At 53.7% G+C, this 127,281-nt stretch overlaps 4 protein-coding genes across 5 annotated transcripts; 1 reads left to right on the top strand and 3 right to left on the bottom strand.

Annotated features, from left to right (window-relative positions):
* Positions 1-14,732: 14,732 nt before the first annotated feature.
* VPS37B (VPS37B subunit of ESCRT-I) lies at positions 14,733-38,145 on the top strand. The gene is made up of 4 exons (XM_036277014.1): positions 14,733-14,843; positions 35,800-35,971; positions 37,003-37,085; positions 37,642-38,145. Exons 1-4 carry the CDS (start codon positions 14,733-14,735, stop codon positions 38,110-38,112), a joined length of 837 nt encoding a protein of 278 aa, XP_036132907.1. The 3' UTR covers positions 38,113-38,145.
* A 6,026-nt stretch (positions 38,146-44,171) lies between these two features.
* HIP1R (huntingtin interacting protein 1 related) lies at positions 44,172-70,899 on the bottom strand. 2 transcript variants are annotated; one of them, XM_036276942.1, is made up of 32 exons: positions 70,721-70,899; positions 57,910-57,973; positions 57,404-57,546; positions 57,207-57,263; positions 56,005-56,085; positions 55,616-55,692; positions 55,304-55,365; positions 53,258-53,398; positions 52,653-52,710; positions 52,495-52,570; positions 52,221-52,361; positions 52,077-52,138; positions 51,821-51,893; positions 51,556-51,739; positions 51,348-51,436; positions 51,154-51,270; positions 50,977-51,078; positions 50,568-50,762; positions 49,308-49,455; positions 49,114-49,200; positions 48,629-48,736; positions 48,370-48,506; positions 48,061-48,171; positions 47,774-47,832; positions 47,488-47,518; positions 47,317-47,379; positions 46,883-46,983; positions 46,674-46,779; positions 46,461-46,584; positions 46,330-46,391; positions 45,304-45,507; positions 44,172-45,044 (listed from the first exon to the last, which is right to left on the bottom strand). In XM_036276942.1, exons 1-32 carry the CDS (start codon positions 70,811-70,813, stop codon positions 44,997-44,999), a joined length of 3,204 nt encoding a protein of 1,067 aa, XP_036132835.1. In that variant the 5' UTR covers positions 70,814-70,899; the 3' UTR covers positions 44,172-44,996. The 2 variants fall into 2 exon arrangements, with proteins under 2 accessions (XP_036132835.1, XP_036132836.1); XM_036276943.1 differs by lacking the exons at positions 57,207-57,263; positions 57,404-57,546; positions 57,910-57,973; positions 70,721-70,899 and adding an exon at positions 57,157-57,170.
* A 5,145-nt stretch (positions 70,900-76,044) lies between these two features.
* On the bottom strand, positions 76,045-106,232 carry CCDC62 (coiled-coil domain containing 62). Its single transcript, XM_036277258.1, has 13 exons — positions 106,119-106,232; positions 103,233-103,425; positions 102,566-102,732; positions 100,358-100,459; positions 98,896-99,067; positions 96,397-96,498; positions 94,150-94,238; positions 93,169-93,284; positions 90,082-90,804; positions 87,483-87,630; positions 83,597-83,722; positions 77,299-77,388; positions 76,045-76,636 (listed from the first exon to the last, which is right to left on the bottom strand). The coding sequence occupies exons 1-12, from the start codon at positions 106,152-106,154 to the stop codon at positions 77,341-77,343; spliced, it is 2,022 nt and encodes a 673-aa protein (XP_036133151.1). The 5' UTR covers positions 106,155-106,232; the 3' UTR covers positions 76,045-76,636; positions 77,299-77,340.
* Positions 106,233-109,225: 2,993 nt separating this feature from the next.
* DENR (density regulated re-initiation and release factor) lies at positions 109,226-121,286 on the bottom strand. The gene is made up of 8 exons (XM_036277316.1): positions 121,166-121,286; positions 120,296-120,410; positions 117,193-117,212; positions 116,412-116,496; positions 113,274-113,357; positions 111,922-112,038; positions 110,870-111,009; positions 109,226-110,765 (listed from the first exon to the last, which is right to left on the bottom strand). Exons 2-8 carry the CDS (start codon positions 120,399-120,401, stop codon positions 110,721-110,723), a joined length of 597 nt encoding a protein of 198 aa, XP_036133209.1. The 5' UTR covers positions 120,402-120,410; positions 121,166-121,286; the 3' UTR covers positions 109,226-110,720.
* Positions 121,287-127,281: the final 5,995 nt, after the last annotated feature.

Raw genomic sequence — 127,281 nt, 5'->3', positions numbered from 1 at the left:
GACCAGGTTTAGAGATGCGGGAACATGGCAAAGATGGAAAAGGAGCCCCCAGTTCCCCTGCTTTGCACCTCGGATCCATCTGCCCCGATAGCGATACATCGTCATTAATTACAGTCCGTCCATTATTCGGACTGTCCTGGTGTTGCCCCGATGTCCTGTCCCAGGGTCCTGCCCAGGATGTCGCCCCTGGCCGTGACGGTTCTCAGACGTCTCTCGTTTCCGGTGACGTGGACAGAGCTGAGGCCTGGGCCGGGGCGCGGTAGGCTGTCGTCGGTCGGAGATTGATGTTTCTCTCACGACTGGGGTTGGGGGTTCTGGGGAAGAAGGCCACCAGGCAGGGTGCGGCTCTCATCACGTCAGTCAGAGGGCTGACAACGTGACTTGTCACCGTTGATGGCGACCGTGGTCACCACCGAGGTGTGTTTGTCAGGTGTCACCACCGTGCAGTCTGTCTCTCCCCCACAGTCGCGCTGTCCTGTCTGGGAGGAGGCCTGTGTGCACAGCCCACACCTGGGGAGCGGGGAGAACATCGAAACTGTGAGTCAGTCCCGCTCCGTCCTCGGGCTCAAACCCTGGACCACTTCTCCTGCCCCTGGAATAAAGCTGACCACCGGCCTCCTCTCTGCTCCCCCCACTCTCAGACCCAGCCACATGCCAGCCCTGCCCCCCGAGCCTGTGCCAGGCTCTCCCCTCCCCCTGCACCCCCTCTTCCTGCACCCCCTCCCCAGCCCTCTCCTGGCCAACACCTCATTCTCGTCTCTCTCCACTCAAATGTCACTTCCCTTGGGGATCCAGGACAAATCCTGGACGAACCCTGAACCCCACCCCAAGAAGGTTCACCAAAGACTCTCGGGTCCCGAGGGCACTTGCCACCCCCCATACGCAGACTGAGCGCAGTGGCGTGGCCCGGGGAAGAGCCGACCAGACAAGCAGAACGAGACTGGTGGCGTCCGCAGCCCCTGTAGGGTCAACCGGGCTCATCCTGCTTCCAGATTCCACGCTCAGGACCTCACCCCGGCAGCGGACGTCAACCGTGTGGGGAGTATTCACACCGTGGAAAGCGGTAGGTGCTACAAGCCAGGGCCTTCTCCCCGACAGCTGACTGTCGCCACCCGGACGCCAGTGAGGGGCATCACAGACCCCAACCCCGGGGACGGCAGAGAAGTCTGTGCTGATGCCGAGCAGGCTGGAGAAGAAAAGGAACAGGGAGAGAAAGTTCCCGAGACGTCGTCACAGGCCTGCCCACCCACAGGGGCACTCAAGTGACCTTCCGTGGCCCCCGCTGGTGGTGCCTTAAGATTCCAGCAGAAGCAAACAGATCCTCAGAGGATGGGCCATTCATTCTGGGCCACAGAGACCCTCCCCAAATAACTTTTTCAGGGCAGTGACCTTACACTGTTGGAGAAAACTAGCCCACGAGGAAGCAGGTCCCGGGAGCAAGGACCAGCAGAGGCACGGACCTCTGGCGCTGGCACGATCCCGCACAGACTCAAAACAGTTACGCTGGTCTCGTAGTAAAAAATCATCCTCAGCCCTGACTGGGTTGCTCTGTTGGTTGGAACATCATCCCCACGCACCAGGGTTGCAGGTTCAATCCTCAACTGGGGCACATGCAGGAGTCAACCAATTTGTGTGTGGATGGGTAGAATAGCAGGTGGATGTTTCTCTCTCTCTCTCCCCCTTCCACTATCTCTCTTGCAAATCAGTTTTTTAAAAATCATCAAGCCTGGCCAGAGTGGCTCAGTGGGTTGAATGTCGTCCCATGGACTGAGAGGTCCTGGTTCGATTCCCGGTCAGGGCACATGTCTGGATTGCAGGCTTGATCCCCAGTAGGGGGAGTGCAGGAGGCAGCCTATTGATGTTATCTCTCACATCAATGTTTCTATCTCTTTCTAAAAAATCAATTTAAAAAATGGTTATTGCCCTGGCCGGTTTGGCTCAGCAGTTAGAGCATCAGCCTGCGGACCAATGAGTCGTGGGTTTGATTCCAGTCAAGGGCACGTACCTCAGTTGCAATTCATCCCCGGCCCTGGTTGGAGTCGTGCAGGACGTAGACACTCGATGTGTCCCTTGCACATCGATGTTTCTCTCTCTCTCTCTCTCTCTCTCTCTCTCTCTCTCTTTCTCTCTCTCCCTCCCACTCTATCTAAACAAAATGGAAAAATGTCCTCAAGTGAGGATAAAAAAACAAAAAACGGTTATCATTAGCCTGGCCTGTGTGGCTCAGTGGTTGAGCGTGAACCCATGCACCAAATTCCCGGTCAGGGCACATGCCCAGGTTGTGGGCCCAAACCCCAGTGCGGGGCACGCAGGAGGCGGCCCATCGATGTTCTCTCTCATCGATATTTCTATCTCTCTCTCCCCATTCCTTACTCTCTCTCTAAAAATCAATTAAGGAAAAACAATTTTTAAAAAATGGTTATCATTTACAAAAACCATCAATCTCGAAAATGCTGACCGGGAATGGAGGGCTATGAACAGCAACAGCGCCAATGGGATAAAGAAAAAACAGAACTTCTGGAGACGAGCGCGATGTCGGTGGAAATCACGCAGCACAGAGCCGAACAAGATAAAATTAGCACGGAGAGCACATGAGAGTGTGATGGCTCCCAGACTTTTTTTTTTTTTTAATTCTCACCCAAGGACATTTTTGCATTTATCTTGAGATAGAGCAGGAGGGAGAGAGGGAAGAAGAGAGAGAGAGAAACATCGACATGAGAGAGACACATCGACTGGTTGCCACCCACACGACCCCAACTGGGACCGGGGACAAACCACAACCAAAGTACATGCCCTTAGCGGGAACCGAACTTGGGCCTCCCTGGTCTGCGGGCTGATGCTCTAACTGCTGATCCACACCGGCCAGGGCTGGAATGTTTTCTTATAGCACATTTTCTGGAATCGCAGACGGAGGGGGGCAGAGGAGGCAGAGGAATCGTGTGAAGAGCTCATTGGCTGGGAATGATCCAGAACTGATGAAAAGATATCAACCTACGGATGTGAAGAGGCCAAATATTTGCTAAGTAAGCCCATGAGTGGTAGATTCCGTGATTCGGATGCCCTGCCCCCTCCCTGGCCCGCATATGTGGGCCGCAGTGGGCGGTGGGAAGTCCCTCGCCTTGGCTCCCGGACTTTGCACGCCGTGGGAGCCAGTCGGTGGAGATGAAACCTGCTGGCTCCGTGCCATCGGGTAGCAGATGTCCTTCAGCCACTGCTCAGCCCTGCCCTCTTGCCGCCCCAGTGATGGGGGAGGGAGGTTTCAAACAGACAGGCGGGGAGTGGAATGCAGCCCTGCCACTGAGCAGTGACAAGCCCAGCCTGCAACCCAGAACTTGCCCCTCGGGGAGCAGGAATATCGAAACCTGCTTAGCAGTCTTGCTTTCTCCAAACAAAGGGAAGCATTTCAAACCCAGAAAAACCACCCAGTCCCCTTGCAGCCAGAGGGAAGCCGGGGAGAGGGCTAGAAAGGGTTTGCATCGTCACCCCTGCCTGTGCACAGGGGTCCTGCACACCACCCGGACCAGGCTGTCGCGTCAAAGCGGCATGATCCGCCCCACGCATGCTTTTCCAGAAATAGAAAGCCTCATTTCTGCAGCAAAGGAACTGAGACAGGAATCAGCCCCATTTCCCAGATGGGAACACAGAGGTCCAGAAGCAGAGGAATTTGCTCCGCCTGTCCGTCGCCAGAACCCAAGTTGTCTGGTTACCCAGCCCAGGCAGGCTCCTCGCCGACCACCCCGCATCAGGAGCCCACCGCCGAAGCGTGCCCCAGACTCTGTAGGGGGCGGCCGTCTGCTTTTCCTGAGCTCAGTTCACAGTGATCTGGCGAGGGCAGAGCAGACCCAGGTGGACGGGTTTCCGGCAGCTAACAAAGTAGAACGCAGGGACGCACAGGTCGACAGAGAGCCAACAGAAGCCGTGGGTCGCCCGCCGGAGGCGCACGCCGTATGCCATTCGCTGTGCTCAACGTCACAGATGTTGCATTTTTTACAGACTGAAGGCCAGACCCTCCTCCGGGCAAAAGGTGACCACTGGCTTCATTGGGGTGTTCTGGAACCAAACCCAAGGCCCACCAGGACTGACAACACGTGACAGCGTCCATGAATCCTTTTTTAAAAATTTTTCTTTTTTCCTTTATTGACTTCAGAGCGAGGGAGAGAGATAGGAACACTGATGAGAGAACATCTATTGGCCGCCTCCTGCATGCCCCCTACTGGGGATCGGGCCCACAACCCGGGCATGTGTCCTGACCGGGAATCGAACCGGCTACCTCTTGGTGCAGGGTCGACGCTCAACCACTGAGCCACACCGGCCGGACAACATCCATGAGTCTTGAACAAAGTATGTGAAAGGAAGGAAGCCAGACGCAAATGCACAACGTTGGGTGAGTCCCCGATGTGAGCCACGGAGCAGGCGAGCTCACAGATGCACAGTGGGATGGAGGCTGCCAGGGCCCCCGGGGGGCGGGGCGCTGTTTAACGGGGACAGAGTTTCAGGCTGGGGTGATGCAAATGTGGAGACAGAGGGTGGTGACGGTTGCACAAGCACATGAATGCACTTAATGCCACTGAACTGCCGATTTCACAACTTCAAGTGGTACATTTTGTGTCATGTGTGTTTTACAATACATTTCGCCCCCCACTGGGGATCGGGCCCACCACCTGGGCATGTGCCCTGACTGGGAATCAAACCGGTGACCTCTTGGTGCAGGGTCAACGCTCAACCACTGAGCCACACCGGCTGGACCAAAAATATTTTTTAAAGCGGAAGTCATTCTCTAGGTATTAATAGAGAGAGATCTCAAAGCAGAGAAAGAACGATATTGCATACTATGATGCCATTTGGGCTTTTATGGCGTTTTTTGTTTGTTTTTCCAAAAAAAAATCCACCAAAAATAATACTAAATATGGTATGTGTTCATATATTAAAGAATAAAAATGGTCTGGAAAAATACACCCGCAGTAGAGTTGCTAGTGTCTGGGAGAAAGGGTAGAGACCCGCGTCCGGCGGTCAGAGGAGATCTTAGGTTGTGGTTTATTTATTTGTAACGGAGGACGGTGTGGCAGGCTGAATCGTGACCCCCCAAAAGTCCACATCCTGCTCCTCGCACCTGCCAACGCCCCGTTACGCAGCGGGAGGGGCCTGGCGGTGTGACGGCTTCGGGGTCCTGAGATGGGAGTCCCCCGGGGGACCCAGGTGGCCCGTGTCCTTGTGCGAGGGGGAGGCAGGAAGGTCCGAGGCAGAGCTGTGGAGCCGGGAGCTGGAGCTCCCAGTGATGTGCTCTGAAGACGGAAGGGGTCGCCCGTGAAGGAGCGCCGCGGCTTCTAGAAGCTTCTGCACAGGCAAGGAAGCAGATGCCCCCCTCGCAGCCTCCAGAAGGGACCGGCTCTGCCAACACCCTCACTTTAGGGTGCCCGATTCCTGCCGTCCAGATGGGGAGAGAACCCACTGAAGTCGATGGTGGTTTGTTCAAAACCACTGGAAATGCACACGGGTGGATTTCATGTCACGTGTGCGGCTCCACAGCATGAAAAGGATCAAGCTAAAAGACGAGTGCCTGGGAGGAGGGGCAGGTTTGGGGGGTCAGGAAAAAGACAGTGACACCGAAAAGAGACAGTGGAGGCGACCGGCGTGGGAGATGTGGGAGCAGACCCACTTCAGACCCAGGAGGTGTGAGGCAAATAAACGCCCATGTTCACACGCTCCCTGCCCAGGAGGAGACAGGCAAACTTTCACAGTGATGACAGCGATCCAGATTTAGTGCCTGAATTAACACCTTCTGCCGAGAAGAATCTTTACTGAAAACAAAAAAAAAAATTCGTGGAATTAAAAGAAACACACCCCCCACTCAAGCTGTTTTCAGTGCTAAAAGGGGGGACCTTAGCCTTGGGCAGTGTCTGCCCGGTGCTCCAAGGACCACCCGGCGGTCAGAGAACCTTAAGGGGTCCCATTAATAAAAGGTCGATGTATCTTTTCGGGGACGCGGTTTCACCGGGGTGGGTGGATGCGACACAGTTGCTTGAATATGCATCGAAAAAACTCCAGGCAGGAAACACAGAGGCTGCTCACGATGTTGTTTTGTTTTACCCCTTTCTTCACCGGTTGGGTTTGATTTGATACTGTCTTATGGCTTTTTAAGAACTAAAAAGCGAGGGGGGGGTGACTCCCCACTCCCCAGGTGTGGGCGGGGCTGTGCCTCACGACCTCCTTCCAAAGAGGACACTATGGAAAGTGGGAGAAAGAGCCAGTTCACAGTGGAGACACCTGATGAGGACACCTGGGCAGGTGACCCCGTCAACATCTTGGTGACCGCCGTGACAACAGCATGTACCTCTGATGGGATGCGAGAATGGCACTGTGCCTTGGTGGCCTTCCTTCCCCAAACCCACCACCCCCAGCTAATAATTATGAGAAAAACATCAGACGAACCCCAATAGAGGACAACCTACAAAATCCCTCCCCAGTCCTCCCCAAAATGGTCCGGCTCATCAAAAACAAAAGAAGTCTGAGAAATGGCCACAGCTGGGGGGAGCCTACGGAGACATGATGACAAGGTGTCCCAGGCGGGATCCTGGGACAGAAAAAGGACATGAGAGGAAAAACTAAGGAAATCTAAGGTATGTATGAACTTACTTAATAATAAAGTATAACACTGGCTCAATAATTGTGGCAAATGTACTTATTGTAAGATGTTAATAATGGAGGGAACTGGATGAGGAGGTAGATGGGAACTTTCTGACCTACTGTGTTGATTTTTCTGTGAAACTGTTCTAAAAAATAAAATCTATTAAAAAGTGGTGCCCGGCCGGTGTGGCTCAGTGGGTTGAGCATCATCCCGTGCACCAAGAGGCTGCTGGTTCGATTCCCGGTCAGGGCACGTGCCCACGTTGTGGGCCCGATCCCCAGTGGGGGGCAGGCAGGAGGCGGCCAATCGATGTTCTCACTCATTAATGTTTCTATCTCTCTCTCCCTCTCCCTTCCTCTCCTCCGGTCCGTGGGCCGACGCTCTAATTGCTGAGCCAAACCAGCCAGGGCTCTCCCTATCTAAAAAAATTAATAAAAAAATTTAAAAATTGCCCTGGCGGGTTTTTCTCAGTGGTTAGAGTGTCAGCCTGTGGGCTGAATGGTTGTGGATTCAATTTCCAATCAAGAGTACGTATCTGGGTTGCAGGTTCAATCCCAGGCCTCAGTTGGTGTCGTGTGGGACGGAACCAATTGATGTGTCTCTCTCACATCGATGTTTCTCTCTTTCTCTCCCTCCCTCCCTCTGTTCCACTCTATCAAAAAATCAATGAAAAAAAATATCTTTGGGTGAGGATTAACAAAAAAAGTGGAGCCCTGGCTGGGTAGCTCAGTTGATTAAAGTTTTGTCCCATATACCAAGGTCATACAGGTTCAATCTCTGGTCAGAGCACATACAAGAAGCAACCAATGAATACATAAATAAGTGGAATGACAAATTGATGTCTCTCTGTCTCTGAAATCAATCAATGAAAATTAAAAGTGGTTCAATTCAATTTTGAGGAAATTAACCTACATATATGCTCACAGAGGTATGTAAATATGTGTACACAGCATTCATTGAATCACAATGGACAGCTGGAAACCCTGGAATACTATACAGCAGTGAAAAAGAATGCCGTGTCGCTAAAAGTACTGAGCCGCCAGTTGTCTGCTAACTGAGAAGTTACTCACCTATGTGTGTGCTTATTGAGACTTAGAAAAATTCTAGAAAGAGGAACAAAACTGGTTATTGTGGTTACCTGTGGAACACAAAGCCCTATAAGGTTCTTTTTAAAATACCCCCTTGAGAAAGTTTCAGTTTCTCCCTAGAGAGCTTGTAAGCGCGGTGCCTGGAAATACACCTCCAGTTTTAGCCACGTGTAAGTCGACTCAATTGCCGTAACCGCTGCTCAGAGGGGAGGCCTTTCGAGTCTCATCAGGGCCGGAAGTGGATTTAGAGCCAAATTCATTACCGGTGCAAAACAGGCTGGTCGTGGCTGCAGGGTCTGGGCAAAAACAGGCCCAACTGTTGAAGGGTCACTTTCGTGAGGCTTTGCTGGGGGTGAAAACAAAGTCCTGGGATTTGAAATCGGGGTCCTCTCGAGGGACAGCCCGTGTGTTTCCTCTTCAGGGACGAAAGTTAAGTCATCTTACAGCTGTGTCTCCCCGTGGAAAGGACCGGCTGATCGACAGAAGGAGAAAAAATAGCTTTATTACCTTTTGTTTTCACTGGGGGGAAAACAATGCAAAAGAGAACAAAAAACAAAGGGAGCATTTAAGAAACTGTTCCTTAAAATAATTAGTGAGAGTAAAAATTTAGCCACACTCGGAGTAGGGAGTTTAAAGGACACCGGGCTGCCCTGGCCGGGCGGTTCAGTAGGTTGAGGGTCGTCCAATGCACCAAAAGGTCGCCTGTTCAATTCCTGGGCAGGGCACATACCTAGGGTACAGGTTTAGTCCCTGGTTGGGGTGCATATGGAAGCTAACCAATCGATGTTTCTCTCCCTCTATCCCTTCCCTCCCTCCTCTCTAAAATCAATAAAAAACATAATAAAAATAAAATAAAGGATACCAGGCTATGAAAACTTGTATTCCTCTGATTCATGGCATATGAGCCCACAAATTTTTACTTATTGTAGGTTTACTCAGTATATAAACTTGGGGTTCAGGAAGTTTATTTTGGGGGGTGACCAAAATAAAGGTTCCCCCAAAGTCACCAACAACTGCTAAAGAGAATCTATGTCAGTTTTCTTTCTTTTATCTTAGTTAAAAAGCCAAAACCAAAAAAATCTTAATCCACAAGCATCGCTGTAACCTTAACATAACTCAAGTAAAAGAAAAAAATGTTATCTACAGTTCTGTCTACCAACAACAACGCAATGTTGTCTCTACATTTTGTTTATATACAAATGTGCCGTGTCCATGGGTACCACCACAGGGTACACATTTCTACTTGGTCTTTGTATCATAATATGAACTCATACTGGCTTTTCCATGTTACTCCATAGTCTTTGTTTTATTTATATATTTTTAAATATTTTTTGTTGGTTTTTTAGAGAGGGAGGGAGAGAGAAAGAGAAACATCAATGTAAGAGAGAAAAATCTATCAGCTCCCTCCTGCACACCCCCTACTGGGGATCGAGCCTGCAACCAGGGCATGTGCCCTGACCGAAAATCAAACCGGGACCTCTCAGTCCATGGGACGACGCTCAATTCATTGAGCCACACCGGCCAGGCTGTTTCTTATTTTAATTGGCTGGAAAACATACCATGAATCAGATTTGCCACAATTTCCTTAACCATTCCCCTAATGTTAGTCATTTAAATTACAATAATGGGCTGTGGCCAGGCAGCTCAGCTGGTCAGAGTGTCATCCCAACACGCCAGGGCTGTGGGTATGATCCCCAGTCAGGGCACATACAAGAATCAATCAATGCCCTGGCCGGTTTGGCTCAGCGGTCAGAGCGTTAGTCTGTGGTCCAGAGAGACCCGGGTTCGGTTCCCGCTAAGGGCACGTACCTCGGTTGCAGTTTGTCCCCGGCCCTGGTTGGGTCATGCGGGAGGCAGCCACTCGATGTGTCCCTTTCATGTCGATGTTTCTCTCTCTCTCTCCCCCTCCCACTCTATCTGAACAAAAAATGTCCTCGGGTGAGGATTAAAAAAAAAATCAATCAATGAATGTATGGTAAATGGGACAACACATTGATGTTTTTCTTTCTCTCTAAAATCAGTAAATATAAAATAAAATAAAATGATTATACTAATGGTCACTCTACAGGTGCTATGTTAGTTATCCGTTGCTATGTAACAAAATACTCCTAGACTTAGCCACTTAACAACAAGCATTTATGATCTCACACAGCTTCTGAGTGTCAGGAATCTGGGAGCTGAGTGGTCTGGCTCAGGGTCTCCCCTTGCTTGCAGTCGTCTGAGGGTGGACTGGGGATGGTTGTTGGGAGGGCTCAATTCCTTATTTTATTTATTTATTTTTAAAAATCCTCACCCAAGGATATTTTTCCATTTATCTTCAGATAGAGCAGGAGGGAGAGAGAGAGAGAAACATGACATGAGAGAGACACATCGATTGGTTGCCACCCGCACGACCCCAACCGGGGCCGGGGATGAACCGCCATCAAGGTATGTGCCCTTGACTGGAATCAAACCCGGGACCCTTCGCTCCACGGCCGATATTCTAGCCACTAAGTCAAACCGGCCAGGGCAACTATTGTGTTTTTTTTTTTTAAACCAGAAAGCAAGCAGTTTGGTGTGGACATGCAGAAATTGAAACCCTCATATGTGGTTGGTGGGAACGTAAAATGATACAGTTGCTTTGCTGAACAGTCTCGCAGATCCTAAAAAAGAAGACATCACATAACCCAGCAATTCCGCTCCTGGATCCATACCCCAAAGAATGAAAAACAGGGACCCTTAATAGATATTTGCACACCCGTGTCCATAACAGCTCTGTTCACGGTAGCCCAAAGGTGGAGCCAGCCCAAATGTCCATCAGCAGATAAATGGATCAACCACATCTGATCCCTGCCATGGAATGTTCTTCACCCTTGAGAGGAGGGAAATGCTGACGTGTACTACGATGTGGATGAGCCTTGAAGTCCGTGAAGTGAACAAGCTGGCACATACTCCGCGACTCCACTTGTGTGAGGCTCTGGGGTAGTCAGATTCACAGGAACAAAGCAGATTGGTGGTCAGGGGGAAATGGAAGTTATTGCTTAATTAGTGCAGTTTTAGTTCTGGACTTGGATGGTGGTGATGGTTGCCTGACATGTGTATGTACTTAATGTCACCGAACTGTGCACTTAAAAATGGTTTAAGTGGTAAATTTTACAGTATGTTGTATTTTGTCACAATAAAATGACAAAATAACAGTGATGGGTACTGCTATGGCGAGCAAGCTGTGAGGACCCTGACCTCTAGCAACAGAACAAAGGATTTTAAAAAATGATCATATATGGTCCTGGCCGGTTTGGCTCAGCAGTTAGAGCACTGGCCTATAGACCGAAGAGATGCGGGTTTGATTCCCAGTCAAGGGCACATACATGGGTTGTGGGTTCGATTTCTGGCCCCAGTTGGGGTCATACAGGAGGCAACCAATTAATGTGTCTCACATCTCTCTTTCTCTGTCTCCTTCCCTCCCACTCTATGTGAGAAAACCAATGGAAAAATATCCTTGGGTGAGGATTAAAAAATAAATAAAATGATCATATACATATAAAACAGAATATTTTACACTTTTGGAAAAAGAATATTTCCAACTAAAAACGTATCAGCAGGGACACATTTCAGAAACTCAATGTGGGTCTAAAAAAGCAAGTAGCGCCCAGCCAGTGTAGCTCACTGGTTGAGCGTCGACCCATGCACCAAAATGTCCCTGGTTTGATTCCCAGTCAGGGCACATGCCCAGGTTGTGGGCCCCATCCCCAGTGGGGGGCATGCAGGAGGTGGCCCATTGATGTTCTCTCTCATCGATGTTTCTCTCTCTCTCTCTCTCTTCCTCTCTAAAATCAATTAAGAACAATATTTTTTAAAAATTTAAAGCAAGTAGCAGAAAGATATCTGTGTTTATCATTTTTATTAAGTTTATGAATGTCTATGGTGAAATCATTAAATAGGACAGCAGCTACCATCTGGAGAGCGAGAAAAGAAATGGGACCGAGGAAGAAGGATGCACAGGTGCTTCAACTGTGTGTGATGTTTGTTCCTTAGCCTGGCGAGTATGCGAGCACTTGTTATACTCTCTTTTTCTGTATGCCTGAAATGTTTTATTAAACCAACCCCTGTGGGAGCAAAAAAAAAAAAAAAATGTTTAAAAATCCCCAAACCAAAAGAGCCAAACCTCAAATTAAAACAATCAAGCTTCGCCTGTGTGTGAAATGATTTTTTCCCCCTCTTCTTGATGACTGGTGCTTAGGTGACGTTCGGCATTTAGATATTAGCAGATGACGTGACAAGGGTGGCTGTGCATCCTGGGAGGGGCGTGGCTGTTGCACCTGCTGCCTTAGGGAGTAACCCCACCCCTGCCCCACCTTTAGCTGGGAGCAGATGCTTGGCTACCTCATCATCAGGTCAGTAGCTTCCTCCCAGCTCTTCAAACTGGAAAGCATTTATGAATAATCCTACTAACTTGCATCGGAGAGAAAGAATTCTCATCCCAAGGCTAGAGGATCTAAGGTTCAGCTATGTGAAGGTTATGTACTTTTTTTCTGAAGGGTGCTTTCCAAACACTTCCTGATGTTGTGTAAGAGGAGATTTATTTCTGGGGTAACAAAGCTCCCATTGAGAGCGAAGCCCTGGCACATACACACAGCCGCCCTGGGTGTGCCGGAGCAGAACCTCAGTTCACCCGCAAATGTTACGGGCAGACGTAGGTGAGCAGAGAAACTCAAGCACAGTATCAGTCAACCAGGAAAAAAAGGAAAAAAATCTGCACGTCCACCCACGCGTCACATTGACGGGTTGGAGACCAATGCAAGGATTTTCTGTGTCTTTTCTATTTTCAACCACTTTTAAGAGTGTCAAGCAGTTTTTAGAGCGGCCGAAAACAAAACTTTTCTGCGGTTTGCCCTGTTTGGCAAAGGAAGTGGTGTGTGACTCGAATAGGTTGGTGGCAGAAAACAGGACTGCGAGGCCTCATGAAAGGACTGGGCAAGGCTGAGATGTGAAGAACCTCGTGAATGGAGCATCCAAGCATCTGTACACAGATGTGCCATTCAAAACACGGCTCGTTCTTGGTGGGTGTTCTTGGTTAAGTCACTTCATCCCTCTAACCTTTCTGGAACACTCCAAGCCTTAAACTTTTTCTCGCCTTCTTTGGGGATCGAGAGGAGTTTCTGGACATCTTAAGCCTCCTAGGTGAGAATTTTCTGGAAAATACAGCTATTATTCTCAAGTTGGCAGGTCTATTCTTTTCCTGGAGAGAAAAAGGAAACAAACAACAAAAAACTGAGCGAGCCCGGCCAGACCAAGAGGTCGCTGGTTCCATTCCTGGTCAGGGCACATGCCCAGGTTGTGGGCCAAATCCCCAGTGGGGGGCATGCAGGAGGCGGCCAATCCATGTTCTCTCTCACTGATGTTTCTATTTCTCTTTCCCTCTCCCTTCCTCTCTCTAAAAAAATCAATAAAGAAAAAAAAAAAAACTGAGCGAGTAGCCTGACCATAATTTGACTTTGTACTTCTACTTCCTCTTTCTTTCTTCTTCTTCTTTTTTTTTTTTTTGGTGGCCTTTCCTCCTCAAAGCCACCTTTGGGATCAACTGTAACAAGGTCAAAGAAAAAAGAACTGAACTCGGTGAAAACTTACTTGCAGATAACATGAAATGCTTCCTCTAACTTTCCTCATTTTTTGACATGTGTGCCCTTGGACATGAGGGGCCTGGGAGGAGAGAGGACAGGTCAGGGGAGCCCAGTCCAATGTCCGATGGACAACTCAGACCTTAGGTTCTGCAGGTGGCGAAGAGAAGCTTTGTCTTCATACACAAAGCTCATCAGTCAGCCAATAAGCGTTTACTGAATGCCTCGCCTGTGTTCATTGCTGAGTTATGCATCGAGCTCAGTGTGTATGATGCCAGACTGACGGATGCCCGACTGGGAACCAGGAGACCTGACAAACTGCTTGATGTTGGGGGGAGAAAAAACAATAAAACAAAACCTCCCTTCTTCCAGGGCCTTAGTTTCTTCAGACGTAAAGTTAGGGGGCTGTCGTGGTGAATCTCAGAGTTAGGTTTCTTTGAACTAGAACCGTGGCAGATTCCAGAGCAAGAATGAGTTCCCAGACTCCTTCCTGGATCTCGAGAGACTTCCAGATGCCTGGGGAGGCTGCACAATTACACTCGAAAACGTGTCCTTTCTGGAAGAGCACAGGTGGGCCCACCTGGATGTCTAGGTGCCTTCCTCTGCGTGGGTGCAAAGGCGCAGGTGCACGGTGATCCAACCATCCTGGTGTTCTGCCTATTCCTTGAACGACCGAGCTGGTCCCGACTCAGGGCCTTTGCACATGCGGGTCTCGCTCCTCCCCTTCCCACAGGAAGGGGCTGTGTCCCCCGTTCTCGTCCTGTAGCTCCGCTTGCACGTCCCCTGCTGAGTGGGCCATCTTTTCCGGGGACTCTCATCTCAGTCCTCACCAACCCCTTCGGCCTCTCCCACTCCGGGGGCCCTGCGCCGGCTGCACCCCGGCAGCTGGCAGCTCCACAGAGCAGGCGTCCTTTCTGTCCGATTCGGAGCCGGGCACCCAGGGCCCGGTACACACGTAGGTTTCCACAAATGTTTACGTGAGCGGCTGGAGCCCCCCAATCCCGGGATCACCAGAGGCATGGAAGCTGTCTCCCCGCGAGGTCCCCCGGGTGGGCTCCGCGGGCCAGGCGGGGCTCAGGCTGCAGCACCCCGCTGCCCGCTGCCCGCGGAGTTCCCTTTCCTTGAAGAAAAGGCTCTTATGACATCACGGCGCCCGGTCCAGCGCCGCAGTGACATCATCACCGCCGCTCCTGCGTCACTCCCGCGTCCCCAAGAGCCTCTCCCTTCCCAGAGCAGCCCCGGCCGACCCGCTGACACCCGCGCCCGGCCCGCCAGGTGCGCGCCGCCCGCGTCCGCCCGCGCGGCGATGACGTCACGCCCAGGGCTGGCGTCACGTGCCCCCCCGCGGGGCGGGCCTTGGGGGCGGGCCTTCCGGTGGCGGAGCCCGGCGGCCAGAGCGGCGGCGGCGGCGGCGGCGCGGGGATGGCGGGCGCCGGGGGCGAGGCCCGGTTCGCCGGCCTGTCGCTGGTGCAGCTGAACGAGCTGCTGGAGGACGAGGGGCAGCTGGCGGCCATGGTGCAGAGGATGGAGGAGGTGAGCGGGCGGGGCGCGGCCCGGGGCCGGGGGCCGGGGCCGGGGGCCGGGGGCCGGGGGCCTGCCGTGCGCTTGGCGGAGAGGCGGCTGTGGCTGCGTCTGTGGGGCGGGGGTGCCGGGCGTCGAGATCGGGTTTCGGAGGGGCCTGGAGTCGAGGAATAGGGGTGACAGGCCGCCCTGAGGGCGCCGAGGGGTAGGTCTGGGCAGAGGTTGGGGGGCTCACGGGGAAGGTTGAGGGACACAGGGAGCCTGAGGCAGTTACTGGGGTCTGAGAATAGGTTTGGAGGGGCTGAGTGGACTAGCTGGATGTGAGCTTTAGAAGAGAGTGTTGGGGTTCCCAGATGGGTTCCAGGGGGCTGAGTGTAGCTGAGTCTGGGAGGTAGTTTTGGGGGGTGAGTGTAGCTGAGCCTGGGAGGTAGTTTTAGGGGGTTGAGTGTAGCTGAGTCTGGGAGGTAGTTTTGGGGGGTTGAGTGTAGCTGAGCTGGGAGGTAGTTTTGGGGGGTTGAGTGTAGCTGAGCCTGGGAGGTAGTTTTGGGGGGTGAGTGTAGCTGAGCCTGGGAGGTAGTTTTAGGGGGTTGAGTGTAGCTGAGTTGGGAGGTAGTTTTGGGGGGTTGAGTGTAGCTGAGCCTGGGAGGTAGTTTTGGGGGGTGAGTGTAGCTGAATCTGGGAGGTAGTTTTAGGGGGTTGAGTGTATCAGAGTCTGGGAGGTTGTTTGGGGGGGCGTGAGTGTATCAGAGTCTGGGAGAGAGTTTTAGGGGGTTGGGTGTAGCTGAGTCTGGGAGGTAGTTTTGGGGGTTGAGTGTAGCTGAGTCTGGGAGGTAGTTTTGGGGGTTGAGTGTAGCTGAGTCTGGGAGGTAGTTTTGGGGGTTGAATGTAGCTGAGTCTGGGAGGTAGTTTTGGGGGTTGAGTGTAGCTGAGTCTGGGAGGTAGTTTGGGCATGGACGTTAAGGGAGGGTCTCTGAGGTTGGGAGGCATGAAGTCACAGACTTAGCCGTAGATGTAAGTGGTCTGTGTGTCTGAGGGATCCCCAGTATCAGAGGGGCCCTCTGGGGTTTGCTTCATTTGGAAATGGCCCTAACAGAGTTATTGGGGGGGCCCTTCCCGCCAGCCGTGTGGGTGGGCCTAAGGGAGGTGGCAGGATCCTAGCTCTCCAAGAGCTGCCTCCAGTAAAGACGGGAATGTGGGAATTCTGTAGAGGGTGCCGTTACCCTCCAGTGTCCCCCCCTCTTCCCGCACAAGGAGATTTCTGGGGGGAGAAGATGAATTGGGGGTTGTGGGCTAACAGCCAACCCCACCTCTTTGATAGTAGAGGGTTACCGCCCTCCTTCCCTCATGGTTTGCTCTAACGGAAACTTCCTTCACCCCTGCCTTTGCTGAGTGGGCTCCCTTCTCTCCCTTTCTCCCAACCCTCTAAACTCTCTGCAAGGTCGATCCTGTGGGTCTGGGTCGTCCCCAGGCAGGTGGACCCAGGCCCATCCCAGCCCCCCCCCCCCCCAGCCATGTACCACTCCTCCTCCTTTGTCTCTGAAGTCTGAGCTTCCCCCGCCCCGGGGGGCTGAGCCTCTCACCCAGAAGCCTGTGGGGGGCTTTTGGCTGTCTTTCCGAGGAGGGATTGTTCAGCACCCAGCCAGCCCCCTTAAAAGGGGGCTTGTCTGGAGGTTGCACATTCAAAATCACTGGAAAACCCTCAACAGAGCATTGTCCCGAGCTACAGAGAGGCCACTGTAGTAAGATGGTATCAGTCTTTCCATTAATACACCCCTTGTATTCACTGGCTTGTAACTTGGCACATGTAACATTGCTCCAAGGTGCAGTTTACCCCGTTTATGGTCTCCATGTGGCACTTTCCATTTCAGAGAATAATAAGTGACAAAATCCATCTTTCCAGACTGAATGAGACTTTCATGTCTCCAAAGAAAGAAAACCTTTGCCTGGTTTCTCTGCTTTTCTGTTGCCAGGAGACCTTTTGTTCACTTTGCAGCAGGCATCTTCCTAGTTTGATGATAAAGTGATAGGTATCTTTTTCTCCTGTGTAGCACCAGTTGCTGTACTGTGTGTGACTCTCCCGTTCAGTAAGGACCTAGTGCTGTGGCTACAGTGGGGGGACACGGGCGGAAAGAACCCGCCTCTTTGCGGAGGGAAGATGGTGGAGTCGGGCGGCTCTGCTGAGCAAGCCTGTTGGGACTAACTTGTTTCCTCTACCTAGGGCACTGCAGAGCCTTATTGAAAGGGAAAGGCAAATTAGTCTGGCGTGATTTTTGTTTATTGTGGGGTTTTGTGTTTGTTTTGTTTTTGAGTAAAGGTGACCTTCATACCTGAGTATCCTATACAAATACCGAGGACTGGCTGACTCCACTTGACCAGACCACAGGGTTGACATTAGTAACTCGGCAGTACTTTGTGCTTTCATTTTATTTATTTTTGTTACTCCTCACCCGAGGACATTTTCTTACTGATTTTCAGCTAGAGTGGGAGGGAGGAAGAGAGAGAGAGAGAGAAAAAAAGAGAGAGAGAGAGAGAGAGAGAGAGAGAAGAAACATCGACGTGAGAGAGACACATTGACCGGTTGCCTCCCGCACAACCCCGACCAGGAATCGAACCTGTGACCCTTTAGTCCTCAGGCCACCGCTCTAACCACTGAGCAGAATTGGTCAGGGCAGGGTGTTGTGCTTCTGAATGAAACAAGGGAACGGAACGGGAAGACCAGAATACCGTGGGCCGCTCACCTAGCCACGGTCACACTCGCAAAGCTGGCCCCACGCGTGGCGTTTTGGAAGCAGCAGGTGCAGTGTGTACAGCCGTAGTTTTCGTCACGGGGCCCCCACTCGCGGCTGGTGTCGTGCGCCGGTGTATTTGGGAGTGGTTGTGAGTTAGCAGAAGACAGTGTCTGTGATCTAGCCGCCCAAATGGGACATTTATGCTGTACTGGTAAAGAGCATTTGGGCTTCGGAATCAGAGTCCCGGCTGGACTCGGCCGCTTCCCGGCTGTGCGCTCGTAGGAAAGTCACTTCACCTCTCTGAGCGTCTGTTGCAGACGGATGATGTGATCGTGTTTGTGTCCTGGAGTCGATGTTTGGATCATGTGAGACGGTGCATGTTAAGTCCTTAACGCAGCAAGTCATCATTGCTCAGTAGCACAGTTGCAAATTTTTTAACCCTCCTTCGAGGATATGTTTATTGATTTTAGAGAGAGGAAGGGCGGGGGAGAGAGGAACATTGATGAGAGGAACATTAGTCGGTTGCCTCCTGTACACACCCCACCAGGGATTGAACCCGCAACCTAGGCATCTGCCTTGACCAGGAATCGAACCTGCAACCTTTTGGTGTACAGGATGGTGTGCCAACCAACTGAGCCACCCGATCAGGGCGCATGATTGCAATTTTTTTTTAATCCTTACCTGAGGGTAGTTTTCCATTTATCTTCAGATACAGTGGGAAGGAGGGAGAGAGAGAGACAGAAACATCGATGTGAGAAAGACACACTGACTGGCTGCCTCCCGCATGACCCCGACCAGGGCCAGGGACCTGACCGCAACCAAGGCATGTGCCCTTGACCGGAATCGAACCCTTGACTCTTTGGTCCACAGGTCAACACTCCGAGCCAAACCGGCCAGGGCGTGATTGCAAATTTTAATAATCATTTGTAGTTCTCTCTTAAAAAATTTTTTTTAAATTTGTTTTAGAGAGAGTGGAAGTGAGAGGGGGAGAGAGAGAAACATCAGCATTGACCGACTGCCCTGTCGGGGATCAAGCCCGCAACATGGGCATGTGCCCCCACTGGAAATCGAAGCAGTGACCTCTCAGTGCAGGGACGACGCTCAACCACTGACCCCACCGGCCGGCGGTACTTCCCTCTTTCCAGAAAGATTACTGGCAGTCATTAATACCAGACCATTAATTCCAGATCATCCTGACTAGTTGCTATGGTCTTAATTCAAGAATTGTTTTTTATCCTCACCCGAGGACATTTTTCCTTTTTTTTTTGTTCAGATAGAGTGGGAGGGGGAGAGAGAGAGAGAGAAACATTGACGCGAAGGGGACCCATCGACTGGTCGCCACCCGCACGACCCAACCAGGGCCGGGGACAAACTGCAACCGAGGTACGCGCTCTTAGCGGGAACCAAACCCGGGTCTCTCTGGACCGCAGGCTGACGCTCTAACCTCTGAGCCAAACCGGCCAGGGCTTATTTCAAGAATTTTAAGTACCTTTTATCTGCCATTAGCCTGAGAAACATTTACCCGCTGTAGTCAGAGGGCCAGGTGTCTCCGTAGGTCCGCGATGAGACAGTAAGCGGAGCAGGCCTTGTACAGCACGGGATCTCTCAGCTGAACCAAAGCCTCTTTCTTTTCTGTAATTGGCAGGAGGCCGTGTTCTAAATTGCAGAGTAAGGCTTCTTCAAGCCCGAGGGGATGTTTTGCGGTGACTGGAAAGTGTGGCTGGGTTTCGAAGGCATTCACTGTTAGGTTTAAAGACAGCCGGGCACTGTGCTGCACTTAGATTGTTTTAATTGGGGCGCGTGAGACTTTAGTGCCGCACAAGACACGGCGGCCGTGTCGGCGTGCTGGACGCTCCCGTTTCCCAGGCACACCCCTAGTGATTGACCTCACGCCTTTTCCTGGTGCCGTGGGCTGACGTTCCACACGCACATTCTTATTTGTGTCTAAGGTTATTTTTACGTGGCGGCGGAATGCGCCTGTCTCTCCCATGACTGCACTGGACTTGCAGGGCACTCAGTTCCCTCAAAGGGAACTGTCTCAGGGGATTGGCAGGGCAGCTAGACCAGGCCCCTGGGGTCACTTCTCCAGTGTGCTTTTGGGGAAGTGCTGATTGGTTGGTGCTAAGCGTTCCAGTTCAGGGTCTCCGTTCCTGTGGCCAGTGAAAATGCCCCCGTGCAAAACCACGGAGGGTCTGAAAACAGATGGTGTTGTGGGAAGTCGAGAGTCCTGGCTGGAAGGAGCTGTTCCTTCCCTGAGGCGTGTTCTGGCGTGCTGTGCGGGGGGCGGCCAGGCTGCCGCCGGAATCACGGTGGCTCCGTGAAATGGACCAACTGGGCTGCACACGCTGGGGCCACCGACGTGTGGGAGCTGAGATTCCGGGTCCTCCAGGGTGTGCACCCCGCGTCTGTCCCCGCTCACGTTGTGTGGTCATATTGCACATTGAAGGCTTCAACTGCTTCCCCTCCATGAACCCCTTACTTCAACTCTTGGGTGAAAAATGACTGTTCCTGGGATATTTCCTGAGATTCAATTTTTATCTGATTTCTTTTTTTCATTTATCTTCAGATAGAGCGGGAGGGAGGAGAGAGGGGGAGAGAGAGAGAGAGAGAGAGAGAGAAACAATGATGCAAGAGAGACCCATCGACTGGTCGCCACCCACATGACCCCAACCTGGACCGGGGACGAACTGGAACCGAGGTACATGCCCTTAGCGGGAACCGAACCCGGGACTCTGTTCTGCGGGCCGACGCTCTTAACCGCTGAGCCAAACTGGCCAGGGCTGATTTCATCTTTTTTTAAAGGTGGTATCAGTAGAGTTGTGTGACGTGGTTTCAGTTCTTTGAGCTCTGTACTTGGGTTCCTCTGCTGCGGGGAGGACAGTGGCCTTTCAGGGTTCTCGTGGGGCGAAGTGGAATCGGAGTGGGCGACGGGGAGGCTCCCAGCGCGGGCTGCTCCGTTTCTTCAGTGAGAGATGTCAGAACCGTTCGCCTGGCTTAGACACGGCCCAGTCCCGTGTGCTCCGTCCTTCTGTCTGTCCACCGCGCTGCGGGACAGTGCAGTGTGGCCACTCCAGGGGCAGCTTTCTCGTGGAACACAAAGGGGCAGTAAACAGCACCCTACTTCCGAGGGCGCTGGGTGGGTTCAGCGAGAGCACAGGAGATGCTGACCGGTCCCCCGGCAGGCGAGCGCTGGCCGGCGTCACCGGCAGCTGTGGTCGCGTGTCTGCTGCCGTCTCCCCAGCTCGGGCCCTGACCACGAGCCGTGAGGACAGCAGCGTGGACAGGCACACAGACAGCTGCAGTACAGGGAGAATAAGGCGGGGCTTCCGTGTGGGAAGGTGGAAAAGTCGGGGGTGGATGGCGGGCGGTGGCCCAGCAGGGGAGCGTGCTTACTGCCCCGACCTGCAGGGAACCTGGCTCCCACGGTCCCTTCTGAGCTCCACCTGCCCCCGGGACCCGTGCTTCGTATTCACTATAAAGACCTCTAAGCAGGGTGGGGCGGACAGACAGACATGCAGGGTCAGGAAGGAGCGACAGTGAGCACAGCCAGAGCAGGAGGGCACGGGACAGGTTTATGACTGAGTTGCCAGGTCAGGTCTGCTCGTGAGTCAGGGAAATGACGGGAAGTGACGCTGGCCAGGCAGAGAGCCAGGGTGTGGGCTCGCGGCAGTTCCTGGGGTGGCGGTGAGTGTCCAGACCTTGGAGTGGAGGAGCACCTTAGGGAGAGGCACCTGGAGCGGAGGTGTGGGCGGGCTGGGCCCAGGAGCGGGGGTCCGAAGAATGGGGGCCTGAGCTCGGGCTCTGGAGAGGGGGGCCAGCTCCGCTCCCTTGGCACCTCGGGGCCCTTGTGGGGTTGTCCCTGCCCGCCCACTGGAGAGACCTGGGCAGCTGTGCCTCGGTGCTGTCCCCAGCCCTCCGTCAGCGGCGCATGGTCCCTTAGCCTCTTTGCGTGACTGTCCTGTGGCACTTGACACACACTGTGTGACTCCTTTACTTCCTGTCCCCTGCCTAGCCCAGGACGTCCCTCTTCCTCGCGCCCAGCGTGCTGCCTGGCACAGGGTGTGCCCGGTGAGTGCTGCCGAGTGACTGGAGCGAGCTGGGCTTCAGGTGACGAGGGGGGACACACAGGGCAGTTACACCAGCCGTCCCTGGAAGTGCGGTTTGGGGCCGTGGGCCGCCTTCCTCCAGGTGCAGTCACGGAGGCTATAAAAGTGAGAGGTCACTGGGAGTCGTCCGTGTGTGGAGAGAGGGAAAGAGGTGACGCAAAGGAGGGAGAAACGAGCGTGGGGACCTCCTTCGTGACAAGCTGCCTTCCAGTCACGTGCTGTGCTGGGTCAGACCGGCAGCGGGGCTGGTGGGCCTCCTCCGGCGTGGCTGTTGGTTTGGTGCATCACGCGTTTGGGCAGGACGCTGCTGTGGGGGTGGTGGCGGTGCCCAGTGCAGGGTCATCGTCAGGGCCGCGGTCGCGGACGCTCGGAACCTGCTACGTCAGAGGCCTGGCGGGCTCTTTCCTTCCTCGCTCTGGGGTTTCCGAGTCTGTCTCTCAGGAAAACTCCGCGCGCCGAGCCAGGCAGGCCCCCGGGGACTCTGTCATGGGGGGGTGAGAGTAGACAGGTGGGGCAGCTGGGCGGTCACCAGGTCACACCGCAGCGTGGACGTGTGAGGCGTTCGTTTCTGTGCCAGGGAGGTGCCAGGCAGGTGTTCAAATACTTTGTGTTATTACAGGCAGTGGCCTCTGGTCACTGTTCCTTTCACATGGAGTCTTGTTACCGCCAAGGTGAGCTGAGGGCACAGGGAGGTGACCTGACCTTCGTGGCCGAGGCACAGAGCCAGCGCTCAGCCGCCGGACAGTGCTGACGTCATCGTGGGCACCGCTGAGGCCGCCCGTTTGCTCCCTGGGCCTCGACGTGGCACCTGGGCGACGCGGATCTGCTCGGCCGCGTAGCTTTCATCCTTGAGGGCCACAGGGATGCGGAGCAGGGCACGTGGGGCATTGTGACGTGGACACGCTGGCAGGAGGGAGACCCAGCGAGCCTCTGTGGCTGGGGGAGGCCACAGGGACGTCTCCTGGGAGCACCCATGAGCCGGGATGCAGAGGAGGGTGAAGCGGGAGAGGAGGGAGCGGGCGTCTGGGCACAGGGTAGGCAGCGGGAGAGTGCACAGGCCTGGCTGCAGGGACCAGGGCGGGGCACGGTGGGGGACAAGGCTGGAGAGGCAGGCACAGACAGGTCCGCCAGCGGGAGCTCGGGCTCCACCCGCCAGTCCGAGGGAGCCCTGGAGGGTTCGAGCAAGGCAGTGCCCGCTCACCTGCAGTCTGCGGATGATTCCGGTAGCCAGGTGGAGGGGACAAGACCAGAAAGCAGGTAGACCGGTTGGGTGCTGAAAACCACTTGATAAAAAGACCTTCGGGAGGCCCAGCCGCTGACTTGGATGGCTCGCGGGGTCACTGCGCAGCGGCCTGCTCTGTGTGCAGGCACACTCGAGCGTGCGTCTGTCTGCCGGTGGCAGGCTTTTATTTATTTATTACTATTTTTTTATTCTTAGCCGAGACCATTTTTCCATTTTTGTTTGGACAGAGTGGGAGGGAGATAGAGGAAGAGGGAGAGAGAGAGAAAGAAACATCGACGTGAAAGGGACACCTTGAGTGGTTGCCCCCCGCATGACCCCAGCCAGGCTGGGGATGAATCTCAACCCGAACCCGCAGCTCATTGGTCCGCGGGCCGACGCTGTACCCACGGAGCCACACCGGCCAGGGCTCAGTGGCAGGTGTGTAAAGGGTGTCGGGAGAAGCCAGTGGAGCCAAGAACACTGCCAAGAAATCGGTGACAGAAAGAGGAGGAAACGTCATGAAACGCTGCACGAAACAACGTGAGGTCAGCTAGTGAGCCTCGCCGCTAAGATGCGATTGGGTTGCCAGGAAACTGGACCCTTCCGAACCTTCCGAAAGCCCGCTTCTGTCTTTGCGATGGGGGTACGCATTGCGATGCCACGCCGCGTGGCCGTGAGGTGCACTGAGGGTGTCTGGGAGCTGCTGACAGTGCGCGAGGGCACCAAGTGCCAGCAGGTGGAAGCTGTGTGGTGCCCGTGGCCGGGGCCGGCAGGGTCGAGTTCCCGCAGGGCCCTAATGCGGGGATGTCCACGGCGGCCACAGGAGAGGGCTCAGGGAGAGCAGTGTTGAGGTCTGAGGGTTTCGCTTTGTCTGGTCCCAGCGCCAGGGTGGGGAGGAGCTCTGGGGGGGGAGGGGCGTGCCAGGCCCAGTGGCTGGAGCTCCTGGGCCCAGGCTCCCTGGGGCACTTGGCAAGTGTCCATTTAGGGGTGAGTGGGCCCATCTGCTTCCACAGCCCCGGGTACGGGTTTGGCACAGATGGTGCTGCAGTTTGGTTATCACTGTAACAGTTCTGTCTCCTCAAAGGCAGCGATATTCATAGTGTGTTTTATTTCTGATCAAACCTTCAAAAATAACATTTTTTGCCCTGGCCAGTTTGACTCAGCGGTTAGAGCACTGGCCAACGGACTGAAGGGTTGCGGGTTCGGTTCTGGTCAAGGGCACATACCTCGGTTTCAGCTTGTCCCCAGCCCCAGCTGGGGAGGCAACCAGTCAATGTGTCTCTCACACATCGATGTCCCTCTTTCTCCCTTCCTCCCCCTCTATCTGAAGAAAAATATCTTCAGATGAGGATTTAAAAAAATAGTAATAATAAAATAAATATCAACACTTAATTTTTTGAAAATGGTTAAGCCACTTCTTTTAGTTAGAACATCTAATTCCCTACCTCAGCTGTAATTGCGTAGGTTTTTGGTTAACAAATGTCAGTAGAATAGCTGATGTCTCCTTCGATCCCCTTCTTTAGCCACAGACTTTTAGGAAAGTCCCTCGTTCGAATAGCATTTTCTCCTGTTGAAGAGCAGGTGAGTCATTCCAGTCCTGAGAGCAGGTGTGTCTGAGGCTGAGCGCCCGGGTCAGTGCTGGGAAGTGTGCTCCCGCTGCCTCGGAAATGTACAGCAGTTGTCAGGAGACGCAGGTCTAAAGATAGAGCCGGGTCGTCTGGGAGGCTGGTCCTGTTGCTCCTGTGCAGACGATCCCGGAACGTTCCCCACGCGTTTCTGTGCCCTGTGGTTAAAGGCAGTGGGGGAGAGGGGAACCCTAAGCTCGTACCAGCAAAGAATGCTTTGGTGATCCTGGCCAGAAACTGCTAATAGGAAAAGCAGAGTTTCAACATTATCTTCCGTTAGGCAGCTCTCTTTGGGGGAGGGGAGCAGGGATCGGGTTTTTAAATTACAGCAGAAGCTGCTAATTGACCTCCCTGCACTTAACTAAAGCAGGCCAGTAATTCGTCCTGTCCATTCCCTTCATCAAATGGGATTGAGTGCCCCCATGACCATGACCATGACCGGGCGTCAGGTATTTCTGCTCCCACGAGGCAGCCTCTGTACCCAGAGTCAAACATGTTTGCTCTCAGACCGGTCGTTCCGGTTCTGTTGTTCCAGTAATGAAATGATTTCACGAAATACTGTGATGGCTGCAGAACCACGAGTGTGGGGAGTGAGAAGTGTGGGCTCAGTTCATATAAAAACCTTGCTCGTGAGTCAGCTGCAGACCCCATTAGGGGAACGGAGGGATTCCAGAGAGTTCCGTTCCCCTTGCTCATCCAGTGCCGGTCAGTTCTGCACGTGAAGGGATGTGGTCTGGGCGAAAGTGCTCTTGGAACTCGAGCTAGTGGACACTTGCTCTAGAGAGAGACCTTTGCCAGCCTAAGTGAAAACACAGGCGGATGTGTCTTTAGAATTTTGTGTATTTAGTGATTTCCTGCTTGAACCGAACTGCTTGGTTACCTAGAGCTCACTGGTTCTGGGGCCCCCCGCTCACCTGCCGGGGACAGAGGCACTGTGATGGCTTGGGCGTGCGTCCGCCCTCTGCTCCTCCACCCAGCCCCGGTCTCAGCGGCAGGAAGGCTCTCCCAGCCGTGGCCACTCCCGGGACACTTCACTTTCACACCACGATCCACGTACATTCAGGAAGGGGCAGAGCTTGGGGTGTTTTCTCTGAAAATTAGGAAATGAGGCATCCAGGAAAAACAACAAAAGCCCCTGGTGTTTGTTTTATTGCCAGAACTAGAGAACGGTCCAGTTGTGTGTCCCCGAGACCACTCGCCGCTTCTCCCACGGCCCATTGCTCCCAAGCCTAGCCTTTTGCGTGTGCGGGGCACTTGGCCTGCGAGTGAATAGATCCTCATTTAGGATGTGAGCCAGCCCCAAGGGGAGAGAGGTGATGCGGGCTGCACCCCACTGCCTGCTGCTGTCGGAGGCGGCCGGGTCCATCTCGGCCAGAGGACTTGGCTGTCGTCACTCACAAACAGCCGTTCTCGGTAATCTCACGAGTTTGTTGAGTGGGTTGCTTTGGGGGACGATTCCTCAAGCAGCTGGTGAATGTCCCTTCGGGAGCAGGCTGCAGTCTCGGGGGTGGTTTCACACGGCCCACGAGGCTGCTGTATTTTAGGACAATTTCATGATGTTCTCCAGCACTGTCGCTGTACTTCTGTATTTCCACGTCTTTAATTTTGTCACCATGTTAAACAGCGTGACTCTGCCGCCGTGTGGGGACTCGGGACACTGGGGCAGAGCCAGCGACACCGTGGTGCTTGTAGCCTGGTCACAGGCTGCACCTGAAAGCCTGCGGTGACGTGAGCTGTCCTGCGAAAGGCCTGGTCCCTGCACGGAAGGCACACGTGGGCTTTCCCTTAGCCTAGCTCGTGACATTCAAGGCCACGCTGCACAGGATTTGGTGGAACTGACCCTGAAATCATTGGTGAGCTAGGTCAGGTGGGTGCAGTGTAGGCAGATGAGGCTCAGCTGGCTGAGGGCCTGCTGAGCTTGTTCCCGCCTTGTCCATAAGCCAGCTGCATTTATTTATTTTTATTTTTTTCCTCACCTGAGGACATTTTTGCACAGAGAGAGAGAGAGAGAAACATCGATGTGAGAGAGACATCGAGTGGCTGCCACCCACACGACCCCAACAGGGGCTGGGACAAACTGCAGCTGAGGTACGTGCCCTTAGCAGGAACTGAGCCCGGGTCTCTCTGGACCGCAGGCTGACGCTCTGGCCGCTGAGCCGCACTGGCCAGGGCAGCAGCTGTATTTAAAGTCTCAACGCAGCGCAGCCTGTTCTGCTAGTAGCTAAGAAGTGTTTCGTTCTTCATGTCTGTGTTACAGAGAAGTTTCCACGTCATTCCATCTGGAGAGGAAAATAGCAAATCAGAAGGAACCAGTCTTGCTCTCAGGAGGGCCCGTCTGGGTCTGGGCAGCGCAGCACAGATGGGGCCAGGCTCCGCGGGGAGCAGGGGTGCTGTTGGCCCCGGGGCGTGTCTGCTAGCTCGACCGAGTTGAAGTGCCTCCCTGGCCGTGGGCACTTTGAGCATCAGGAAAATGAGTGACTGCAACTGATTGAACCCCATAAAGAAATATAAACCCATTACATAATGATCCTCTTATTTATCATTGTTAGAGGTTGCTTGAGCACCAACTCAGCCTTCCAGACCTGCATTGCAAGAGGAGGGATGGGCACAGTCGCACATGTACCCTGCTCTTCCCCTAGAAACAATTGCAGATACTCGGCAGGGGGCACAACCTTGTCACAGAAGCAGCCAAGCCCACACATGCGGAAGATGAAATTAAAGAATTGTTGTTAATTTTAGTAAGTGTGACTGTGGCATTGTCCTTAGAATTATAGTTCTGGCCCATTCACGACACCTTAAAGTCTTTAAGGCTGAGATCCGCTTTGAAAGCCCAGGGAAAAGGGGGTGTCGATGAAGCACGCGCTGTCTGTTGCCCTGGGGGAGGGAGGTGCACGGGGACTCCTGCTCCCTCGCTTGGCTTTGTGTCTGAAAATGTCGCCATCGAAAGGTACGTCGAAGATGCACAGAACCGAAGTGCAGACAGCACTGGTGGCCGCGTGGCGTGTGGCCGGTAGTTCGCAGCAAGGGCGGCACAGCCACGCGGAGAGCACCTGGGAGCAGGCGCGCTGGCGCTAATGTCTCGCCTGGCCCTCGCCTGCCCGGGACTTCGGGGGTCTCTTCCGCCTCCCTGAGGCCCCCCAAGACCGCACCTGCTCTCCCTGAGTCCACAGGGCGGTCTGTGTCGCTGACTGGGGATCAAACCGAGAGGGGAACTGCCGAGGGGACCCCGCCCCTGCAGTTGCCACGTGCAGCCACGGGCCTGCTGTCGCCGTGGCCGTGGCCGGCCCTGCGGGGTCCCTGGCCCCTGGGGGGTGCCTCGCAAATGAGCGCGGGCCCACCGCCTGCTGGCGTGCGTGGGGCTGCTAGGGCGTCGTCGATCCTCGTCTGCGTCTCACTCTGTGCTCACCCGAGGACGGGGGTCCTCAGCCAGCCTGGGGGGGGGCACCAGTGAGAGGCCGTCATCGGCCGCCTCCTGCCCGACCCGGCCGGGCCCAACCCGGACGCACGTGCCTTGACCGCACCCGAACCCTCGGTTCTTCGGTTCACAGGCCGGCGCTCGCGGCTGAGCCCCTCGGTCCGGCTGAAGCGTGCGGCGTGCGGCGTGCGGTGTGCTGTGCGGTGTGCTGTGTGGTGTGCGGTGCGGTGCGGTGTGTGGTGCGTGGTGTGCGGTGCGTGGTGTGCGGTGCTGTGCGGTGTGCGGTGTGTTGCGCGGTGTGCGGTGCGGTGCAGTGCGCAGTGTGCGGTGCGGTGTGCGGTGCGGTGTGCGGTGCGGTGTGCTGTGCGGTGAGCTGTGCGGTGTGGTGTGCGGTGTGGTGTGCGGTGCGGTGTGCTGTGCGGTGAGCTGTGCGGTGTGCTGTGCGGTGTGCGGTGTGCGGTGCAGTGCGCGGTGTGCTGTGCGGTGTGCTGTGCGGTGTGCTGTGCGGTGCAGTGCGCGGTGTACGGTGTGCTGTGCGGTGCAGTGCGCGGTGTGCTGTGCGGTGTGCTGTGCGGTGCAGTGCGCGGTGTACGGTGTGCTGTGCGGTGCAGTGCGCGGTGTGCTGTGCGGTGTGCTGTGCGGTGCAGTGCGCGGTGTGCGGTGCGATGCAGTGCGCGGAGTGCTGTGCGGTGTGCTGTGCGGTGCAGTGCGCGGTGTGCGGTGCGGTGTGCTGTGCGGTGCAGTGCGCGGTGTGCTGTGCGGTGTGCGGTGCAGTGCGCGGTGTGCTGTGCGGTGTGCTGTGCGGTGTGCAGTGCGCGGTGTGCTGTGCGGTGTGCTGTGCGGTGTGCGGTGCGGTGCAGTGCGCGGTGTGCTGTGCGGTGTGGTGTGCGGTGCGGTGCAGTGCGCGGTGTGCTGTGCGGTGTGCGGTGCGGTGCAGTGCGCGGTGTGCTGTGCGGTGTGCTGTGCGGTGTGCGGTGCGGTGCAGTGCACGGTGTGCGGTGCGGTGCAGTGCGCGGTGTGCAGTGCGCGGTGTGCTGTGCGGTGTGCTGTGCGGTGTGCGGTGCGGGGTGCGGTGCGGTGCAGTGCGCGGTGTGCTGTGCGGTGTGGTGTGCGGGGCGGTGCAGTGCACGGTGTGCTGTGCGGTGTGCGGTGCGGTGCAGTGCGCGGTGTGCTGTGTGGTGTGCTGTGCGGTGTGCAGTGCGCGGTGTGCTGTGCGGTGTGCTGTGCGGTGTGCTGTGCGGTGTGCGGTGCGGTGCAGTGCGCGGTGTGCGGTGCGGTGCAGTGCGCGGTGTGCTGTGCGGTGTGCTGTGCGGTGTGCTGTGCGGTGTGCTGTGCGGTGCAGTGCGCGGTGTACGGTGTGCTGTGCGGTGCAGTGCGCGGTGTGCTGTGCGGTGTGCTGTGCGGTGTGCGGTGCAGTGCGCGGTGTACGGTGTGCTGTGCGGTGCAGTGCGCGGTGTGCTGTGCGGTGTGCTGTGCGGTGCAGTGCGCGGTGTGCGGTGCGGTGTGCTGTGCGGTGCAGTGCGCGGTGTGCTGTGCGGTGTGCGGTGCGGTGCAGTGCGCGGTGTGCTGTGCGGTGTGCTGTGCGGTGTGCAGTGCGCGGTGTGCTGTGCGGTGTGCTGTGCGGTGTGCGGTGCGGTGCAGTGCGCGGTGTGCTGTGCGGTGTGCGGTGCGGTGCAGTGCGCGGTGTGCTGTGCAGTGTGCAGTGCGCGGTGTGCGGTGCGGTGTGCGGTGCGGTGTGCGGTGCGGTGCAGTGCGCGGTGTGCGGTGCGGTGTGCTGTGCGGTGCAGTGCGCGGTGTGCTGTGCGGTGTGCGGTGCGGTGCAGTGCGCGGAGTGCTGTGCGGTGTGCTGTGCGGTGTGCAGTGCGCGGTGTGCTGTGCGGTGTGCTGTGCGGTGTGCGGTGCGGTGCAGTGCGCGGTGTGCTGTGCGGTGTGCGGTGCGGTGCCGTGCGCGGTGTGCTGTGCGGTGTGCAGTGCGCGGTGTGCGGTGCGGGGTGCGGTGTGCGGTGCGGTGCAGTGCGCGGTGTGCGGTGCGGTGCAGTGCGCGGTGTGCTGTGCGGTGTGCTGTGCGGTGTGCTGTGCGGTGCAGTGCGCGGTGTACGGTGTGCTGTGCGGTGCAGTGCGCGGTGTGCTGTGCGGTGTGCTGTGCGGTGTGCGGTGCGGTGTGCGGTGCAGTGCGCGGTGTACGGTGTGCTGTGCGGTGCAGTGCGCGGTGTGCTGTGCGGTGTGCTGTGCGGTGCAGTGCGCGGTGTGCGGTGCGGTGCAGTGCGCGTTGTGCTGTGCGGTGTGCTGTGCTGTGCGGTGCAGTGCGCGGTGTGCAGTGCGGTGCTGTGCGGTGCAGTGCGCGGTGTTCCGGCAGATGTGGGAGCGTCAGGGCACCCGCCTCGCCCCGCCCCGCCCCCGCCCCGCCGGCGCCCCCAGAGGCAGAGGGCCGGGCTTCCCCCAGCAGGCGCGGCCCCCGTGGATGCCGGGTGCCGCTGCTCTGCGGGGGCGGGGGGTGCGCTGCAGGGCGTCGTCGCGTCCTCTCCGCTGTCACCTCTGCGGCCCCCACACCTCCCGCGGGCTGTGAAGTGCGCGTGCAGAGCGCGCCGGGCGCAGCGGGGCAGCAGCCTGGGATCCCCACCCCGCAGCTCTGGGCGGGGTGCAGGGTGCGCCCTTGGGAGTGAAGACCCGCCCCCTCGGGTGGGCGTGCGCTCGCGTGTCACGCTTGTCACACCTGTCGTCGCGTGTCCCGGGGAAGCCCTTCCCGGCTGTGGAGTCGGAAGGTCCTTCTCTCGACCCCGGGGCTGAGGCGGGACTGGCCTCCTCTGTATATTTCTCAATCCAGGCCCGAGGGACGGAGGGAGCCAAGAGGGAGAGACGGCTGCTGTGGTTGGGGTGGGGGGCTCCAGCCACCTCCGTCACCCCGCAGGGTAGAGAATCCGCCCTCAGCCCCCCCACCCCGAATCTCGTGAGGGCTGCAGGCAGGGGAAGTGGTCTGTGGTTCATCTCAGCCAGTTGGCCTGGGGACACGGCGCAGGACGGGGGCACGGGGCCGGACGGGGGCACGGGGCACGGGGCCGGACGGGGGCACGGGGCCGGACGGGGGCACGGGGCCGGACGGGGCACGGGGCCGGACGGGGGCACGGGGCCGGACGGGGGCACGGGGCACGGGGCCGGACGGGGCACGGGGCCGGACGGGGGCACGGGGCACGGGGCCGGACGGGGGCACGGGGCCGGACGGGGGCACGGGGCACGGGGCCGGACGGGGCACGGGGCTGGACGGGGGCACGGGGCCGGACGGGGGCACGGGGCACGGGGCCGGACGGGGCACGGCGCAGGACGGGGGCACGGGGCACGGGGCCGGACGGGGGCACGGGGCCGGACGGGGGCATGGGGCACGGGGCCGGACGGGGCACGGGGCCGGACGGGGGCACGGGGCCGGACGGGGGCACGGGGCACGGGGCCGGACGGGGGCACGGGGCAGGACGGGGGCACGGGGCACGGGGCCGGACGGGGCACGGGGCTGGACGGGGGCACGGGGCCGGACGGGGCACAGAGGGTCCTGCACTGCTAGTGTCCTGGGGCTGTCTACAATGACTGCAGGTTTGGTGACTTAAACAAGAAACGGATCCTCTCGCAGTTCTGGGGCCAGAGGTCTGAGGCCACAGTGTCCACGCTGCCCTGCAGGCTCCGGGGACGAAGCCCTCTCAGTCTCTAGTGGCCACGTCACTCCTGTCTCCCTCCGTCCTCACGTGCTTCTCCGCGTCTGTCTCTTCTCTGTGTGTCTCGTCAGGACACTTGTCTGGTTTAGGGCCACTCAGATACTCCGGGAGGAGCTCCCAATCCCGACCCGACACTTGTTACATCTGCAAAGACCCTGTTGCCGCCAAAGGTCACGTTCCCACAGAAGGGAACACGGCCAGGGGTGCGCACAGCCCTGCTCGGTGGACACGTGGCAGAGGACTCGGGGCGTCGGTCCTGCTGCAGGCGCTGTTCCCGCACCTCGTTCTCTTCCCTCGACAGCGGAGAGGGGCACAGAAGTGAAACTGAGCACACAGATAGGACTTCCCTCGCCGCAGAGGGTTTCCTGAAAAGATTTCTCTCTGGTTGAGAAAAAGGATCCCGAGAGCCATCGGGGTTTCTGGTGTCTGCGGGCTCCGCACTGCGGCTCCTGAAGTAGGGCAGCCTCTCCACACAGCCCGGGGCTCGGCCCAGAGGTGGGGCTGGGCTGTGGGTCCCAGAGGGGCTGGCACGGCCTTGCCGAGTTGAGTGTGGGCACTGTCCCCACGGGAGGGCATGTTGAGGAGGAAAGTGTTTCTGCGTGGCAGGCAGCACCCCAGGACTGCTCTGGGCGGGCTGCGGGAAGCGCTTTGTCGGATGCTTAGAAAGAGAAGCTTCTCCCTCCCGGAGAGAGTCCTCCCCCCCGCCCAGAGGGTGCCGTGGGTATGGGCTGGGCGGCACTTAGAATGTACTGATTTTTAAAAAGTAAAAGCAGGGCCCTGGCCGGTTTGGCTCAGCGGTTAGAGTGCCCGCCTGCGGTCCGGAGAGACCCGGGTTCGGTTCCCGCTAAGGGCACGTACCTCGGTTGCAGTTTGTCCCCGGCCCTGGTTGGTCGTGCGGGTGGCAGCCACTCGATGTGTCCCTTTCACATCGATGTTTCCCTCTCTCTCCCTCCCACTCTGTCTGTACAAAAATGGAAAAATGTCCTCGGGTGAGGATAAAAAAATAAAATAAAATAAAAAGTAAAAGCAGGGATACCCAAAGGATAGGAAAGTCGCAGCCAGCCCGGGGTGGGTGGGAGTTGCACTTGGCCGCTCCTGCTGGCTGACTTTGCCTTTGTCTTCGGGGGATGAGCTGCCCCGTGTGCAGCCCCTCTGTGCCGCCTCACCTGGCACACGGAGTGCTTTCCACCTGAGCTAGACCCTGTGAGGGAGAGGTGTGCCCCTGCATGTTTGGTGGCCGAGCTGTGGAGTCCCCTGGGGAGCGCTGAGAATAGACCTGTGCCCAGGCTCCTGGACCCTCGGCCCTGGGGCTGGTCTGGGCGCTGGGGGTTTTACCGGCCCACCCGCCCCTCGGCCGACCTGCAGAGCAGCTGGTGCTGGGAGACACTTAGCTCCAGGTGGACGTGCGCTTCAACCTGTGTTCACGATGCTGCCCCCACTTAAGACTTTTGGGGGGACCCTGCTTTTGGAATCTCCCTTACACCCAGTGAGACACCCCACTCCCTGGACTTCGTCTCAAAGGACTTTAGCAAGGGCACCTGTCTGGCGTAAACAGTTTGGGGCATTTATTACTTGACAAAGTCGGCTTTTTTTTTTTTTTAATATGTTTTTATTGATTTTAGGGGGAGGTAGTGGGGGAGAGAGTGAACCATAAATGAGAGAGGAGCATGATGGGCTGCCTCCTGCACGCCCCCACTGGGGACAGCCTGAAGCCCAGCATGTGCCCTGACCGGAGTTGAACCGGCCCCTCTCTGGGCAGGGACAGTGCTCCACCACTGAACCGCCCAGCCAGGGCCCTGCTCTGTTTTTCACTCCACGTTCTGTTACCCACCTTATCCGCCAGACCTGGCCGGGCCTGACCGGGCGGAGCCATCCCACGGTCCTCACGAGGCTGGCCGGTGCTGGGCGCTGGCCTGCCGGAGGCACAGGGGCTGCCCGAGCCTTTGGCGCCCCGGCGGGAGAGACCGGGCGCCAGGAAAGAACTAAATGCTGATGCGACTAGTGGCAGGAAAGAAAGGGGTGCTGTGTGGAGGCCACTGGGGCTCAGCGGGGACGGGGAGGCTTTACGCTGGAGCCCAGCGATGAGGAGGAGCAGAGGCCTGCGGGGGGCTCGGTTTGTTCACAGGCCTGCGGGAGGGCAGCTGGGGACCCCGGCACCCGGACCCAGAGACCGGGGCAGGAGTTGGGGTCCATTTCCGCAGACCTGGGTTTCTTACAGAACAGGCAGGCGCCTGCTTCTCTCGGTCTGGGCCTGTGGGCCTGGCACACGACCCTCCGCTTCAGGTGTTCCGAACAAAGCTGGACCGAGGCAGAGCCGTGGGTCTGCGAGCAGGAGCCCGGGTCCTGCGTGGCCTCGAGCACCTGCCCCTCGTCCGGCAGAGGCGAGACCGTGGGAAAACGAGCTCATGGGCGATTGATGGTTTGGAGCTTAGCTGTTGAGACGATCGCACACTCGCCCGAGCTGTAAGGCCACAGGGAGAGCCTGTGTACCCTGGCAGACTCGCCGTCCCGCTCACAGCCGGACGGGGCAGGGAGGCGGCCCTCGTTGAGCTCCACCACTGACCTGCCCCGTCCTGTCCTTCTGCGCTGCAAGAGGGCTGTGGACGCGGGGTCAGAACCGGTGGCCCGTGGGTTCGCCTTCCTCCTTGGCCTCACTGCCCTGCCCTGTGTCCAGCAGTCTGTTCGTCACGCCTCGGGGGGATGCGGGGTGTGGAGGTGGCGGCTTTGTCCCCCTTCTCCTGCTGAAGAACACCTCGAGATTTGCCTCCAGTCCTCGGCAGTGATGGATGAGGCCGAGCGGAACGCCGGTGCCCAGTCTCCGTGGGAACACCTCTGGTTTCTCCGGGACGCCTGCCCGGGAGTGCAGTCCCCGGCCCGCATGGCGGTCGCGTGTTCAGTGTTAAAAGAAACAGCCAGGCTGTGTTCAGAGCGGCTGTATGGTGGTCATTTATTTTTGTTTGTTTGTTCTCTGAAACGCTCAGCAGTTGAAGGAAAGACTTCCAGACAGCCCGTTGGGGACCAGTGCCGCGGGTGGGGTAGGGCGGAGGGAGCCCCTGGTGCCTGACCCTGGGGGCCTCCAGCCCCCGCTCTCCGTTCCGCTGCACTGATTTCCTTGTGTGCGGTAGAGGCTTCGGTTCTGCCTTTGATCTGAGTTCCGCTTCAAGCTGTGCCCACTCTCTGGGGCCTGGGGCCTGTTCACCCGTGTGGGAGCGTGTCTCTGCGCGGGGCTGCCTGCGGGGGCCCACGGGTCTCGTCTTTGTTCTTACTCCACGAAGTTGTGCGTGTGCACGTGTGTGTGTGTGTGGACGGACACACGGCGGTGAGTGCTGGGGGCTGGGCAGCAGAGAGGCAGCCTTGCCCTGTGACTCCCCGGGAGGGAAGTAGAAGTGAAGGTAGAGTGGGGGGTCTGCGGGGGGCAGGGGGGCAGGCGAGGACTGGCACAGGGCTGAAGAGGGCCCGAGGGAGCCGCCCGCGCTGCTGCAGTCTGGGTCAGAAGGCGAGGGGGGGCGGGCTGCGCGGGGAAGCTGGTCTGCAGGGGGGGCGTGTTCGGTGTTTGCGTTTGACTCCAGGCCCTTTGTCTACGTTTTACCAGGCCCTTCCTGACCCTTTCCTCGGGCCCTCCATTCCCCCTCATCCCCGAGGTCCAGGCTTGGGCTTCTCCACCTCCCAGATGACCCTCACCCCTTGGGGCAAATAACTCCCCTCCCCCAGCTCAGGTTCGCTGGACGGTGGCCCGGGCTTCATGGGCGGACGGGGGAAGGCAGAGCGGGCTCGCTGGGCACCGAGCGCCTCCCCAGGGTCCCAGGCTTCTGTCTCCGTCCCGAGCCTGGCCATTGAGCCTGGATTGACATCATGCAACCGCCCTCCTCCGGCACAGGGATCCTTTAACTTCCCTGAGCAGCTGCTACGTGCTCTGGGAAGACCAGCCCGAGATCTTTGCAGCTGCTCAGTCTGAGGGGTAAGGAATCCGTCGCAGCGCAGCCGCGGGGCGAGCCGGTCACAGCACAGAGCCCGTCCGCGTGCTCGGCGGACAGGAAGTGGCTTTGCCCTTTGAGAACAGGGAGCAGTGTCCAGGCTGGAAGTCCGAGGGCCGGAGGCCCGGGTGGGCGCCGCTGGCACTCGCCTGCTCACCGGCCCACTCGGCTCTCAGCGTCCCGCACGTTCTTGCAGACACAGCACGTCCAGCTCAGCAAAGAGATGACGCTCGCCAGCAACCGGAGCCTGGCGGAGGGGAACCTCGTGTACCAGCCCCGGCTGGACGCCCTGAAAGCATGCCTGACCCAGAAGTACCAGCAGCTGCAGGTGCTCTTCGAAGCCTATCAGATGAAGAAGACCAGATTAGGTAACTTTTTTTTTTTTTTATTCTCACCCGAGGACATTTTTCCATTTTTTGTACAGATAGAGTGGGAGGGAGAGAGAGGGAGAGAGAGAGAAACATCGACGTGAAAGGGACACATCGAGTGGCTGCCACCCACACGACCAACCAGGGCCGGGGACAAACTGCAACCAAGGTACATGCCCTTAGTGGGAACCGAACCCGGGTCTCTCCGGACCGCAGGCCGACGCTCTAACCGCTGAGCCAAACCGGCCAGGGCTCAGGGAGACTTTTAAGTTGAGGTTAGGAAGCACCCCGTTGAGGAGGTCAGTGGCCTTTCACACCGCAGCCCCTCCCTGTCCCGTGACCTCCGTGAAGGGGACTGGGGCACACCCAGCCGGAAGGGGTGGAGGGGACCTGCGGTGCCCAGTGCGGGGAGGACGGGCATGGGGCTCGTGAGCCGCCGTGGAGAAGCCGCGAGGCAGTGACGCTGCCTCCACGTGACGCTGGCCCCGCATGTCCCCACCGGAGGTGGTGGTGATGTTGCCCGGAAGGTCCGCACCGAAGGTGGCTTTCCCTGCGAGCTGGGTTTGGGGCGGTCTGTGTGCCCCCGGGCAGTGCCGGCTCCACGGGCGGGGGCAGGCAGGCGATTCCCGGGGCAGCTCGGTGGCCTCAGAGCTCCTGCCGCGGGAGCCAGGCCGCGGTTCAGGAGCAGCAGGACTGGGCGGAGGCCGGAGGCTGCCTGGGGCGGGTCCCTGCAGAGACCCTGGTGGGGGTTGCCCTGCGGCTCAGACACGCGCACCTGTGAGTCGCCCGCGGTGCCAGGGGCGTGTGGCCTGTGCCACGTGTCCAGGGACAGCGCTGAGGGGCCCGGCCCTGGCACTTGTCCTGGGCACCGTCCTGGGCTCGTTCCACCTTCCTGGAGCCGCTCTCAGCAGGTGCGGCCCCAGCTGCCTTTCTGGTTCTGAGGCCCTTCCTTGGAAAGGGCCGTGGAAGGAGCGTGGGGCCCGGGCGCTGTGCCGAGGGCTGGCGGGCCCTCATCCTGCCCTGCTCTCCAGACAGGCAGCCCGGCAGCGCCTCCCTGGAGACCCTGTTGGCGCTTCTGCAAGCAGGAGGAGCCCAGATCGAGGAGGACACCGAGGTACAGCCGGCGCCTGGGGCGGGGAGAGCAGCTAAGGTCTGGGGGAGCGGCAGGGAGTCTGGTCCTCAAGGGGGGGTGCATGCACCGGCTCAGCGAGGGTCCCTGGCGGCGGGGCTGCGGTGCATCAGCTCTCGGTCAGGTGGGCAGCACCCGTGGGATTCAGCCCCTGAGCACTGGAGGCTCGGGCCTCGCCGAGGAGCCGCGTCGGGGTGGACAGTAGCTGTGGGGCCGGCCGAGGTGGCCACGCTCCACTGTGTGGGGCAGTGAGCAGGCAGGCCGGGTGGGAGCCCGGGTGGAGCAGCCAGTGCCGCGGGCGGACGGCTCGGGCTGGCACAGGGGAGAGGGTCGGAGCTGGGCGCCGCCCAGGGCCCCTTCGTCCTCCGACTGGCTCTCCCCGAGCCTGCTGCCGTCCAGCTTGCGGTCTGGGAGGTGGGGCACGCGGGTCAGCCCGCTCTGCAGTGTGGGGCACGGTGGACGGGAGCAGGGCACTGGGTGGTGAGGGGGCGAGGCCTCCCTGAAGCCGGGTCCCTGTGACCGTGTCTCCTGCTGCTTTCAGAACATGGCAGAGAAGTTTCTCGACGGAGAGCTTCCCCTGGACTCCTTCATCGACGTCTACCAGGCCCAGCGGAAACTGGCCCACGTTCGGAGAGTGAAGATCGAGAAGCTCCAGGAGCTGGTGCTGAAGGGGCAGAGACAAGCGCAGGCCCTGCCACTGCCCAGGCTGCCTGAGCCGGCGCCCGCCGCCCCCCTGTCCTTCCCCTGCCCAGAGGCCGGCGGGCCCCCCGCTGTGGCGCCTCGGCGCATCCCGCCCCCAGTGCCCGCAGGACGCTTCGCCACACCGTTCACTGCTGCCCCGGGCTCGGCACAGGCCTCCCCGTACCCAGGCCCCCCGTGCCCCCCCCCCCCCCCCCGCACGGGCCTCTCCCAGCAAGGATTCTCCGCGCAGCTCCTGTCACCCTACCCGCCGGCTCTCCCCCAGAGACCCCCGCCCCGGCTGCCGCACCAGCCGGGCTTCATCCTGCAGTGAGGGCCCTCCGTCCGAGCCCCTCCGCGGGCCTGCTGGCCGGGCGCACTCGGAGGCCGCGAGGCCCGGTGGCCGCGGCCCGGCGGCACCGCCCTCGGCGCTGTAGGTCGGGTGAGGAGCGTGGGCCCTGGTCGCGCACCGGCCTCAGCCTGGCGTCCAGCTCTCTCCGGTTCGCATTCTCCACGCGGTTCTAGGCCTCGTGCTGGGGAGCTGGTGCAGCTGGGAGAAGCCGCCTGCCCCCTAGAACCGCGATCCTCCCGTCGCAGCGTCTCGGCACGAGCACGGTTCGCCGTGGCTGCCGATTTCCAAGGCAGTTTGTGTCCCAGCCCGTCCCAGCCATGAGGGCCGGCCAGGCAGGCCAGCCCAGAAGGTGCTTACTGAGTCGGGCCTACAGCCCCTACGCCCCCACCTGGATCCTTCAAAGCCACACGCAGGGCTTGCGCTCGGCCCACTGCCACGCGAGCTGGCCCACAGAGGTGGGCCCCACGCAGCCCCTGCCGCCCGGCCCCCCCCCCCCCTGCGCCGGCCCCAGGGTTTCTGTGAAGAAAACGCCAATGTTTTTACTGTGTGTACATTTCCTGTTTTGTATTGGGAAAGACGACTTTTGACTTAAAACCATTCAGGGAAACTTAAAATGCACATATTGTGTCGAGCAGATCGGAACGGGGGTGAGCGGACGCGTCTCCGGTTCCCGCGGTGCCCGGCGCCCTGCAGGCCCACGTGTGCCTTAGCTTCACCTGGTGCCAGTGGGGCCGGCAGGCGGCGTCACCTGCTGCCCCCGCGGCTCCGCTCCGGAAGGGCTGGTAGGGAGCCGCCCTGCACCCGGCTTCTCCCACCAGCCTTCTTGGCTCAGGTCGGGGCCGGGGGCTCCAGCAGGAGGGAGCTCGCGCCACGGGAAGGGGGTGCCAACACGCTGGGTTCCTGCCGAGGTGCCACGTGCGCTTATTCCGAGGGGCAGTGGTCACCCCCACCCTTACACACGGGCCAGGGGCTCAGGTGTGGACCTCCTGGCCCTGGCCTCCGACCGCGACCCAGCTGGCTGCTGCCACGTGGCGGAGTGGAGGCTGCCCACCCACCGGTGCAGCAGGCCAGGGGCGGGGCGCCAGCCTTTGTGCTGTTTCCATCCGGTTCTGCTCCTGGACTTGAACTCGACTGTGTTGTAACGTTTTGACGGCAACCAAGCCGTGTAGCACGACTTACTGCCATGCCAAGTGGGCGCCTGCCACGTCCTGTGAATCCAGTGCCACCACCCGATACCTCTGCCGCCACGGGCGCAGCCCAAGGGCGCCGGGGTGCCAAGCTGGCCCCGCCCTCCCCAGGGCCACGTCTGAGCTGTGGTTGGAAGGCTGTGGGACACTTTTAATAAATAGGGAGTTGTTAACAGTGCTGTCCTTTATTTTCTTGTCTGTGGTGTGTTTGGTTCTGGGATGTCAGTGAAGCTCACTGAGGTTAAGAGTAGCCCGGCTGGTGAGGCTCAGTGGTTGAGCATCCACCCTGCACCAAGAGGTCACCGGTTCAATTCCCGGTCAGGGCACGTGCCCAGGTTGTGGGCCCGATCCCCAGTGGGGGGCATGCAGGAGGTAGCCAATTGATCTCTCTCATTGATGTTTCTCTCCCGCTCCCTTTTTCTCACTCTGAAGTCAATAAAGGGGAAAAACAATTTTTTTAATAAAAATAAAAGCCACCAATGCCTGTGTGTGGCTCAGTGGTTGAGCGTTGACCCATGCACCAAGAGGTCACTGGTTTGATTCCCAGTCAGGGCACATGCCTGGGTTGCGAGTGTGATCTCCAGTAGGGGGCGTGCAGGAGGCAGCTGACGTTTCTCTCTCTCCCTTCCTCTCTAAAAATCAATGAAAACTTCACACCTGTCAGAGTGACCGCCATCAACAAATCATCAAACAAGTGCTGGCGAGAGTGTGGAGAAAAGGGGACTCTAGTACACTGCTGGTGGGAATGCAGACTGGTGCAGCCACTATGGAAAACAATATGGTGTTTCCTCAAAGAATTAAAAATTGAACTGCCATTCAACCCAGTGATCCCACTTCTGAGAATATACCCTAAGAAGCCTGAAACACCAATCAGAAAGAATATATGTACCCCTATGTTTAATGCAGCCCTATTTATAATCGTTAAGATCTGAAAACAGCCCAAGTATCCATCAATAGATGAGTGGGTAAAAACGCTGTGGTACACATACACAATGGAGTACTATGCAGCTGTAAAAAAGATCTCTGAACCTTTGAGATGACATGGAGGGACCTGGAGAGTATTATGCTAAGCAAAACAAGCCAAGCAGAGAAAGACAAACATCACGCAATCTCACTTATTTGTGGAATATGATTAAACTGATGAACAAATTAGACCCAGAGACATAGAAGTAGGGTACAGACACAAACCTCAGAAGAGGGGGTGGCACGGGAGGGCAGATAAACCACAGAACTCATATGCATGTATGTGTAACCATGGACGTAGACAACGAAGCTGGGGACGGGATGGGCGGGGGGGGGGAGGAGGGTGTCACTGGGGGAGGGGGGGAAAGGAGAAACATTTGTATCAAAAATAAATAAAAATAATTTAAAAATAAATTTTAAAAGCCTAATCCAAGGTCAAAAAAAAAAAAAAATTAAAAACTAAAAGCTGCCGAGGTGGCTGTCTCCCTGGGGGGGACCCAGGTGCTCAAGCAGGACTGCCCTGTCGGCAGGGTTTCCCGAGTCAGGAACGGGCAGGAAGCAGCAGCTTCCTCACTGTGTTCGGGCCGAAGCTGCCGTCAGGACCTGTGTCCCTCCCTGACTTCTGGCCACACGGTCACCACCATGAGCGGCACGGCTGGTGAAAATGAAGACGTTCCTGTTTGAACGATACAGTTCTGCTCACGAGAAGGTGAGGCTCCTCACGCGGGTCTCCAGCTAAAGACTCTCGCTGAGGACTTAGCTCAGGTGTAGCTGACTCACCCACGTTCCCTGGGGCGTACCGGGCCGAGAACCATCCGCTCTAAGTCTTCTCAAGCTGCTCCCCTTACGAATAACAGGCATCAGCCCTGGCAGGACAGGCTCGGTGGCTGGAGCATCGGCCCTCACCCCGGAGGGTCAGAGGTTTGATTCCCAGTCAAGAGCATGTACCTGGGTTGCAGGTTCCATCCCTGGCCCCATTTGGGGTCATGCAGGAGGCAACCAATCTGTGTGTCTCTCACACTGATGTTTCTGTCTCTGGTCTCTCTCCCTGTCCCCTCTTCCTACCCCTCTCTGTTCCTTTCTCTCTAAAAGTCAATGGAAATGGCCGGCCGGCCGGCGTGGCTCAGTGGATTGAGTGTCGTCCCGTGGACTGAGAGGTCCCAGTTCGAGTCCCAGTCAGGGCACGTGCTGGGTTTCGGGCTCGATCCCCAGTGGGGGGCGTGCAGGAGGCAGCCCATTGATGTTTCTATCTCTTTCTCTGAAAAAAATTAAAAAAATATTTTTAAAAAGTGGAGTCAGCCCTGGCTAGTTGCTCAGTGGTTAGAGCGTTGGCCTGCGGACCAATGAGTTGAGGGTTCGATTCCGGTCAAGGGCACGTACCTCGGTTGCAGTTTGTCTCTGGCCCTGTTCGGGTCCTACGGGATCACATCGATGTTTCTCTCTCCTCTCTCCCTCCCACTCTAGCTGATGATAAATAGAAAAATATCCTCAGGTGAGGATTTAAAAAAAAAAGTGGAGTCAGACCCTATATTAAAAAAAAAAGCCCTGGCCAGTTTGGCTCAGCGGTTAGAGCATCGACCCGCAGACCAGCGTCCTGGGTTCGGTTCCCGCTAAGGGCACGTACCCCAGTTGCGGTTTGTCCCAGCTCCGGTTGGAGTCGTGTGGGTGGCGGCCACTCGATGTCTCTCTCACATTGATGTTTCTCTCTCTTCCTCCCTCTCCTCCTCCTGCTCTATCTGAAGATAAATGCAAAAATGTCCTCAGATGAGAATAAAAAAAAACCCCAAGTGCCACGTGATCTCACTCGTATGTGGAAGCTAATGAACAAAATACAAACATAGACACAGAGAACAGACCGACAGCTGTCAGACGGGAGGGGGAGGGGCTGGTGAAAAATGTGAGGATTAAGAAGAAACCAAAACTCAGACACACAGCATGGTGATCACCAGAGGGGGTGGGGGGGAGGTAGAAGAGGGAAGGAAAAGGGGATACACGGGGACAGGAGACTTGACTTTGGGTGATGAACAGTGTACAGATGTGTATTCTGGAATCGTACACCTGAAACCTATACGATTTTATTAACCAACATCACTCCAATAAATTCAACGAAGGACCAGTCAAGTGCTTGTCAAGACACTGGGTGTAATCAAACCCACCACCAAAAAGCTGCCCTTGTGGACTTCCTGTTGCTCCGGCAGACAGATCAGAACCACGTAAACGAACAGAACAGTAGCAGGATTTCTAGAGTGGTCGTGCTAGGACTAAAATATGGCGAAGGGACAGAGCAATCCTTCCAGTATTAAAATATTTTTCATTTATTTGGGGGGAAAAAAACTTCCATCCTTGTCCTGCTAACATCTCCTGAGGGGGCCGTCTGGCAGGCTGGCTGGTCACCAAGTCCTCTTCATGTCTGCACTTGATACGTGAGGATGTCTTCCTGGGGACACGAGGACCGTGAGAGGCTCGGCTGGGACTCAGGTGTCAGTCCAGGTGACGCGCCGTGCTGCCCGAGGTGAGGCCGTGCTCCTGCAGGACCCCCCCCCCCCACGGGTCCCTCACCAGCATGCCCCTCCCTCCTGGTAAGACCAGCTGAGAGCAAGGTCTTGGTTTTGTTTCTGCTGTGACCCCGGGACCTGGCCCGATGTTTGGCGTAGCAACGGTGCCCAGAACTTCTTTGCCCAAAAAAACCCAAAAACAGGTAGGAGCCTGTTTATGCAGATTTCTTTCTTGCTTTATTTTTTTTCAATCCTCACCTGAGGACATTTTTCCATTTTTTTTGTTTAGAGTGGGAGGGAGAGAGAGGGAGAAACATTGACATGAAAGGGACACATCGAGTGGCTTGCCACCTGCACGACCAACCAGGGCTGGGGACAAACTGCAACCGAGGTACGTGCCCTTAGCAGGAACCGAACCCGGGTCTCTCTGGACCGCAGGCCGACGCCCTAACCGCTGAGCCACACCGGCCAGGACTCTTTCTTTCTTTAAAATGTATTTTTATTGATTTCTGAGAGAGGAAAGAAGGTAGAAACGTATGTGAGGGATGGAGCCCACAACCCGGGCACGTGCCCTGACCAGGCATTGAACCGGGACCTCAGTCCGTGGGACGACCCTCAGTCCGCCGAGCCCCAGGCCGGGCTGGAGCGCTTTCCCATCTGGCCACCTGGACCTCAACCACCCCGGGGGAGGCAGGGACCTTTCATCCGCTAGGAAACCAGGCCCGGGGAGTGGACACTGGTCTGAGGCCACAAGTGGGAGCCCTGCCAGCCGGGCAGGGCCACCCAAGCTGCCCTGTGCTCCTCCCCCACCCTCGACCTGCCCATCTGTTTGTCCCGAATGCCTGCCCCAGGCCAAGGCAAGCGGCCAGCCTTCCCTTTCTTGGGGGCGCCCTGGGGAAAGGGCCCGGCGGCCGGCTGTGCTCCCCCCACAAAACCGTCCGGACCAGCCAGGAGTCAGGGCGGCACCCCTCGTCCCAAGAGGTGTGGTTTGCCACAGGGCTGGGGGAGGGGATCGAGAACCAGGGGCCTGGGACCTAGGCCCTGGAGGTGGTCCTGGGGGACCCACGACTCCCCACCGGCCCCCGGCCTCCAGTCACAAACCTCCCAGAGAAATGGCCAGGAAGACTTGGAACCAGCAGCCGCACTGGCCAGGTCTGCTGGGGTTCCGAGTGCCCTGCTAGTGGGTCCCAGAGAAATGAACAGCCCGGGAGCGGCCCTTACTGGGGCGACAGTGACCACAGTCCAAGTGCGTTTTATTGCCAATCCGACTCCGGTTCAAGGAAACACTGAACTTCAAGCTGAGACGTTGCTGGTACCGGACAGCAGGGGGCCATCCACACGGGTCCTTTCCTCCCAGCCTCTCCCCACCCCGCCCACCCACTCCCCAAGGAGGGTCTCAAGCAATGTGAGCTCCTGGAGTCCCCCGACGGGGCAGGCAGGGCCGGGCCGGCTGGGCCTCAGCTCTGGGCGGACGGGGACAGAGCTCCTGGGGAGCACAGGCCCCCAGACCAGAGGACGGAGGACGGATGGCAGCAGGCGGGCAGGCGGCTCCTACCTCTGGGCTCTTTCTGGCCGAGCTGAAGTCACCCAGTGCAGGAGGTGGGGGGCAGTGGGGAGCAGCCAGAGCGGGGCCTCCAGGGCAAGGGCCACCGGACGGGAATGAGACAGGAAGTGGGCAGCGCCACACTTCAGTGGGGACAGACTCCAGGGCGAGACGGCACTTGTGCCCGGTGGACATGGGGCTCTGGGCCACAGCAGCACCCAGGCCACCTCCCCCCAGACGAGGTCACTCCCCAGCACTGCCCTCACTGGTGCCTGAGCGCGCGGCCGAGGAGAAAGGGGCTCCCCGGGCCGTCTCAGTCCGGACAGCACGACGGTCGTCTGCTCCTCGCCTCGACCCCACGGCCTGCTCCCCGGCGGGCACACACTCACAAAGAAACGCTGACCGGGACGCCGGGTGTTCTGTTTCCTGAACTGTGGCTCAGGCCTGCTGAGTCCTGACTGCTCTCAGAGTTCGTTTCGGATAAATACTCAAATCCAAGGGAACGGCCCCTGTCCGCCCCCTCGGCCCAGATCCCGCGGGCTCCACTGGGCTGGGGCCGCAGGGACGGACCGAGCAGAGCCGCCTGGGCGCTGGCGCGGGGACTGTGCCCGTCTCCCCAGCGGGTAGCCAGCTCAGCCCAGGCCTGCCCGCCAGCCTGCTGCGGGATCCCTCCGGAGCCTAGGAGTTCACGAGTTGAGCCGGGCACACGCCATCCTTTTTGTCCAGCTGCAGGGGTCAAAGGTGAGGGGCTCACTGGACAGGCCAGGAGTGTATGACCCAGGCCAGGACCCCCGCACCGCACCCCCATCTCCTCAGCCTCACGCACCTTCCCCTTGAGGGAGCCAAGCCCCCACGGTGCTGGGGCAGCGTTTCTGCCCTGCTGTGCTTTCGGACCCCCAGGCCCAGGCCCACAGACCGGGGAACAGAGGCAGCACCCTCTGGGCCCTCCCCACCTGGCACTGACCCCTGGCACCCGTGGTCCTACCTGGTCCTGCCTGGGGACCACACTGGGCTTCTGAGCCAGGGGTGGCTTCCTGGAGGCCCCGCTGTGGGGGGCAGCGCCGGGCTGGCCAGGCCCCCCTTCGCCAGGCGTCCCCACCGCCACGGCCAGCTCGTAGTGCTGCTTCCGGAGCTCCCCCAGCCGCACGCGCTCCTCCTCCAGCGTCTTCTCCAGCTCCAGCACCCGGACCTGCAGCCACACACCACTCAGCAGGCCCCAGGCCCCTCCCCAGGGAGCACCCCAGCACCCGGACCTGCAGCCGCACACCGCTCAGCAGGCCCCAGGCCCCTCCCCAGGGAGCACCCCAGCACCCGGACCTGCAGCCACACACCGCTCAGCAGGCCCCAGGCCCCTCCCCAGGGAGCACCCCAGCACCCGGACCTGCAGCCGCACACCGCTCAGCAGGCCCCAGGCCCCTCCCCAGGGGGCGCCCCAGCACCCGGACCTGCAGCCACACACCGTTCAGCAGGCCCCAGGCCCCTCCCCAGGGAGCCCACACTCGGCATAAGCACCCCCGGAGCACACCGGACCTGCAGCCACACACCGCTCAGCAGGCCCCGGCCCCTCCCAGGGGGCGCCCCAGCACCCGGACTGCCCGCACACCGCTCAGCAGGCCCCAGGCCCCCCAGGGGCGCCCCAGCACCGGACCTGCAGCCGCACACCGCTCAGCAGGCCCCAGGCCCTCCCCAGGGGGCGCCCCAGCAACGGACCTCGCAGCACACACCGTTCAGCAGGGCACCAGGGGGCGCCCCAGCACCGAACTGCATCCACACCACCGCTCAGCAGAACCCGGGCCACCCAGCACACCGGACCTGCAGCCAATACGACCATTAAGCAGGCCAGGGGGCACCCGCACCCGGACTGCAGACCAAACACACGCTTCAGCAGGCCCCAGGCCCCTCCCCAGGGGGCGCCCCAGCCTCTGGGAGCTCAGCCGCAGGGGCGGGACAGGCTGGGAGAAGCCCGAGGGCCTAAGGAGCCGGGCGGCTGTGGGGTCGGCATGGCACCTACCTGGGTCTCCATCTCCTGCTTCTTCAGCTTGATGAGGGACATGCCGGAGAAATCCATGGTGTCTGTGGCCAGAGAGGGGTAAGTGTCTGTGTCCCTCTCCCTCCCCCCGCCCCCCAGGCCCTGGCCCTCACCTCTGTCTTCGATCTGCTCCTGGCCCGACTTGGTGGAGGCCACGACGCTGGCGGCCATGGCGTTGACGGTGCGGGAGCACTCCTGCAGGCGGCTCAGGTGGCGGCTGTCCTTGTTGGCCTTCACCTGAGGGGGCGTGGGGTTGGGTCAGGGTGGGCCCTGGGGTCACCGGCCTTGGGGACCCTGACCGAGGTCAGGCCAGGCAGAAGCCTCACCTTGGAGGCCGCCACGAGCTGGGCCGTGCTGGCCGCGATCTCGTGGGAACAGACGATGAGCTCTTCGTACTTGCCGGTGTGGAGCACCACCCTGTCCGCCGACTCCCTGGGGGCGGAGCGGGGCAGGGCTGGGTCTCCCACCTCCTGAGGAACTGGGTCACCCCCACACGCACCCCACTCCCTGCTGCCCCCCACCTGGGGCAACATACACCAGCTGCGTGGCGCCCCAGCCCACGGCCTTGGAAGCGGAGATGAGGCCTTCAGTCCACCGAGAGTTCTTGGCATAAAATTCCTGCTGCGTGGCTGCCCCCTAGTGGCAACACGAGGGGAGGGCAGGGCAGACTCAGACATTACAGGCGGCAATGGATGCTGCCCAGGCCCTGCTCCCCACCCGCCAGCCACAAGGGCACATCCCGGGGCTGGGGGGGGGGGGGCTCAGCTGTGATTCCCAGGCACATGTGCATGCTGGGGGGGGTCTCATCACTGCACACAAAGGAGCCCTGTGTTCGGCTCAAGCCACAGGGTGAAGTGATCTGGGGTGAGGAGGGCGCTGGAGTCCCGGCCCTGCGGGAGTCTGTCACTCACTGGCCCAGCTGTGCGACCTGCCCAGAGGGGAAGGGCCCCACCTGGAGGCCCCGCTCACCCTGCCGCTCTCCACAATCTCCTTCTGCAGGCTGGTGGACGTCGTCACCAGGAGCCGGATGGCCTGCCGAGACCGAGACACATCACTCTTGGGGCAGCCCTCTCAGCGACAGAGCACCCTAGGGTCCCGGCCACACAGCACACAGGCCCCGGGGCCCCGCTGGCCACTCACCTTCATGAGGTCTGTACAGGAGTTGAGGATCCTATGGGTGGGAAGAGGTGAGGAAGAAAGGCAGCTGCAGTGTGGCCCCAGAAACCATGGGGGGCGGGGAGTCGGCCCAGCTCCTGGCCTCTCGTATGGACACCCTTAGGCCAGACACTGGGTGCTCAGCAGTGAGGGCCCACAGGATGGGGTGCACTCCCACTCCCCGTGCCTCTGGAGAGCAGAGACCCCCCCCCTCCCCCGGAGGTGCTGGGGAACCTGCCTCGCCTTGGACCTGGGGCAGAAGTGGGCTCACCTCTCGTTCACCTCCAGTTTCACCCCAGAGCTGGCGTGGCGGGCCTGGTTCATCATGTCCTGCACCAGGGGCACAGCCGTAAGCGGGCTGGGAGGAGGGGACCACGAGGCCTGGACCAGCCCCCTGGCAACAGCCCCGGAGCCAAGGTGCCACGGAGCCAGGGAGGGGAGGGTGCGGCTCAGGGCGACACGTCAGGGCTGCCTCGCCACCCTGACCTGCACAGGCCATCCGTCCTCCGCAGAGTGGCGCAGCCTGCACGCAGCCCACCCCGCTCCAGGGCTCCTCACCTCGATCCTGCGCACGGCCTCCTCAATGGCCGAGGACGTGGCTGCCATCTCCTTGTCCACCATGGCCCCGAGCTCCTCCTGGCGCACATCCAGGCTCTTGGGCTTCAGCTCCTGGAGGAGGAGGGCAGCCAAGGGTCAGACAGGGTGCAGCTGGGGCAGCAGGACTCTGGGGCAGAGGGGCTGCTCCCAGGCATGGGTTCAGCCCAAACTGCAGGAAGGTGCAGGGAAGTCAGGGACCCAAACCCCAACCCAGGTCCATAGCCTGCTCACAGCCCAGCCCACACCCAGCACCTTGGCGGCGCCCCTCACCTGGGCTAGCTGGAGGATGCCCTGCAGGGGGCTCCGCACCAGGCCGGGCTGGGCCTGCTGCACAGCCTGCTGCTCCTGCAGCTGCCCCATGAGTGCCAGCGCCCGGGCCCCACACTCCCTGCAGGCGTCCATCAGGCCTGAGTGGGGAGAGCGTGAGGGGAGCTGGCGTCCGAGCGCCCTGGGAGAAGCCCCACAGTCCCCCCCCCCCCCCCCCCCCGCCACCTTGAGAACCTATGGGACACAAACCAGGCCCACGTACGGTCGGCGGGATCGGTGGGGGCCAGGTGCGCGGTGGCACTGCCGTTGATGATGGTGTCCGCGACCAGGTGCGAGAACTGGGTCAGGGCTGCCACCAGGGCAGAGGCGTCTGTGGGCGAGGACAGGACGAGACCCTCAGGCTGCCGCCACGGAGGAGCCAGCTCTGCCAGCTCTGCCTCAGAGCAGGCATCACTCCCTCCACCCAGCCAGCCCAGGCCAGGCCCCCGGCCCCAGACCCCAGACCGTGGGGGGGGCTCAGAGGGAGAAGGCGCGGGGCCCGGTCATGCAGCTGGGAAACGGCCGGACGCGAGCCGCACCCAGCTCGGTGGACCTGGCCTGCAGGGGGCTCCTGGGGGCACGAGCGAGGGGAACCTGGCTCAGCCTCTTGAGGAGGTACCCGCTGTGGGAAACCTCCCCGAAGAGGCGAGAGGAACCAGGACTCAACAGCCAACAGCCTCTGCCTGCCCAGTCCTGTCCCGTGCTTACCTGACCTGGAGGTCAGGTACTGGGCGTGGCCCGTCTCCAGGGCACCCACAGTGTCCAGGGCTGCCTGGGCCCTGCTCACCAGGTAGTCTGCAAGCCAGGAGAGGAGGGGTGAGGAGCAGAGCCTCTTGGGGGAGGGGCACCTCCCTGCCAGCCGGTCAGCAAGAAGGTGGCTGAGGCCTAGCCGGTGGCCCTACCTGGGGAACTGGTGCAGCGCAGGTGCAGGGGGTCGTCCAGCTTGCCCACGGCATCCTGCAGGATGCGCTCGGCCTCGGCCGCTGTGCGCCGCAGCACCGCAAACTGCTCGTCCAGGAGCCTCTGCTGCAGCCCCTGCTCCTGAGACTCCTGGGGAGAGCGGGGGCAGCGTGGAGACCCGCCCGGGGGGAGCCTCACAGCAACTGAGGACCCCTGAGGCCCTCTCTTGGGGAGGGGGTCGGAGACAGACCCTGCTCTACCCCAGGGACCAAGCCCCTCTCAAGAGTGGGGTGAACAGCTCAGTAATAAAAAGACAAACCACCCAGTTAAAAAGTAGGCTAAGAGTCCAGCCGGTGTGGAGCATCGACACATATACCAAGAGGTCACCGGTTCAATTCCCGGTCAGGGCAGATGCCCAGGTTGTGGGCCTGATCCCCAGTGGGGGGTGTGCAGGAGGCGGCCAATCGATGTTCTCGCTCATTGTTTTTCTCTCTTTCTCCTTCTCCCTTCCTCTCTCTCTCTAGAATCAATCAAAAAAATATTTTTAAAAAAGTAGACAAAGAATCTAAACAGCTTTTTCTCCTAAGATATGCACATGGCAACGAGCACATAAAAACGAAATGCTCAGCGTCACTGGCCATCAGAGAAATGCACGTCAAAACCTCAATGAGGCTGCAGGTCAGCCCACTGGAGGGTAAATGGAAAGATAGCAGCCAGCGCTGACGAGGACACGGGGAAGGGGACGCCGCACACACTTCCCGTGGGAACGGCCAGCTCCTCAGAAAGCTCCACAGTGGCGCCTGTCGTTGCACATGCAAGGGAAGCGGAAATGTCCGCACAAAACCTCGTACCGAGTGTGCACGGCAGCAGCATTCACCGTAGCAGAGTGGAAACAACCCGAGTGTCCATCAGCTGACGGACAAACCACACGGGACCCCACAGCAGAGCGTCACTGGGCCCGAAGAGGAGTGAAGTCTGAGACCCGGGTGGACCCTGAAAACATGCTAGGGGAGAGCCAGCCCTGGGGTACGAGACCTCGTCTGTGCCTGAACAGGCAAACCCCGAGACAGGGAGCGGGTCAGATGTTGCAGAGGCGGGTGGGCTGCAGATGGACTGCTTAGTGGGCAGGTGCTCTCTGGACTGGACAAAACGCCCCAGAGCCAGGTGTAAGCACGGCCCTGTGAGCAGACACCCGCTGACTTGCTCCCTCAGCGGCAAGCCAGCTGTCACCGGGGGGTGGGGTGGGGGGGGAGGCCCGCTACCTTGTGGGCCAGCCGCCCCTGCAGCTCGTCCCTCTCCTGGGCGTGCCGCTGCTGCTCCTGGCTCAGCGCCGCCTCCTTCTCCTGCACCCGGCCCTGGGCCGCCTGCAGCTCGGCCTCCCGCTGCTGCACGGTGCTGCGCAGCGCCTCCTTCTCCGCGCTCAGCGCGTCCAGCCGCGAGCTCAGCGCTGACCCGCTCTGTGAACACCGACGGGGAGCGTGAGCCGGGCTCCCTTCATCTCACCGCGTGTACAGGCTGCGCGGTCCCCCAGATGGCAAGCTTCCCGAAGTCCAGGCCCTTCCCGCGTGCCGTGTGCTGGCCAGAGGTACAGCAGGCTTGCGGAGGGGCCTCTACAGGAAGGACCTGGACTTCTGCCCGTCTGGCCGGAGGCCGGGCCCAGCGTCTCCGTACCTGCTCCGTGCGGCTCAGCTCCTCCCGCACGCACGCCAGTTCTCCAGCCTTGGCCTCCAGCTCCCTCCTGAGCTTCTCCAACTGGTCACTCTGCTCCTCCAGCTGCGACAGGAAGGGCAGGTGTCACGGGCCGTGGTGCGGGGCTCTGGCGTCAGGGCCTGTGCACGGGGGACGCACCTTGACCTCGGACTCCCGCTTCGCCTGCTGCATCTGGAAAGCCAGCTGCTCCTTCACCCGCGCCACCTCCTCTTGGTGTTGCTGCTTCTCCGTCAGCTGCTTGGCCGTGTCTGCGTTCTGGGGGGGCAGGGGACAGGCTCAGGCTCTGCCCGGTCAGCGCCCCACCTCCCCCGCCTGCCGCCCGCGGGCCCTGCCTTCCTGAGCAGCTCGGCGTGCGTGGCGATGAGCCTGCTGTGCTGCTCCTTCAGCTTGGTGTAGCGCGTCTCCGTGGCGCTGGCCTTCTCTGCGGGCGAGAGGTGAGGCCGTGACCCCTGCTCGGCAGAGGGCCCCCAGCCCCCGGAACCAGGCCCGCCGCTGGGGTGGGCCCCGCCTGGCCCCGCCCCGCCCGGCCCGGCCACGCACTCTCGGCCTCCTCGCGCAGGCCCTGGTTCCGCTCGCCCTCCAGCTGGGCGGCCCGCAGCTGGGCCAGCTCGTGCCGGAGCTGCTCGTTGTCCACCAGCGCCTTCTGCTTCTGCTTGCGCTGCTCCTCCAGCTCGGCCTCCAGCGTGTTCACCTGGCCCTTCAGCTGGGTGATGTAGCGCTGGGCCTGCGGGCGGGAAGGACTCGATGCGGGGGCTGTGCCAGGCCTGCGGGCGGGAGGTGGGGCACCGCGCAGACCCGCCCTCACCTCCGTCCTGATCTTCTCCAGCTCTGCGCGGAGCATCTCCACCTCCCTCTTCAAGGCCGCAATCTGGAGGTCCCTGGGGACAGAGGTCGGGGGGCAGGGTTTTCTGAGGCCCGCATCCCGGCAGGCAGGCCAGGCGAGCAGGAGATCCGGAGGACCGCCCAGGACCTGGAGGCCCTGGTTCATGGCCCCACCCACAGCCTTTCCGACCAGGACATTTCCAGCCCCGCCCAGTGCAGTCGGTACCCCAGGCCCTCACCTGTCGTCCTTCAAGGAGCCGTTGGGGGGTCCAAATGTCTGGTCAAAGAGGTCGGCCACCACCTGCCACAGCAAAGCACAGTGACTCCCAGCCTCCAGGCCAGGAGAGGGAGCGGAGGGAGGCCCAGTCACCCAAGCGCCTCACCGCCGGCTCCGCAGCAGGGGGGCCCGTGCTGATCTCGATGAGGTTCTCCGGCTCCTCGTCCTCGGGGGCCTCCTCGGGGATCACCACCACCGGCTTGATGTGCTCGGCCAGCGCCGAGGCCCGCAGGAAGTTGGGAGGCCCCTGCAAGGGCCACAGGTGGAGCTGCTCGGGGAGCCCCCGCCCCACCCGGAAGCCTTCCCTCGCCATCCCCAGAGCCCACGTGGGGCCCTGCCAGGCACAGACCCAGGGCGGGGGCAGGGGCCTCGGGTGGTACCTCGGGCAGTCGGGGGATCTGGATGAGACGCTTGAAGTAGAGCATGTCGGATGCTCTGCGGAAGAAGTTCCTGAGGCTGCGGGGACAGGTGCGAGGTCAGGGAGGGCCCGGCCCACACGGCTGTCCCATGGCCGTGCCCACAGCCCTGCCAGCTGTACCTGTGAAACTGCTCGTGGAACCGGTCCCTGTGGCCTTGCAGGGTGTCCGCCGGGAGACCTGGGGGCACAGGCTCAGTGAACTCCATCTCCGCGCACTGCTCGCGGCCGCCAAGACCCCCGTTCCCTCCCTCCCTCCCCCCGCCCGCTCCTCCGCTCTAGGGACGGTCACAGGTGAGAGATCACTGCCACTTGGCCAGCTCCCGCTATGGAGGGAAAATGGGGCGGGAAGGGCAGTCCTGGGGCCACGGCAAACCCGCGGGGGCCTGGCTTGGGGACACAGTGAGTGTGCGGGGGCTGATGTTCGAGTGGCTCACATGCCCCAGGACAGTGGTTCCCCTGCTGGGCCCCAGTGGGACGCAGGGCCCCTGCGAGGCTGTGTGCAGAACGGCCAACGGAAACGCCTCTTCTCACTGAGTATTTGTTCTGCAAAACACTGACTCTTCCTAACGAGCACGTTATTCGAGCACGTTATTCGTGTCAATGGGCAGTGAGCTTATCGTCACTCCTGTAATCACTCCCTCGACTTTTCAAACTTTTCATCTCTGCCACGGGCCACGCCCGTCAATACTGCACCCAGGGCCGCGGGGCGGGGCGCCGGGACTCACAGGAGTGCAGCTTGAACATGAGCTTGACCGTGTAGTGGTAGAGGTGGCTGCAGTCCTGGATGACCTGGATGAGGGGGGCCAGGCGGCACTGGCCCGAGGACATCTGGGACACCGCGATGGCTGTGTTGAGCTGCCGGAAAACTGCGCGAGAGGCAGAGGAGGAGCGTGACTGGAGCTGCCGCAGTGACAGTGTGGCGGGGCGGCGTCTCAGGCATTGTCCCTGGGCGGTGCTGGCCTGGGCAGCTCCATCCAGGGCCTTGGACACTAGCGGGCTCCGCAGTCCTAGAAGGGGAGCCCCGTGTGCTGGGGCTGCCCCAGGCAGAGGCCAGTGCTCCCTCAAACTAGGGTGACAAGGTCGGGCAAACAAAATCTGGCCTGGCTCGGCCAGGCTTCCCCCGGTGCACCCAGGACAAGTAGCTGCAGGGGCAGAGGCAAAAATCAGGACGCAGCTCAGTGACCCCAAAACCTCACTTGCACCCGGGTCAATCTCCCTAGACCCTGACAATCAAGCCTTTCATGAGATCGTAGAGTAGGAGGGAGAGGGACAAACATGAGGCCGCCCTCCTGCCAGCTCTTCTCTGGGCAGAGATGACAGCGATGACAGCGAGCCAGGACGGGAGAGCCGCCAGGGCGCCTACTTGGGCTCGCACGCCTGACATTGTTCCAAAGGGCGGGCCCAAGCGCTGGGCACCTCCTTCACCTGGCCTGGGCTGGGGCTGTCCGCAAACCCCCATGGTGACATGAGAAGACCCAGGAGGGAGGCACAGAAGGAAGGAGCTAAATGCGGTCCTTCTCCTTTTCAAAACATAATTTTTTTTTCTATCCTCACTCGAGGACATTTTTTCATCTATCTTCAGATAGAGCAGGAAGACGAATGGGAGGGAGTGAGGGAGGGAGGGAAAGAGATAGAGATAGAGATAGAGAGAGAGGGAGAGAGAGAGGGAGAGACACCGAATGGCTGCCACCCACACGACCCCAACCAGGGCCGGGGACAAACTGCAACCAAGGTACATGCCCTTAGCAGGAACCGAACCTGGGACTTTCCGGTCCGCGGGCCGACTCTAACCGTCAAACCAAACCAGCCAGGGCTCAAAACTTAATTTTTAATTGCACATCAAGTATATTTCTCTTGTATAAAAATGAGAACACACACAAAAAGTTCTACTTGGGGTTTTTCTGAGACAGCCATCTGTCCACTGAGGGGCACTCAGGGGGTTCCCATCTTTGGCTGTGTAACCGGAGCGGCAATGCCCCTGCACCTTCCTCTAGGCACGCAGGCACGAGGCACCACCAGGGTGCCCCTTCTTTGTGCTTCAGTAAGATGTCACCGCCGCTAGTGCCGGGGGCCTGTCTGTGGGCTTCCTCCACCTTCTGGGGTGGGGACCGCAGGACACGGCTGCCGCCTGGCACAGAGCCCTGGACACCTTCCTGTGGCTCCCTAGTTGGGTCCCCGGCATGGAGGTTCAGCTCCGTGCTGCTCACTGGTCCGCCCAGCCTGAGGCCCGACCTGGGAATGCCAAGAGACTGCCCAGACCCAGCTCTGTGACTCCTGGTTTTCCCTTAAAAAGGCATTTGCTTCTCCTCCTCCCGTGGAGTGTGAGTCACCCACAAGCTATTCAGTAATAACTTGACAATCACCTCGGCCCCAGGAGGGGACTGAGGCTTCCTGTCCAAGGTGGCCAGGGCCCAAGCGGGGAAATCCCACACTACTCGGAGGCCTCTGCCGCAGAACACAGGCAGGTGGCGGGAGCTGACGGCGGGCTGGGAGCCTGAGTCCGAGCCCTGCGAGCAGCCCCTGGTGGCCTGCGCTGGGAGGAGGGCTCACGCGGAGGGAGGAGCAGCAGACACACCGCCAGGGCCTGGCACCCTCTCCGTGCTCTGGGGGCACCTGGAGGCCTCCACCAACTCCTGGCAGGGGCGCGGACCCCTGCAGGCAGGTGCGCGGACCCCTGCAGGCAGGTGCGCGGACCCCTGCGGGCAGGTGCGCTCAGGAATGGTCAGTCATCTGGCTAGCGAGGCCGGCCCCCGTCCCTCCCGGGAACTCACCCGACTCAGACAGCTTCAGCTCGCAGTCCATGTAGTCGAACATCTCCACGGTGAGCTGGAAGCTGGGGGAGGGGACAGGGCTGAGTGGGAGAGGTGGGGGCACGACCTGTGAGGACCCCCCCCGTTCATAGACAGGCCTCGGCACAGGACAACAGCCCTTCACCCAAAAGCGCCTGATTCTAAACACGCCCAGCCCTTGGACGGCGGCCTCCTCTCCTGGGAGCAGGACCTGCCGCCCGGGGCCAGGGACACGAGGGGCCAGGTGTGGAGGGCGCAGGAACAACAGGGCAACGGGCCGCCTCCCGGGCTCACATGTCATTGATGTCAGTCCCCGCTGCCTTTTCCAACACCTCGTCTGTCACCTCGAGGCTCGCGGGAAACTGGGGGTGCTGCGGAGAGAACACCCCCACTCAACAGCAGCCCACATGGGCCAGGGCCCAGACGGTTCTCACTTCTAAGGGACGGAGGAGGCTGGGGGCCCAGCCTGCGGAGCCGCCACCTGTCCTGCCAAGGACCAGAGGCCGATGCTGGCCAGGGCCAGGGCAGAAACACTCAGGGGCCTGGCCTCCATGCTGCCCTGGCCGCCCTCGTGTCCCCTGGGGTCAAGGTCGGGACAGAATGGAACCCCCGAGGCCCAGGACGTGGCAGAGGGAAGCCCAGGCGCCCAGGCCCCCAGCCCCACGGCCCCCGCGAGGACAGACCTTGAGGTGGAAGGAGACCTTGGTCAGCAAGAGCCTGGTGTAGACGGTCACCAGCTGTCCGTAGCGGTCGTGCAGGTGCCCCTGCGGAGGGGAGCGGGCTCAGGGTCAGGTGCCGGGCACAGGCCCAGGACCCCGCAGGACCCGGCACGCTGCAGGGCAGACCAGGAAGCTGAGGTGGGGAGACCCCAGGTGACCGACGGGGTGTCGCTCCTTCCCTGCCCGCCCAGCCACTGATTCACTCGGCAAACGTTGCCCCCCAGCGGCTGCCGCTCCCGGTGCCTCCGCCATCCCCACCGCCGCCCTCCCTCCTCGCTTTTCCTTTCTATTTTAATCTTGCTCCTTGTCAGAGACACTCCTGAGACTAGAGAGCTCTGTCCAGGGCAGCAGGCCAGCTCTGGGTTGGGACACGATTAAAATGCTGGCGGCAGCCGGGAGGTGCATCCGACAGGCGCGGGTCGGTGTCCCCCCACCTCCTCTGTCACCTCCACTCCGCAGCCCCCGTGTCTGCTGTGGCACCCTGGCCGCCGCTCTCCTCCCCTCGGGACACCGCGCGGCTCTGCCCAGCGGGGCTCTGGCATTGCTCCCAGAGGACCAACAGGCCAGAGGCCGTCTCCCCACCCAGGGGCCGCCCCAGTTCCTGGGGTGCTGGGCTGGACCCAGATCACAAGCGGCCGAGCTCCCAGACTTGACCGTGGGTAAGAGCCTCCTGGGGTGCTTCCCCAGCTCACCGATGTCCAGTCTGAGATTCTAAAGCAGCTGGTCTGGGGGCCCAGGAGCCTGAACCCCTCCATGGGCTCTAACCACTGGGCCGCCAGACAGGGCTGGGACGGAAAGGCTCGTGATTTCTGGGGCTGGAGGCCCCATCTCTGTCTGGGTCTTCCTGTACCAGACACTCCAAAGCGAGGCTGCGACTCCAGTTATGAGGCTCATCTCCCCCCCACTGTCACCCTAAAAAGCTCACTCTCCCTTCTGCTCTGAGAGGATGAAGGAGACAGATGCCCGGCAGGGACACTGCTGTCGCCGAGCCCCGAGCTGGGGGCTCAAAGGCCCAGACGGACCGCGGCTGGGCTCTGGGGTGGCTCTGTGTGCGGTCACCTACCCACAGCTCCCCGACCTCCCTGGGCTCTGGGGTGGCCCCGTGCGGTCACCTACCCACAGCTCCCCGATCTCCCTGGGCTCTGGGGTGGCCCGCGGTCACCTACCCACAGCTCCCCGATCTCCCGGACGTTGCTGCGGTACCGCTGGCAGTCGTGCAGGACCTGTGCGGGGGCGGAGGTGAAGGGCCGGCCGGCAGGAGGCAGCAGACGGAGGCCCAGGCTGCCCTGGCCTCCCGCTGCCCCGAGAAGCACGGCGGCTGGCACAGGAGACCCTCTCGGGACCAGGGGACAGCGCTACTCACATTGGGGTGCCCGTCGCGAAGGACCTTGTGGAGGACGTGGCAGAACTTCCAGCTGAGGACGGAGCTGCTGGGAAGCGGCAGGCCGATGGCATAGGACCAGAAGGTGAAGGCCCCCTTCTCGTGGTGAGTGCCCAGAATGATGCCTGCCGGGTCAAGGCCAACGCAGGAGCAGACTCGAGCGGGGAAGGCCGGGGGCCCTCACCCCACAGCTGCCGTGCTCCTCGCCCCACCCTCCCTCCCCTCGGCCGCGTTCACTGAGAGCCACGGTCCTCAGCCAAGGGCAAGAAGACGGGCAAGGTCGCGGCCCTCAGACGTAACTGGGCCCACGGGTCTGAGAGGACAGACGGTGTTCAAGATGGGACTCGAGGTCTGACGGGAGCTGAGCGAGGCAGGAGGCCGGCCGGGCCAGGGCCACAGCAGGACACACCTCACGGGCCCCCCATCTTGGCGTGGAGCTCCCCTAAACCACTCCCGCCTCCCCAGGGGCCCAGAGGCAGGGAGGATACGCCGGGCATGCTTCTCCTTCACTGGGGCCTCCTGGCTGTTGATGGCTTTACTGATGCTGATGGCCTGCGAGGGGACGGGGCGGAGTTCAGAAGCCCACCCCGCACCCAGGCAGGACCATGCCTCCCGCTGTGAAAGGCAGGAGAGGGGACAGCCAGCGATGGACAGCCGGCCGCGTCTCAGCCCAGCCGACGGACCCCCGAAGCCTGATGTGCTCAGGTCAAACCACACTGACGGCGGAGGACACGGAGCCCCCGCAGCTCAGGGACCAGCGGTAAGGACAGAAGCTGGCTCCGAGGCAGGAGACGGGTCTCAGAAAGCCGCCTGCACGGAGGCAGGGCCCAGGCAGGGCAGTTGGTCCGTCTCCCTCTGGGAGGAGCTGCCCCGACCTGAGCCCCCGCGATGCACTGTGAACACACATGTCATCCCGTCTTCCCATGGCAGGAGCCACACAGCTGCCTCTCTCCTGGGTGGGGGCCAGTCCTGAGGGCTCCACCCCCAGGCCGACCGTGACCGTGGTGACCGTGGTCCCGCCTGGGGCAGGAAGGGGGTAGCGCCTGGGGCAGGAAGGGGATAGGGCTGAGCACACCTGCTGCTGTCACCTGGCCCTGGGCAGGCAGCGATCTCATCTCTGCAAACGCCCTCCCCCACCTCCAAACGCTGGGCTCTGGTCTCGTCGCCCTCAGCTCAATGCCGCCTCTTCCGAGAAGGCTCCCTGGTGTGGCTGGCTCCTCAGCCCAAGGCTCAGGGCACCCGCTTCCCACCCCCCACCTGGCCCAGGACCTGCCACCAGCCCTGGGTCTGCTTGTGGATGTTTTGTCTCCCCACCTGGCGGTAGGGCTTATGAGCCTGTACCCACCACCCAGTACGAGCTGGGGACACCAGTGCTCGGGGACTGAAGAGCTGCCCCCGAGGACAGAGGGGCCCTGACGAACGCAGACGCCTCTGCAGGCCAGCTGACTCCCCAGGGCCCACCCCGCCCTTCCCCCAGGCAGGCCAGGAAGCCGCGGGCAGCCAGGACCTGAGCCCAGGGCACCTCCTGGTCAGCAGGCACCTGGGCAGGATGTGAGGGGACAGGGCAGAGGGAGCCCCAAGGACGGTGCTGGTGCTTTCTTTCTTTTAAATATTTTTTTGTTTTACTGATTTTAGAGAGAGAGGAAGGGGGAGGGAGAGAGAGACAAAACATCGATGAGAGAGAACATCGATCAGCCGCCTCCTGCACGCCCCCCACTGGGGATGGGGCCCACAACCTGGGCACGTGCCCTGAACTGGGAATCGAACCGGAGACCTCTTGGTGCAGGGTCGACGCCCAACCACTGAGCCACACGGGCCGAGTGCTGGTGCTTCTTTTTCCAGCAGCCGCCACCGCGCCCCCCCCTGCCCCGGAACAGCAGCCGGCCCTGCCCGGCACTGAGGTGCCAGCTCATTCGGTGCCTTGTGAGCCGACTTGGACCCTGCCCAGAGGCCGCCTCTGTGAGCCGGCAGCCCCACGGGAGCACAGGAGGCCTTTCTGATCCGACGAGCTGGCCGCTGGGCAGGGGCAGATCGGGACCCGCCCAGGGAGGCAGGCTGCCCTCCTTTCCACACAGCGCCCACTGTGGCCCACTTCACGGGGGTGCGGGCGGTGCCGGGGCTGCGACCACACGCTGTTCAGCATCGAGGGCGGGTGGGGGAGCAGCTCCTGCCTCTGGCTTCCCCGACTGTCCGAGCCTCGGTGAGCCACATGGAGGGCTCCCGTGCACAGCTGTGTGCTGGGCCTCTGCCCGCACCGCGCCCTGACTCTCAGTGCCCAGGGCCTCTGCCCGCACCGCGCCCTGACCCTCGGTGCCCAGGGCCTCTGCCCGCACAGCCCCCCGACCCTCGGTGCCCAGGGCCTCTGCCCGCACCGCGCCCCGACCCTCGGTGCCCAGGGCCTCTGCCCGCACCGCGCCCCGACCCTCGGTGCCCAGGGCCTCTGCCCGCACCGCGCCCTGACCCTCGGTGCCCAGGGCCTCTGCCCGCACAGCCCCCCGACCCTCGGTGTCCAGGGCCTCTGCCCGCACCGCGCCCCGACCCTCGGTGTCCAGGGCCTCTGCCCGCGCAGCCCCCGACCCTCGGTGCCCAGGGCCTCTGCCCGCACCACGCCCCGACCCTCGGTGCCCAGGGCCTCTGCCCGCACAGCCCCCCGACCCTCAGTGCCCAGGGCCTCTGCCCGCACCACGCCCCAACCCTCAGTGCCCAGGGCCTCTGCCCGCACCGCGCCCCGACCCTCGGTGCCCAGGGCCTCTGCCCGCACCGCCCCCCGACCCTCGGTGCCCACTTTCGTTTGGCAGGCGTCACTGAGCAGCCGCCGGGAGAAGCTGTGCCCACGTCTGGACCACGCCCTGCCCAGGCAGGACTGTCCACGGCAGCAATGATGATGCCCACAGACCCCCAGCGTACCCTGCGCCAGGCACGGGCAACACACCTCCCGGCAGCAACCTCAGGAAGTGGTCAAGAGCCCGTTTCCCTGATGGGGAAACTGAGGCATAGAGCTCGGCACCGGCAGGTCTGGCGGATTCCAGGCTCTGTGTCATTTTCGAGTCTGCTCTGCAGCTCCCCAGGCCCCTCCTTTGGGTGTAGGGACAGAGCTGGGAGGAGGGGCCTCAGGGGCAGTGCCGGGCAAGGGGCTGAGACCGTGCCTCCCCCAGCAAGCTGCCTGCTCGCAAGCCAGGGGTGCCCTGTCTCCAGGGTGTGTAACCCCACCCCAGCTGCCCTGACACCTAAGCTTGCTCCTCTGACAACTGCCACCTGGTCCCGAAGGTCCAGGCCGGAGCCGAAGGCCACCGTGCAGAGCAGGCTGCCCAGTAGCCGTCTCCGCCCCAGGTCCCGAGTGGCCCCAGGAAGGCCTGCAGGCCTCCCCTTTCTCCTCCAGGCCAGCAGCAGGGACAGAAGCAGAGCCCTGCCCTACAGGGGCGGGCTGGGGCCCGCAGGGCAGGGGAGGGAGGGCTGCCCTTCTCCGGAGCTGGGAGGGGCACACAGCTTAGCTGGGCCACAGGTTAAGGTCAGGTATCCCCACCTCCCAGTCTCCCCCAGAGGTCACGAGGCACAGGCTTTTACTTTACTGAGCTCCTTCTCATGCTGGACCCTGGACCCCCAAAAAGAGCCCTGCTCCGCCTTCTGGGTCTCCGCTCACCGTGTCACCTCCCTGACGCCACGCTACTAAAGCTACCTGACTGGCACTTATCCGGTTTTCCGTATTTGTCCGCCTTCTGTCTCCCCACCCGCTGTCAGCACCCCCAGGGGCCCCTGCGGTGCCTGGCACTCAGAAGACGGAGGCAGGGCCGTCTGCGCGGCCGGCTGCAGGAACAGGCTCCGCCCGGCAGGGACACGGCCCCGTTGTCTGCCGGCAGATGTGCGGGTCAAGTTCACAAGGAGGCTCAGTGCTCACACAGAGGGAGTCTGTGGACACCTCACAGGGCCGGGCTTTTCCTACCAGAAGCAGCAGCCAAGTCCGTCCCCGGAGGGGACATCAAGCCCCGGGGACGCCCGTCGCCTCCCCAGCCGGTCCCGCTGGACATTCCTCTGCTGGGGCGCAAGGGTGGGGCGGGCACCGGGCCCCTTCAGGCTGGACTCTGCCGGGCGATCACAGCCCAGCCCGGCTTCTGGGGCTCAGTCTGCACACAGGCGGCCCAGACCCTCGGTTCTATCCACAGCGTGGCGCCCTCATGCCGCCAGAGGGGCGGCTGGGGAAACTGGAGGATAAGGGGCGCCCAGGGCCGCTGCGGGGGCTCTCTCGGGCTTGCGTGCCCGGAGAACACTGCCTTCCCCTCTGCCCTGGAGCGGGCAGCACCAGACCGCCGCAGCCGCGCTCAGGGCGGGGCCGGCCGCAAGGCGCTGCGTGCAGCGGATGGCCAGGGCCCTCGTGTCCGGATGGAAACCCAGTGCTGGAGAGAAGGGTCCTGGTGGGAGGGAGGACGGGGCTGCCACCCTGGGGCTTTGTCAGCTTCTCTGAGGAAGGGAGCAGCTCTGACTGGTGGGGTGGGCAGGGATGGGCTCTCCCCACTCCTGAGCAGACAGGAGCGAGGTGCTGGATCTGCAGAGACAGAGGGTGGGCAGCAGTGTGCAGTCCCCGGGCATTCAGAGCACACTGCTCCTCCTGGCCGGGAAAATCCAAGGCCACACCCCAGGGAGCCGCCTGGCCCGGAGCTGCCCCTCGCTCCGCCCAGTGCCCAGTGCCCAGTGGGGAGGGAGGGACAAGGCTCCGGCGTGCCCGGGGACAGGGTCAGAATGGCAGCATCTCTCAGCTGTCGAGGTGCATTTCACACCACAGGTCTTGCTAACCTAGCAACCAAGTGACTTCCGTGGAGCCCACCACCAGCCAGGCACCTGCTGAGCACTTCACAGCCGTCTCATTCACTCTCCTAAGCACCCGGGACGCCAGGCTTCAGGAAGTTCTTCACCTGCCCCAGGTCACAGCAAAGAACTGCCGAGAAGTGCTTCTGCCTTGTTTGAGCACTTCACACACCGACTCGCTCGCCACCCTCCCCGACGCCTGCCAAGGGGACCGCTGCACAGGCACCTGCCTCTGCGAACGAACGGTCCTCTCAGCCCCCAGGACCCCTGGCCAGTCCCCCGCTGCCTCTCTTGGGGGAGGGCAGGGGAGCAGACGATGTCTGTCCCACCAGCGAACTGGCTCTCCAGGACCTGGCCTGCCTCTGGATCTGATCTGTTCAAACCAGGGTGATACCAGCATTGGGGTGTCGGGAAGCTCCCCACTCCTGTGGACCAGGGCGCGGGACCCTGTGCCCTGGGCTTCACCTCAGCTCCTCCAGCTCCTCCCGGCGGGCAGGGCGGGGACAGCCCAGAGGGCCTCCGAGAAGCGCCCATCGGGCCACACCTGCCCTGCTTCCAGGAACAATCTCGTCCTTGTTTTCCTGATAAACCCCGACGGAGAAACTCCCAGAACCAGGCTGGACAGAGAGCCGCAACGGCATCCGTCCTGGAGGGGCCCTGTGCAGGGGCGCACGGGGCACCTCAGCGGGCCCGGGAAGCCCAGCCCCTGCCCACAGCTGTGGGCTTCATGCCGGGCACAAGGGCCCAGGACGTTTGGGAAGAGCCGCAGAGTGAGGGGCAGCGGGGAGGGGACAGCACTGAGGGCAGAGCGCCAGCACCTCAGGCTCCTCGGCCCGCGGCGCAGCAACTCTGTTCTGGGAACCACAGTGCTCGGCAAGGGGTCAGAGCTGAGTGACTGTTGTCGGGAAATCTGACATCCTCTCGTCCTGGAGACCCCCTGGGGACAGACACCGCAGTTCCCCGCCCCCGCCCCCCTCTCAGTGGGGAGGCCTCACTTTAGAAAGGTGGCCACAGCTTCCCCATCCACGGGTCTAAGGCGTCACGCTGTGTCCTCGCCCACAGGCTTTCCTGCCGCTCCTCCAACCCCAGGCCCCTGGCTCTGGTCTGAACTGCCCCCTCCAGGAGGGTCTGCCCTCAGCACACGAGTGAACCCTCCTATTGACTTTCACCCACAACATTTATCCCCTCAACCATCCTATTTTCCATTTATTCTGTCTGCTTCTGACCCCTGAACACACGGCTTGGGGAATCCCGTCGGCTTCGATCCCTGCTCTGCCTCCAGTCCCCAAACCCTGGCCCTGGATGCCAATAAATCTTTATTGGGCGAATGGAAGAGTGAACATTGAATGAACAAAAGCTCTTTCAAATATAAGTGCTGGTTAGATTCAAGGCAGTGAGTATCTCTTTCTCCAGCCAATAACTTAACCACGAGAGTTAAATCCTAAAGGCAATTGTAAAACATTTTCTGTTTTAAAAACCAGCCCTGCGACGCATGGCCCTCGCCTACTTGCACTGGTATTAGGACACTAAGGCAGCTCGCGGCGGGGACAAACCGTCCTTCAGAGCCGGGCAGGGGCTGCGGGGACGGGCCCCTCCCGCAGTGCTCCGGAGCTGTCTGAAGGACAGAGATCGCATTCACGCGCCGTTGCCACCACACAGGATCTCTGCAGCTGAGGGCGGCGAGGATGTGGCCACAGGCAAAGCAGCCAGGCCCGGGGACTTCTGCGGCCACTTGTCTTCATTCCTACCCCAGCCCCCATCAGTCCCAGCCTCTCAGCCACAGAGCCCGAGGGCTGAGCTGGGCCACCTGCCCTCCTGGGGAGGGGAGTGAGGAAGGGACAGCTGCGCCCACTGTCACCTCCCCCACAGCTCAGGTGCCACAAGCAGGGGAGGACACACCCTGAGCCCCACTTCCGCCAGGATGGACAGGGAGCCAGCCTGGGTGGTTCCGTTCCCTGGGCCCTGGTGACATCACTCCACAGACCTGTCTGTCCCACAAGCCAGGGGCCTGAGTCACTGCCTGGCAGGCGAACCGACTGCAGCGTGAGGGCTGTTTACTCCGGCAGAAGAAACGGTGCCGTCCCCCCCACACCTAAACTTCCCTCCGCGCTCGGCCCCACTGGGTGCTGCGGCCTCTCGGGCCTCACGGAGCGGTGGCTTCGAAGGGAGGCTCCCAGGGAATCCACGCACACCAGGTGCGTCCCGAGCCACGTGCTCCTGGGCGCTGGGACACCAGAGGAACCAACACACCCAGCCTGAGGACCCTGGGGTTCAGGGGTAGTGCCCAGAGGGGAAGCGATGCCACTGTTGCAGCCTGCGCATGCCCACTTCCAGGGGCCGGCCGCAGTGCGGGGCACAGGGAGCCGGGGAGTAACGCCATGACAACCAGGCTGCATGGCAGGCTCAGCTCACAGAGGTGACATCTGAGTCCCGCCTGAGATCAAGTGCACAAGGGGGAGGGCCTGGCCCACAGCACAGCCCACAGGCCGGGCGTCTCAGGTTAGCCGGCTGGGTTTCCCTTTCCCCGGGCCAAACAGGCCCAGAGTCAACTCCACTTTCCACGGAGCTGCTGGAGTGAAGTGCCCAGTCGAATTCCATTCACAGACGGCCCTCCTGCCCAGGTCGGGTGCTGGCCTGGGGCAAGGTCAGAAGGGAGGCGTTTCTGCCAAGGGAGTCACAAGCTGGCTGCCCCAACTCCCCAGCTTCCCCGGAGCTTCCCCGGGGCTTCCCCGGAGCATCTTCCCAGTCCCTGGATGTGAGGCTGCTGTCCCGGGGAAGGGGGACCGTGGTCACCTGCAGGCTCGCTCTCCTGGAGTCAGCCCAGCCGCGCCGCAGACCGGCTCCTGCCCTGCCAAACCGAGGCACGGAGATAGGACCCCAGGGGGGCGTTCTTTGTACTTCCTTCTGTCCAACCTGCCCTTCTGTGCAGCACCAACAGTGGACGCTGACACCGCGTTTACTCTGCACCAGGCACGGGAAATCCCGCCACCCCTCACAGCCACTGTGTCCACTTTGCAGATGGGGAGACTGAGGCACAGGCCTGCTCTGCCACAGCACCCCTGTCCATCTCCCACCTCCTCCACTGAAATGAAAACTCAGAGGGGACCAGAACGACCTTTCTCCTTGGCCAGTGTGGCTCAGTTGGTTGAGAGATATCCCTGTGCACCAAAAGGTCACCAGTTCAATTCCAGGTCAGGGCTCAGGCCTGGGTTGCAGGCTCCATCCCCAGTAGGGGGCATGCAGGAGGCAGCTGATCTAGGTTTCTCTCTCACACAGATGCTTCTCTCCCTTCCTATCTCTCTAAAATAAAATTTAAAATAAAAAACATTAAAAAGAACGATCTTTCTCTTCCTGAAGCACACCCCAAGGCACCAGGAACGAGCCAACAGTCACACAGCGAATGGCCCACAGCAACGTGCCATGGGAATGATGAGCATCAAAGAAGGGAAGGGGGACAGAAAGGAGCAGAGCTCCACCCCTACCCCCATCTGGACCAAGAGGTCAGGTGACACCTGGGGGCTGAGGGGGTTTCTGGCAGCCCAGAGTCAGGAAGTCGACTGCCTGTCTGAGCATCACCAAGAGGGCAGAACCAGGGAGGCGGAGGGCACAGCTCACCGCCCATGACCCACCCCAGCTGGCAGGCCTCGGGGAGGTAAGTGCAGCTGGCACAGCTCATGTCCGGCTTTGGGGGCAGTGTCCTGGGGCGGCTGTGAGCCTGGTTCTCTCTCTCTCCTTTTCAGAAACGCCTGCTTCTGTCCCTCAGCCAGTCTGCTCCAGGTGCCGGGCACCATGCCCGCACATGGGGCGGGGGGGAGAAGGCAGGCCTGCCCCACCCCCACGGCAGTGGTGGGACGGAGCTGGGGTGTCTTGGCTGTCCACCACATGGTTTAGATTTCTTCTCAAGCTCGGGAACTTTTTTGGTAAACATTTAAATGAGGCCCAGAAAGGGGTTAGTGACTTCGAGTGTTAACAATACCACAGTGTTTGTAAGGAATCATGAAGACACAGGGTGGGCGCACGGAAGTCTACTGGCCTGTCAGGGGCGACCCCACGGAGGGCGCTGGGCACCCGTGGGAGAATCAGGGCGGAGGGACCAGCATGTGCGAAGTATGGGATTCCGAAAGAGCGCAGTGTGTTTGGGAACAGCTTTCAAAAAGAAACCAAGTTCCCAAACACTTGTCTGTGTCCTGTGCTCTGCCTTTAATAATGAGATTCTAAAGGATTCCTGGCAGGAAAACTTTAAAAACAAAACAAACTAAAATAGCAATGCCCTGGGCTCCAACCCAGATCAAATCACTCCAAACCTCAGGCACCCAGGCCCTGACTTTTCAAAAGACACCCCCCCCCCAGGAGATTCTCACACCTGCCATGCTACCTGCACTGGCCACTGAGCACCTGAGTGTGTGAATCCAAACAGAGACAAGCTCGGGGCGTCAAAAACACACGCCCAGCCTGTGTGGCTCAGTGGTTGAGTGTCGCCCCTGCACCAAGAGGTCGCCAGTTTGATTCCCGGTCAGGGCACATGCCCAGGTTGTGGGCCTGATCCCCAGTGGGGGGCATGCAGGAGGCGGCCAATCGATGTTCTCTCTCGTCGAGGTTTCTATTTCTCTCTCCCTCTCCCTTCCTTTCTCTCTAAAATCAATAAAGAAAAAATTTCTTAAAAAAAAAAAAAAATCAATAAAGAAAAAAAATTAAAAAGAAAAAAAACACATGGATTTTGAGGCCTTAGTAGGAGGAAAAGAATGTACATTATCCCTCTCATAATTTTTTTTTTTTTTTTGGTACATGCACCTAGTGGGAACCGAACCCAGGACTCCGGTCTGCAGGCCGATGCTCCAACCATTCAGCCAAACCGGACAGGGCCCACTCATAATTTTATTAGTGATTACATGTTGAAATGGTTACATTTGGAGACACCGGGCTAAAGAACAGATACGATTAAAAGGAATTTGTTTACTTTTTTTTTTTATCCTCACCTGAGGACATTTTTCCATTTTCTGTTCAGATAGAGTGGGAAGGAGAGAGAGAGAGAGAGAGAGAGAAACATCGACGTGATAGAGTGGTTGCCACCCGCACGACCCAACCAGGGCCGGGGACAAACTGCAACCGAGGTAAGTGCCCTTAGTGAAACCGAACCCGGGTCTCTCTGGACTGCAGGCCGACGCTCTAACCACTGAGCCAAACTGGCCAGGGCTGTTTACTTCATGTGGGTGCTGCGGGGGAGTCAGTGTGGCTCGGACTGTCTCCACTGGACAACGCTGTTCTCACCTGAGCCGGGCCCAGGAGTCCTGCGCTCCCTAAGAGCTCATGGGTACCAGGCCTCAGTTCCCAGCCTGCAGAGGGACAGCTGCCCCCTCTCCACACTGGGCTTGGCACAATGACCTAATGGGAAGCTTTTGGGCTCTACTTCCACATCCTGCAGGGGAAACTGAGGCCCAGAGAAGCAAAGAGACTCATAGCCAAGGAAAAAGCAAGACTAGAATTCAGCATTTCCAAGACTCCTACCTCTGAGTCCTTGTGGAAGGTGGAAAATAGCTCTGAAATGCTAAAGCTTTCTGGGGGCAGGGAAGGGCAGAGACAGCTGGCACCGCCTGCCTTGCATTCTGTCCGTATCAGTAACCTACTGCGGCCCCCACACATGGCCACAAGCTCAGTGTCTTCAAACAATGCCCCCAGTTCAGAGGGTCTCCGGGAGCTAAAGTCGAGGTGCCAGCAGGGCCGTTTCTTTCTAGAGGTTCTGCAGGAAAACCCATGTCCTGCCTTTTCCAGCTTCTGAGGACCCCGTGCGCCTCTGGGGCCCTGCCTCCACCTCCGAGGCGCCAGCCACGGAATCCCGCGGCCTACCCTGCCTCCGTCTCCCACATTTAAAGACCCAGGGACTGCACTGGGTCCCCCGGCTGACCCAGGCTACCAGCTCCATTTTAAGGTCAGCTGCTGAGCATTTGCTTACACGGACTGCAACGTCTTCACAGGTCCCAGGAATCAGGAGACGTGCACATCTGTGAGGGGCCGACCACCCGGGACCTCTGCACACCTTAACACAGCCTGGGAGGCGCACGCAACTGTCTCGGGAGCCAAGCGAGTGGACCAGGGACACAGTCCAGCCTTCAGGTCCGCCTGCCCACAAGGGCTTTCCACTACGCCATCTTCTCCACGGGACAGGCAGCCCCTGGTTCAGGAGGCAGGCGTGCTGTGTTCTGGGGTATTCTACACTCAGTATACGACAACAACAACAAAAACCCCACACCATTTTCTCACGTCCATTTTGAAAGGGGTTTTATGTTTTATCACCAAAGAGACTGAAGTTGTGGGGAAGAGACCAGCTTTCTGGACACTCCCCCTAGGATTACAAATACACACACACACACCACACAACCACAAGTACCAGGTACCCTCCCTGAACATTCCTGCCGGGTGGGAAGTGACCTTTTTGAAACAGGGGGTGTGGCCTGTCCATTAAACTAACACGCACACGTTTCCGGTTCCTAACCCAGGAACCCAGCAGGAGAGGCGAGGCGGCGGGTCATAAGGATGTCAATTCTAAGGAAGCCAAAGTGCTCCTTGGCAGCACGAGGCCCTGTAGTCGCCGTGAAGACACAGGCAGCACACTGCAAAGGGGAAGAAGCGTCCATGGACTGGATGTGCTATTTTGCATCCAGAGGAGACATGACAGTGGCAACCTCAGCTCCCCGGGTCCTTTCCACCAATGGGGCCTGGCTGGCAGCTCACTAGATATTTCTGGGAATGATCTAATTAAATATTAACCATGCACAAACCCTATTCCTACACATCCCTCAGCAGGTCACTCTGAAGACAAGCAAAGCCAGACACTGAACCTGAACTCTATCTTTCCAGAAAAAAAATGGGAGAAGGGGGAGCTGGAATGAGTAAATGGGTAAATGCCATTTTCACCCATTAGAAAAGTTATTCATTATAAGTAACACTCTCAGCCCCCGAGAAAAACCCCAAAGCGAAAACAAACAAAACCCCTTGTTTACCAAACCCACCACCAAAACGTGTGGATTGAGGTCCCTTCTCTTTGACATAAAAGAAGGTTGCCCTTGACTGATAATAACTGAAGAGTTAGATCAATGAACTTGGCCCTTTACATTCCATCTTCTCCATGTAGCAATCAGACCTCTTTATCCCTCCTCAAAAGCAAGGTGGGGGTTAAAAATCAGTGAATGAATAAAGCGTCTGACAACCTCCAGATTCTCTCTGCCAATTCAATCTCTCCCCATCCTTCTGCAAGTTCCTGGCACAACCGATGATCTATTAATGACTTTAAATGCCCCATTTGTCTTTATGATGGGCGATCTGGACACACACACACACACACACACACACACACCCAGGTAGGCCAGAGGATGATGATCACAAGGATAAATTAATCCGTGGCCAGGTTAGTTCTAACACTCGCTTTTCCATAAAGCCTTGGCATCCCAAGGTTTGAGCATCACTTTCATCGCTAGTCACGAGCACAAAGGGAGAAGGTCCCCGAGTTTTTTATTTCAAAACCATAGCTGCTGTAGACGGTCTGTGCTAACATGTTTTGAAAGCAACCCCCAGAGTCACCACGTCTGCAGAGAGGTGGGAAGTAAGTACCCCGCCAGTGGCAGCCACAGATGTCACCATCCGGCCTCGGACAGGGGAGGAGGGGTCCTTCTGGCCCTCTTTATTTCGAAAGCGAGATGGTTTTTTTCTCTCCCCGGGCTATTTCAGCCGAGGTGGACTTCTGGCAAATAAAGAAGTACGCCCTCCCCTCCCCCAGGCCTGAGCGCACCTCTGGGTGCACGACGAAAAGGAACAGAAACAGCAGCAGCACCGCGGCGGGGACGCAGGTCCCAGCGCACACCCCGCCATTGTTCGGGGTGAAAATAACCTTCGGGGCTGAGCGCCGGCGCGTGGGAAGCGCAGGAAGGGGGCCGGGAAGTTTCCGCCTGCCCGGCGCCGGCGCCTAATAAGGGGTGTGGACCTGCGGCGGCGGGCGGCCGCGCTCGGGCAAACGAGTCTGGCCGCATACGTGAAACTTTTCGCCCGGCAGGTGATGGGTATTGCGCAGCCCTGGGAAACAGCTCGGAGGAGAGGAAACGGGGGTTTCCCTCCAGGACAGGGGGCGCCCCGGAGGGGCCGGCAGCCGCCGGGGAGGGGCGCCGCCGGGGCAGGGCAGGGCAGCCCCCCCACCCCGGGCCGCGCCGGCGCGCACCTGGGCCCCGCGCGCACCTGGGTCCCCCCTCCCCCCGGCCCACCGCCGCGTCCCGGCTTCCGGCCACCTCGGGCCCCGCCGGCACCTCGGCCCCGGTCGCCGGCGCGCGCTTCCGGTTCACCTGCGCGCCGGGCGGCTCCGGCGGCGGAGGCCGGGAGCCAGGGGTCGGGAGCCGCCCCGGCGCTCCGGATGCGGTCGCAGGCCAGGCCCCGAGGGACGCGAGTGGGGGGCCGGGGAGAGGGGGCCCCCGCCCGCCCGCCCGCCCGCCCGCCCGCCGCGGCCCCACCGCTCGCCTGGGTCTTGTCGAACTGCTCGCGCTCGGCCTCCAGGCTGTGGCCCGGCCTGCGGCTCAGCACCCGCGCCGGCACGTTCTTGATGCTGTTCATCCTGCCGCCCCTGCGCTCCCGGGCCCGGCTGTGCGCGAATGAGCGCGCCCGGCCGGCCGCCCGAGCCTAGGCACCGCGAGGCCGCCCCGCCCGCCCGCAGCCCGGCTCCGGCCCCGCCCCTGACCCGCCCCGGCGGCCCGCCCCCTAGCCCAGCGCCCGCCCTCGCCCCGCCCCCTGGCCTAGCGCTCGCCCCGCCCCCGGCCCGGCGGTCCGCCCCTGGCCCCGCCTCCCGACCCGGCGGTCCGCCCCTGGCCCCGCCCCCTGGCCCGGCGGCGCAGGCCAAGGCCCCCAGCCCTTCGGAGCTCGCTGCACGCGCTCCGTGGGCGGTCCCTCCGCCTCCCTCCCGAGGGGGCAGGCCACTTCTCTCCCCCCACTCCCCCCAGCATCCTGGGCTCACCAAGTCCTGTCTACACCAGCCCCGATCTGGTTCATTGGATTGAATTTGGCCTTAATGAATCTGACCAATGAAAGCACAACTGGACATTTTCCCCCTTCCCGCCCCCGTTTCAGCCTCCTATTAATTTGTGTCAAAATGCAGACACTTAAGGGCCCCCCTCTTTGTGCATCTCTAACGTAACTGCAGCCGGTTCCCACGCAGGGCTGTGGGGTGCGTCCTGGGAGGCCGCGGGCTCCGCTAAGGACACCTGGCTGGGGCCAGGCCCGGAGGGGACTGGAGAGGCAGGGAGCCCCGCAGGCAGATCTCAGCACAGCACAGTGCTGGGCCTGAAGCGCATCGAAGGGATGTCGTGGGAGGTGGCGCGGGACTTTTAAAGACATTGTATTGGTCTTGCTTTTTAAATGATCAGTTACAAGAATGAAGTTTTTTTTTTTTAAAAATCATAGTTCTCCCAACTGTATGCTTGAGAAAGGTGGTTAATTTGTTTGTTATCTTTTTTCCTATCAGAATAGAAGTGCGAAATCACCCAATACAGCTGCTAAGGACTCCCCTTGACGAGGAAAAGGGGGGATGCCTCCATCACCTTGACCGTTGTCTCCCGCCCGTGCTGGAACCTGGCTAACGCCTCGCGGCCCAGCCCGGGAGCAGACACCAGACTGGACATTGTACTTGACCAGGCTCTCTTCTCCCTCCAGGAGACACTAACCACGCTTTAATTCCCATCAATGAAAGGCTTCTCTCCCACAATAACCAAACAGAACATGGCAACCGTAGCCAATAGTAGTTGAGTACTTATTATTTGCTAAGGCACTGCTAAACCCTTTACATATATTATCTTGTATGTATGTATGTATGTATGTATTTATTTAAATTTTTTAATCCTCACCTGAGGACATTTTTCCATTTATCTTCAGATAGAGTGGGAGGGAGAGAGAGAGAGAAACATCGAGGTGAAAGGGACACATCGAGTGGCTGCCTCTCTGCACGACCCAACCGGGGCCGGGGACAAACTGCAACTGAGGTACGTGCCCTTAGCGGGAACCGAACCCGGGACTCTCTGGTCTGTGGGCTTACGCTCTAACCGCTGAGCCAAACCGGCCAGGGCCGTGCTATTTTGTTTTTAATCCTCAGTGTCCCAGTCAATAGCTGTGGTGAAATACAGAGCACGATACAGAACCAAATGTTCCTCAGACTCCTGTTCCACATCCAACAAAGGCAGTTCTCCGGTGAACTTCACACTTAACACAGCATCTCCTTAAAAAGGGGGCAACAACCCCTCAGTCTAGACCACCTGCCATAGTGACTTACTATGAGCAACCAACTCCTGGACTGTTTGTGACTGGTTAATCGGGGTCAGTGGACTTTGCAGGCTGGCTGCCTGTTTTTGTAAATAAGACGCCACTGGAGGGAAGAAAAGAATCTATCAGTGTGCTAGGCACTGTGCTCAACACTTGCTGGGATCCTAGAGCACTTGGCTACAGCATCTCTAATGAATTCTAGTCTGATCTGCTTGTAGGTAAGATTTTGAGCTACTGCAGGGCAAGGACCACTGTCTTATTCGGTTCTGTACCCTCAGTGCCTGGCAGGGTGCCTGGCGCATAGCAATGATCAAAATGCGTGTGAAATGAAGGGTGGAGAAGTGAGTCAATAATCCCCCGTAAGTGTGACACGTCAACATTTGGCTTGGTTTTGTGAACGAGCGTTCATTCCTGGGAGCACAAGGACACAGCTTCCTCGCTCTTGGTTTGTCCATGTTCCTCTTGCAACATCTCTCGCAACATCTTCAGGGAGAGCTGGCTCTGTTACTGATGGGCTGAGACTCTCCGTATCATCAGAGTCAGGTGCCACTGTGGTGCATCTCCAGGGCTGTTGAATGGTTTCCCCAGGGTAATATAAAAGCAAAGCATTTGTGATATGAATTAGACCTTGTTTCCAGAAAAATCCAAGGAGATACAGCAGAGTTGACACCATTGCTTATTAAAATGATGCTGCAACCTCCACACTGCCTCATGGGCACGTGAGGCCCAGCCTTTGTCCAGCTTCATCTTGCACCATCCTGGTCCATCAGGTCCCAAAGTATGTCATACTCCTTCTACCCCAGGGCCTTTGAGCATACCGTCTGGAATGCTCTTCCTCTTCTGTTTGCCCACTCATCTTTAATCTCTTAGTTCAGGTGTTACCTCCTCAGAGAAGCCTTCCTTGAACCCTGTGCCCTTGCCCTATACCCTGGTTACATGCTGCTGTCATGCTCAAAGCTTTATTTCATAACACTTACCAGTTCTCCATGAATCTCATTAAGGTCTGTTCCCTCACTAGACTGTAAACAAACATTGAGTCTACTTTACTCACTGTTGTATCTCTTCTAGAGACCAGCAAAACAGTACTTACTGTGTGCTCAGATCATCTTTTTTGTTTTTTAATCCTCACCCGAGGATATTTTTCTATTTATCTTCAGATAGAGTGGGAGGGAGGGAGGGAGGGAGAAGGAGAGGGGGAGAGAAACATCAATGTAAGAGGGACACATCAACTGGTTGCCTCCCACACGACCCCAACCAGGGCCAAGGACAAACTGAAACCGAGGTACGTGCCCTTGACCGGAATCGAACCTGTGACTCATTGGTCCGTGGGCCAATGCTCTAACCGCTGAGCAACTGGCCAGGGCTCAAATCATTTCCGTTTTTTGTTAGATCTCCAAAGCATATGTTTTGTTGAGAACCCAGAAATCATCCTTATAGGACTAATAAATGTGCCCTCTTCATTTGATAAACCCCTCAAAGACCATCCTGGTTTTTAGCCTACCTTGTCAGCTGTGGTCCTGATTAGTATGTCTGTTTTTTCTTTTTTTTAATTTATTTTCTTTATTGATTTGAGAGAGATAGGGAGAGGGAGAAGTAGAAACATCCATTAGAGAGAACATCAATTGACCGCCTCCTGCATGCCCCCCTCTGGGGATCAGACCCACAACCTGGGCATGTGCCCTGACTAGGAATTGAACTAGTGACCTCTTGGTGGAGGGTTGACACTCAACCACTGCCGGGCTGTTTGCTTTCTTAATCCTATCTTGTCACTCTGTTCTCTATCCCTTATGGCGTGGTTGCTAAGGTTATTGTTTAAGGCCTAGAACGATGAACCTTCCTGAAACGGACAGTAACAAAATCGATCTCAAATGGCTTGAGAGAAACTAAGGTGCACGTCTTCGAAACCACCAAGTTGCTACAGGTGTCTCAACGGAGCGGGGAAAAGCTTCAGGCCAAGGCACCGAGTGAAAGGGCAGGATGGAGTAGCCACGGCATCGTGAGGTTTCAGACTTCGGCCGAGTTCCTGCAGTGATCCAGCCTCTCCCCGCAGAGCCTCTCAATGCCGTGCATTCTGTTAGCTCTTTTTAGGTCAAACTGTTTTGAGTGTTTCTGTATTATTTTGATTCAGAATTTCTTTCCTTTGGGGTATTTCCATTTGTTGAAAAGATCTGTTCACACAAATTCTATAAGTACCCTTTATCAATCTCTTCTGGTGGCTGGACACTAACAAATTATAGCACAATTTAGTTGCTTCCTCTTAAGATAAAGGATATAAATGATGCAAAATATAAATGTTAAAATCTGGTTTTATCCTGCAACTATTTCAAACATACTGAGGCTGCTTCTAACAGAAATTGCTCACATTTAAATAACCTGAGCCCTGGCCGGTTTGGCTCAGCAGTTACAGCGTCGGCCCACAGACCAGAGTCCCAGGTTCGGTTCCTGCTAAGGGCACGTACCTCGGTTGCAGTTTGTCCCTGGCCCCGGTTGGGGTTGTGTGGGTGGCAACCAGTCGATGTCTCGCTCACATTGATGTTTCTCTCTCTCTCTCTTCCTGCCTCTCCCCCTCCCGCTCTATATGAAGATAAAATGCAAAAAATAAATAAATAACCTTAGCCACAAAAAGAAAGACAACAACCCATGTGTCTTTGCTGCTTTCTCCTAAAGTACCCCATGAGACTTGCAACCAGGGGGGCAGCGGGCAGCGGCAGTGCATCCCAGACTCACCCTGAACCATCCAAGGGCCCTCCTTTGCCTCGGTAACTTGTCCATGCAGCTGAGTCCATGCAGCCCAGCTGGCTCACTTCTGCTCTGTGACTCTTCCTGAACGGCCAAGGCAGCCTCACCTAGGTGCGCTCCTGTCGCTGTCAGCTTGCCTCTTGTATCTTAAGCTCTTCCTTTGTCTCACTGTCCCCAGCTTTAATAAGCATGCTCTCAAGATAAAAGTAATAACTTTAGACACAAAATAGTTTTTACTTTTCAAATCCTTTAGTTCCTGACATTTTCCTCCTCCACACCTCATCAGTGTTCTGTTTTCACTGGGCAGCTAACACATGGCAAGAAGAGAAACTGTATCATATAAAGAGGAGATTAACATTCTGATGCTCAGATGGGCAGCAAGCCCCTGACTTGGCGGCGAAGGTTCAGAATCAATGATACCTTTCTCAGACCTGCTCAGTACCAAGCGGCCCAGCCAGAGGGAACAGCCAGTGTTTGTATAGCACACAGCCAGATCACCCATTTCTCCTCTCTGCACCCTAATGGAAAAGGCTCCACAGGCCGCTCCTCCACACTCCTGAAAGTCACCTCTGAACACAGGACATTTACCCAGCACAACAGAACTCTGATGTCTGAAATGCTTAAAAACCCACTCCCACTCCTGAGTAAATGAACTCCCAGGTCGTTTCAAGCAGCCAACCTTCCTCATTTTACTCCTGTATAATAAAAGGAAATCAAAGACAATTATTAAAAATATTTTTTATTGACTGAAGCTGATCAATTCTCTTAGAAGGGCAGAAAGGCACAAAGTACATTCTTTAAAAAATTAAATTACAAGTTAAAACAGAAGTGGTTCAGACTTGAATAATTTTTTTAATGCATATAAAACGTGATCTTCCAGCAAGCTGCTGTGTGTGTGAGTAGGTGGGACGGCCACAGACCCGGACAAGTGGGGCTCCGCTCAGTTTTGGGACCGAGGCCCTCAACTCTCAGCAGCAGAGGAGGTGACTTCCAGTTAAAAACAGTGACTATCACATCACCTTGTGTCTGTTTACACAGCCACGTCCCGAGCTAAAACCACGAGAGAAGAGAAGACTCTTTCTCATTCTGTTTGAAGCTGACTCTGATAAACTACAGGGAAGTCTTTTTCTCTCAGCATAATTCCAAGTTTGTGTATCTACCATAGAGAATAAGGACTGATTTCTTACATGAGAAATATTTCTGACATATGCAAATGGTTAACTTGAAAACAAACAAAACATAGATGTTTAAAAATTAACTTCCAGTTTCTGCTCCTCTTCGGTATGCAATGTTGCTTCTGAGGGATCACAATTCTCTTCTTGTTTTCAAGGTTAAGTACTAGGTACTGATGTCTGCTTCCTGCCTTCCGCATAGACGAGGACTCGGCTTCTGCAGGAAGGAAACTCGGCGCTAATAAAATCAATGGTGCTGGATTGTGTGCTGTGAGCCCCGGTCTCTAAAGAATTAACTGGATCCTGATTTTCATCGCCATAGAGTCGGCACCACATTACAAGGAAGGAAACTTCTCAGCAGGGGGGGCAGGCGAGGAGAAGTGCTGCTTAGCTCTGTTTTGCAGTGTTTTCAATGCCCTTACGCTTACACTGAAAACAACTACAATGGTTGATACCTTCGAACTTACCTGGGTTCTCAGAAACCGTGCTGTGAAGGCAGGTTCGACGGCAGGAGACGCAAACCGAGAGAGTGCTTCCTGCAAGAAACCTTTTTCTAGAACTTGAAACCCCAGGACAAGACTTCCTTCCAGTCTGATAAAATGTTCATTTAGATAGTGATTTTGAAAGCTCTATGTAGTCACTTCTTTGGATTTAAAATTCTAGGTATTGAGAACAGAACTTTTTAAAATCTCCATTTCTCTTATAGGTAATTGGCATTTTACCCTGATTAAATTTAGAAGGTATGTATAAATAGATCAAACAAAAGAGAAAGAATTGCAGGTCAAACTGCATGACCTTAACTCCACCTTATCAGTGTTCCCCAAGTTACTTATTAAACTTCCACGGAGATTAGCCGGGAGATAAGCAAAGGTGACTTACCCACGAACACTGAATGCTGAAGAACACTTTTGTTCTCTTCAACTACTGAGAGCTGTTTTTTTTAGCTGACTCTTCTGAGGCTTCTAAGTTCTACAAAACAATTCCCAAATTAGTAACCAGGACAGAGAGTACTTAAGATGACAATGTGCATAGATGGCAGGTGTGCCTTCAAAGGACCTCGGGGGATTACTGAAATACAGTGAGGGAATTTCATACAACTACCATCCATCCATCCATCCATCCATCCAACAAGGACATACTGACTTCCTGTTCATGTGCGGGGGGGGGGGGGGGCTCCATCTCTTGAGGTGGAGTGGGGATGCTGTTGGCTAAACTGACCATGTGTGTTGCGGCTGAACTCCCAGCTGAAATCCGCTGACGCCAATATACCTGGCTTTGTCAGCCTTCAGAGACCTTGCAGGGAGCCCTGCGTGATGATGATGGTCACTGATGAGAACCAACCACTGAGTGCTCTACTTCACTCAAGTACCTACTGAGGGTTAGTCAGCCTCGTTAGGTGTTTGGAAAGATGTTTTTAAAGAGAAAAAAAGAAGGCAAGAGGATGATGACACCTTTAGACACAGGCAGATGCAGGTGGTGAACTTCAGCTTGTAGGGCAAGCCCCCTGCTCGGCCGCTTTCTCCCTGGCGGGACCCACTCTGAGCCACGTGGGGCCCCCCTCCGTGTGCAGACCTCCCTGCTCCACGAGCGAGCGCTGCCTTCTCCCTCCCAGACAGCCTCCCACGTATCCGACCCTCCGGTGGGTTCCTTCGTTCACAGAGAACGTTCTAAAAGGGACCCGAAGGCTGCAGCAGCCTGCACATGAAAGGAAAGGCCACTGTCGACGAGGCCACCAGCCTCCAGGAGGCCATGAGGCTGTCCGGCCCACGCACAGCTCCAGATGCAGTTTCAGGGCACCCTCCCCATCGCCACACCCCCGGCAGGCAGGCAGCTGTATGGGAGAAGGTGATGGGGCAGCTGTGCTGTGTTCTGCTCTTTCCTCTTTTCTCTGTTTTTATATTGATATGTTTTGTTTTTTTTTAACTTTTTTTTCTTTATTGATTTTGAGAGAGAGGAAGGGAGAGGGAGAGAGAGACAGAAACATGGATGAGAGAGAACATCGACTGGCCGCCTCCTGCATGCCCCCCACTGGGGGTCGGGCCCACAACCTGGGCATGTGCCCTGACCAGGAACCGAACCGGCGACCTCTTGGTGCATGGTCACCGCTTCACCACTGAGCCACACCAGCCGGACTATTGGTATGTTTTTTAATAGTTAATACATTGACATGGTTTCAAAATAAAAATCAGCTTGGCTGGTGTGGCTCAGGAGTTGAGCGTCAACCCATGCACCAAGAGGTCGCTGGTTCAATTCCCGGTCAGGGCACATGCCCAGGTTGTGGGCCCAATCCCCAGTGGGGGGCATGCAGAAGGCAGCCAATCGATGTTCTCTCTCGCTGATGTTTTTCTCTCTCTCTCCTTCTCTAAAATCAACAAAGAATTTTTTTTTTCCCACTTGGCATGGTTCATTGGATTGAGCATTGTCCTGTGGACTGAGAGGGTCCTGGTTGGATTCCCAAGTCAGGGTACATGCCTGGGTTGCAGGCTCAATCCCCAGTAGGGGGGGTGCAGGAGGCAGCCAATCAATGTTTCTCTCTCACATCGATGTTTCTCTCTCTCCCTTCCTCTCTCTCTAAAAAATCAATAAAAAACATTTAAAAAAAGAAAAAAGTTTTTTATCGATAAAAATATTTTTAGAAAGAAAGAAAAGAAAAGAAAGAAAGAAAAGAAAGAAGGAAAATAAAGATCATCATATATATTCTTATTCCCATCCCCTTTCTTTCTTTTTTTTTTATCCTCACCCGAGGACACTTTTTCATTCTTTGTTCAGATAGAGCAGGAGGGAGAGAGAGAGAGAGAGAAACATCGATGTGAAAGGGACACATCGAGTGGCTGCCACCCGCACGACCAACCAGGGCCGGGGACAAACCGCAACCGAGGTACATGCCCTTAGCGGGAACCGAACCTGGGTCTCTCCGGACCGCAGGCCAACGCTCTAACGGCTGAGCCAAACCGGCCAGGGCCCATCCCCTTTCACACACGTGGAGAATACTATGTGACCCTTTCAGTATCTTGCTTATTTCACTTCATAGTATACCTTGGAAGTATACTTCATAGTATACCTCCACACCCGAGGTCTTCCCCGCTCTGTTTCCCAGCTGGGCAGTACTCCAGCATGTGGACAGACCGTGGCTATTCACTGGGCTCCTTCTGCTGGACCCCTGGGCTGTCTCCCTGTTGCTGCACAAAGCAGTGCTATGAGACTTATTTGGCACACATGCAGATGTGTCTCTAGGAGAGGGTCCCCAAAGGCTCCGCTCTGCAGCAACCGTTAGGAAACAGCCAGGTTCCTGCCAGAAAGACAGAACACTCTGCCCTGCCCAGCAACTATGGGAGTGCCTGCTTCAGAGAAGGTCTTTGAAATAAGACCTTTGTCTCCAGCAACAGAGGGCAAAACCTGCGAAGCAGACAGGCTGCTCAGAACTTTCCCCTGCTTCCTTATTGCGAAAATGACCAGAGGGGCCCTGGCTGGGTAGCTCAGTTGGTAAGAGCCTTGTTCCAACACGCCGAGGTTGCAGGTTCAATCCCCAGTCAAGGCACATATAAGAATCAACCGAAGAATACATCAGTAAGTAGAACAACAAAAAGATGTTTTTTCCTGCATCCTCCCTTCCTCTTTCTAAAAATAAAAATAAAAAGACCAGCCCTGGCTGGTTTGGCACAGTGGTTAGAGTGTCGGCCCATGGACCAATGAGTCGTGGGTTTGATGCTAGTCAAGGGCAGGTACCTCTTACCTCGGTTGCGGTTCATCCCCCGCCCTGGTCAGGTTGTGCAGGAGGCAACCAATGTGTTTTTTCTCAATCGATGTTTCTTTTTTCTCTCTCTCTCTCCCCCTCCCACTCTATCTGAAGATAAATGGAAAAAGTGTCCTCAGGTGAGGATTTAAAAAAAAAAAAAGACCAGAGGGAGGAGTTTGTAAAGTTCACTGCCAAGTGAATTTTTGTTCATTGTTTTCCCAACATCTCCAGAGTCACTTAATCCACTGGAAAACAAATTACATCCAGAGCCAGGATATTTCCCAACTAGCAAGAGGTTTAATCATTTTTCCTCACCTGTAAGATAAAAGGCTGAGATCTCTCTTCTGGGTCTTTCTAGCTCAAAAAAAAATTTTTTTTTTATCCTCACCCGAGGACATTTTTCTATTTATCTTCAGACAGAGAGGGAGGGGGAGGAAGAGGGAGAGAGAGAAACATCGATGTAAGAGAGACACATCAACTGGTTGCCACCCGCACAACCCAACTGGGGCCGGGGACAAACTGCACCCGAGATACGTGCCCTTAGCGGGAGCCGAACCTGGGTCTCTCTGGACCGCAGGCTGACACTCTAACCGCTGAGCTAAACCAGCCAGGGCTTAAAAATTCTCTTGAGCTAAGTTTTCACCAACCTCCAGCAGTTTCAGTGACTTTTCAGTCTATACCTGAGGTCATTGTTTTGCCTTTTTCCTTCACTTTTCCTGCCAGTTCCATTCAGGGTATTTACTGAGCACCCTCTGTAGCAGATACTGGGGGTGCTACATCTGGGGGTGCCATGCTGAGCAAGGGGGACTCCTTAGGGGGTCAGGGATGAGCAGGGAGGCGTGGAGTCAGCTATCAGGAGCCGATCATGTGCTCTCATGCAGATATATCCACAAACACGGCCTGGGGCCAGGAGGAGGAGGAGTCTGTCAGCCAGATTACTTGGAAACACAGCAGTTCTACTACAACACCTGTTTGGAAAACGTGGATTTGTTCCAACACGTCTGTTATATTAGGGAACAACTTGACCAGAGTGTGAAGTTTGCATCTGTTTACGTGTAACTGTCCCTGAGAAAACCTAGGTGAAATGTACGCAACTGGACTGAGCCATGTGATGCACACGCGCATGCATTCACACGGGCTGCCCCAGTGCTCAGCAGCCACACCCACCCACACCTGCTGCTACCTCTACCCCTTTCCATTGTATCCTTCTCCCACTTCACAGTCAACCACAAGCTGTAACCTCTTCAGGCCATTTTCAAGGTGAAGTGCCATGTTTACTGAAGTATTTCCATATTTCTTTTTTTTTATCCTCACCCGAGGACATTTCTGCATTTATCTTTAGACAGAGTGGGAAGGAGAGAGGGGAGAAGAGAGAGAGAGAAACATCAACGTGAGAGAGACACATTGAGTGGCTGCCACCCACACGACCCCAACCGAGGCCGTGGACAAACTGCTACCGAGGTACGTGCCCCTAGCGGACACCGAACCCGGGTCTCTCTGGTCCACGGGCCGACGCTCTAACCACTTAGCAACACCGGCCAGGGCCCATATTTCTTAACCTCTTATCATGAAGGAAAGTGTCCTGCCATTTTGATCCTTTTAAAAAAATGTATCCCTGCCCAGCCAGTGTGGCTCAGTGGCTGAGCGTCACCCATGCACCAAGAGGTCGCCGGTTCGATTCCTGGTCAGGACACAAGCCCAGGTTGTGGGCCAAGTCCTGAGTGGGGGGCATGCAGGAGGCGGCCAAGCGATGTTCTCTCTCATCGATGTTTCTTTCTTTTTCTCCCTCTTCCTTCCTCTCCCTCTAAATCAATACAGGACAAAAAATATATAAATGTATGCCTGAAAAAGTGCTTGGGTTAAGTTATGGCATCTCCCCTGTGAGCGTGTGGCTCTACTGTGTGACAGTGTGGTGAGTTTTAGGGACCTGGGTATATGCTGTATTTCAGCAGAAGTAGCTGTGGTGCCAAACCAGTAACTAGGGTTGTGATATAATAACAGAGACTCTTCTTTATTCACACAGGACTGATAGTCTGCAATTCTGAGGTAGTGCTAGTAGAAATGACTTTTTTTTTTTAATTCCTTACCCAAGGATATTTTTCTATTTATCATAAGATAGAGAGGGAGGGAGACAGACAGAGAGACATCAGTGTGATAGAGCCACATCGACGGGTTGTCTCCTGCACGACCTGCCCAGGGACAAACCGCAACTGAGGTGTGCCCTTCACAGGAACTGAACCCACGACTTTTCGGTCCTCGGGCTGACGCTCTAACCACTGACCCAGACCAGCCAGGGTAGAAATGACATTTTAATATATCACAATAACTGTGATCACTACTAGTGAGCAAGTCACAGGTATTATGTACCACTATGGCTTATTTCCTATATTTGTAATGAAATGAAATGCTCATTTTCAATTAGAGATTAATAAACATGAACTTGGTGTGATTTTTAGTCCCATAAGAATTTATGGATTCCCTGAATTCTATTCAACAAACTGATTAAAAATCTCCACATCTCTGCCCAACAAACCCAGAAGCAGAAGTAGATCAGTGGTGGCTAGGGCTGGGGAGAGGGGAATGGGGAGGGACTGCTCATGGCGGGGGGGCGACAAAGTTTCTTTTGGGGAGATGAAAATGTCCTAAAATCGCAAGAGGAGTCAGCAAGATCCAGCATGTGGGAAATTCTACAGGACGGTTAACCCAGTGTTTTTCCCACAAATAAATGCTTCTCCCACTAAACGGAGGAAGAGAAGGAAGCAAAAGAAGAAAGAGGAGGAAGGGGAGGGAGAAGAAACGGTTCGTGGTCAAGAGAGACCATGAGGGACAAATCCAAATGCAAAGAATGAACCCTCGCTGGACAGTGATCAGAACTAAGAGTAAAAAGACACTTTCGAGATAACTGGGGAAACCTTAACAGGCCTAGTCACGGGCGGTACTCGAGAGTTAGAGCCTGGCTGGGAGTGACGATGCTGTGCTTGCTCCGGCAGGGGCCTGGGTTAGAGGTCCGCCCCGAGGGACTTCTGAGTGCAACGGCACACAGCTCCCAGAACACCGGTGCCCAGCGGGAGGCAGGACCAGTGGCCCGAAGCCAACAGCTACAGAAGGTCTGACTGCGGTCTTCGCTCTACCTCCATGTGTATTTGAAACTTTCTATAATAAAATGTTTTTTTAATCCCCAAGAATCTACATTCCTATGCCCAGGTAATTAGAAAGAGGAATTTTGGGTGCAGTGACATTTGAGTATGACTTTTTCTTCCTCAGAACAAGCATACTCTCTCGCACACACACGCACACACACACGCACGCACGCGCACACAGTGTGCGGCCCTCTCCCCCAGAGACACAGGGAGCTTCCGCTCACTGCCCGACCAGCTACGTGCACACAAGCGTTCAGTGCGAGCGCAGACACTGCACCAGCCGAAGAGGAGGAAGCGGTACCTTGTGGCCAGTGCTGCAGACACTCTCAGAGCTGATGGGCAGCAGGGTGCTCAGCTCCAGATCGGTGACCATCTGGCGAGACTCTGCCAGCAAACGCTGAAGCTTACTCGTGGGAGAAAAATCATCCTGCGAAGATAAAACAATTTAAGCAGCTAGGAAATCAAGGAGTATTTTCAAATGTTTATGTTTACAAGTACGATGTAACAAACATATGTTAATTACTTGTTAATACCACTTGAATTTAGGTTATTACATATCAAAACAGGACATTAAGTACTAGAATAACCAAATTCTATGTCTTTCTTAGAACTTACTTAGCTAAATAATTTGATTTAAGCAGACCTTACGACAACTAATTAAGGAACATCCATGTGATAAAAGAATCCCAGGTGCTGTTTTGCTCTTCTGATTCACCAAAGCTATGGTTAGAATGCCAGGATACTTACAAAATGCAACTTGAACATTAAAGGCTTGTTAGCTTTTTAAAATATGTGAAAATGTCTCTTGGTTTGTTCTTGTTTAACTTTCAGCCTTGGATCTGAATTTTTAGCATGCCAACTCCTCTCAAAAGCATTGAGACTACTTTTTTCATTAAGAAAAATCAATTTCTCCTTTTTTTTTTTTTTTTTATCCTCACCCGAGGATATTTTTCCATTTTTTGTTCAGATAGAGTGGGAGGGAGAGAGAGGAAGGGAGAGAGAGACAGAAACATCGATGTGAAGGGACACATCGAGTGGCTGACACCCGCATGACCAACCAGGGCCGGGGACAAACTGCAACCCAAGTACGTGCCCTTAGCGGGAACCGAACCCGGTCTCTCCGGACCGCAGGCCGACGCTCTAACCGCTGAGCCAAACCGGCCAGGGCAGAAAAGTCAATTTCTAATTCCCCATGAACAATGGTCACTGCTGACCTGGGTCTGGCGGCTGTTCGATAAACACCTGCTAACGACTACACACCGACCGCACACACGTGCACAGGCAGCGCAGGCAGCAGTGTCACACGTGCCTCGGAAAAACAGGTGCGGACATCGAAAACGGGTCTCTCGGGAGCTAAAAAGGTAATAGCCAATACCTCTCCTCATATTTGAGGTAGACCCGACAGACAATTAGCTGTGTACTCAGTGCGTGGCCTGATGAGCTGACACGTGCACACCCACGACACGTCCCCACGTGGACAGGGAGTGGGTCCTCACACCTGTGCCCTGGGAACTGCTGCCCCTGAAAGCCCCTCCACCCGCCTGACGAATGCTGACCTGCTCCCCTCACCAGGGATCAGTTAGCGTTTTCTAGAATTTTACAGGAACACACACAGTATACGTTTGGCTGGCTTCTTTTTTTTTTTTTTTTATCACATTGATTTCAGCTTTAATCTTTTTTTTTTTTTTTTTTAATCCTCACCCGAGGACATTTTTCCATTTTTTGCTCAGGTAGAGCGGGAGGGAGAGAGAGGAACAGAGAGAGAGAGAGAGAAACATCGACATGAAAGGAACACATCGAGTGGCTGCCACCCGCATGACCAACCAGGGCCGGGGACACACTGCACCCGAGGTACGTGCCCTTAGCGGGAGCCGAACCCGGGTCTCTCAGGACCGCAGGCCGACGCTCTAACCACTGAGCCAAACTGGCCAGGGCTGGCTGGCTTCTTTCATTCAGTACGGTTATCCTGAGATTCACTCATGCTGGGTGTGTGTAGTCATTTCTTCTTATTGCTAAGTACTTAACTATATAAACAGACCACAGTTTATTTGCCTACTGATGTGTATTTGGGTTGTTCCCAGTTTTTAGCTGTTATAAACGAAGCTGCTTGAATGTTCACGTACAAGTCTGTGTGGACACTTTTCCACTTCTCTAGGGGTGAACAGTTGGGTCCTATGGCAGGTGCGTGCCTAACTTTTATTTTTATCCTTACCTGAAGACATTTTTCCATTTTTGTTCAAATAGAGTGGGAAGGAAAGAAGAAGAGAGAGAGAAATATTGACGTGCAAGGGACACATTGAGTGGTTGCCTTCCCCACAACCCCAACCGGGGCAGGGGACAAACTGCAACCGAGGTACGTGCCCTTAGCAGGAACCAAACCCTGGTGTCTCTGGACTGCACGCCGAAGCTCTAACCACTGGTCAGGGCCCTAACTTTTCAAGAAACGACCAAAGTGTTTTCCAAAGTGGCTGAACCATCTACACTCCTACCGTCAGTGAATGAAAGTCCCTGCTGCTCCAGATTCTAGGCAAACTTAGAATGGTCACTTGCTAACGAAGTGTACACTGCCCTGTCTGGTTTGGCTCAGTGGTTAGAGTGTCGGCCCGTGGGCCAAAGGGTCTTGGGTTCGATTCCAGTCAAGGGCATGTACCTGGTTTGCAGGTTTATTCCTCAGCCCTGTTGGGGTTGTGTGGGAGGCAGCCAATCGATGTGTTTCTCTCACATCGAAGTTTATCTCTCTCTCTCTCCCCCTCCTTCTAAAAAAAATCAATGAAAAAACATCCTTGGGTGAGGATTGAAAGAGAGAGAACGAATCTCACCAAACACCCACTGGGGCCAGGACCGAGCAGCTGCCATGCTCTCTGCACGTCTGCAGTGGGGAACGGAAGCTCGAACAATTACACAACAGTGTGCAGGTCACTGAGGTAGGACAAAGCAAAAACGGAGATCTGAACCCAGATCAGTACAAATGAATATACACCCTTGGCAAATCAGTCTGATTTCAAAGCCAGATACCCTCCCAAGGTGACCCCAAAGTGATTAAGTTGACCAGAACTTCCCTTTGCTGAGTGCGCTCGAATGGAGCCCTCGCTCGTGAGGACGACACTGGATCACCCTTGGGAGAAACGAGGCAGAAACTACCCCGCTGGCCACCAGCAGGGCCACAGACAGACAAACTGGTCTGTTGGATCAACAGACTACACACAGTTAACAAGCAACACGAAAACACTGGGTCCACACGTGTCCGCCTGGATAAATGTCACAGAACACTGGCAAAGCTGGGAAAGTCGCACCGCAAAAGGATAGAGACATTATTTTCCCATTCAGGTACACTTCATTTTTTTATCCTCACCCGGACAATTTTTTTTTTTTTTTGCATTTATCTTGCGATCGAGCTGGAAGGAGAGCAGGAGGAAGAGAGAGAGAAACATGATGCGATAGGGCATGTGCCGTAGCGGGAACCGAACCCGGGTCTCTCTGGCCAACGCTCTAACCGCTGAGCCAAACCGGCCAGGGCCCATTTAGGCACACTTTAAACACACACAAAACAATATTAGGTAGTGTTTAAGTTACACTTTTATGTAATAAAAGAATAAAAACAACTTCAAACAGTGGTGGGGAGGACAGGGAGAACGTGGGATCACACCTTACTTGTAACTCTCTCTTTAGAAGAGAAATACAGCAAACAGGGCAGAATGGAAACACATCAAGTCTAAACGCAGGTAACTACTGCTTGTCAGTCTTCATTTTTGTATGTTTAATAATTATTAATTAAAAATCGAGCCCTGGCCAGTTTGGCTCAGCAGTTAGAGCATCGGCCTGCGGTCCAGAGAGACCCAGGTTTGGCTCCCGCTAAGGGCACGTACCTCGGTTGCAGTGTGTCCCTTTCACGTCGATGTTTCTCTCTCTCTCTCTCCCTCCCACTCTATCTGAACAAAAAATGGAAAAAATGTCCTCGGGTGAGGATTAAAAAAAAAAAAAAAATCGATACATCAATCACCTGGAGAGCCAGAGGGACATCCTGCCTAAAGCTAACCTACAAGATATTTATATCACAAAGTCCTATAACGTAAATAAACTTGAAGCATGACCAAAACTACGCAAGCCACCTACAGTGCTATAGAGAATTAAAAGTACGTGAGACGTCTCACAGGAATCAGCTAGGTATTTCTAAGTGAAATACAAACCTTCTCATTGGGCAATGCTAACTCTTGGTTCATGAACAAAATCTTGGATGAATTCTTTTGCTCGGAAGAGGATTCTGCCTCTGCCCCCTTCTCATCCTCTCTCACTGCAGAACTCAGACAGTGGGAGCGCTGGACGGCAATGAGCTCGCTGGAAGACCGAAACCAAACAGAAACAGGCATCTTAGAACCGTACCCAATGTGCACCACCGATCCTCTGCAGCTAGAAGCTTCTCAACGGGACAGACAGAAAGGTGTTTCTTTTTTTTTAACAGAGAAGCTCGAGTTTGAGTAAAACATTATATATCCGAATAGAACATTTGAGTAGAATATTATAGATTAACGCACACTTTTTGCAATAAGAATGAAAACAAAATCCCTTTTTTTTTTTATCCTCTCCCAAGGAGATTTTTGCATCTATCTTCAGATAGAGCGGGAGGGAAAGAGGAAGGAAGAGAGAGAGAGAAAAACATCGATGTGAGAGAGACACATCGACTGGTTGCCACCCACATGCACAGAGGCCAGGGACAAACTGCAACCAAGGTATGTGCCCTTAGTGGGAACGAAACCCAGGTCTCTCTGGACCATGGGCTGATGTTCTAACCACTGAGCCAAACCAGTCAGGGCCAAAACAAAATTCTTAAAGGGTAACTATAGAATAGAGAATGCCCTGGCTGGTTTGGCTCAGGTGGTTAGAATGTCGGCCCGCAGACCAGAGAAACCCAGGTTCGGTTCCCGCTAAGGGCACATACCTGGGTTGCAGTTTGTCCCGGCCCTGGTTGGGGTTGTGTGGATGGCAAGCAGTCGATGTGTCCCTCTCACGTTAATCTTTCTCTCTTTTCCTCCCTCTCTACCTCCTGCTCTATCTGAAGATAAATTCAAAACTGTCCTCAGATGAGAAAAAAAAGAAAAGAAAAGGCAGCTCAGAGACAGGATCAACCAAAAGGGAGCAAAAAAAATTAACATGGTATAATTTGTAAACATTTTAGTTTTTTGGTTTGTGAGACGGATTTCTCTTAATGGTATTTAAAAGTCCTTTTGTGAAAGTAGAATGCATTGCTGGGGCTCAGAAATTCCACAGTTTCTCCAAATCAGTAAACACACACATGTAGCAAAGCTTCTGGGTGTATTATCAGCATTAATAACAAAAGCTGTTCTGGAACAGACGGGAGGCAGCGGCCCCTCCCCCCACGTAACCTGTAACCAGGTGGGAGCACACAGCCAGGGCTTCTCCCCCACAGGTAACCTCTACTGGCCAAACGGAATGGTGTACATATGTGAACACCAGGGAGATAACAGAGTAGGTACACAGGTTCTCACAATCTAAGGAAAACAGAAATATCTCTTCTACTTGATCGGTACCTGTCATGCGAGGCCTGGCATGTGTGCCTGCTGGCCCAACAAGAAGTCACTCTGATTACTTCAAGCCAGGGAGGTCAAGACGGTCTTGAAAGAAAACTGAACTGAAACCTGGACTTCTCTCATACATGAAGGTTAACATATGTCCACTACGCTTTACAACGATGTGACCCGGCTTCTCCTTCCACCTATGGGTGCTCGTCCGCAGCGCAGTCGGTGCCCTGGTGCCCTGCCCACAGCCAGGCCGATCTGGGGGTCTCAGACACCAGGTCTGAATACACAGAACTTACTGTGACAACCCATTTTTAAAAATTTTGAAACTGATGGAATAACTACGTGTATGATTTTTAAGTGACTCGGGCAGGCTTCTTTTTTTTCTCTTTTTTTGTGGTACATGCCCCTAGCGGGAACCAAACCCAGGACTCTCTGGTCTGCAGGTCGACGCTCAACCGCTGAGCCAAACCGGCCAGGGCTCAGGCAGGCTTCTAAAAGAGCCAAAGGACAATCCAAATAATGGAAATACTAGAAACAAATTTAGTCATAAAGTCCCACAAAGTCAAAGTGATGATTTACCACAAGGCCCTCAATAGAGACTTCATGTTTCCTGTGATTTAAGACTGAATAGGTAGGTTCTGTTCGACAATAGCCGACATTATCGTAGGGCCCCTCAACACAAAGTTCAGCCACTGTGAGGACCCGGTGGGCCTGAATAAAGCAGCACGCTAATAACCAACCCATTTTCCTCTCTTAAACAGTGTCTCCAGCTGTTAAATACAAGTATTCTTTCTCTTGCGTGATTTTAAAGAGTAAGAATGTCTGAGAAATGAACAGTGAACACAGGCAGAAGCAGTAGGATGTGTAAGTGTGGGGGTGACCTGGAGAGGGGCGTGGTCTGGGGTCCAGGGAATGCTTTCAGGCGCACACAGACACCACTCACCAATGCAAACCATCCTGGGTGAGGCCTGCCCCCGAGCAGCGCAAAGTGACTCACCTGTTTGCTTTTAAATAAAACATATTTGCCCAGCTCATGACAACCGGGTTTGTTCTAAGCAAAACCTTTGCCTCAGAGGCTGTCCTCCGCACAGACTTCACCGCAGTCTACTCGTCTCCGCGCATCAGAACCGAACAGCCTCAGCTGCGATGCTGAGGACGCAGGTTGTCTCGAACACTACTTGTCTGCAAGCACCACGTGGCCACTGCTCTGCCTGGACTCCCGGGGACTCCCCACGGCACAGCCACTAACCTCGCGGCCTTGTATCTCGTCCCACTGGCGCTCTCCGCACACGTGCACACAGACTTGTGGCGGACGATCCTCTGCAGCTTTGAGGGCTTGAAAATGCTCATCCACTCAGCATCGGACATCTGGCCTGGCGCCTCGACGATGAAATCACTCGGGTGGCAGCACCTGAACCTACACGTGTCATTCTCACCCAGACAGGCTGCATTTTCATGGCAACACAAGACTCCTGATCTTTCCTTGGGGTCTTGGCATTGAGCATCCAGCTTTTCTGGTTGTTTGGAACCAGAACAGTCGGCCAGGCCCAGGTACACGCTGACATCATGCCACGACCTTTCATCAGATGAAGCTGATGTGTCCAAGAGCTGTTTCTCTTCGATCTGATTTCCAATTCCATTACTTTTTGGGGATTTTGCATGGATGTTGCACAATGTACTTTTGTTTTCAGGTTCAATCTGGAGTTTCCCTCCCAGAGACCAAGGTTTTTGTTTCTCCATTAAGTCTTTGGCAAACAGAGATGAGATAGCAATTACACTTTTTTCCCCCAACGAGGTATTAACCTGCAGCTTCTTCTCTTTGCACACATCACAAGAGCTCTTGTCTGACCTATTTTGCTGAAACAACGTGGTCTCAAATTTTTGGTCCTTAACCAGTGACTTCTGATTTTTCTCCCTCTTAATATCGACTTTTGGGTGGTTATTTTCAAGGTCAGATAAACACATGTCTCTGCTATGGTGGCATCACAAAAAACGGAAGTTATAAGATACACTCGATACTGTCACTTTCAACATTTAACCCAAACCTCATTAGTTGAACTAAATCCTAATAAGGCCCATTTTTCTGAAATTAAATACAAGGAAGAATATTTATTCATTCTTCAGAGCCCAAATTCAGCGGCGCCCCGAGGAAATCTCTCTGACCACCGAGCCCCCTCCTCCTTCCCATCCCAACTGCCACTGTGCTTACTAAGTCACAGGTTACCTGGCTGTGTAGAGTATCTGATTAATCACACAGCAAACTTCCTATTAAAACTATTACTCAGTAACTATATTCATCTACCCCGTCTTTTCAATGGACACTTTTATATGAGCCCACTGTTGAATCCTCCCAGCACCCAGGTCAGACGCTAACGGATAGTAAGTGTTCTGTAATTACCTGCTGATTGGTCTGATAGTCCCTTCAGAATTCTATCAGTTTCACAGTAAACACAGTTAAAGCCAGGACCAAAAGGTGGTGGAGAGTCAAGGTATGGAGATAAAGGGGAAAGTGCAAACGTGTTTACCATTCTGTACACATGACCATCCCACTGACCTGCTGGAGACTTATGGAGCTACACAGTGAAAGCTGATCTTTAAGTACTAATGACACTTGTATGAAATAAAAAGCAACAATACTCTATACATGTGACTGACCTTTGACTACGTTGTCTTTTAAAGTTTTCCATGTCATAGGAATCCAGGTATTCTGATCTGATCCCTGGGAAAACTCAACCCCTCCTAGGATGGCATAAGCCATTTTATGCTCCTAAAGAGTCCCCTCAACCACCTAGCCTGGGCACCTCCCAGTGGCAATGAAGTACAAGATGAGAATGAAGAACAGGCCAAGTCATAAGCCTGCCAAGCTCGCAGGGCCACATGGCAGGCCTGCCAAGCTCAGTGACCAAAAGTAACCACACAGGATAATCTGCTCAAATTCCTTACTGGGCAGGCCACAGGGGGTAGTCAGGTCCCAGGCCCAATTCTAGCTTAAGTGAGCCTTGTCCACTGCTCTTATGCGTCCAGGATAACATACCTTTGATGTGTCTGAGTCATTTTCTTTTCCTACCCCTCGAAGACACACCCACCAGCACCAGACCCCAGCACCCCTCCCTGTTATCTTGGTCCACGTCCTCACTATGCTGTAAATGCTCATTATTAACTATCCTGTACCCACCAATGCAAAAGAAGTCTCTCTGCTTTACTTTTTATCCAACCCCAGAAAGTGCTCTGCTTTGCTTTCTCCTGCCTCCCTGATCTACCAGCAGTGGGTTTCATACGCCTGCCTTACGTCTTCTTTTTTGATTCTAAAGTGTAAAATAAGTTGCAAAACTGCCATTCTTAGGAGCATTTGAGATCTTGCTCCTGGCAAATGCCATCAGTTTGGCTCAAATAAACTCATAAAAATTCTCTACAGGTTTGGACATTTCTTTCATCAGCAAAGGAAAAAGAGCCAGTATGTCAGGGTCTTGCCCGCAAGGGAGCTCTGTGCTGCTTGGTTAGCAGCGGCCGCAGCTGGGCTTCCAAGCCCTGCGTGGGAACCCCTGCCGGGGCCTCAGGAGAAAAGTGCAGACTCCCCGTCGCAGTCTCCACCGAGCTGAGCCCCTGCAGCCCACTCCTGCAACTGCTACCTAGTGGGCAAGGGAGCTGCCGTCAACCCAGGAAGCCTTGGTGGCCACAGGCAGCTGTGGGGCACGTCCATGAGCCCAGTTCCTTCCATGATTCCTTGGCAAAGTAGACTGAAGTTAACTGGGACAGTTACATGCCTGTTAAGTTAAACTGCATCTCATGTGTTTCTACTTTAATTTTACAGAGACTCATTTAACTCCCACACTGCTTGTTGCAGTAAGGGACGATGGTGTCTCTGTCCGTTGACAAGGAAACAGGAAAACCAAGGGAAGAGCAGTGCTCGCCCTCAGCTGGCTGAGCCCCCATGGAAGCTGGGTTCACCACGCTCTGCTTCACTTCTTTAGCCGAGCACCGTGTGCTGTGTATCGGCATCTGCCCTATTCCTAGCCCAGTGCCTACTGTACTGTGAGCGCTGAATGAACAAACAACTCATTCCTGTAGTTCCTACTTTAACTCAAAGCCTTCTACGCAACAGACACACAAATAATGCTTAAAGAATTTTTTTTTATGAAGTGGCTCAATTAGAGTCATGCCTTAAATTCTAAGCTCAGGTCTCACCACACCCAGGGTTAAGATGGTCACTGTTAGCTCACGTAAGTCACGCTCCACAAAGGGGAGAGCAGGTGCTGGACCACGGCAGCACTCCACAAGCATGGCTGAATGACGGAGAGACTACCAGGTCACACGCACAGCGTCTCCCTGGGGTTACCTGCACTCCAGGGCCTTGGACTCCTCCGTCTTGGAGTTATAGATCTGTATTAACTCCTGAGAATTTTCCACGTTGAAATTAAGAAACTGCAGATCACTCTGTTGTTTTACATAAACCTGCCATAGATATTGATAAGTCATTATAAAGTGTAACAACAGAACCAAACCAAGGCAACAACTGGGTACTTTCAACTGCTAAAACATCAGATGACTAGAGAAATGTTAAAAATTTTTGCTTTGCCCTGGCCGGTTTGGCTCAGCGGTTGGAGCGTTGGCGGTACAGAGAGACCCGGGTTCGGTTCCCACTAAGGGCACGTACCTCGGTTGCAGTTTGTCCCCGGCCCTGGTTAGTCGTGCGGGTGGCAGCCACTCTATGTGTCCCTTCACATCGATGTTTCTCTCTCTCTTCCTCTCCCTCCCTCCCGCTCTATCTGAACAAAAAATGGAAAAATGTCCTCGGGTGAGGATAAAAAAAAACAAATTTTTTTTGCTTTTATTTTTTTCCACCCTGGCCAATGTGGCTCAGTGATTGGACCACTGGCCCTCACACCAAAGGGTCTTGGGTTTGATCCCAGTCTAAGGCATGTACCTGGGTTGCAGGTTCAATCCTCAGCCCCGGCTGGGGTGCGTGTGGGAGGCAACCAATTGATGTATCTCGCACACATTGATGTTTTTTTCCTCTCTCTTCCTCCCAACTCTAAAAATCAACAGAAAAAATATCCTCAGGTCAAGATTTTAAAAAAAAAATTGTTTTGCTTTCGTTTTTTCCTGTTAGCACTGAGATTTGTTAGTAAAAAAAGTCTCCTAACCTTTAATTACCATGAACAAGACCCTATCTGCTATATTAAACATGACAGACATCTAATGTAACTGGGATTCCAAAAAGCACCATAAATAAGATCAACAGACTACACTTTTCCTAACGTGGTGTTTGTTTATAAACGTTCCCCCCAGCAGTAGCAGCAGTGCACCTGGGACATACCTGTCTCAGACTATGCAGTTCTGCATTTGTACGTTCTTGTTTCGACTTCGCAATATCAAGCATCTCATCTTTCCTTTTCTCTCTCTCTACTATTGAAGAAAAAAATATTAAAATGCTTTTCATCAGCCACATCAACACAAACCTCTTCGTGTCCAAAAATTATTTTGAGACAATGGGATGAGTAGAAAAGATGTTTAAATCAGCCTAGCAAATAACTTTAAAAATTCTTCCACAGCCCTGGCCGGTGTGGCTCAGCGGTTAGAGTGTTGGCCCACGAACCAGAGAGACCCTGGTTCGGTTCCTGCTAAGGGCACGTACCTCGGTTGCAGTTTGTTCCTGGCCCTGGTTGGGGTCGTGTGGGTAGCAGCCAGTCGATGTGTCTCTCTCATATCGATGTTTCTCTTTCTCCCTCTCTCCCTCCCGCTCTATCTGAAGATAAATGCAAAAAAACAAACAAAATTCTTTCACAAAATGAGTTTCTAACAAATTCCATATATTTTATTGAGTAAATCATAACTGGATGTAAGAGTAAAAATTGGTGAGTCAAAAAGAAAAGACACTTAGAACACCCTGTAAATGTTCTCCTCCCCTGACCTCCCCTGGCATTTCACTCACAGCCTTTCCATGGCCCTCAGTTCTCTGGGCTCACAAACTTCTTAGCAAATAGAGCGCCTGGCACACAAACGCTGACCCAAAGACTGTCTGAATTCAGCTCTGAAGCTACTAATATAAACATGTATTTTATCTACCTATTTATCTATATCTTTAGCAACATAAGATATTACTTTGAGAAAATAGTGGAAATAGTGACCTCTGGTGGTAGAAAGCCATATTTTCCACATGAGATTCAAATGAAGAATTCAATCTTATTTGAAAAATTTTAAATAAAATACTGCATTTTGCCCTCTTAACTTTATAGAAATGCATTCTCTTCCTAGAAGGCAGGGCACTGAGGGTAGGTGTGAGTAGGCCAAAAAAATGTTAATTTAATTTCTATTTGGAATTTTACCTCCAAGTCTATGATTTTCCTAATCCCCTCTACCAAAATGAAAGCCTTATAAAATCCTCTTGGCTGGCAGGATGGAAATAAGATCTATGTATTAGTGATTCTCAATTGGGAGAAGAGAAAAGAGAGATTTTCACTAGTGAAAACTGAGATACTGGGGTAGACAGGGAAGGGATAAAGTGTGGGAGAATATAGGGGGTGGAAAATAGGAATTTTATCAGAAGGGGGCCAAAGTTAAACCTTACTGATAAACTTGCTTTTAAATCAAGAAAAATATACCCCCAACATTATTATTTTAGTATCATACTGATATAACAAAACACATGAATATTTTTCCAACCATAATAATTACAGGTAATTACAAACCTGGAAAAATGGTGAATTGCTAACTTTTATATAGTATTTGCAAAAGCAGAAACAATTTTCCTTCTTCGGTTCATAAGATTCTTTCTTAATTTTTTTTTTTTTTTTTTTGAGAAGTATAGTCATGGGCTCAAGCTTGAAGGGGGTAGCTCATTTAAAATTTTTTTTTATCCTCACCAGAGGACATTTTTGCATTTACCTTCAGATAGAGCAGGAGAAAGAGAGGGGGGAAGAAAGAGAGAGAAACATTGACACGAGAGAGAGACATCGAGTGGCTGCCACCCACACAACCCCAACTGGGGCCAGGGACAAACTGCAACTGAGGTACATGCCCTTAGCAGGAACTGAACCCAGGACGCTCTGGTCCGCAGGCCGACGCTCTAACCACTGAGCCAAACCAGCCAGGGTAGGGGGTAGCTCATTTTACAGAAGAGGAAACAGTTAACTGGGAGGCATGGTAACAGTTTTTTTTTTAATCCTTACCCAAGGCTATTTTTTCCATTTATCTTCAGATAAAGTGGAAAGGAGGGAGAGAAACAGAGAGAAACATCAATGTGATAGAGTCACATTGACTGGTTGCCTACCACACGACCCCAACTAGGGCAAGGGACAAACTGCAACTGAGGTACATGCCCTTGACTGGAATCAAACCTGTGACTCTGGTCCAACGCTCTAACTGCTGAGCCAAATTGGCCAGGGCCATGGTAACAGCTTTAAAATTCCCTGCCTGGTCCCTCCCCATCCATCTAAGGGTGTTTAAAAGAAACTAAAAAAATATTTTGAGAGAGGTAATATTCCTTTAGCCTGCCATAGTAGTATCACAGGAAGTTCAGGATACAAATATGTACCTATCCAGTCACTTAAACCAATTATTTTACCAGTAAAAACCAACTCATCGTGCAGGCAACTCTTCTCCTGCTTGAGGCGAATGATCTCTTCTCGTTGCTCATTGTTCTCTGTTGTCTTTTCATTTAGATCCTCTTCACAGATAGGAGAAAAAAAGAAGTTCTCAAATAAACACTAGTTCCTAGAATATACACACATCACGACCACCTCTCATGTCCTCAGCACCCCGTTCTGACAGAAGTCCTGTCCCATGTCCAGTGGCTCACTGCATCTCTACAATGACCCTGGCCAAGGCCTTGCTCTCTCTCTCACCTGACCGGTCTTCCTGCTCCAACCTTACCTATCATCCACGGCCCAATCAGGGCAATCTTTCCAAAATAAGACTGTCCACGTCACCTCTCTGTTAAAAGCCCTCCTACCACACTTAGGATGAAATCCAGACTCGTAACCGTAAGCCCTCCTGGCCCTCCTGCCTGTCTCTCTCCCCCTTCTTTCGCTCTGTTCCTTGAATGTGGTCCAACCTCAAAGCCCTCAAAGACTTTTGCATTTGCTATTTCTTCAGCCTGGAAGGTTCCTGGCCCAGGTCTCTTCCCATCATCCAAGTCTTGAAAGACGCCTGGCAGTTTTGCTCAGCGGTTAGAGCACTGGTCTGCGGTCCAGTTTAGAGAAAGATGCCTCCCCAGTCCACCTAAACTGGGTCTACTTCCCCCGCTCTCTAGTCCACTTTCCATTGCCCTGTTCTTCTTTAAAAAAAAAAAAAAGTTATAATAAATAGTCAATTTATAAAATAAGGCATTAATAATAATAAAGTAGCCCTGGCCAGTTTTGCTCAGCGGTTAGAGCATCGGCCTGCGGTCCTGAGAGACCCGGGTTCCGTTCCCGCTAAGGGCACGTACCTCGGTTGCAGTCTGTCCCCGGCCCTGGTCGGTCGTGCGGGTGGCAGCCACTCGATGTGTTCCTTTCACATCAATGTTTCCCTCTCTCTCTCTGTTCCTCTCTCTCCCTCCCACTCTACCTGAACAAAAAATGGAAAAATGTCCTCGGGTGAGGATTAAAAAAATAATAATAATAATAAAGTAGACTTTTTACTTGAATATCTTGCCTAGGTATACATAGCATTCAGTCAATCTTTATCACTCAGCCAGTGTGGCCCAATGGATTGAGCGTCATCCCATGGACTGACAGGTCCTGGTTCAATTTCCGGTCAAGGCACATGCCCAGGTTGTGGGCTTGATCCCCAGTAGGGGGTGTGCAGGAGGCAGCCAATCGATGTTTCTCTCTCACATTGATGTTTCTCTCTCTCTCTCTCCCTTCCTCTCTAAAAATCAATAAAAATAAAAATAATAATAATTAATATTTATCAAATGCCTACAATGTACCTCAGGAGGTACAGATCCAAAAAAGAAGTCACATCCGTCCCTGATGTCAAGGGGCTTATTGTATGGTTAGGGTTATAGCTGAAGCCATGAATGGAGACAAAACCTACGATCTGCCACAAGTCAGAGCATCATCGTAAGAACAAGACTGAGTCTTCTAGGTTAAGTCAGCCACCACACACACAGGTTCAGCAGCAACTCACTGCCTCATCAGACACTCCAGCAGGACAGAGGAAGGAGATCCCACCGTCCTAAGGGCGCTTGTTCCACAGTGGAAGCCAGCCTCTCTGCCCCCAGTGGGGAAAGGCCAGGGGAAAGTCTACGCGCACAGCCTCTGTTGACAAATTTAAATTTCGACTCTATCACCTATGTCCACATCCAAGTACGTAGCACTAACCTATGTAGTATACAGACCTTCATTTCATTATAAAACTTCAAGTAATATTATTCAGAAGGAAATGAATCACGGAGCTACTGAGAACGAAAATAGAAAAGGAGAATGCAAAGGGATGTATAAAAATAAAACAAGCACCAAAAGCCACTCTGGTAGAGCAAGTCGTTGGTGGCAATTCCTCGCTGCTCCCCGTGTTCCTCCCACAGATCCCTGCAACCCCTCCCACGAAGAGGCAGAGGGTTTCCCCACGTGATTTGCTTTGAGCAAAAGAATGAGGAGGAAGTGGTGGTGTGTCAGGTCCTCGCGTTTCTGCTTCCTCTACGCTTCTGCCCTCACCGCAGAAAGACGTGCCCACTGGTGAGATGAGGCACAGGGAGCAGAACACCCCGCGTGAGCAGCGTGGCCAATTCTCGCGAGCCTCCAGACTCACGAGTGAACCGCAGGCTCACGGCCACGTGCCCGACACAGTGTCGTCGGTTGTGCCAGAGCAGGAATCAGCCTCGCTGGCCGGTGCAGCCAAGGCAGGGTACTGAACAAACACCATGACTGTGCGGTTTCCCCAACTCTGTCATCTACCGTGTAACACAGAAGTGCAGCATAATTCCACACCCACGAAATGAACATTTCATGGTCAGACCTAGAGCCAGCAACACACCTCCACCTAATCATAACCTGAAGACATATAATCCCAAATAAAATAAAAAAATAAAAAAGACACACAGTCCCAGGATAAAACTCTTACATTTATGTCCCTTCCTTACCTTTTAGTTTATTGACTTCAACCTTAAGGGCCTTCAGTTTCTGCTTATAGTCTTGCTTTTCTTTCACAATACAAGTCTCCACCATCTTGGCATCGCGCAAGGCGTGCTCCAACAACTTAAATTTACCCGAGCAGTCTGCAATGTGACTGACTGCCTCAATGATATCTTTGTCCTAAAAAGCAAATTTGAAAAATGTTCTGGAAGATTTTTAAATTCCAACTAATCAATACAAAAATATTACGTTTCTTTTTGTTTTTTATTTCTTAATTTTCCCATGTTTAGTCTCCCCTCACCAATTTTTTTTTTTTTTTTTACTTTTTTATCCTCACCCGAGGACATTTTCCCATTTTTTGTTCAGATAGAGCAGGAGGGAGGGAGGGAGGGAGGGAGGGACGGAGAAAGAAAGAGAGAGAGAGAGAGAGAGAGACATCGACGTGAAAGGGACACATCGAGTGGCTGCCACCCGCACTACCAACCAGGGCCAGGGACAAACTGCAACCGAGGTACGTGCCCTTAGTGGGAACCAAACCCGGAACTCTCTGGTCCATAGGCCAACGCTCTAACCACTGAGCCAAACCGGCCAGGGCCTCCCCCACCAATTTTTATTAATTTACTTTTGTTACAGATGTTTCTCCTTTGTCCCTCCTAGACACCCTCCTCCCCATCCCGCTCCCCTCAACCCCCATCTTTTGTTTCTTAAAAATATATTTTATTGATTTTTTAGAGAGAGGAAGAGAAAGAGAGAAACATTGATGTATGAGAGATACATCAGCTGGCTGCTTCCTGCACATCCCCCCACTGGAGATCAAGCCTGAAACCAAACCAGGACCTCTCAACCCACTAAGCCACACCAGCTAGGCCAGATTACATTTCTTAAGACGTCACTGTGGCCCTGGCCGGTGTGGCTCAGCAGTTAGAGTGTCGGCCCGCAGACCAGAGAATCCTGGGTTTGGTTCCTGCTAAGAGCACGTACCTTGGTTGCAGTTTGGTCCCGGTTGGGGTCATGTGGGTGGCAGCCACTCGATGTGTCTCTCTCATGTCGATGTTTCTCTCTCTCTTCCTTCCTCTCTCCCTCCCGCTCCATCTCAAGATAAATGCAAAAAAAAAAAAAAAAAAATGTCCTCGGGAGAGGATAAAAAAAAAAAAGATGTCACTGTGTGCCAGGTTTGGGTGGAAGCACTTTTCACGTGCTACCTCGTTTCACTTGCACTGTAACTCTCCAGGTAGGTCCTATATTTATCCCCATGTGACTGATGAGTCAACAGTAACCTGCCCACGGTTACACAACTAGTGATGGAACTCCTATTTTTCTCTCACCCCGAAACTAAGAATTTAAAAGAGCGCACCGCCGGCAGCTGTGTCTGTCTGCACAGCTATGAAATTTAATAAGATAACGCATGTGATTATACTCCATAAACTACCACGTGCCATGGCAAATGGAGGCAGGATTACTTTGAATTACCTTTAGTTTTATCATTGTAGTGAGAGCCTGTTCTCGAGCTTGTAATTGTCCTACTTGAGCAGAAAGCTCCACTAAGGTGTTGCTGAGATTCTCGTTTCTGGCCTGAAGGGAACAACACAGAAATACTCACGCACACGTCATTTAAGAGTGTTCATTACTCTCAGCAGCCACACTCTGGGCTCATTCTTCTGCTTCCCTGTTTCTTTAACTTTTTGTTTAGTAACAAAGTGGGCTTAGTAAGCAGTCATCAAAAGGAACACAAATACCCATTTCTCTCTTACCTCTAGCATTCTCTCAATACTAGTGCTTGCTCTACTAAATTATGTTGGTTGTATTTATAAACATGTCTACTTCCTAATGTCTTTTATGTATAATTCTAAGTTGGCAAGAAAGAAGATAATGAATGAACAAAAGAAAACTGAGATTCCCTTTGCTAAAATAAAGTAGTAGTGAACTTCTGTGGATCTTTTTTTAACTCTGTGTTGAAGGAGCTTCATACTGGGTAGTGCCACTCACCAGAATTTTTTTTTTTTTTTTTTTGGGGTACGTGCCCCTAGCGGGAACCAAACCCGGGACTCTCTGGTCCAACCACTGAGCCAAACTGGCCAGGGCATCACCAAATTTTTTTAAAACCACAAAACTATATCTGATGTAACTACTGTGTACATGATGTATTTTTTGGTTAGAAAAAGGGAATAACTGGGCTTTAGGAAAGATATCTCCGTGGCGGAAACTTAAATGCATGTTGCTGGGGAAAGACGCCAGTGTGAAGAGGCCACCAATCTCGCCATGTATTCCACTGTGTAACATTCTGGAAAAGGCAAAACCACGGAGCTGGTGAGAAGATCAGTGGTGGCCAGGGGTTGCCAGGGGCTGTGGGAGGGAGGGATGGAGCACAGAGGACGCTCAGGGGTAAAACTTTTCTGTTCCATTAATGCTGGACATATGTCACTACACATCTGTCAAAACCCACAGGACATATGACACCAAGAAAAAGCCTAATGTAAACTATGGACTTTGGGTGATAACGATGTGTCCATGTAGACTGACTGTAACAAATGCACTACTGTGGCAAGAATGTCCACACTGGAGGAGGGTGGGGGAAGGTGAATGAGAACTCTCTGCATGGTCCACTCTGCTGTGAACCTAAAGCTGCTCTAAAATATAGTCTAGTAATTTAAGAAAATCTTCCTGCTATGGAATGAACTGCAGCCCCCACAATGCATAAGCCCTAACCTCCAATGTGGGGGTATTTAAAGAGGGGCCTTTGAGAGAGAATTATAATTAGAGGTCTTGAGAGTGGAACCCATGATGGGATTCGTATCCTTATAAAAAAAGATTCCAGAGAGCTTGCTAACTCTGTTCCCAAAACAGCAAGAAGGCGGCTGTCTACAAGCCAAGAGGGCGCTCGCAGAAACTGACGCTGTTGGCCCCGCTCTGGGGTCGTCTCGCCCCCGAGCTTCAGGACTTAAGCAAGCCGCCCTGTCCGTGGCATTTCTGACAGCAGCCCAAGCTGACTGAAATACTTCTACTTTTTAATTGAACATATCAATTGATTCTAGAATAGGTTTGACTTAGTTTATAGCTAGAAACTCTCTACTAATCTGAAAAAATAAAAGGAAAAAGGCATAAAATAAAAGCTACAGCATTATTATGAACCATTAAGACTCGCTGTATTATCAATATCTATACTGAGTATCACCATGAAACAGGAAGAGTGTGAAGGATGGAACAAAACAACGGCTTTCTCTCCGTGCCTCCCATAAAGCACAAGCTCAAAAAATATCTGATGACTGACCAGTTACAACTGAAAACTGAAAAATCAGTTGTACAGATTTCATTCCCAAAACACCACTACCATGGGGCAGATACCTGTTTATCATGTCAGATAAGACACAGTTCTTTAGAGAACATGCTTTCAAGTGACCAAAACTTGGTGATACTGCCCTCAGACTTTGAGAAAGGCTTTCTAAAATAACCCACCATTGATAAAATGATAGTTGCTACTAGACCAAATGGCCCGCCAGAAAAGGTTGAAATGAAGCTCCATCTCCAAGACACACGGCTAACGAAGCAGTCCAATGAATACAAGACTATGATGGATATACACACATATGCATTTTTAATGGAAACATTTAAACCCGAATCTTTAATAACAAAAACACACAGAACTTGGGCTAGTGAAGCTTATCACAAAATAAAACCAACCTCAAGGTCTTCAGAGAGGAGAGAGGCATGGGTTGCCTTCTGAGCCATTTCCTGGAACTGGAGCTGGGTCTTCTGCAGGGCTGTCTGGCATTCCATCTGATTCGATTCCAGCGTTTTTACCTTCTTTGTGAGTGACCTGATTATCTCAGTTCTTTTATGTAGTTCACCTGAGGGAAATTTCATTGGTAACTTATTTTGTGACCAGATCTGAAGCTTAAAATGCATTATTTTCCAACACATGGTTAAAAAGTAATTGTGCTCATTTGGTTCCAGTGTCATCCTGGTGCGCCAAGGTTGAGGGTTCGATCCCCGAAAAGGGCACATACAAGAATCAACCAAAGAATACATAAATAAGTGGAACAACTAATCGATGTTTCTCCCTCTCTCAAATCAATCAATAAAGTAAAAAAACACAAAACTTCCTAACGATTCACTCTTAACACTCCGCGTTAACTGGAGCTCGACCCAGCCATCTTTCTACATTTAAGTACTTAGTCCGTCCAACTTAAATTCACATTATGTTTGTGTGTTTGATTGTGGATGTTCAGTTTCCCAGCTTCACTGACACTAAACCCAGGACAGCAGGATCCGTGCTGGGATATTCCTTCTCTATCATTCCTGTGAGCCCTCAGTGTGCATAACGCATGTGGCTGGGTGCGCTTCTGACCTTCCAGTTTGCTACAACGCTCTTCCAAAGTCAGCACTTTCTGCCGGTCCTCTTCCCATGACAGAAGCTGTCTCTGATGGACTGCGACCATTTCATTGAGCTCTTTATCACGGTCTTTCAGTTCTCCAATGAGCAGCTGCAGCTCCTTCCGCTGCTTCTCGATCATGGAAATCTCAACTTCTGACCCGATGTTCTAATCACAGAAAGTGGTTTCACATCAAAATGAGACTAATCAATAGCATAAATCAGCCAAAGCGTATTTTCCAAATAATTATATCTTCTTTTGCTGCCAATTCAAGGCAGTTATGTTAATTAAGTTTTATTCACTGTTTATAACGTGTTATCAAAAACAAGTCCACACCTACTGTGTGCTGCCTCTATCATGTCATACCACACACCGCTCAGAAAGTGGGGCCGCTTGTAAAACCTCCATTGGCTAATTACAAATGAACCCATCTCTGCATTTTTCTTCCTTGCTGCCAACCCTCTCTCCTTGTACCAATCAACAATATTCATTATCCTTCGCCTTGTCCCAGCCTCTCCAGAGCAGTCAATCAAGGGGAAACATGAAATAATTACTGGTTAAACGTAAATAATTCTCACAATATCAAACACGTCAATTACAGTCAGTCTACCAAGAACAATTTAATATTGGGACTGGTCCAAACTCAATGAATGTACCTATTTTAAAAAACAAATTTTGTAAAGAAAAAATTTCAAACATACACAAAGATAGAGAACACCCAAACTCCCATATGCTCAGAACCCAGGACCTGCCATTATCAAGATTTTGCCACATCTGTTTCAATTAAATTTTTGTTGTTGTTGTTAATAAAAAATACATTTCACTCATACATACTTCAGTATGAATCCCTAAAAAGGAACATTTTTACATAACCATGATGCCACTTTCATACCTACCAAAATCATCTACAGTAATTTCCCCCCTTTTTTTTTCCAACTCTTTTTTCTTTATTGATTTTAGAGAGGAAGAGAGAAGTAGAGAGATGGAAACACCAATGAAAGAGAACATCGACTGGCCGCCTCCTGCATGTGTCCTGACCGGGAATCGAACTGGCCACCTCTTGGTGCAGGGTCGACGCTCAACTGCTGGGCCACACCGGCTGGGCTACAGTAATTCCCTTTTAAGCATACATCATTTTAAAGTGCGCAGGAAAGCCGGTCTGACCTAAGAGGGGATCCACAATTAGCCACTTGGTGACTATAACCTTGGGCCTTGACTGTCAGCCTTCGTTTCCTCCCCTGGAAAATGGTAATAACAGCACCGGGACTTCTCAGAGCTATGTGTGCGAATCACCCAAGCAAAGCGCGCCAAAGCACTTCACAGCATTTGGCACATCATAGGCACTCAACATACATCAGCTATTATTAAGACTGTAGCCCTGGCCGGTTTGGCTCAGCGGTTAGAGCGTCGGCCTGCGGTCTGGAGAGACCCGGGTTCGGTTCCCGCTAAGGGCATGTACTTCGGTTGCAGTTTGTCCCCGGCCCTGGTTGGTCGTGCGGGTGGCAGCCACTCGATGTGTCCCTTCACGTCGATGTTTCTCTCTCTCTCTCCCTTCCTCTCTCTCCCTCCCACTCTATCTGTACAAAAAATGGAAAAATATCCTCGGGTGAGGATAAAAAAAAAAAAAAAGACTGTAAGTTACACTTTGAAATATGGTACTGTCCCCATCAATGAAATAAAAAACTAAACGTGTTACTTTAAGAATTCTATCTTAGCCTGACCGGTGTGGCTCAGTGGCTGGGCGTCGACCCATGCACCAAGAGGTGGCCAGTTCGATTCCCGGTCAGAGCACATCCCCAGTGAAGGGCATGCAGGAGGCGGCCAATCGATGTTCTCTCTCATTGACGTTTCTGTCTCTCTCTCCCTCTCCCTTCTTCTCTAAGATCAATAAAGAAAAATATTTGGGGGAGGAAAAAAAAAAGAAAAAAAAAGAATTCTATCTTAAAGACGGGAGTGAAAAATTCACCAGAGGCCCATGTACATCATTCCTGCTTTCTGAAAATTACAACTTGTAAATAAACAATAACAACGCATGAATTACAGTGACTAGTAACTAAACACACACACACACAAATGGAATTTGGAGCCAAGGGATTGATTCCAAATCACAAGCGTTGAATTCTGGTCTTTGGGACGCCATCCGTTCATTCACTCATTTGTTCAGCACCTATGTGCCGAGCTCCAAGGGTCTGCGGACACAGCAAGGCGGGCCCTGGCCGGGAGCACACCTCCTAGTGTGCGAAAAAGTTCATCTCATCATATACTGATTCATGCACATCTTGAGCAAGTTCACTTTCAAGGCGGTTTTTGTTTTTTTGGTTTTTTGTTTTCTTTTCTTTTGGTAAAACGGAGTCATAAGGGTGCTGCCCTGGCAGGTTCCAGTGGAGTAAATCACGGACAGGGAGCGAGGTGGCCTACAAGCGCCCACCGTGACCACTAGGACGCGAGCCCCTGCGCCGGCTGGTGTGGCGCAGTGGGCCGGGCGGTGTCTCTGCACCCAAAGGTGCCGGGTTCGATTCCCGGGCAGGGCACATGCCAGCCCGGGCTCGAGGGTCTTGAGGGAGGCAGCCGGTCGATGTTTCTCTCCCTCTTCTCCCTCTAAAAACCAACAGAAACTGTGAAAATTGACGGTGAGCACCTGGTCCCTCCCTGGACCCAGCGCCGGGGCTGGATAACGGGTTTCTTTTGAGATAAGGACACAGGATGGGGCGCCGCGTTTTTCCTCGACGACCTGAGCAGTGTCAAATTCGAAGCAGAAATCGCGCCCTAAAAACCACCCACGTTCGGCCAAAAGGCACGCCGGGCCCGGGGCCTGCTTCCCTGCGGCGCCGGCGGCCGAGGCGAGCCCGCGGGCCGCTCACCTGGCGCCCGGCGAGGAAGACCGCCGAGGGGTTCATAGGTGTTTCCTCCGCCCCCGGAGAAACGTCGCTGTGCGCGGCGTCACCTTAGAAACGCCATAGGCGCGCCTGCCCGGAGCGGCGGGGGCGGGGGGCGAGCCCCGAGGCGCGGGGCCCCGCGCCCTGGCCCGCCCGAGCGCGCTCACCCAAACCGCCTGCCCGGCGGACCGCGCGCGCCGCGCCGGCCTATGGCGTCGCCAGGGACCCGCCCCCCGCTCTCGCGAGATCTCGGCAGCCGCGCGGGAAGCTGGCTCCCAGCCCACCACGTGCGGCGGGAGGGCACCGCTCTCGCGACGTTTCGTGCGTCCCAATCCGGACCTGGAGCACCGCGATGGCTTTTCTGAGCGTGTCCGATCCGTTCCTCCCAGTCCTCGAAACCGGTTAATGAATGAAGCAAGTGAAAGGCTGTTTCTGCCCCCATCACCCTCGGGCTATGGCACTGGAATTGCTCACCCATTTGCTTCTGCCCTAGGGAACTGGGCGCTGGTTTTTTGTTTTTTTATCATCCTCACCCGAGGACATTTTTCCATTCTTTGTTCAGATATTGCGGGAGGGAGAGAGAGGAACAGAGAGAGAAACATCAATGTGAAAGGGACACATCGAGTGGTCGCCACCCGCACGACCAACCAGGGCCGGGGACAAACTGAACCTGGGTCTCTCCGGACCACAGGCCGATGCTCTAACCGCTGAGCCAAACTAGCCAGGGCTGGGCGCTCGGTTTTGGTTAGCTGCTGTTTAATGCCGGGCATGCGGACAGGACCTGGCGTTCCAACGAATCGATGGATGGAAGCAGACAACAGCCCTGGGAGTTGATAGTTGCCGGCCAGCCCAGTGGACAGCTCTAACCTAAGACTCGCAGATAAAAAGAAAAATTGTTTGGACTCCATGTGGCTCTTGAATAGCGATGAGAATCTTGCAACTTGAGTGTGACACCATTGACCGCATTCTGGGTTAAACCTAAGCTTTTTTGTTTTTAATCCTCACTGGAGGACATTTTTGCACTTTAGAGCAGGAGGGAGAGAGGGGGGAGAGAGAGAGAGAAACATCAGAGACATCGAGTGGTTGCCATCCACATGACCCCAACAGGGCGGGGACAAACTGCAACCAAGGTAGGTGCCCTTAGCATAGCTGGAACGGAACCCAGGACTCTCTGGTCTGCAGGCCAGTGCTCTAACCGCTGAACCAAACTGGCCACGCTAAAACTAAACTTTTTTTAATTTTTTTTTATCCTCACCTGAGGACATTTTTTGACATTTTGTTCAGATAGAGTAGGAGGGAGAGAAAGAGAGAGAAAAACACCAATGTGAAAGGGACACATCGAGTGGTTGCCACCCGCACGACCCAACCAGGGCCGGGGACAAACTGCAACCGAGGTACGCGCCCCTAGCGGGAACCGAACCCGGGTCTCTCCAGACCGCAAGCCAAAGCTCCAACCGCTGAGCCAAACCGGCCAGGGCTAAACCTAAGCTTTTTAACGTGGTGTTTCATAGTCATCCTTTCTTCCCCCCTTTACTCTTAACATTATATAGGAACTGAACTAGGAAAAAAATATTCACATTTAACCCCTGGTCATTCACCCCCTACTGCTGAACCCATAAGATGGCATTACCTGCAAGGCAAGTTACCAAATACAGTCTTATAGTATTTCAACTTTACTTTTTGATTGACTATGAATTAGCAAAACATGCCATTGTGTTTATCACGTCTGAACATGGAAAATTAGAATTTCTTGCTTTCAAGCTTCACAGACTTGGGTGACACTTGCCTCCTTAGGATAGGCTTATGTTTAGGAGAACCAACAAGCCCAAGTTTTAGAACTTAAAATCAAGAGAGAAAATTCTGACAAGTTGTTAAAAAAACAGACTGTAGATGACTATGCAGTAAGTCTTGGTGGTGGAATGGGATGTAAAAAGGAATGTGGTTGAACGTCAGTTTTCCAGTTGAGGAACATTTTCATTCAAATGCTTTTCAAAGTTCACTTTTTTTTTTTTAATTTTAGGAAGCCCAAAAATGCCATTGTTCACCAGGCAACCACATGCCACTCACTGTAAAAAATACGAGTACAGATAAAATGAGATTCATCTTATGACATTAAGGTTCTAAGTATTAACTGAATATGGCGAGTATTATTGTGAGTAGTTGTAAATAAAAAAAAAAAAACTCAGTATTTTGAGTTTACTCCCACAGGTTTCCTTTAAAACAAAAAATCTTCATATAACTTTAAAACGACATAAAATGATGTTTTCTGAAAGCTGTAAGAATTATACTGCATCTGAGTTTACAGTCTAATTCAAACTGATGAGCTAAATGGACTCATTCCAGTCTCCCTACCTTATTTCCTAATTAATTTAGTAAATAACAAAGACAGGATCTAAAAGGTACAATTCATCTTCATTGGCTGGGTGGTTCAGTCAGATAGAGCATCCCATACACCAAAAGATTTCAAGTTCCCCATCAGGGCACATACCTAGGTTTTGATCCCTGGTTAAGAGGCAACTGATCAATGTTTCTCTTTACTGCCCCACCCCTTCCTTCTCTCTCTAAAAAAATAATAAAAAATAGCCCTGGCCAGTTTGGCTCAGTAGCTGGAGCTTCAGACAGTGGACCGAGGGGTTGCAGGTTCGATTACTGGTCAAGGGGACATACCTGGCTTGCAGCTTTGATCCCTGACTCAGGTGGGGGGTCGTGTGGGAAGCAATTAATCAGTGTGTTTCTCTCACATCAATATTTCTCTCTGTCTCTCCCTCTCCCTTCCACTCTGTCTAGAAAGCAATGGAAAAATGTCCTCTGGTGAGGATTAAAATAATAAAAGGTAGAATTTTAAAATAGTAATTTTTAACTACGAGTGAGAAAGTTACCATGGATTACAGCATAAGCAACAGCTGATTTACTAAGACTACACACCCCCTACTGGGTATCGAGACGGGGATTCGAACTGGCAACCTCCTAGTACATGGGATGATACCCAACCAACTAAACCACAGCAGCCAGAGCTATTAATACATTTTAATCAGAGATTAAACTATGTTGCATTTTAAATTCAGGTCAAAGAAAAAGATTCACACATGTTATACACAAGGACAATTTTAATCCTGCATTTTCCTGCAGTAACATCCACTGCTGGCTATATATGGATTGAAACTGCATTTGCCAAGAACTGTGAACATTAAGAATCTTTACATGAAGTCACATGTGTTGATACAGACACAGAGACATCTTCCAGCACCAACAGCATATATAACACATACCAACTGGTCTTGATGGATAAATTTGCTTCACCAGATAATCATCATATTTAGTAAAATTCACAGTTAATGCAGAATTTCTTTTTAATTTACATCTTTACTACACATTCTAAGATTTTAATTATTTTAAAAAACATTCATTCAAGATTGTAATTTGCATGGCAATAAACAATAGGTTCTAAATTTCTTAAAGGTGTCTATAGCAATTAAAATACCATGAGTCTTCTTTTCAATTTGTAGCACCTGACTTAAGACCTTTATAAAAACAAAGTTTAAATTCATTTAGTGCATTCATTAAAATTGTGTTTCTCTTGTGAGAAAAACATATTTCAATTGCTATTTCCCAGACAATATATTGAACATGGGTTTATAATATCTGCAACTGAATTGTACACTCATATAGCCAGAACAAGAACTCTCAGCCTCTGTGAAGGGCCTTCCACTCAAAACGATGATAATGTATAAAACAGATTTGGGGTCTGCCCCCTACTTAACATTATTAAACGTTTCCAAGCATTCTTGGAAAATATTTTAAAATATATGTGTAATATTCTACCATATGATGCACCATCATTTCTTTAATCATCTCTCAATTGTTCATTTATATTACTTGCGATTTTTTGATATTATGAGTAACATCGTGATGAACACAAGACTTGTATCTTTAGGATAATGTCAAAGAAGTGGCTTACTGGGTCAAACAGTGCAGATGGTTTTAAGGCTTTTAATATACTTTACCAAATAATATCCAGAATAGCCTGAACAACTCCTACCAACAATATGTTAATGGCCCCACAAAGCAGACTTGGTTGGTAACAATGAAGCCAATTCAATCACAAATCTATTAGGTGCTCAAGCATCTCAAAACTATCACACCAAAGAAGCAAGGAGAGAGTTATGACTGGGGATGAAGCCAAATTAAAATTCTTTAAAACATGACTCAGCTTTAAAAATCATGATTTGATTAAATCACGACCATTTGAAAAATAATCAACAAACTTTCCACAAAAAGTCTACAGTGTTTTTCCAAAAATAAGATGTTTAAAAGAGAGAAAGAGAAAAGTCAGTACCAAGTGACCAAAAATTTTTATTTGACTAAATTCTATTTCATGCATAAGCATGACAGTCTCCCCTGTTTATTAGACTTTGGCAATAAAAAAAAAACAAACAAGCAGCCTTGTACAGAACAGTGAAAATGCCGAGGGCGAGGGTAGTCTACAGTTTTACTGTAGGATAAATATGTATTTTTTCAAAAGGCCTCTCTCCCTTTGGCCGTATCAACTCTCAGTTCAGACCATTAAATACAGACAAACTTTTAAAATCACTTCTTCACTTCTCCAAGATCTTCGATGCTATCATCATCTACCTATAAAACACAAATTACATTTCATGAGTTGTGGTATCAAATAACATGGGAGCAACTTGCTTTAAAAATGTATTTCTACAGATGTGTATGGTCCACATACTCACCTCTGGCCATTTTTCCTGAATGACATCAATGATGTCGTCTGTAAAGTCTCCCTGAATGATGATCTCATCCTCCCCTGTCACTGAGGCACCACAGGAGAATTTTTGAGCAAAAAATCTTTGTGCTTCTTTAAGATCAATTTCTGTTATGTTAAAAAAAAGTAACAGCAAGAGTGTAATTAGAATTGTATGTCGAAGATATTTTTCCATTTTGAAATTTAATTTGATTTTTAAATTCATAAAACAGATAGTGTTAATGAGGTTCACATTCCTGTCAGAGCAGTAATTACTATCACAGGCAGTGGTCTTAATAATTCAAAAATCAAGGTAGAATAAAGCCTCAGTACATAAAAATCCCATCACCCATAATAGTCGTAACTCGCACAGTAAGACCAAAATAAATCCAGGAACGCATTCATTCCATTCCATATACACTTCTGAATACAACGAAGTTCTTTTGCTTATCCCTTTTCTTTTCCTTTGTATCTCTTTTCACAAAAAGATAATTTACAGCAGAGAAACAAACCTAGTATTTATAATGTGGTCCAGTGATTGTTTTTCAATCTGTGTTGTCATGTGAAGGAACCTTAGTTTGCAATTTCACCTCCATTTCACACTTTGTTCAACGCCTTCAAGCAGGACCTCCCGCCACCACCACTTCCCCCACCCTCTGACTGCCACTCCCCAGGGGACAAGCCACCTGCAACCCTCTGCCACCAAGCCTGCAGGGCCAGAGGAGCAGCACTGGTGGGCTTCACAGGGAACCCTATTTTGTCCTCCTAAAATAAAATGTGCCCAAGCAGGAATTCTGGAAAGGAAAAGTTAAACCAGTTCCCTCTGCGGAAAACATTAAAATTTCTTCAAAATCTGATTTTGAAGCTACAGTAAGAAATGCAGAATCTTATTCTGTATCTTCTTAGCAAAAATAGACCCATGGAATTTCTTTGATTCCAGATTTTTAAAAGGGGGGGTATCTATATACCATACACGCCGCGTGCACACACGCGCGCGCGCGCACACACACACATTTTAAATATACTTAAGATTAAACTCACCGAAAGTTGCAAGGCCACACACTCTTGTCACATATTTCTTCTTTGCTCTGGGAATTTTGGCTATCGTAACCTTTTGTGGTACAGTCTTCTTTTTTTGTTTTATTTGACCCCTTCCACCTTTATTTATTAAGAAAGAGCTCAGCATTAATTGTTTCACTGTTAACTTAATTAGAGACTACGGTCTTACATTTGTTAATTTTCAAAAGATACCAAATTTTATTTCTGAAGTTTCTTTTCTAATACAAAATTAATGAACACATGCATGAGTATCATTCAATCAATATTTAAGCAACATGTGCCAAGCACTGGACTAAGGACACAAAACAAACAGAGCATAGTCCCTGCCCCTCCAAGGATTCTAGTCTAGTGAAGTGAGACAAAAAAAAGTTAAAATGGTCACAGCCACCTGCCAGATACTGTAATTGGACCCCTGGACACGGCACCACCAAGCCCTGGAGAGGAATGGCTTTGTCTACTTCCATGCCTCGGCTGCAGTTCATCCCCAGCCCGTTGGGGGTTGTGTGGGTGGCAACCAGTCTATGTGTCTGTCACATCGATGTCTCTCTCCTTTCCCCTCTCTCTCCCTTCCTCCCTCCCACTCTATCTGAAGATAAACACAAAAATGTCCTCAGGTGAGGATTAAAAAAAAATAATGCAAAGTCTTGAAACTATTTATAGGTTAATTTTAGTCATGGGGGGAATAATTAAGGAAGAAGAAAAAGGTGGCGACAGGATCCAAAGCATAAGGAATTAATCTTAGGAGGAGAGACAGGTAAATGTAACATCATTAAAAATAAAAATTCTGCCAGTGTGGCTCAGTGGATTGAGTGTGGTCACATGGACTGAGAGGTTCTGGTTCGATTCCCAGTCAAGGCACATGCCCCAGGTTTTGGGCTGGATCCCCAGTAGGGGGAGTGCAGGAGGCAGCCAATCAATGTTTCTCCCATCAATGTTTCTACCTCTTTCTTCATCTCTCTCTTAAAAAAATCAATAAAAACATTTAAAAAATAAAAATTCAACTGAGCTGTCAAAGTAACAAGAAAAATTTTATTTAAGTGTCCTCACTTTAATTAAATACAACACACAGGTATTTTAATAAGACAACAAAGTTTTCAAATCAAGTTGGCTAGTTGCTTTTATGTATATATACAGCAAATGAAGCATGTTTTCTTAGTTCTAATCATACCATATCCAACCCCCCTTAAAACATGATTCTGTATTCCTCTGAGTGATATTCATGAATTACAGTAACAGACAGGTGCTATTCATGTTGGAAATGCTCTCCATTACTGATTTCTTCTGGCAGAGGGAAGGTAGGTTTGTGTCCACTAAATCATAGAGTTAGATCTCACCTCTCTTTTGTTTTTTCTTCTCTTCTTCTTCCCCTGCTGTTCCTTGACCCTCACTAATCCCAGATTCTTGTTTGGGTGAATTTTCTAGATATAAAAACAAAATTCAAAAGCATTAACATCACTTTCTACTAACGTGAAATAAACTACCTTTGCCCCGACTGGTTTTCTCAGTGGTTAGAGCATCGACCTGTGGAATAATGGGTCTTCGGTTCAATTCCTGGTCAAGGACACATGTACCTGGGTTGCAGATCCAATAATCCTTGGCCTGGTCGAGGTCATGTGGGAGGGAAGCAACCAATCAATGTGTGTGTCTTTCTCCCTCCCTCCTAATCTATATAAGATCAATGGGAAAAAAATATCCTTAGGTGAGGATTAACAAAAAAAAACAACAACAGCCCAGCTGGTGTGGCTCAGTGGCTGAGTGTCAACCCATGCACCAAGAAGTTGCCAGTTTGATTCCTGGTCAGGGCACATGCCCAGGTTGTGGGCCAGATCCCCAATGAGGGGCATGAAGGAGGTGACTAATAGATGTTTTCTCTCACTGATGTTTCTATTTCTCTCTCCCAGTCTCTCTAAAATCAATAAAGAAAAAAAATTTTTTTTAATCATCTTTGGCCCTGGCCGGTTTGGCTCAGCGGTTAGAGTGTTGGCCCACGGACCAGAGAGGCCTGGGTTCGGTTCCCACTAAGGGCATATACATCGGTTGCAGTTTGTCCCCGGCCCCTGTTGGGGTTGTGTGGGTGGCAACCACTCGATGTGTCTCAGACACATCGATGTTTCTCTCTCTTCCTCTCTCCCTCTCGCTCTATCTGAAGATAAATCCTCGGGTAAGGATAAGAAAAAAAATTAAAAAAAAAAAAAATCCCCCTTTTCCTGGCCAGTTTAGCTCAGAGGTTAGAGCGTCAGCCCGAGGACCAATGAGTCTCAGGTCCAATTCCGGTCAAGGGCATGTACCTTGGTTGCAGTTCGTCCCCAGCCCTGGTCAGGGTTGTGCAGGAGGCAACCACTTGGTGGGTCTCTCTCACATCAGTGTTTCTCTCTCTCCCCCACTCTATCTGAAGATAAATAGAAAAATATCCTTGGGCGATGATTAAAAAAAAATCACCTTTGAGCAACCCCATACATGAGTAAGTAATTTTACCAACAATTGAGTGTGACATTTACAAAACCAATGATTATATCGCTAGATTGCTATCAAATCTAATTCTGAAATCCTTATGGTAACAGAAGACAAAACAAAGGCTTTGAAAGGTGATTATAATTTTTTAGCCTCATGGAAGGAGCATAAAACACTCAAGACTACAGGAGTGCACAGCATCTAAACATACTAATCTGTTAACAGGAAGTCTGGTCCCAAATAAGAAGACCTTCCCTGCCCCCTCCCCAAGTCACATCATGTCCCAGGCAGGTCATGCTCAGGGCCAACCAGGCAGACTGACTGCAACACCAGACTCGAGGGTTCTCATCCAACCACTGACAGTGACTGTGCAGCTGCTACCCAACAAGGCCTCATCAAGTTTCTAGGGCTGTGCCTCATGGAAACCATCTGAAAACCAAAGCAGCAAATAGTGGGATAACACTGGGTAGGTACCGGATAGGCCTGGTCCCAGCCCAGGCTTGCCCTTCTTCCTGCTACTGCCTTCATTTTTACCGTCTCAGTGGAGGAAACCTGCTCTCCACACCCTTCCTTACCAGAGCAACTCCATTCTAGTTGCTTGGGCCAAAACCCTACGTGGCCCTTTTTCTCACACCCCACATGCAATGCATCAGAAAACCTTGTCAGCTCTACTTTCAAAATATATCCAGAATCTGACCACTCTTCACCGCCGCCCCCCCACCGCCCCCACCCCCACCCTGGCTACCATTCCAGGTCCAGATCGTCATCAAATCCTGAACGGATTACTATAGGAGCCTCCTCTCTGGTCTCCCTGTTTTGCTGCCTCTGCCCCTCTTCAGTCTATAAACAGCAGCCAAAGAGATGCTGAAACAAAGTCACACCTTTTCTCTCCTCCACTCAACCCCTCCAGTAAGTTCCTTGTCTCACTCACAGTAAAAGCCAAGACTTGGTCTTTAAGATGTGGTCCTCCATTATTTCTCGGACTCCATCCCTTACTCTTCTCCCCCTCCTCCAATAAGCTCAAGACACAAAGGCCTCCTTGCTGTTTCCTGAATATGCTGGTAAACTCTTGCCTCAGGGTCTTTGCACTGGCTGCATCAGCTGCCTGGGGTGCTCTTCTCCCAGGTGTCGAAGACTCCCTTCCTCACTTTCCTTCAGATCTATGTTCAAATGCCATATGCCATATTTTCAGTAAAATCTTTCCAGCCACTACTTAATATTTCAAATTCCCTCCCCATTCTTATCTCTCCATTCCCTGCTTATCACTATTTAACGTAATTATGCTGTTTGTCTTATTTTACTTATTTTGTTTGTCTTCCCTTCTAGAATATAATTTCCAAACACATCTTTTTTTGTTTAATCCTTACCCGAGGGTATTTTTTCCATTGATTTTTAGATAGAATGGAAGGGAGAAAGGGAGAAAGAAAAAGGGTGAGGGAGGAAAGGAGAGGGCAAGAGAGAGAGAAAGAGAGAGAGAGACATCAACGTGAAGAGAGACACATCAATTGGTTGCCTCCCGCATGACCCCAACCAAGGCGGGGGAATCAAACCTGCAACCTAGGCATATGCCCTTGACCAGGAATCAAACTGTCAACCCTTCTGTCTACGGCCTGATGCTGTAACCAATGAGCCAACCAGCCAGGGCCAAACACATCTTTTGTTTACTGCTTTATCCTCAGCATCTGAAACAGGGTATAGCATACAGTACAAGCTCACAAGAAATAATCTGTTAAATGACTGAGTGAAAATATATTTGCCCCTAAATCGTTTATTCTTCTTTATATTAAAAGAGGTGGTACTTTGACATACCTCGTCTCAGAGAGAGAAGATACACAAAGCAGTGTGTAATTTTACATAAGGAATTTTAACCCAAGAACTTAAAATAGTTTCTAAGTTCATAGATATAGATTATAAATCTGTAATTATCCTACTAAAGGAAGACTTCTGTATCTTTAAAATAATGCCTTATGTGCATTTGTTTGGGGTATAAAAGCTTTGATGAAAGAAAAAAAAGTTCATACCTACTGTAAGTTTTGCAAACTCATTTGGAAAATTCTTCTCTAACCACTGTCTACATTTAGCAACATCAGGCATATATTCACAGTACTGGAGGGAAAAAGAACAAACTGAGTTACAACAAAACATTTTCAATCAACCAGTACATTTTAATTCAAAATCATCCCCTGTTCTTGCTACATAGAGAATGATAAAACTAACTACTCCCACCTGCCATCTTCTCCACAGGAAATCTGTATTCAACCAGGAAACGCCCCATAAGAAATTAGAAATTAAAAATTAAAAGAAATTAGGCACTTCCTCACTGTAGTAATTTATTTCTTCTTCTCCATCAAACAGAAGGGCCATTAGAAAAGGAACAAACAGACAAAAGCAAGCATGTTTACTTCTTGCTCTGGGCACAAGGGTGTCTCATTATTTTCATGGCCTGCCCACAAAGCCTGACTTAGAAGCTTATTAACAGAAGTCTTACACATAATGCATGCTTTCCTCTGCTTGGATGTTAAATTTTGGCTCTAAGGCTACTCTTGTCTTATTAGCTAACTGACCACTCATGTGTTCCATGCAAAAATCCAAACTACATAGCCAAGTGCAAATATACACACATGGCTCAAAATCTAAAGACAATTTGTAATATCATAAAATTATTCTAAACCAAATTTCTCTACAAAAAGGGTGAAAACCCATTAAATGACAGAAAATGAAAAATAAAAAAATAAGTTCTCAAGACAGCTGTAAAATCAATGACCTCAAATTCAGAATTTAAAGAATTTTAAAAGAACTTACCTCTGTTGGTAATGAACAGACTGGGGAGATGGAGAGAAAAAAAGAGATTTAAAAATATAAATACACACACACACAGCACTCATCACAACTTTTATTTTAAATCTGACAAACTGTCTCATTTCTTTTTCCTATATTTTTTCTGAACTGCTTTTCAAATGCTACCCATCATGTTTTTTTTGTTTTTTTTTTTGAGGCAAAAGGCACATGGTTAATAGAAATATTATCCTGAGCTTTTTGATCTAAAGAAGACTGTCTCCTTGATGGAATACCCAACTATACTACCTTGCTTATCTTAAAGTGTTACCATAACCACTTCGGTGGGTCTGAAAGTGAGCGAAGATAGGAACAGTTCCCCATACAACACTGGGATGGGGCTGGTTATTTCTTTTGATAGCTTTATCACAACAGCCACGACTTTTTATTCACACTAACACATTTATAAACTTCAGTAGCACTTTGCTCCCATTTCTTTGCAACATACTTTTCCTTTTCCTTTTCCTATTGTAACATAAGATCAAGAGCCTGTAAAGCTAGAAGGAATACTGGTTCAGTCTTGTCATGGTATAGCCTGCACGGGCTAAGGGACTAGAGAATGCAATTGGGAAAGTTTCCCAATTTTAACTTTAATTCTATTACGGGGTCAATTGCTTATTTTGTTTTTATTTTTAAAGTGAAGATGGAGTAGTTCAAGGTGCCCAACATCTTGAGGTTTGGGAGGGCGAGGAGTGGTACACCCTTACTGACAAGGGCAATCGCGCTTATTATGCATCAGGCACTGTGCTGTGCTTTTTTTTTTATCCTCACCCAAATACATTTTTTTTTCATTTATCTTTAGATAGAGCAGGAGGGAAGGGAGAGAGAGAGAGCGAGAAAGTGAGAGAGACACATCAACTGGCCACCACCCACACAGCACCAACCAGAGCCGGGGACAAACTGCAACCGAGGTACGTGCTCTTAGTGGGAACACAACCTGGGTCTCTCTGAACTGCGGGCCTACGCTCTAACTGCTCAGCCAATCCGGCCAGGGCACTTTGCTGTGCTTTTTATCCATGGTTATGTTTAGTTGTCACAAGCCTACAAGCTAGGAATTACCATATCTGTCAGATACAGATGAAGAAAATAAGACAGAATAAGAAACCCACTTGCCTCTGGTTAGTAGGACGAGATTTGAACCCTGGTCTGTTTCTGACACTCATGCCCTCGACCACTAAATTTTAGATTATACTATGTACACAGGCAGCAGCTGCATGCCAGCCAGATGACCATGATCCGCCTTCTCACCCCATCATCACCATTTTATAGATGAAGCTCCAATAAAAAAAGTTAAATAGTTCATACAATGACAACGGTGGTATGTGGCAGAAAACTGGAATCTAGCATCTCTTTATTTCAAGTTTACTAACGCTCTCCCTGGTTAACCAAAGCTCTATAACCCTCACAGTTCAAATTCAAATACTAGTAGGTACAGATATTCAGCCACACTTTCAGTATATAACTCCAGGTTAAATACCATTACAGCAAATACTAATGCCATAAAACTTAGTATGCCATTTCAACTAACATCTGGTTCAGCAAAATTCCAATACAATGAAGAAATTTACACAATTCTTCTGAGTTCACCGTTATTTGCTTTTAAAATCAATTTCCCTCCACAGACCACTTACTATTTGTAAACTAGCTTTTCAAAGCAAGGATCTCGCAGTCACCTTCAAACTTCACACCACCAAGTGAAACAACCTGACGTTATATAGGGATGATCTTATAATTATGCTACATCAACCTGACCATTTTTCACCTAAAATAATGGTACATCTTACAAAATATGGAGTCTCAGATTTGATGAAACAGGATACAAAGAACAGCTCTTAACTACACTAGCGTAGTTTTCTAGTAATAGTAATAATAATAGCACTTATTGTATTACGTTCTTGTGTTAGTTGCTGTCCCAGGAACTTTATACGAACCATCTGACTTAAGAAGCAACCATCACCTTCATTTTACAGACCTTAAGAAATAAACCTCTAGCCCTTAGTAAAGTTAGGTAAATTGCCCGAAGTCATGTAGCTGGTAATGCCGGAGTCAGGATGCAAACCCTGGGCTGTGACTCCAAAGGCAAACACTATAACCAAATAAAACCACTATCATAACAAAACTCAATCAACCCTACAAAAAGATCCCCTGCCTACTCTCTTACTGAGATGTTTTATACTGATTTTAATTTACTATCAAACACATTCAATAAAAGATGAGTTGATGCAATTTCTTAGCTCAGTGACTTCGACTTCTCCTACAGTACCTGAACGCCAGGTGAGTCTCTATTGCACTCACAGAACATAAGGTCCACAAGAACAAGGATCTTTTCTGACTTACTCCCTACAGACACCCCAGGACCTCAAACATTGCTAGGCACAGAATAACTGGTCAAAAACACATACTTAAAAAAAATTATATATACTCGCCCTTTTACTGTTTTGTGTCTTCAAAGTTTTCCGGAACTTTCCAAGATGCTAATAAAATTGGAGCATTTCCAATACACAAATATTTCTGTATTGAAAATGAGGAAAAATATTCAAAGGGGGGGGGTCCGGACCCAAGCTAATACATATATTTTTAATCAAGCCGAGACCACTTTCCCAAGCCTGTTCTACTACACAGGTCACTGAAACCTCATCATCTTCCGCTCCTGACGCCTGCCCAGTACTGGGCTCTCCAGTAACACAAAGCTGCTCCTGCCTCCCCACGGGCATCAGGCTTTTTCTTCCCTGCTCCCTTGTCACTCCTCAACACCCAGCATCTCCCAGGGAGCCCCCCTTTATCGCCAAGCTAGACAGTTCCCTTGGGCTGAAATCATCTATTCACATGTCTATTACAGGTGGAAAGTGAACTTCTCCGGCCAGGGAGCAAGACACAAGTCAGGAAACCGTGTTCACCCGTGCCTCCTCTTCCCCCACCTCCCTTCCCCAATTAAGGATTCACCCAGTGACAAAGACAGATGAAAAAGGATGACGAGGACCAAAGGTGAGGTGAGCACCACAAAGCATACACACGCGGTAAGTTAAAACAAACAAAAACAAAAAACCCCTTTCTGCCCTGCCCCGCTTGCCTCCACAGTAAAGGACTCGGAGTGGGTAATCTGCATCTAGCTTGGTATTGCTTCTGGGGTCTCCTCTGCAATCATGCCCCCCGGATTCAGAAATGTCAGCAGCCATCTCACAAACCTACAAGCAAATGAAACAAACGCCTGTTCACCATTCTGGACCAAGACTCCAGAGCAGCAGTGTTGGGGTGCCGTCTCGCCTCCTTCCCCACCAGCAGTCGCCCTCCCACCCCAAACCGGTTTCATCTCTCCGTGGTCAGGCGAAGGAGACACGCTGCCATGGGGGGTTCACCAACTCAATGAGCAATCCCGGGCACACACCGTCGATCAGGTCTACGGGGCAGCAAGTGAACGGGGTGGGGGCGGAGGGCACGAGGAAAAGAGGAAATAATGGGGGACCGGGTGGGGAGGGTAACTTCGGCAGGGACAGGGCAAAAGGTCTGGGGTGACATGGATAGGAAGGATGCAAACTGCCGCAATTAAAGGCCAGGAAGCCGGTGGAAGGAAAGAACCTGCGAAGACGGGGTGGGTCACGCAGAGGTGCCCAGAGGGCAGGTGTGGGGGCAGCTCAAAGCCCCGGGAGCCAGGAAAGGGGATGGAGTGGGAGAGGGCGGCGAGACCCGTGTCTCGGGAGGGAATACGGCGGGAGAGCCGGAAAGGGGCAGAAAGTACGGGCTCCGCGGTGACAAGGGCGGCCCACGTGTGAGCGGGGAGACGTGAAGCGGAGGGGCAATCCCGGGGACACCTGGGGGGCCCATGTGGGCGGGGATGTGGAGACGCCCGGCCCGGCCCCCTTCCGCCGGGCAGCACCTCCGCTTCCCCCACGCTGTCTACACGAGTTTCTCCGAAGTGGGAAAATCCCGAGGGGTCGTTTACCCAGGCGGTCGCACAGCCGCCGACGCCTCCACTCCCGCCACTACCGCCGGCTGAAGCGACACATGCAACTCTTCGTGTCTGGCCAGGGCCACCCGAGAGCCCGTCTGCCGGCGAGGTCCCGCGAGACAATGAGCCTTTATCGCGAGATTCAGGCGGCCGCTGGGTGGCTGTCGCGAGAAGCCAGAAAGGCGGAGAGGACCTGGGGAGCATGCGCGCTCCGTCCGGGGGCGGGGCCAGGCCGCCGAGAGTCGCCTAACCAGCAGGCGGTGCTCATCGCCCGGAGAAGAGGTCGCGTGGCTGGAGCGCGCGAGGGGAGGCTGGTTGGAAACGCGGAAATGTCCGTGGAAACCCGCAGTGCCTCCCTGTGAAGCAGCCAGGGAGCTTCGCCCCGCAGTCTGGGGTGCATCCTGGAAACCTGACTCCCCTCGAGGCTGCTGGATAAGTCAGTCCGCCGCGGGGAGCTTGCAGCTGGGGAAAGCGCCTGGTGTCGTTCCAGCCCGGTTCCGACATTGGCAGAATTGTTCTTGAAAAGATCACGCCAGCGCTGTCGACGTTTTTCTCGTCGCCCACGATCCCACCACTCTCGCGACCTTTGACATCGCCTCCCGCGTGTTTACCTCTCCTTGCGTGGGTTGCAGACTGGAGTTCATCGCGTCTCAGGCTTCCCCCCAGGAAGCGGAAGCCTGGTGGGCCGCACCACGCTCGGATGTCTTCGCTTTGCTCCTGGGTTCCATTCGTGATGTGGGACTAACCCTGCAACACTTGCAGAGCTGTGAAGATTAGGGGAGGATTAGGACCAAAATGTGCTTTGTAGAGGGTTTGAGGGGGTTATTTTCGGTTTTTGCTTTATCCTCAACCTCCTTTCCTTCCCTCCTTGGCCACTTCATTCGCCACCAGCACCACCACCCTTAAATTGTCCGCTCAGAACTTACTTGGTGTGTTCATGAAGCCATCTGGCATAATTCTTTCCGCCAGAGACCGTGGCCTCCACTCCGACGTCTTTCTCTAATGAAAGAGGAGTTCCCCCCCTCACAAAAGAGTCAGTTTTACATGACATCAATGAAAGAAGATCTTGTTCCCAAGCATGTTTGATTCCAATGATAATAGCTTCCATTTGTGGACATCCACCTTCCACTCTGTGCCAAGAACCTACTCTTTAGGGGACACAGAGTCCAGGGGGATTCATTCCACAAAACTTTCTCGCGTTCCCGCAATGCTCCAGGGATACAGTGAACAAAAGCAAAGTCTCTACTCTCATTAAACAGCCTTAGACATGTTAGCTGATTTAATCCTTATAAAAACCCCATTAGGTATCTAATTTCCAGATGGTAAAATTGAAGCCCAAAGGTGGAGATTGATTAAGCTCACAATTTAACATCTCTCATAACAATGGGTGGCATCTGAGCACTGTGTCATCATTTGGCAGCATTTTTCTTTCTTAGTGCACAAAATAAGAGTGCACCTTACAATCAGTGTGATTTTAGATGCGATGAAATAGGGAGACATGGCCAGGCCTGCATAGTAGACCCAATGCCTTTTCCTGCTCTGATTTGTAGGGAAGGAGTTGCTGACCCATGTAGACTTCCTTGTTCCCAAGCTTCCAGCTGGGTTCCCCTAATGGGAGGCAGCCAAGGAGCAGCCTCCTTTCCATCCTCCCCACCCCACCTTGGGCAGCATGTCTGGCAGCCCCTGGTTCTCTCTCTGCGTTGGTTCTGGGCTCCGTAACAGCCTCCTCCCTGGATCTGGTCTATAACCTAGGGGTGGTGATGGCTTCCTGCTGCTGCTCATCTCTGAGTTGCCTCAACCACCTCTGTTTAGCTTTCCAACAGTTCCCATTCCCGATGCAACCAATTCCCTGAATGAAATTCTCCTCTGCTTCACATGCTTAGATGGGTTCTGTTTTCTGGGTTGGCTCTGCCTGACACCGCTGGCACCCAAACCCGAATTCGCATTTCCAGCGCCCGCCGCAGCCGGTCAGCTTTCGGTCAGCTTTCGGGTACTGAAAGGAGGAGCAGTGTATTAAAGAAGCTTCACAGTGGTTTCTCACCAGGAAGCTGCAGACTTCAAGAGGCAGCGGAACTGTTGCAAAGGATATGGAATCCACTTGTGCACCAAGCCTTGTCAGAAAATGGTTCAGACTTCAGTATTACTACTTTCTAGCGTAAGTCACAGTTTTGTTGCAATGAACGTCCCAAAGTTGGGGCTGATTGGCCTGGCTCCAGTCCTGTCCGTCTCTAAGTCAGTTACTACCACTAGACAAACCTGAGTCGAGTGTCCACCTTTGGAACTGGGATTGGAGAGTGGGGATAAGGAAAATTGAGGCAGTATGACCAGAAGAGGAAGTGATGCTGATGTATCAAAAACAACAAGTGTCCACTACAGCCATCCTCATACTCACATGTGCTAAAAAACAGTACATAATCGAGTGCTCTTAACACATCAAGTGGGTGTACAGGACAGGCAATCTTCCTTACCAACAGAATCCCATGTCACTTGAGATAGCAGGTGTCCAGCTAAAGTTACTGAACTTCCCAACACCCCTTGCAGCAAAGGTAGCTAAGTGACACAGTTCTGATCAATGAGATCCAGACAGATGTGGAGGAGAGCATCCCTTCTGTCGGGAAACATCAGGAAAGGTTTTTAAGTGGACAAGAAAGAATACTGGGCGTCCTGGCTAGCATTCTCTTGGGTGTCATCTCCATCTTTCATGGTCTTTGAGCTATTCTACAATTTTGTAAGTTGTAGACATGGGTTGATTGTAATGCAACCGGCTCTTGTCCATAGAAATGCAAGTAGGTGTGTCTGGTGGAGCCACGCTTCTCCTTGGAATTGGTTTCAGCATCTTATTGAGTCCCTTGTGAATTATACAGTGAAGTGATCTTGGACGTGTCTATTTTATAATTGGATAAGAGGCATGCTTTCATTCTTTTAAACACTTCTCACATACAAAGGCAAAGCTTCACATTAAAAAGAAGCCTTGGCCTGTCTAACTGCTTTCTGACTAGATCATGAACATAGCCAGGAGGTAGTACCACAGCCATCTTGTAACGGGAGAGGCTAACCTGAGATAAAGGTACATTGCTAATGACTATGGACAGAAACGTGTAAATAGCCCATGTCCCTGAGAGCATTGTGGAGTCCCCATATCAGCTCCTGACTGTTTGCTTCTGGGGCTTCCTATTGTGACACACACACACCTGCCATCTGGTTAAATTAACCGAAATTAACTGCGGTAGCGGTTCCTATTATACTATAGAATGTATTCTTTTTTTAAATTCTCACCCAAGGATATTTTTCCATTTATTTTCAGATTGAGTGGGAGGGAGGCAGGGAAGGAGGGGGGGGGAGAGAGAAATATTGATGTGAGAGAGACACATTGATTGATTGCCTCCCGCATGACCTCAAGCAGGGCCGGGGATGAAACTGCAACCAAGGTATGTCCCCTTGACCGTAATCAAACCCAAGACTCTTTGGTCCGAGGGCTGATGCTCTAACTGCTGAGCCAGGGCCAGAATGCATTCTTTAATGATACTTCCAGAATCAGATATTTCCTTTAAGATGAGAGTGAAACATGTGGTCAAGCAGAGCATGCCTAGAAGGGAACAAAGACCAGGCCTGCTGAAGGATGAGGGGGAAGTAAAGTTGCAACACCCGTCGTTCAGGGGAAGTGGCGCTCGTTCACTTTCTGAGAAGCCTCCTACGAAAGAAAACCATTTTCCCTGGCTCCTTGAATTAGCAGTGACTCATTAGCACATGTGCCACCTTGTCATAGCATTATTTTCTTAAGAATTATGGGGTTGGTTTCTTTTTCCACTCTTGGGGATGGATTTGCCCTTAGCCGGACATTTTCTTTCACCTGGCCCTTTCTGGACATTTTCAAGATGGTCACTTGGAGTGGAGTGGATATTTGTGGATTGCCTTTCTAGCATCCATTCCCTGTAACAGGTCCATTTGGATTTGGAAGGGTTCATCTCTCCCCCATACTTGTTGTGTTCCGATTGGGCCTTCATCATCCCTGGTCCAGAGGTGAACCATGTGATCCAGGTCTAAGGCAGTCAGCACGTGGTGTCATGATAAGAGTGATGAACTGATTCAAGCATAGATCAACCAGAGTAAACCCCAGCACACTTTGACAGAGCTTCTAGAAAAGAGGCTCTTTCCTATTGGGTTTGAGTCTCAGAGGATGCTGGCAGCCACTTTGCCACCATGAGGCCTGAGACTAAAGCCTGGATGAAGGAGGGCAGAGCTGGGAGATGGAGAACGTTGGACCTCTGGTTCCAGCACATCTGAGGTCAGCTCTAATCCTGGACCTTTCAATGATAAAAGTCAACAAATTCCCATTTTCATTTAAGCCAGTTCTAATTGGAGCACCCCTTTCAAATTAGTCCTGATGGACACAAGGGGTTAAGGTTGGGGCAGCCCTTACAGAGGTTTATTAAGTCCTGTTCTAGCCCAGTGTTTGCCAACATGTTTCCCCATTATGACATACACAATGGCTCTTATGCCCTTGCAGAGCACAATCTCAGAAACAAACCTACAGTTTGATGAAACCCCCAAATGACTGCAAAGATGTAAAATATAATAATTTATACTTTTCACAACTAATTCCAATATATATGTAAGGCAGGTTGTCATGGACGGTGGCAGAGTAAATGGCTGTCATTTCATTCATTTCTCTCCTACTCAAGAAGGCATTTCAGAAGACATCGCAGGGCTAACCTTCAATCTGTCTCAGTTGTTTACATAAATAACATTTCAAATTCCAGTATGTTCATATTAGCAATAAGTTACCGGACACATGCCATACCTAAGGCTGAAAGCAACACACCAGTGGAGGGAGACACCCATGAATGACGACTGCCAAGTGAATTGGGCTCGATTTATCCCAAGCTACCTGAGCTACCTGCAAAATGCATACATCTATTTACTAGTTCTGGTCTACATCAAAAACGTGTATTGTTTTTCCGAGAAGGGAGCTTTGTCACTTTTCTCTCTTGAAAGGATGGACAGTCTTCAAGAATCACTTTTTTTTTTTTTTCCTCACCCGAGGACATTTTTCCATTTTTTGTTCAGGTAGAGTGGGAGGGAGAGAGAGGAAGGAGAGAGAGAGAGAAACATCGACGTGAAAGGGACACATCGAGTGGCTGCCACCCGCACGACCAACCAGGGCCGGGGACAAACTGCAACCGAGGTACATGCCCTTAGCGGCAACCGAACCCGGGTCTCTCCGGACTGCAGGCGGATGCTCTAACCGCTGAGCCAAACCGGCCAGGGCTCAAGAATCGCTTTCTTAAGATCAAGATGATACTTCTCTTTTGAATCTTAGATGCTCAAACTGGTTTATTAAAAAAAAAATTTAGCCCAACCCGTGTGCCTCAGTGGTTGAGCATCGACCCATGCACCAAGAGGTTGCCAGTTAGATTTCCGGTCAGGGCACATGCCCAGGTTGTGGGTTAGATCCCCAGTGGGGGCATGCAGGAGGCGGCCAATTGATGTTCTTTCTCATCAATGTTTCTATCTCTCTCACCTTGTCCCTTCCCCTCTCTAAAATCAATAAAGAAAGAAAAAATTTAATGAAAATTATTAAATTAGTGAAAATTTCACATTTCAGCAAATGTGAGATGTGTTTATGTTTGGTAGTTCTGAGGGTCAATGTATGGGGCTAACTTTGTACTATTCTTGCAATTTTTCTGTATGTTTGAAATTATTTCCAATTTAGCCCTGGCTGGTTTGGCTCAGTGGTTAAAGCATCGGCCTCTGGACCAGAGAGTCCTGGGTTCGGTTCCCACTAAGGGCACATACCTCAGTTGCAGTTTGTCCCCGGCTCTGGTTGGGGTTGTGTGGGTGGCAACCAGTCGATGTGTCTCTCTCACATCGATGTTTCTCTCTCTTCCTCCCTCTCTCCCTCTCACTCTATCTGAAGATAAATGCAAAAATGTCCTTGGGTGAGGATAAAAAAAAAAATTATTTCCACGTTAAAATGTCTTAGATGCCCGGCAGGTGTGGCTCAGTGGCTTAAGCATCGTCCCTGGACTGAGAGGTCCTGGTTTGATTCCCAGTCAGGGCACGTGCCTGGGTTGCAGGCTCAGTCCCCAGTGGGGGGTGTGTAGGAGTCA

Source organism: Molossus molossus, unplaced genomic scaffold (genome assembly GCF_014108415.1).
Source record: "Molossus molossus isolate mMolMol1 unplaced genomic scaffold, mMolMol1.p scaffold_m16_p_22, whole genome shotgun sequence".
NCBI classification, from domain to species: domain Eukaryota; kingdom Metazoa; phylum Chordata; class Mammalia; order Chiroptera; family Molossidae; genus Molossus; species Molossus molossus.
This window is presented reverse-complemented; position numbering and strand designations above follow the sequence as displayed.

Bases quoted from the DNA above. Each gene is read 5' to 3' on its own strand.
- CCDC62 (XM_036277258.1), bottom strand. From the start codon at position 106,154: ATGAACCCCTCGGCGGTCTTCCTCGCCGGGCGCCAG. The intron at 83,723-87,482 runs GTTTGTATTTCA...TTATCTTCGCAG, and splicing joins TAGCATTGCCCAATGAGAAG to GATGATTTTTCTCCCACGAG. The intron at 77,389-83,596 runs GTACCGCTTCCT...ATTGTTTTGTAG, and splicing joins TCTGCAGCACTGGCCACAAG to AACTTAGAAGCCTCAGAAGA.
- HIP1R (XM_036276942.1), bottom strand. From the start codon at position 70,813: ATGAACAGCATCAAGAACGTGCCGGCGCGGGTGCTGAGCCGCAGGCCG. The intron at 57,974-70,720 runs GCGAGCGGTGGG...GTCCCCTCGCAG, and splicing joins AGCAGTTCGACAAGACCCAG to GCCATCAGCATCAGTAAAGC. The intron at 46,984-47,316 runs GTGAGCGGGGCC...TGTTGCCACTAG, and splicing joins AGATTGTGGAGAGCGGCAGG to GGGGCAGCCACGCAGCAGGA.
- VPS37B (XM_036277014.1), top strand. From the start codon at position 14,733: ATGGCGGGCGCCGGGGGCGAGGCCCGGTTCGCCGGCCTGTCGCTGGTG. The intron at 14,844-35,799 runs GTGAGCGGGCGG...ACGTTCTTGCAG, and splicing joins TGGTGCAGAGGATGGAGGAG to ACACAGCACGTCCAGCTCAG. The intron at 35,972-37,002 runs GTAACTTTTTTT...CCTGCTCTCCAG, and splicing joins GATGAAGAAGACCAGATTAG to ACAGGCAGCCCGGCAGCGCC.
- DENR (XM_036277316.1), bottom strand. From the start codon at position 120,401: ATGGCTGCTGACATTTCTGAATCCGGGGGGCATGATTGCAGAGGAGAC. The intron at 113,358-116,411 runs GTATGAACTTTT...TTTTATATCTAG, and splicing joins GTTTGCAAAACTTACAGTAG to AAAATTCACCCAAACAAGAA. The intron at 111,010-111,921 runs GTGAGTTTAATC...TTAACATAACAG, and splicing joins GTGTGGCCTTGCAACTTTCG to AAATTGATCTTAAAGAAGCA.